Here is a 144,179-nt window from a genome sequence, read left to right as displayed (position 1 = left end):
GGCAGGGGGTGGGTCAAGGTACAGGCTTCTGGCAGCACTGGCCTCACACAATTCTTGGGAAACAGCAATATGTTCCTTCAGCTCCTCAGTGGAAGAGTGGGCAGATGGTTCTATGCACTGCCCCTGCCCACAGGCACCACCCCCAGCAGCTCCTATTGCCATGGTTCTTGGCCAATGGGAGCTGCAAAGCTGGCACTCATGGCAGGGGCAGCACAAAGAGCTCTCATGGTTGCCCCTGAGCTGGAGGGACATGCTGGCTGCCTCCCCTGAGCAGTGTGGAGCTGGGCAGGTAGAGACTGGAGGAAGGGCTGTTTTACAGTCAGACAGAGCTGTTCCCAGTGGCAGTGAAACTGTGACAGCTAGAATCAGTAGAAAGTAGCCCAGGGAGTACTTTGGTCCAGTTGTGCTGCCAAAATGACCACACTTTTCCCCAACAACCCAGTAGCAGGATTGCCCATCACTGTAAGACCCCATCCCCCTTATCCTGATCCATCCACGGGGCTGACAGCACACTAGCCGTAAGAACAGTAACACAGACTGTTTACTTATTCCTGTTTGCTCCAACCAGGAGCTTGAGGGCCTTAGATTCTTGCCATGTACCCAGCCAGGAGTTTGGGGCTACTAACTAGCTAGTGGGACACTGAACCCTCATTTTGGGGGTGGGGAAGCTGGAATGCTATATTGGCAATTGTATGGCTGCAAGGTAGACCACCTGTTGAATGGCTGGAGGACATGCCGAGTCTTCACTGTCCACAAAAGTGAGCAGCCTCTCTGATGCCAAGGGGGACGACAGTTACAAATTCTCCGAGAACATGTTTTGTTAGCAGTCACTGCTTCGATTAAGGGTAAGAGTGGTGGAGTGAACAATGGCACAATCAACAACAGTGGCCAGAGTGGTGAGTGGTTGGAGGAACAAGCAAAGTGCCTTCTCTCTCCCCGCCCTTCCCTCCCCCCCACAAACATAGGAAGTGAACTGGTATGAAAGCACCTCTGAATTCTGAGTCTCCATTAACCAAGGACAACAGTAAGTGGGATGTGCTGGAGGGAAAAGGGAGGGATGTTTTCAGAGAACTCTTCACAATGACTCTTTCTTCAGTGTTAACAGCTAATTTAGACCCCATCGTTTTATGTGTAGTTGAGATGGATAAATATAAAATGGTGGGTACTAGAAAACATACAGCCCCACTTCACCCTTATTGTCTCACCACTCATTGGCCCTTACGGTCCCCATCCCTATAAATTTGAACCTCTCCCGCCCCCCGGCCAGTTTTCAGTTCCTGGGGAAAACACTGGATATGAGGATGTGGAAACATCACACAGTAGTTAGATCAGGAATGAAGTTTGCTCAAGTAAATTTAAAAAATGCTTATCTTGACTGGGAACAGATTTGGGCCTTAAAATGCCTTAAAGAGGACTCTGAGGGTATGTCTACACTGCACGCTTATTTCAGAATAAGCAATGTTGGAAGAAATATTCTGAAATAGCTTATTTTGAAATAGCACATCTAAACACAAAATGCTCATCAAAATAGCGCATAGCTATTTTGAAACAGAGCGTCCACACTGATTGGATGCTGAATTGCATTTAAGGCCACTCAGAACCACTTCTGGCAGGACATCAGGACTGCAGTTACTTTCTTGAGCTGCTGCCTGAGGCTCTCTGAGACTTGTGGTTAAAGAGACACTCCTGTACAGCCATTTCTCAGGTTCTTCACCTTTGCCTACCTCATTGAGGGACAGCAAAGCCTTTGCTCTGATTACTGTGGTAGCCCTTACGAACACCTCAACTATCCAGCTTTGGGGCCAGAGCTGCCTCTGGGTAGTCAATGGCCCATGTCTGTCATGTTGCAGTTTCTGCAGGCTGGCTTTCTGGCCCTGCAGGAATGCAACAGCCAGCTATTTGAGGAGACCTTCAACCTCTGTCTGGGAGCACTGCTCTTCCAGCTGCACCCCACTGTGCACCACTGCTTCTGGCAGCTGGACACCAGTTCTGACTTGTAGGAACGGCTCGTCATGGAGTGGCAGGCTGACCAGCATGCAGAACACCACATTTCTGGAGCTGTATGAGTGGCTCACCCTGTCCTCATGCAACAGAACACACGCACCTGAGACCCGCCATCCCCCTGGAGAATCATAGAACACTAGAACTGGAAGGGACCTTGGGTATGTCTACACTACCACCCTAGTTCGAACTAGTGTGGTAATGTAGGCATACCGCACTTGCAAATGAAGCCCGGGATTTGAATTTCCCGGGCTTCATTTGCATAAGCCGGCCAGCGCCATTTTTAAATGCCGGCTTGTTCGAACCCCGTGCCGCGCGGCTACACGCGGCACGGGCTAGATAGTTCGAACTAGCAAGCCATTCCGAACTATCTGTACGCCTCGTGGAGGTCATCAAGTCCAGTCCCCTGCCCTCATAGCAGGACCCAGTACAGTCTAGACCATCCCTGATAGACATCTATCTAACCTGCTCTTAAATATCTCCAGAGATGGAGATTCTACAACCTCCCTGGGCAACTTATTCCTGTGTTTAACCTCCTTGACAGTTAGGAAGTTTTTCCTAATGTCCAACCTAAACCTCCCGTGCTGTTGTTTAAGCCCATTACTTCTTGTCTGATCCTCAGAGGCCAAGGAGAACAATTTTTCTCCCTCCTCCTTGTGACACCATTTTAGATACCTGAAAATCGCTATCATGTCCCCGCTCAGTCTTCTCCTTTCCAAATTAAACAAGCCCAATTCTTTCAGTCTTCCTTCATAGGTCATGTTCTCTAGACCTTTAATCATTCTTGTTGCTCTTCTCTGGACTTTCTCCAATTTCTCCTCATCTTTCCTGAAATGTGGTGCCCAGAACTGGACACAATACTCCAACTGAAGCCTAATCAGCACAGCAGAGAGTGGAAGAATGACTTTTCATGTCTTGCTCACAACACTCCTGTTAATGCATCTCAGAATCATGTTTGCTTTTTTTTTGCAACAGCGTCACACTGTTGATTCATATTTAATTTGTGGTCCGCTATTACCCTTACATCTCTAAAGTGGGTGGCCATCCCTAAAGTGGGTCACCAGTGGGGGTGAGGGTGGGGGAAGCCCCGTTCCCCGTGTGGTTTTTCAGTCACGCCCTCACAGAGCCCAGCTGTGGGATGGGCTATGTAGGGGTTTACTCCTGGTGTGTGTGTTGGGGAAGGAAGGGTGGGCTTGGGGACCTCCCAAGGATTCTGGCACCCCAGTGATTCTCTGTTTGTCTCCTTCTACAGGTGGTACAGGCCATCAATACCATCCTGCTGTGCAGGATCATCCACCATAGCAACATGGACCCCATCATCATTGGCTTTGCCACCATAAGCTTCCCCAACTTCAGGGGGGCTATTGATGGCACTCACATCCCCATCTGGGCCCCCGACCACCAAGCATCTGTCTATATCAACTGCAAGAGGTACTTCTCCTTTGTCCTGCAGGCCCTGGTCAACCATCGTGGGCAGTTCACCGACATCTACGTCAGGTGGTCAGGGAAGGCGCATGACCCATGCGTATTCTAAAACTCCAGCATCTTTCAGAACCTGGAGGATGACACTTTCTTCCCCAACGTCACTGTCGGGGCCAGGGATGTGGGCATGCCGCTCTGTATGATGGGGGATGCGGCCTACCCTCTGTTGCCCTGGCTTATGAAGCCTTACACCGGACACCTTGACCACTCAAAGGACCGCTTCAATGCCAGGCTGGACAGGGCCCGCATGATGGTGGAGGGCACCTTCGGGCATCTTAAGATGCAGTTCAGATGCCGCCTCACCCAACTGGACGTTGGGGAGTGGAACATCCCACAAGTGGTGGCCGCATGTTGTGTGCTCCACAATATCTGTGAAAGGAAGAGGGGACACATTCCTCCCTTGGTTGGGGGCAGAGGCTAGCTGGTTCAGCAGAGCCTTTGAACAGTCACGCACAGCTGCCATCCAGCAGGCACGTCAAGGGGGTGTGCACATCCGGATGCCCTGAGGGAGATTTTCTCACACGGACCCCAGTGACACTCTCCCCTGGGCCTCCCCACTGGGGGCCTGTGCCTTGCATGTGTGTGTGGTCATGTCCCCAGCCTCCTTCTAGTGGTGGCTTGTGGTGGGAGGGTGTCCCATCCAAGTGTCAGAAGTATCATGCACTTCCTGGCCCTGGCATACACCTAGTGGAGATTTTTACCTTTCGTCCGGATCTATTCCTGGGTCCAGATATGGCCCTTTGTGGCCAGGCTGTCAGCCATGAGACCATATATTTTAGCATTGCGCCATCTGGAGCAGAGATTCTGTCCCCAAATCTCTATGAGGGCCAGGATCTCCGCCCCAGACCAGGGCCGCATGCACCTCTTGCAGTGCCTGGCAGGCTCCTGGGAGATGTGAGATTGCTCCCTGGGAGCAGTAGAAGGCTCTTAGGGAACTCACGGGTCACTCATGATGGCCTATTGAGTTACTGTGGCAGCTGCAGTGTGGCTATGGGCCGTTAGGGCCAACTTCCTACTACAAGCCCTTTCCCCTGTGGCTGAAGCTTTAAGGGCTGCAGGGAAAGGGGTACTATAGAGTTCTGATGAGTGTGGACAAAGTGGCCAGCCGGGTACCCATGGGATTTCCTGGAGGCCCCTTTTTTTGAACTAACTCCAGCTGCCGCATCTACACATGACCTATTCCGAAATAGCTATTTTGGAATAGGCATTATTCCTCATGGAATGAGGTTTACAGCAGTCGGAATAAGCCATCCATTATTTCAAATTTATTTCGAAATAATGGAATTGCTGTGGCGATGCTCACATTGTTATTTTGGAATAATGACTGTTATTCCGAAATAACACCCCTGTGTAGGTGTATCCTGAGAAAAGAGGTATATACAGTGAAATCTTTGTTATCCGGCACTCTATTAACTAGAGAACTTTGTTAACCGGCATTGTCCCCAGCCACTTCACTGTCACATCTTCAGGCGCACAGGCCTGGCTTGGTTTATCATGATTGGCTCAACAATTTTTTATTTAAGAAATACTAATCATCTTTAACTCAAAATAGAAATGTGAGACCAACTGCCTCACACTACAAAACTACCCATATTAAAAACTTGAGTTTTACTATTATTGTCCATTGTTTTTTTTTCCTAGATTGATGGGACCCTCAGATAAATGGAATTTTTAGATAACCGGAATGCCCTTATCCCTGAGCTTGCCGGATAACACAGGTTTTACTGGAATACAAATAATTTCTTAGTCATCAGCCTGTAGAGGATTTCAAATGAGACATTATGTTCTAAACAATGAGGCTGTGTCTACATTGGCAGCCCTTTCCGGAAAAGGGATGCTAATGAGACCAGTCGGAATTGCAAATGCCGTGGGGGATTTAAATATCCCCCACGGCATTTGCATGAACATGGCTGCCGCTTTTTTCCGGCTCGGGGTTTTGCTGGAGAAAAGCGCCAGTCTAGACGGGATCTTGCGGAAAATAAGCCTTTTCAGTAGGAATAAGGGATCGTCTGGAAAATGGCAAAACCCTGAGTCAGAAAAAAGCCCGGAAAGGGATGCCAATGTAGACACAGCCTGAATATGTAAGGGTAAAGAAATGGGGAGTCATATTATAACTGAGACAGCCATGACAGAAAACAAAAGCAGAATTCCTCAAATAGCGATTGATTTTCAATTGTCTCTCTACAGTCACCACAGAACAGGAGTGGCTCCCTTAGACACTAAAAATTTTCCATAAGGTTCTTTAGCAGAAGAAATACTAATGTTATTTTTCCCTGATAGAAAATGAGAGTTTTAAAGGAAAGACAATTGGGAATAAGATGAGTTTCAGGGGGTGGGGAAAGAAGACATAAAATAACTATTGAGCTAAAATTATTACACATTTGATTTCAGTATCAGGGTTGCATTTGTAGCAGTTTAGCCACTCTTATTTTTGTGAACAGGGAAATGAGTTTGGCTTGTTATAATTCATAGATTAAAAGATCAGAGGGACTTTTAGATTGTCTAAGTGGACCTCCTGCAGTACACAGGCCATTGCATTTCATCTGGTTACCCTTATATTGAGATCAGTAATCATGGGGTCATCTTATTTATGAGTATTCAAACAAATGCAGGGTAGCTGTGAAAATTTTCACAGATACTTTGTTTTACCAACTTTAGTGCAACTGTTTAGCCATATGAAAATGCATTCAATGCATAGTTTGTTATTCGCTGTTTCTTATTATTCCATTTAGAAAGTATTAATCCTCCACTCAGGAAACAGAAAACATATACCCTATAACTTATGTGACCCACACCCTTCATAGCTAAACAACTGCCAATAGGTGACATGAATAGTTTATAGGCTGAAAATTATTCATCCAAAACATTCAGCAAATATTTAGTAAGAATTACATGCAAAGGAAAGGAGAGTAAAAAGAGCCAAATTGTCACTTTTAATAGCATGATAGTACTGTCTAGAGATCTATTACACTGTTTGGACCCCTCCCCCCCCCCCCCCACCCACACAGCAATTTAAGGTTTGCTTTTCTACCCAGAGGGGGTAATGCACTCTTCAGGGGGGCATGAATTCTCAAGTGTGCTAATGTGTTGCACATTAATTGGTCTGGGTAGACCCTACTTGTGTGGTTTAATGTAATACTCTTGGAAGCAATAGTATGTTAATGCATCCTAGGGAACCTTTACAGTGCACCATCTGGATCTACAGAGACCAATCAATGTGCAAAACATTAATGCACTTGAGAAACCAACCCCAAGATTGCTCTATTGTGTAAGTAAGCCCTTAGTAAGGGATAGTTTCTGTCTCAGAATTTCAACAGTCTAAATAGACAAGGCAGACAAAGGGTAGGAGAAAAAAAGTATTATTATCCCTATATAAGTTAAACCTCTGTAGTCTGGCGCTCTCTGGTCTGGCAACTTCCATTGTCCAGCATGATTTTAGTTATCCGTATGTCCACTTATCATGGGTGTGGCCAAGTTTCCTGCAGTCCAATAAAGTTCGTTTACAGCCACCAGTCCTGGTTCTTAGTGTTCTGTGCTCTAATTTACCTCTAAATCTCTTCTAAGAGTCCAGTAAGCAGTGGAAATTTTGGTAATGTTGCTAAACCTCCCATGGTGTCATAAATTCTCTGGTTTTGCACCAGTCAGGTCCTGAACATGCCGGACTAGAGAGGTTCAACCTGTATTAGCAATAGAAAATAGAAGCATGGAGATATTAATGGAGAATCCCATTTACTAGTACTCCTTAGTCACTTACGGTACTTTTGAAAATCCATCCCTAAGCGACACGATCAAAGTGATACAGGAAACATATTGCAGATGCAGGAATTGAACTTGGAGTCCCAATGTAGTACATTAACTTTTTTTTGTAAATACTAATTCATACTAATGCAATCTAGAGCAGGAAGCAGTGCTTCCAGTTAAAACACTGAGATTGACCATTTGAGGGATTATTTTACAGGTAAAAATTAAATAACTACCATTTGCTTCCATGGCATTTTTCTTGTCTCATGGTGTTTTTTTTTCCATATGTAGATTTTTGTCTGAAGCAAGATGTCAGTGTGTGTGTTCCACTGTTCCAAAATTGCACATAACTCTGTCTGGGAGTTAGCATAAGTGTCCTTCTCAAGGACACAGTGTAAACACATTTCCACAAGAAAACATTGTCTGGACAAGCGAACAAATATTTGACTAAAAGTGTAATTGACTATTGTTCAAGAACTGCCACCTGTTCCATGGTTTCTGGTGCTATCTCAGAATCAGACAACATTGCAAACCACTGACGTCAGCCAAAAATCATGCAGCAGCCAGCACTTGATCAGCATTCAACAATCAAGTAAACACTCCACTCGATCACTGGTTTCCAGGCTGGGTCATTTTTGATAACAGAGGAAATGTTCTGGAGAAAACAGTGCAAAGGCAGCTAGCTCTGCCTCAGCTACAGCCACTGGAAAATATTACATGTGTAGGCTCCAATTCTGCATTTAGATCAGCGGTTCTCAACCTGTTTGCCATTGTGGGCTGCATATGTGGACTACAATGTGTTAGGTGGGCCACATCCTATACTACCTATATGGCTCTGAGGATGTCACAGGGGCTGTGTCAGGTCACATGGGCTGTAGCTGTATGCTGATTGGGCTGCAAGTTGAGAACCATTGATTTAGATGCATGCATGTGTTCCCATTGCCTTCATTGAATGTGGCCCATGCACTAGAAGGAGGACATTGACATATAAGATCCAATAGGCTTACTTGATTACTTCATAGTTTCACGGATGGGTGAAAAAAATCACATTTTAAATTTTTCTCCTCAAAAAAATATTTTTTTTTTTACTTGACTAAACTGATTGTCAAGTGCCCATGGAATTATGCAGGCAAAGAGAGTGATGGGCAAAGGGAGACTACATCTTAAAGCACTGAGTTGTTTTAATCTGACTCTAAGTAGCCTTACCCTGTGAGAAAGAGGAGAATTGAAGTGGGGCGGAGAGGAGGGAGCTAGCCAGCTGTGCAAGACAAGGAGTGTGATGCACCCCTTTGGGAGTGGAGGGAAGGTTATCAGTGTGCATGCATTTCATGCACTTCGAAGTAGGAATAAGAGATCCTCTGGAAAAGGGCTTTATTCCGGAGGATCGCGCCAGTCTAGATGCTTTTTTCCGGCTTTTCCCCAAGCTGGAAAAAAAGCGGCGGCCATGTTTATTTAAATCCCGCGGGGGATATTTAAATCCCCCGCGGATTTCCCTATTCTCAAGTTCAAAATTAGCATGCCCCTTCCGAAGAAGGGGCCAGTGTAGACGTAGCCATAGAGTTCACAATTCTAAGGAAGGCTAGAAGGAAGAACAGCAAAATAGAGACAATGGATTTTGGGAAGGCGGATTTTGGTAAGCTCAGAGAGCTGATAGGTAAGGTCCTATGGGAATCAAGACTGAGGGGAAAAACAACTGAGGAGAGTTTTTCAAAGGGACATTGTTAAGGGCCCAAAAGCAAGCTATTACACTGCATTGGAAAGATAGAAATACGGCAAAAGACTGCCTTGGCTTAACCACAAGCTCTTGCATGATCTAAAAATAAAAAGGAGTCATATAAAGAATGGAAAATAGGACAAATTACAAAGAAGGAATATAGGCAAACAACACAGGAATGCAGGGGCAAGATTAGAAAGGCAAAGGCACAAAATGAGCTTAAACTAGCTACGGGAATAAAGGGAAACAAGAAGACTTTTTATAAATACATTAGAAGCAAGAGGAAGACCAAGGACATGGTAGGCCCACTGGTCAGTGAGGAGGGAGAAACAGTAACAGGAAAGTTGGAAATGGCAGAGATGCTTAATGACTTCTTTGTTTCGGTCTTCACAGATAAGTCTGAAGAAATGATTAACACAGTGAATGCTAGTGGGAAGGGGGTAGCTTTAGAATATAAAATAAAAAAAGAACAAGTTAAAAATCACCTAGAAAAGTTAGATGCCTGCAAGTCACCAGGGCCTCATGAAATGCATCCTAGAATACTCAAGGAGCTGATAGAGGAGGTATCTGAGGCTTTAGCTATCATCTTTGGAAAATCATGGGAGATAGGTGAGATTTCAGAAGACTGGAAAAGGGCAAATATATTGCCCATTTATAAAAAGGGAAATAAGAACAACCCAGGAAACTACAGACCAGTTAGTTTAACTTCTGTGCCAGGGAAGATAATGGAGCAAGTAATTAAGGAAATCATCTGTAAACACTTGGAAGGTGGCAAGGTGATAGGGAACAGCCAGCATGGATTTGTAAAGAATAAATCTTGTCAAACCAATCTGATAGCTTTCTTTGATAGGATAATGAGTCTTGTGGATAAGGGAGAAGCGGTGGACGTGGTATACCTAGACTTTAGTGAGGCGTTTGATACGGTCTTGCATGATATTCTTATCAATAAACTAGGCAAATACAACTTAGATGGGGCTACTATAAGGTGGGTGCATAACTGGCTAGATAACCATACTCAGAGGCTACGTCTACACTGGCCCCAAATTCCGGAAAAGGCATGCAAAGCAGGTAAGTCAAAATAGGGAAATCCGCGGGGGATTTAAATATCCCCCGCAGTTTTAAACAAACATGTCCACCGCTTTTTTTCCGGCTTGGGGAAAAGCCGGAAAAAAGCGTCTAGACTGGCGCGATCCTCCGGAATAAAGCCCTTTTCTGGAGGATCTCTTATTCCTACCCGAAAGTAGGAATAAGAGATCCTCCGGAAAAGGGCTTTATTCCGGAGGATCGCGCCAGTCTAGACGCTTTTTTCCGGCTTTTCCCCAAGCCGGAAAAAAAGCGGTGGACATGTTTATTTAAATCCATGGGGGATATTTAAATCCCCCGCGGATTTCCCTATTCTGACTTACCTGCTTTGCATGCCTTTTCCGGAATTTGGGGCCAGTGTAGACGTAGCCAGAGAGTAGTTATTAATGCTTCACAATCCTGCTGGAAAGGTATAACAAGTGGGGTTCTGTAGGGGTCTGTTCTGGGACCGGCTCTATTCAATATCTTCATCAACGATTTAGATATTGGCATAGATAGTACGCTTATTAAGTTTGCAGATGATGCCAAGCTGGGAGGGGTTGCGACGGCTCTGGAGGAAAGGGTCATAATTCAAAATGATCTGGACAAATTGGAGAAATGGTCTGAGGTAAACACGATGAAGTTTAATAAAGGCAAATGTAAAGTGCTTCCACTTAGGAAGGAACAATCAGTTTCACACATACAGAATGGGAAGCTACTGTCTAGGTAGGAGAACGGCAGAAAGGGATCTAGGGGTTATAGTGGACCACAAGCTGCATATGAGTCAGCAGTGTGATGCTGTTACAAAAAAAGCAAACATGATTCTGGGATGCATTAACAGGAATGTTGTGAGCACGACACGAGAAGTCATTCTTCCGCTCTACTCTGCGCTGGTTAGGCCTCAGTTGGAGTATTGTGTCCAGTTCTGGGCACCGCATTTCAAGAAAGATGTGGAGGAATTGGAGAGGGTCCAGAGAAGAGCAACAAGAATGATTAAAGGTCTAGAGAACATGACCTATGAAGGAAGGCTGAAATAATTGGGTTTGTTTAGCTTAGAAAGAGAAGACTGAGGGGGGACATAATAGCCGTTTTCAGGTATCTAAAAGGGTGTCATAAGGAGGAGGGAGAAAACTTATTCATTTTGGCCTCTGAGGATAGAACAAGAAGCAATGGGCTTAAACTGCAGCAAGGGAGGTTTAGGTTGGACATTAGGAAAAAGTTCCTGTCAGTGTAGTTAAACACTGGAATAAATTGCCCAGGGAGGTTGTGGAATCCCCATCTGTGGAGATATTTAAGAGTAGGTTGGATAAATGTCTATCAGGGATGGTCTAGACAGTATTTGGTCCTGCCATGGGGGCAGGGAACTCGACTTGATGACCTCTCAAGGTCCCTTCCAGTCCTAGTATTCTATGTTGTTCCATTATGCTCCAGAAAGGGAGACAATAATAAACTCAACCTTGATCCTTCACACACATTTTCTATACAGCTTCTTCTTTTTCAGCTTTTTCTTCTTCTTTGTCAAATGATCCTCCTGGTTGTCAAAGCTCTCTGTGGACTCACTCTATCCCTTTCTTTCCTGGCCTGCTAGTGGGGAGAGAGGTGAAAGACATGCCCAGTTTACCTCCCTTTAAAATGGTGGGAGTCAACAAGGCACACACATGTGCATGCTTGTGTAAACATGCTGATCTGAAACTCTTCACTCCCGTGGTCTTTTACTTTGAGCTAACCCTGTAATTTTGTTATGATCTGCCAGGGCTGGTGACAAGCCAGGTAAACAAAGAGTTCTGTTAGCAAAACTTCTCTAAATAGCCTCATTTTTCACCACTTGCAAAGTCTTTTTTCAGTCCCAGATGCCAAGAACCCAAAGCAGAAAATCTGCTTCCATTGTGTTTACCTCAGGGGAGACTGTTAGCTCTAAAACGTGCCATTATGCAGAACATAATCCACAAAAAGCTTGGAACTGTACAGTCTCTCCTATAAATGGAGTTGCTCTTCCTCTCTCTAAGCCTGTAAAGTTCTCAAAAGAAAAGTGCTGGTTTGTGACCTAGCAAAGCTGGATACCACAGAATATTTAAGTTGCTGCCCAGTTAAAACAAAGTTTTTCAATATAAAATGGATCAGCATCACAGAATTGCAGAGATCAGAAACTGGAGATTAGTGTTTCTGGTCAAGAACGCTGAAAGCTAGATAATGTCCTTGCACAATAACTGCAAGAGTTGTTCAAGTAGAGAGAGGAAAGGGGACAAGATACTCTGATTTCCTCTAGAATATTGCTAAATAAGGCGGTTGTTTCTAACAATCCTAGGGCTCTTTTCATTGCTTGCCTTAGGAAAGAAAACTCATTATTAATGTGGCTTTATCTGTGGTAGCAGTGGTAGAAGACAAGGCATGAGAGATTTTACCACTGTCTAACCCAAGAGTGGGCAATAATTTTTGATGTGGGGGGGGGGCGCTACTCTAAGATTTTAGTAAGTGGTCAAGGACTGCGCTTTTCTATGGTAGGGGCCTTGGCTGGAGGCTGGGCACAGAAGGAAGCTTGAGATAGGGGGTGTGAGGTCTGAAAGGAAATTTGGGTGATGAAGGGGGTTGTGACCTGGGGCTGGGGACCAGGGTGGAGGATCTGGGCATGAGTATGGGTGCAGGAGAGGATTCTGACCTGGAGAAGAGGTGCTGATGAATTGTCCTACACTGCCCCCACCCTTAATAAAATCTCTCAGCTCCCATTGGCTGATTTCTGGCCAATAGGAGCTGAGAGATTTTGCTCAGGAGGGGGGCAGCACATGAAGCCTTCCTTACCCCTGGAAGCACAGAAAGCCACAGGGAGCAGCCAGCTGCTTTGAGCAGTGCTGCTCCATGCCGCAGGCAGGCTGTGGGCTGGATTTAAAGCTTGGTGGGCTGGATACAGTGCACAGACTGTTTTTTTGACTGTCCTGGACTAACCCTATTCAGAAGAGAAAGACAGAGGCGGAGAAATGAGATTATTTGAGAATGAATTATTAGTCAGTAGCATGATTAGGGTTAGACTAAACCATGATAATGAATGATCTGATTCCTCTTTAGACTACAGCTTGCACCATAGCTATCACTAATTCACGTATGCAGGTCTGAATTTCCCCATCTACACACAGGAAACAGCCTCATCTGGTGCTAGTAGGTAGGTTTATGCCAGATGAGGACCTGGTCCATTGTGTGAAGTTTTAGCAGTTGCAAGAGGAAACAATTCCTTGATGCATGCCAGCTCTGTAATTGGGGAATATACACAACTGGGAAATACCTAGACTTTTCTTCATCTTTTCAGAGGAAATGAAGATGTTTGTCAGCCAAATATTTGTTTTTGTGAATGAAGAGGAAGCAGAGGTCTTTATTCATCAAAGGAAACAGGAGGACTCAGCTGCTTCTCAGAGTCATTGTCTGAGTGATCTGCATTTACCCAGATGATAGGTTTGCTATGCTCTCATCCTGTTCCCATTGCTACATAGGAAGTTATCATCTTTCATTCTGCTAATATACATTGCAAGTGCAAACCCTCACATTTCATATATACTGTCATGTACATTTTGAAATACAATTTTTCTTTATGTCTGAACTTTGAATGATGCTGTCAGGAAAAAAATCATATCAATTGATTTTTTTTAAAGCCAAGGTTCATCTTATATCACTCAGTCCCTAATTGGCTTAATGTTTGGTTCTGCTTTGGGAATGGAACCCACCAGAAAACCATTTTTTCTAAACACCCAAGCCAACATCTATTGCAGGGAATGGAAAAACTCTCTTCACTTCAGTGGACATTCCGTTTGACAGAGATTCTTATATTGCCCTCATCTCCACACTATCTAAGTGTGCTGCAGTAATGTATTAAACAAAGTGATTAATATCTATGGTGTGGTTCATTTTGTTCTGCCCCTCTCCGTGGGAGACAACAGTGTAATATTTTGATTTAGTAGGCTTGTTTTTTTTTCCTATGCACACATTGCTCTTTGCTTATGTTAGGGTATGGCTATACTATGGGAAAGGTCAAATTAAGATACACAACTTCAGTTACGTTAATTGCATAGCTGAAGTCAAAGTATTTTAACTCGACTTTTGGCGCTGTCCACACTGCAGAAAGTTGAAGGGAGAACACTTCCCCTTAGACTTGCCTTGTTCCTCATGGAAACAGGTCTACCGGCATCGACTGGAGTCCCCCTCTTAGTTTGAATTAGCTTGTCTTCACTATACCCGCTAATTCAAACCCTGGAAGATCAACAGTGGCAGAGAAGGCAAGGTTAAAGGCATGCATCTTGTAAGAGGAGAAGAAGGTGGCGAGGTCTATGATGGTCCTTAGTTCCTGTGGGAGTTCATTCCACAGTCTTACAGTGGCCTCTGAGAAAGCTCCATCTCCCTCATAGGCTGGCTTTTTCTTTATGGAAGAAAGTCCATTGTGCCTGAGGAGTGCCATAGCTATCATCCCAGGGCTCTAGCTTTGGGATATGCCAGGCCCAGTCCATTAAGTGCCTTGAAAATAAGACCTTGACTTGAAATTCTATGAAAAGCCAGAATGGAGAGTGGAGGACAGGTCTGATGTGCCCATAATAATCCATGTTGCTGAGACGATGTGCTGCAGTGTTCTATATTAGCTGGAGTTTCCTAAGAGCTGATGATGTCATTCCAAAGTATACTGGTCAGTGGATTGAATGGAATATAGTATGTGCCATGTTACAGTCATGTTGCTGAATTAGAATAATGTACTGGAGATCAGTTTCTGTCCATCTAAAATTGGAATGAAAAATCCTTCACCAGCCCACAATCCTAGGAGAGTTCATTAAGGCCTTGTCTACACTACACTGTGGATCAACGCTACAGCGATCAATCAACTGACCATGGATTTATTATTGACACGATTGATCAATTTCTGAGAGCGTGCGCCTGTCGACACTGACAGTCCACCAAGATGAGAAGAGTAGCTGACATCAGTGGGAGAACAGCCCCCACGGACCTTAGTGCCTGGAAGACACTGTGAAGAGTATGTCGACTTCAGCTATGCTATTGCATAGATGAAGTAGATGGATGGTGCAGACAAGTGTTGACAAGGCCTAAGCGGCTGTAGATTTCATTTGCTTATTTCTCCCTGACCCAACCCTGTCCTGAAACACTGTGAGCAACAATGTCCTCCACAGATCTGTACCCAGAGCTGTGTTTCTCAGGTGCGATGCACACTCTGCCCTGGTACCTCAAATCCAATATCTACCCAGCCCTACACAATACAGCCATGCTATTTCCACCATAGATATAACCTTTTGGGGAAGAAGAAGGGTTTATTTCCATAGCTCTCTGTGAGCCTGGTCCTTAGTCCATTGACATCAATGAAAGTATTTCCATTGACTGAAATGAGCTTCGAGTCAAACTTTCATATGATCAGGAAACTCTTGGGGTCCCTGGTATTTATTTCTGTACATAGGTATTACATGTTACAACAAATATTATTTTCTGACATTTTTGCAAGTGGCGCTCCTTTATTTTTGCCCAACCTTAAAAAGCATTTCTGGGTCAACAGTCTTCAAACATATACAAGGTTATAACAAAGAGAGTATCAATCTATTGTTCTCTATGCCCATTGAGGGTAGTATGACATCTATAACAATATAGTGGACAAACCTTATTGAAATGAGTTAAACTTTACTGAATTGAATTTAGTGCCTGTAGGGCCCTGTGTATTAAAAATTGTTTATGTGTTCTTGTGAGACTGCATGTAATTCCTTCACTTATAAGCCCTGAGATTTGCAGATACTAGTTCAAACCAGATACTCTGGGGACCAACAGACAAAGAAAGGATTTTTGGAAAAATAAGCTAGCTTTAAACAAGCTCATGCCTTCTTCCTGATCCAGCAAGGAGACAGGACCCCTGATCCAAGGAGGATTGAAAGGACTTGGCCTACTGAGGTCATGTAAAAAGCCTGATTGCTGGTTCTGAGCTGCAGTGGCAAATATAGGGCAGGGCGAACCCTGTGCTTCAAGAAGCCCCGCGCATACGCCGTGTCAAAGGGGGGGAGGCCCGCGAAATTGTGCTGCCCTGGGCCCCACACAATCCTCATCTGCCCCTGCTGAGCTGAATCTCTGATGAACTTGTGAAAACAAAAGAGACCCTTTTTGGGGATCTGAAGGACTCACATGCCCGAGCCTATGTTGTAGTCAGCTGAAATTATCACACTGATAAAATCTTTAGCATACATGTAGGCTACATGTAGACTGGCATGATTTTCCGGAAATGCTTTTAACAGAAAAGTTTTCCGTTAAAAGCATTTTCGGAAAAGAGCGTCTAGATTGGCACGGACGCTTTTCCACAAAAGCACTTTTTGCGGAAAAGCATCCGTGGCCAATCTAGACGCGCTTTTGTGCAAAAAAGCCCCAATCACCATTTTCGCGATCGGGGCTTTTTTGTGCAAAACAAATCTCAGCTGTCTACACTGGCCCTTTTGTGCAAAAGTTTTGCGCAAAAGGGACTTTTGCCAGAATGGGAGCAGCATAGTACTTCCACAAAAAGCACCAATTTCTTACAGTAAGAAGTCAGTGCTTTTGCGGAAATTCAAGAGGCCAGTGTAGACAGCTGGCAAGTTTTTCCGGAAAAGCGGCTGATTTTCCGGAAAAACTGGCCAGTCTAGACACAGCCGTAGTGTCTTTTGTTGCTTTTAGTGTTTTCTCTGTCATGCTTTTCCCTTAAGAATAAATAAGCTTGCATAGGAAATGTGTGTAATAATGTATAACTACTGGAAGGTGGAAGCAAGCCAAACTGCCCAGGCAAATGATTTTTTGCTGGGAATAACACACTAAAGGCAGGGAACTGTTTGACCTGGGAACACTCCAATCAGAATCGAGAAAGCTGTAGGTAATGACCAGGGGAGTTGGACAGCTGAATATGACTGCCTTTGCTGAACAATTAAGAGGAAATGCAGGTGCAATTGCACTGACCTGTGACAGGTAGGACAAGAAGTAATCAGTCTGCAGCAAGAGAGATTTAGTATTAGGAAAGCTTTTGTGCCATACAGACAATTAAACACTGAAATAGCTTAACAAGGGCGGTTGTGGAAACCCCATCACTTGAGGTTTAAGTACAAGCTGCTAGACAAATACCTGTCAGAGAAATTCTAGGTACTAGGTTCTGCCTCTGCATGGGGGAAGAAGGGGTAAGAGGACTCCTTAGGTCCAGCCCTACATTTTTATGATTCTAATTAAAATATGTTTGAATGCTTGCCTCTGTGTATCGTAGGGCCAAATCATGTTGATTTTGAGCCTATTGCCATCAATGGAACTACTCACGTGAGTAAAGCACATGGGATTTGGTCTTTAAACAAAAGTCAACCCTGTAAATCAAACTGTTCCATGAAGCTTGCTCTTCATGCTGGACAATGTCAATATGTAACTTCTTTCTTTTGTTATACATTTACATATACATCCCTGCCTCTATAACTCCATTTCATCTGATGAAGTGGGTTTTACCCCCCTAATAATTGTTAAGGGCATGTCTACATTGGGGAGTTAGTTCGAAATAACTACCCTTTCTTCAAAATATCTAGGTGAGTGGCCACACTACCAAGCCTATTATTTCAAAATAATAGGCTTGTTATTTTGAAATAATAACTCTTGTTTGTGAAGAGAAATAAGCTTATTTCAAAACAGTTATTTTGGGAGTTATTTCGAAATAACTTATTTTGAAATAAATTGGAAATGTTGACATAACCTAAACTTCAACAGGACTCCTTGTAATTCATACAGATACAGACTAACATGGCTACCACTCTGAGGGCATGTCTAGACTACGTGTGACTTCCGAAAGAAGATAAGCAAATTTGGTTCGAATTTGCCTATCTTCTTCCATTTTTTTCCAAGGAAGAAGCTTTTCTGATATTTGGCCAGTTTACCTGGGGCCAAATAACAGAAAAAAACCCTCTTTCAAAAGCCCTCTTATTCTTCCTAAAAGGAGGTTTACAGGGGGCTTTCAAAAGAGGTTTTTTTCCGATATTTGGTCCTGTGTAGACAGGCCAAATATCGGAAAAGCCTCTTCTGGAAAAAAAAACGGAAGAAGCTACGCAAATTCTAGCCAAATTTACATATCTTCTTTCAGAAGCTGCACGTAGTCTAGACATGCCCTGAGACTTGCAAATATAATGCTATCACTGTCTCAATTTCTCTTGAAAGTCTGGAGCAAGCTATTTGCAAATGGCAGGAAATAGGCAATTGCCTTATATGCATCCATTTAGATAATTCCTGGTAATACTTAGAAAATAGGAGGTCTACTTCAAAGCTAGGATAATTGCCTATTGTTCATCCATGGACTGCATGCTTTCAAGAAGCTGCTTGGGAACTGTATAAAGTGCTCTTATGGCCTGATACTTCCATCTCAAATCTCTTAAATTTCATCAGGGGAAACTTGAGCCACAAGATTGAAATATCAGCCTTGGACTAAATCTATGCTGTAATTCTAGAAAAAAACTCTGCAACTTTACAGCTCACTATCCCTACTATAGTGATAGAAATGTAGCCATGTTAGTCTGGTGTAGCTGAAACAAAATACAGGACTATGTAGCACTTTAAAGACTAACAAGATGGTTTATTAGATGATGAGCTTTCGTGGGCCAGACCCACTTCCTCAGATCAAATAGGAAGTGGGTCTGGCCCACGAAAGCTCATCATCTAATAAACCATCTTGTTAGTCTTTAAAGTGCTACAGAGTCCTGTATTTTGTATCCCTAATATGAAACTGACCTAAGAACTCTATTCCTGCTTGTATGTATAACGTTCATTTAACCAAAATGGTGTCTCTTTATATTTTTACTAAAGTTTCGCTTAGTTCGTAAGAATTGTCTGTAAGCATGTATTTAGGTAAGATCAGAAATATTAATTAACCTGCTCAATAATGTGCTGATCTTTTGGACTGGCAGAACTTTTTATATGAAGAACAAGATTTTCAGTAATCCTCATCATATTTGACTCTGCTGTCTGGGAGGGAGCCCAAAGGTTGCTTTAAGGGAACTGGTTTCTGGGTATCCAGTAAGGTATCACAGAAGTTGTTTTGTTGCTGGTTGGTTTGGAGTATTTTCTACGCCATTCTTTGGGGTTTGCCCTAAATGAGCACTCTCAGCATGCTCACCCCCAGGCACACTGGTTACAGTTGCACTCTTCTCTAAGTTAAAGAGCTTGAGTTAAACAAAGCTTCAGGTAAATATAATCATTATGCTTTGGGTATTCATGAAACAGTAAGAAAATAAGGGAGCCACATTTACAGTTAATAGCTCAGCTGTCACCAGTTGCTATCGCAACTCTGAAAAATTATCTGAGTATTACAAAACTGAAAGGCCATTGACTTGGATTCAGCTTTGTTTGTAATCTACAATGACAAAAGCGACGAGGAGTCCTGTGGCACCTTATAGACTAACTGAAGTGTAGGAGCATAAGCTTTCGTGGGCAAAGACCCACTTCGTCAGATGCATGTGACAAAGAGGGTTAAAATCCCTGAGAAAGTGAGCACTAAAAGTAATCTACTTCTCTGGGAGCCTGGAATCGTGCACCATGCAAATTCACAAGGCTGCAATAGAGATGTATGCTTCAGATGGTATGGATGTGGGGAGCGGAGAATGCTGGTTGCAAGGAGGTTCCCCAAACCCTGTTAAGTTAATTTAGTAAGCAGAAGATGTGGGGAGTGTTTATTGTTAATAAAGGACACGGGAGGAGGAATACTGAAAAGATCTAACAAGCGTGTTCACAGGATTGGTTTCAAACAGATTTCTTTTCCAAACTACCCATACAGCTTTCAAAGTTACTAGGAAAACTGTGTGCTTAAGCCTTCCTGGTGTCTCACGGCAAGTCAACACTACAAGGTCCAGTCGAACTAAGCTACACAATCTAAGTTACCTTAGGAGTGTAACTCTAGTCAACGTAGCTTAGAGCTACTTACTGCAGGGTCTACAGGAAAAACTCTCCCGTCAACTCCCCATATTCATCTAGTTCTGATGAAGTACTGGCATTGACAGGAGAGTGATTGGTGGTTGATTTAGTGGGTCTTTACTAGACTCGCTAAATCAACAGACAAGCTCTCAGTGCAAACTCCTCTATGTCTCAGTCCTTGGGCTGTCTTCTCTCTCAGGATGAAATGATACTTTCAAGGCCAGGTGCTGGGTTGCAGTCCCCTGGGTCTCAATTACAATCACCTCAGCAGGTCCAATGTATACAATGCTTCTCCCCCTGTTGCAATATCAGTGGTCATTAGTGATCAAACAGCCTCCTTAAAGGAAAGGATAATATATTTAGAACAGAAGCATTCCATAGAAAGTATAAATTGAAAACAATAAAGCCTGTTGTGCACACACCTAGTTCTTCAAAAGATATTTTGGCCTTGGAAAGGGTTCAGAAAAGGGCAACTAAAATGATTAGGGGTTTGGAACGGGTCCCATATGAAGAGAGGTTAAAGCGACTGGGACTTTTCAGTTTAGAAAAGAGGAGACTGAGGGGGGATATGATAGAGGTATATAAAATCATGAGTGGTGTGGAGAGGGCAGATAAAGAAAAGTTATTTATTAGTTCCCTAAGTAGAAGAACTAGAGGACTCCAAATGAAATTAATGGGTAGCAGGTTTAAAACTAATAAAAGAAAGTTCTTCACACAGTGTGTAGTCAACCTGTAGAACTCCTTGCCAGAGGAGGCTGTGAAGGCTAGGACTATAATAGAGTTTAAAGAGAAGCTAGATAATTTCATGGAGGTTAGGTCCATAAAAGGCTATTAGCCAGGGGATAAAATGGTGTCCTTGGCCTCTGTTTGTCAGAGGCTGGAGAGGGATGGCAGGAGACAAATTGCTTGATCATTGTCTTCGGTCCACCCTCTCTGGGGCACCTGGTGCTGGCCACTGTCGGCAGACAGGATACAGGGCTAGATGGACCTTTGGTCTGACCCAGTACGGCCGTTCTTATGTTCTTATGTTCTTATGTTCCCAAAGGCTCACCATTCTCTGGGTCTGACAGGCCCAGTTCCTTCAAACTCTTCCACACAACGCTGTCTGTACCAGCATGTCTGCATAGACAGCGGCTCACAAGCAACTCCTTTTCAGGAAGGCTTTTTAAATCTTCACTTTCCATTTGCTCTCTGGCCTCCTAGCTTTGGCAACACAAGGATTACAGAGTGTTGCAGACAAGATACATTATCCTTGAGGCTAGCCACTTGGCCTATTGTTTTTCTACACTGCACTTAGATGGGCTTCAGTAGGAAGCCATTGTCTTGCCTCCTTGTTTATTTTTCCCATTGCCCCCCCATTACACAGTGTCTCAATCACTGGGCTGCATGTCATGATTCTGAAATGCTTACCTAGCAGGTTCACCAGTATTCGCCTTCATTTCTGTCACAGACATCAGGAGTTCATTACGCAAGAGGATGAAGAGTTGCATTAGGGACTATAGGTGGGAAGGTTTTACTATGCATGCTCAACATAAAGTAACCTTTTATACCAGTGCTCAAGGGTTGGTTGTCATTTCTGATGGATTATATGAATTCTTTAAAATATGGGACGTTTACTTTCAAACATTTTTCATTATCAAAGCAAAACGCCTGCCAACCCTGAAGAGCCGGGTTATGTATCCACAATGCACAGGCTTTTAACCACAGTAGAGTTTGTTCCAGTCATGCTCCAGTTACTGAACTATTTCCTGTTTATTTTCCACTGTAACACAAAACTAGGCATATAAGTGGTAGTTACCAATTTAGAGCTCAGGTCACGGGGGTGGAGGGGGGGACACCTAATCATTTGGGCCTTGTAATGGGGTTGCTACTCACTGCTGTCCTGCCTCCTCATAACTCAGCTAGGGATTAGCTTGCTTCTGGTCAGACACCCTGAGGTCATGCAGCCTGTTGTGTCCATTTCACTCCCCAGGACCCTGGCTATTTTTCTTCTTTGTGACTATACCCTATGACCTGGGCACTTCATTCTCCCCTTCTGAAGTTCTGTCAATGTTTCCCTGGACAAGCTGCCCCACTGTCCTTTTAGGCAGCCCTCCCTTCCACATCCAAAGCTGTGCCTCATACCCAGTGGCTGGTAGAGGAATCCAGGTCCATGCACTTCCCCAGGTTTCAGCCCACACACCCATGGGGTGTGTCTAGTCTGCAGAGCAGTTTCAAAAAAAGTGGTCTTTTTTCGGAAAAAACTTCCCCTGCGCCTAGACTGCTGCCGCGTTCTTTCGAAAGTAAATCGAAAGAACACGGCAGGTTTTTTGACTGCAGAAAACCTCGTTTTACAAGGAAGAATGCATTTTTTTTGGAAGTGCTCTTTCGAAAAAAGGCGCTATGGAATGCAAACTGTGCTTTTTCGAAAGAGAACATCCAGACTGCCTGGGTGCTCTCTTTTGAAAAAGCGGCTTGCTGTTTTGATTGTAGTCTAGACGTTCTTTTTCAAAAGCGACTTTTTCAAAAGTATCTTTTGAAAAAGCCTCTTTCGAAAGAGGCGTGCAGTCTAGGCGTAACCTTGGTTTCACAGTTATGGTTCTACTTACTCCCAGACCTGATTGTTACTTCCCTGGAGTCTGTCCTATCCCCCTCCTTTCCTCTGGCATATCTGGGTTTAGCACCCATCCAAGCTTCCTCTGCTCCTGGTAGCTCCTTCTCCCTCTGGCTTTGTGCCACAGCCTGTAATCTCTAACAAACCTCCCTCCTGTCAGGGAATGACTGCAGACTATTTCCCCCTGCAGCCTCCTTCTAGTCCCAGCTACTTCCTTTGATAGAAGCACCATCTCTTCCTGCCCAGGTGACCTTCATCCTTAACAAAACATTATTGATCCCTGGCTCCAGCCTAGGTGGTTAATTGGCCTGTCTAGCCTACCTTCACCCTTTCAGGAATGTAGAGAGGTGAATAGCCCCCTCACAGGCCCCTTCAGCTTTCTGGTCACTTGCTACAGCTATAGTGTAGATGCGTTCATTGGGATCATTTCATTCATTAGCTTTTCCTTCAATGGCAATTGAAACAGAGAATCACAGAAGCCCCCACTTGATAGCATGTATATGGATGTCTGTGAGAATGTGATGTTTACTACATTTTCTCTTGGTGCAAGACAGCATCTCCTCAAGTGTAACAACTAAGTAATGTGACCCCAGAGAGCAGTGCTGTATTGGGCCAGAGCCTGCAAGGTGCTGAGTGCCTCCTATGAGGCGCTGAGTCTCCTTGCCTTGGACTGAACCGGAGAGTGCTATGGTATTTCATATTTCCACCAGTAGGAAGCCCTCACCAACTGACCTCAAGAAAAATAGCTTCTCCTCTGGACAATATTTAGTGCACACAACTGAAAATGCTCCAAGGATCTTTATACCCTTCCTCTTCTGGCATGTGGCTAAAAATATCATAGGCATAGAGACAAATCCTGCACTGCAGCTCACTTGAGGCTTGTACCACATGTAATTTAGCATCACACAGGTGCTCTGCTGGCCAACCTTGGAGATTTGCAGGCCGCACACTATTGGTGGAGAAGCTATACAATGACAAGGTCTAAATTACTGTTAGCTGGTTAATCACTAGGGTTGGTTTGGCTTATGGACAGAAGGTTGTAACGCTAGTTCAGGTATACCTATACTTGATGCAGTCACACCTTTGATTGCAGTGTAAACATAGTCTCGGCATCCAGATTCAATTCCCATTCTGCTACCGATTTCCTGTGTGGCCTTGGGCAAGTCTCTGGGCAGCAGGTCCTCATCTGAAAATTGTAGTTGATAATCCTTCCTTTCATCATCCCTTGGGTTGTCTTGTCCATTTGGATTGTAAACTCTTGGGTATGTATGTTTAGAGCAAGTGGAAGCAGCAGCAAATGACAGAGGAAATTGGAAGAGATTGGTTTCTGCCCTGTGCACTAATACTAGCATGGGAAGGACATAAAAACATTTAGTATTTGTAAATATCTCATGACTTTTAAGCCAATCTTCTGATTTTTGGTGGCATGACACCAGGTTTTTGAACGGATATGTTGGGTCATAGCAAAACTTCACTTAAGATTTTAAATAACTGGAGGATGCTTCAGCCATGTTTGTAGTCCCTGCATAGAATATGCTAATGCAATACAATAATTTTAAAGGTAAATGGATCCTTTGGATCCTTTCCCTTTTGGCTAAATAGTGAACAGTAATGGAAAAGGGGTGCAATGCACTGCACGGACAGAAGTGCAAACAGACTTATGACATGAAGCAAGCATATCAGGTGGGAAGATCCAGTACATATTTCAAATGAAGTTGCTTGTCTAGCTGCAGGATTTGTTGGTTCCTGATGAAAAAGGCACTTTCTGCGTAAGAGGCAGTGTAGGCACTTTTAAGGACAATCTACTTTTGAATTAAACTATTCCATTCCAGGCCATTGAGGAAAAGTTGTCTAAGAAGGTCCTGAATGTGCAGGCAACTGAGCAGGGTGAGATGAACATCCTCGACTCAGACTGAAGCCAATGGAGTTAAGGAATCTCAGCACCTCCTGGTGTTGCTCAGCACCTTTCAGGATCAAGCTGTAAATAAGCCACAATGTATATTAACATGTCTGGGCATAACAAGGCATAGGCCTGAAACCAGAATCTCTTTTAAATTTCAAAGGACTTCAGATTCAGTTCTCAGATCCAAATCTGTTTCTGCGCTTCTAGTTCAGAATTGGGTTTAGAAACACAAAGGTTGTGTCTTGCAGTTCCAGGGCATGACTTGGCAAATTGCTAGAATCATACCATTGAAATTCACAAAAGTTGAAGCATTGGACTGGAAGTACTCAGGATATGGCAAGATCACAACCCTGCTTCACAGGGGACTGAACTGTCACGAGGACAGCCTTCCTGGTAAGGAATCTCATCAGTTGAACATATGCCATTTCCGTTCCCTCAACTATGAACCTGAATGCTAGCCCTGAGTCAGCCCTGAACCACAATGCCTGCCTAAACCCCATCCGGATTCAAACACTGCTTTTTCACCCATTCATAACACCAAAGAATTCTAAAGCTGAATTTTGGAATTCTCTGTGGTACATTATTGTCAACATGAAACAGAATGTGGGTAAAACAAGCATGTAGTAGTATTTTGTTACCGAGGCCCAGATTCGTCTGCCTTTACTCACATTGAGTTGTAGTTTACTTTCTGAGCAATACTACTGAAGTCAATGGAACAACTCGTTGTGAGTGAGAGTGGCAGAATCTGGCCTTTAATGTGTTGTTTAACTTCCTGACCCTGGAGTCAGAGAGGTCAGAGTATGTGCAAAAGGAGGAGAAAACGTAGAGCTGTGTGCAGATAGTTACATATGTTTACTCACACCCTGAAACTTTAAACCTTGAAAAAGAGTGGAAGTAGCAGCTATTTGCATCTGAGATTCCAACACTGAGCTCTTCATCACATGAAGAATTTGCCCTTACAGTGTCTGGTAGAACAGTGCAAAATATTCAAAGTAGGTGAAATGCACCTCTGTGTAGGGGGCCTCCACAAAGGCTTTCCTGCTGCTCAAGAGTCCCATTTAACTCTATTGGCAGGGCTTACAAATTGGATAGGCCTTTGGCGGGTGGTTTGCTGTTCCGAGATGAATGTCACCCAATGAAATGTGAATAGGGTTGCCAGGTGTCCGGTTTTGAACTGGACAGTCCAGTATTTGAGCTTTCTGTTTGGGAAACAAATTGAAAAAATATAAATGTCCAGTATTTTCTAAATAGGATGCAATGTAGATTGCGATGTAATGTCAGGTGTGTCTGGTATTTTTGTTGAAACCATCTGGCATCCCTAAATGTGAGCTATCTAAAACCTGCCTCATGCTGCCACAAAATTTAGCAAAAATGCAAGAACCTGCAGGAAATGAAACTGTGCACATTTTTCTTTAGCTACTGTCGGGCTGTGTCTAGACTTGCAAGTTTATCTACAAAATCATCTGGTTTTGCAGAAAAACTTGCCAGCTGTCTACACTGGCCGCTTGAATTTCCGCAAGAACACTGATGATCTCATGTAAGATCGTCAGTGTTCTTGCGGAAATACTGTGCTGCTCCCATTTGGGCAAAAGCCCTCTTGCGCAAATCAGTTGCACAAAAAGGCCAGTGTAGACAGCACAGTACTGTTTTATGCAAAAAAGCCCCGATGGCTAAAATGGCGATCAGGGCTTTTTTGCGCAAAAGCACATCTAGATTGGCACGGAGGCTTTTCCGCAAAAAGTGCTTTTGCGGAAAAGTGTCCGTGCCATTCTAGATGCTCTTTTCCGAAAATGCTTTTAACGGAAAAGTTTTCCGTTAAAAGCATTTTCAGAAAATCATGCCAATGTAGACGTAGCCTCTCTGTAATAGGCTCCATGTAGCAAACAAAGTTTCCATAAAAAAATCTTTGCCTTCTTTCTAGGGGCCCAGTAAAACTCTCATGGAAGTCAGTGAGGCTATGTCTACATTGCGTGCTTATTTCAAAATAACTCATGTTATTTTGAAATAACAAAGTGCACGTCTATCCAGCACGCCTGTTAATTCAAAATAATTTTGAAATAACAGGTTTCTTATGCTGACTTCTGTAGCCCTCATTTCACAAGGGCTGTGTCTAGACTGGCCAGTTTTTTTGGAAAATCAGCCACTTTTCTGGAAAAACTTGCCAGCTGTCTATACTGGCCACTTGAATTTCCGCAAAAGCACTGACTTCCTACTGTAAGAAATCAGTGCTTTTTGCAGAAATACTATGCTGCTCCCGTTCAGGCAAAAGTCCTTTTTGCGCAAAACTTTTGCGCAAAAGGGCCAGTGTAGATAGCTGAGATTTGTTTTGTGCAAAAAAGCCCCAGTCGCGAAAACGGTGATCGGGGCTTTTTTGTGCAAAAGCGTGTCTAGATTGGCCACGGATGCTTTTCCACAAAAAGTGCTTTTGCAGAAAAGCATCCGTGCCAATCTAGATGCTCTTTTCCAAAAATGCTTTTACCGGAAAACTTTTCCGTTAAAAGCATTTCCAGAAAATCATGCCAGTCTAGATGTAGCCAAGGAGCAAGGGAAGTAGAAGGAAGAGTGATTTTCCTTCAACTTCCTACTGTGTAGACAGTGCCAAAAGTCGAATTAAGGTACTTCGACTTCAGCAATGCAATTAACTTAGCTGAAGTTGCATAGCTTAACTCAATTTTAGCCTGCAGTGTAGACACGTCCTGAGAGTCCTTGCTTTGACTTCAGTGGGAGCTGGATGAGGCCATACCTCAATGAGAGTAATTTTTCTGTCTCATCTAGATTGCAGCTAATTTGCTCGCAAGCCAATCTATGCATTACCTTGAAAAAACAGAAATGTCATGTTTCCAACAGGATTGTGTAACCCACGCACCTTCCGGGTGCGGTGCACTGTCCCATCTAGCAGCCCTGTGACCACTTTCAGACAGAATAATAAGCCTGCTCTACAGACTTAGCAAATAGCCAGTTAGCTTTTAGCTGATACAGTGGAAGCTCATGCACTCCAGCTCCAAAAGTCCCAGATTCTATTCTGCTTGCAGATGACTGGGGTCTGCTGCTATTATAATTGCACCATAACAAGTAAATACTAGGTAGAGAAGAGGGCAGGCAAAAAATACAGGCAAAGGAAACAGCAGATAAGCCTTTTAGATTGTTATTTAGGACTAATTTGCCGTCATGCTTTAGCAGCTCGGGGGCATGAAGAAGTAATGTTTTAGTCAGTGGCGTTGTAAGTTTGAAGAGTAATGCAAGGCAGTGCTCAATATTGGCTTGAGATCCTTGCAAAATATTCAGTTGCTGAACTAGCAGGGCATATGTTAGAAATGGGACTTTGGGCCAGCCTCTCCTCAACACCAAAAGCTAATTTAGAAAATGAGCCAGAAAACACATCATGAACTCTATTCAGCTAAGAAAATGTCCTGATAATAGTGGCAAAAGCGTAACATGCTAAGCCAAGACTTTTCACAGAAAAATGAGAGACCTGACCCTGGTCTAGATGGCAATATGATCTGCTACATTCCCTCACATCAAAATAATACAGCTAGTGAAAAAATAAGGGATGGTTGAATAGATGCTGCTGCAAACAGGATTTTTTTAATGATAGTGTAACCCACTCACCTTCTAGGTGCAGTACACTGTCTCACCTACTAGCATCTAGACCCCTAACTGTGAGAATAATGAACCTGATCTACAGCCTTTGCTAAACACCCATGCAGTAGAGGCTCATGTACAAACCTGCTGTGGCCCCAGGTTCAACTTTGCCTGTCAGTTATTCTGAAAGAACACTGTTGTGTCATTTTTTTTTCATGGCTTGGCTTCGCGAACGAAGATCTAGGAAGGAAATCCACGTCTTCTGCAGGCACGCTGATGGCTGACGAGGCCTATGCGGGACAGGCAGGTCCTGCCACAACGACTGCAAATATAGGTCTGATCCGGGATAGGTGCTGAGGGGTCACAGTTCTTCTTCCTTCTCCTTTTGTCCTCCATACAGGCCCTGCGGGTATCTTCGAAGAAGGAGGTGGCCTGGTGGACTGTGTGCCGCCAGGAATTGCGATCAGCTGCTTGTGTTGCCCACTGACGGTGATCGATACAGCAGGCAGTGAGGGACTTCTTCAGGGAGTCTTTGTACCGCTTTCGTGTTGCCCCTATGTCGCGGTAGCCAGAGGACAGTTCCCCATACAGCACGATCTTGGGTAGGCAGTGGTTCTCCATCCTGGCGATGTGCCCTGCCCAGCGAAGCTGTATCTTGAGGACCATTCTCCAGTTTGCTCACAACCTTCTTAAGGTGATGCCTAAAACATATTCCTACTGAGGCTTCACTAGTACTTAGTAGAGCAGAACAATTATCTCCATGTCTTACATACATATGGCACTCCATGCAACTGGATCACACTGTGGTCTTATATGAAATGTGCGGTCCACTATAACCAGGGCTTGACAATTTAGGTAATCTACTCACCACAGGCGAGTAGATTATAGCTCAGCATGGCGCCGCAGCGCAATCAGCGCATGCGCAGTATGCTGAACCGCGTGGCTGGCAAATAGAGCTCGCCGCGGCTTGGCAAGCCCTGACCATAACCCTCCAGATCCTTTTCAGCGGCAGTTTCATCTTGATAGTTCCCCATTTTCTACTTATGCATTTGAGCTTTTCTTCTTCAGTGTAGTACTTTGCACTTGTCTTTATTACATTTCATTTTGTTGATTTGCGGAGTCTGCACATCCTAAACTCATAACTGCAGTCATCTGCAGAAGTGGTCTGTGCCCACGAAAGCTCATGATACCACCTACAAGTTTTATAAAGTATAAAGTATAAAGTGCTACCAGACCATTTGTTGTTTTTTAAGTTTATCCTGTACAGACTACCCCCGAAGCTTTTGTATTATTCAAGTAATTAAGGAAAATATTGAATAGAACTGCACCCCAGACTCACCCCTTTGGGACTCTGCTAGATACTCCCACCCAGTTTTACGGTGAGTCGTTTATCACAACTTTTTTTAGTATGGTCATTCAACTAGTTGTGTACCCACTTTATAATATTTTTTTCTAGACTACATTTCTCTGGTGTCCTTAGGAGAATGTGAGGTGGTTTCTGTGTCAAAAGCCTTACTAAAATGTGTCAAGTCTGCTGCTCCCTCCACCGCATGCAGTAGGTCAGTGAGCCTGTCAAAGAAGGAAATTAGTTTGGTTTGCCATGATTTGTTCTTGACAAATCTGTGATGGTGATTCCTGACAACCCCATTATACTCTAGATACCTGTGAAGTGATTGTTTAATAATTTGTTCCTGTATCTTTCCGGGGATGATAGGCTGTCAAGCTGTTTTGCGTGGGGTTCAGGATCCTCAGAGCATGCCTACTGGACTGCAGCTCACAGGCAAGATGATGGACGAGAGGCTTAGCCAGAAGCAAATTTGCATTCAGGTGCCTAGAGTGAGTTTGAAATGTGCATGCTCAGAAGCAGATACCTAGGGAACTTTTATTGCAAAAACTTAGCGTTTCGAGTGTCTTTAGGATTTGTGAATATCAATAATGCCTGTAGCAATTAAGTGTTTAAGTCCTTTTGTGACCCTAACCCAGTGACTCTAATATATGCACAGAATGGAGACTCTTTTCTGGAATGGCCAGTATTCAGACAGCCCTAAATCTCTGCTACATCTATTAAAATCCCATAGTGCATCCTCTCTGAACTTTTACAAGCCATGTGATTTCATGTTTCCGCCAATAGTCCACTAAATGAAAACCGTGAAAATCATAATGTAATCAACTTTATTATCCTACCAGTGTTTAACAGAGAGAGGCTACAGGGATTTACAAGTATAATGAAAAGAATAAAGAATGTATCCATGCAAATGGTTAATGTTTCAACAGTGCTCTGAAACACAAGAACACATTTTGAAATGATTGAGGGGAAAAGAAAAACCTTCACAGTGTAATTGGGCACAGGATGCAGTCTAAGTGCTGATAGGCATGAAAACTGAATTGCCACATAAACTATTGAAATGAGAGATGCAGCCTCTTCCGCCTATAGAACAAAGCTTATGAGCCAAAGTCACTGTTGGCATGATGCAATTCCATAGATTTCAGTGGAATTTAATTCACTTAGGGTACGTCTAGACTACATGCCTCTGTCGCCAGAGGCATGTAGATTAGGCTACCAGACATAGTAAAATGAAGCGGCAATTTAAATAATCGCCGCTTCATTTAAATTTACATGGCTGCCGCGCTGAGCCGACAAACAGCAGCTGTTTGTCGGCTCAGCGCGGCAGCCATGTAAATTTAAATGAAGCGGCGATTATTTAAATCGCCGCTTCATTTTACTATGTCTGGTAGCCTAATCTACATGCCTCTGGCGACAGAGGCATGTAGTCTAGACGTACCCTGAGTCCAGTATTGGATTTGTTTCACAATCTCCAAAGCCCTTTGAAGTCTATGAGAAGGCTTCTTTTGCATGCTGTGAGTTTTGGCTAACACCTTATGTATGGTTTGCCATCAATTGTATTAAATTGATGGTTCAGGCCATCATATTGACAAGTACAGGAGTGGGAGTGGAAATATAGTACCCAGTAATTAGTGGTTCTATTTCTGTTTCTCAGGATAAGTTCAATAACTGGTCAATGCACATTTAGAGTAATTTAGTTTAGTAATTAGACCGTCCCTTTGCTTGCATTATATTTACTGCCAAAGGGTTGTCCCATCACACAGCATATTGCTCACCAGTAGCCACACAAAACTTAACACTTTCTTAGAAAAGACATGATAATGGGACACTGCACCAATTCCCTATTCTTTAAAAGCCTATCCAAAGAAATACGTTCCCAAAACAAGTTCTTAGGTAGATGACAGATCTGAAAAGAAACTGAAAGAGAGAGAGAGAAAGAGGGAGAGAGAGAGAGAGAGAGTGAGAAGTTGTATTTTTAATAAATCAGTTAATACCTTTTATTTGTAGAGCTCATTGTTCTAAAATATTCCAGGAGATTTATAGCCACAGACTTGAGAAGCATTGAGGGAGTGAGATGAAAACAGCCAGAGCTACTGACAGAGTAGATTCCAGTGGTGTGCAATAGACAGCAGCAATGTCACATAACTACCATGGCCTAATAGCCTGAGTATTGAACTGGGAGTTAGGAACTTGGATCTAATCCTCAGTTCTGCAACTAGCCAGCTCTGTGACTTTGGGCAAATCACTTCATGTTGCTATTATGCCTCAGTTTCCCCTTCTGTAAAAGTGGGTATGATGATACTGATCCCACTGATAAATACTTTGAGATCTACTAATGAAAAGTGATATATAAGAAATAAGCATTGTTATTAATTACCAACAGCATTCAGGTATCAGATGGGTACTTGGACAACTCAACGTTGATAGCAGATGGACAGATTTGAAAATATCACTTACATTTCATTTCTGGCTACTACCCATCTCTAGCAACTCTTATTTACTCATCTACTAAATATTAGCACTGAAAAGACCTGCATTTAAATTCCAGTTAAAATGTATATTTAAGGTATAAGAGATAGAATTCAATATTTTTTATCTGTGATTAATTCATCAAAATTATTCAGCATGTAACGTTTTTCATATTTAGTTATGACCTTGATTGTGAACTCATTTTTTGCATAGGATGTCATTTTTAAAAATTGAAATGAAGCCCATCTTCCATTGGACCCAAGCTATCTTTATGACTTTTCAACCTACCGAAGGCAAATTCTCAGCTGAACTGTTATGTCAGCTTTACACCACCATCAGAACAGTGCAAAAGGACCATTATGAGCCCAAGAATCTGCCCTATTGCCTTCAGTGGCATTACACCCAGGGCATTTGACTCTCTGTCTAAAGCATATCTCGATTTAATTAATCCACACAGGAATAGGATAAGGAGCCACTGTTAACAATATCATACAGTATTAGTGCAACTTTCTTGTGAAGGAACATTTCAATAAATGGAATGAGAACCATTTCCAACAATCTAAAAAAGCCCGGGGAACCCAAGTATTATCTAGAACTGGAGGACCTGGGGCTATGTCTAACTGCAGGCTTCTTGTGCAAGAAGCTTTTTGCGGAAGAGATCTTCCACAAAAAATTCTTGTGCAAGAGAGCATCCACACTGCAAAAACACATCGAAAAAGCAATGTGCTTTTGCACAAGAGAGCATCCAGACTGCATGGACGCTCTCTCGAAAGAAAGTGCTGATTGCTATCCACAGAATGACCACCAGGGCATAAGAACATAAGAACATAAGAATGGCCGTACTGGGTCAGACCAAAGGTCCATCTAGCCCAGTATCCTGTCTGCCGACAGTGGCCAGCACCAGGTGCCCCTGAGGAGGTGGACCAAAGACAATGATTAAGCGATTTGTCTTCTGACAAACAGAGGCCAAGGACACCATTTTATCCCCTGGCTAATAGCCTTTTATGGACCTAACCTCCATGAAATTATCTAGCTTCTCTTTAAACTCTATTATAGTCCTAGCCTTTACAGCCTCCTCTGGCAAGGAGTTCCACAGGTTGACTACACACTGTGTGAAGAAGAACTTTCTTTTATTAGTTTTAAACCTGCTACCCATTAATTTCATTTGGTGTCCTCTAGTTCTTCTATTTAGGGAACTAATAAATAACTTTCCTTTATCGGCCCTCTCCACACCACTCATGATTTTATATACCTCTGTCATATCCCCCCTCAGCCTCCTCTTTTCTAAACTGAAAAGTCCCAGTCGCTTTAACCTCTCTTCATATGGGACCCGTTCCAAACCCCTAATCATTTTAGTTGCCCTTTTCTGAACCCTTTCCAAGGCCAAAATATCTTTTTTGTGGTGAGGAGACCACATCTGCACACAGTATTCAAGATGTGGGCGTACCATAGTTTTATACAGGGGCAGTAAAATATTCTGGGTCTTATTTTCTATCATTTTCTTAATAATTCCTAGCATCCTATTTGCCTTTTTGACCGCCGCTGCACACTGTGTGGAAGTTTTCAGAGAACTGTCCACGATAACTCCAAGATCTCTTTCCTGATTTGTCGTAGTCAAATTAGCCCCCATCATACTGTACGTATAGTTGGGGTTATTTTTCCTGAGGTGCATTACTTTACACTTATCCACATTAAATTTCATTTGCCATTTTGTTGCCCAATAACTCAGTTTGGTGAGATCTTCTTGGAGTCCCTCACAGTCTGCTTCTGTCTTGACTATCCCAAACAGTTTGGTATCATCTGCAAACTTTACCACCTCACTGCTTACCCCTTTCTCCAGATCATTTATGAATAAGTTGAAAAAGATTGGTCCCAGGACTGACCCTTGGGGGACACCGCTAGTTACTCTCCATTCTGAAAATTTACCATTTATTCCTACCCTTTGTTTCCTGTCTTTTAACCAGTTCTCAATCCAAGAAAGGACCTTCCCTCTTGTCCCATGACAATGTAATTTACACAAGAGCCTTTGGTGAGGGACGTTGTTAAAGGTTTTCTGAAAATCTTAAGTATACTATATCTACTGGATCTCCCTTGTCCGCATGTTTGTTAACCCCTTCAAAGAACTCTAATAGAATAGTAAGATAGGATTTCCCTTTACAGAAACCATGTTGACTTTTGTCCAACAAATTATATTCTTCTACATCCTTCACAATTTTGTTCTTTACTATTGTTTCGACTAATTTGCCCGGTACTGAAGTTAGACTTACCGGTCTGTAATTGCCAGGATCGCCTCTAGAGCCCTTTTTAAATATTGGTGTCACGTTGGCTACCTTCCAGTCATTAGGTACGGAAGCCAATTTAAGGGATAGGTTACAAACCACAGATAATAGCTCAGCAATTTCCCATTTGAGTTCTTTTAGAACCCTTGGATGAATGCCATCCGGTCCTGGAGATTTGTTAACATTAAGTTTTTCTATTTGTTCCAAAACCTCCTCTAATGACATTTCAATCCGGGACAGTTCCTCAGATTCATCACCCACAAAGGACGGTGCAGATTTGGGAATCTCCCCAACGTCCTCAGCCGTGCTTTTTCCTCTTTTCTGTTTTTGTGCAAAAAAAAAAAAAAAAAAAAAACAAAACCCTGTTGCCCATCCACACACACCTTTTTGCGCAAGAACTCTTGTGCAAAAAGGAGTTATTGCTTGTAGAAGGAGGAATACCTACTGGTACAAAAACACGCTTGAGGTGTGGATGCTCCATGAGTTTTTGTGCAAAATCAGCTGTTTTTGCACATAAACTCTGTAGTATAGACCTAGCCTGGGAAATTACACCAGAAGCAAGTTTTGCTTGGTTTTCCTCCTCCTCCCAAGTTTAAGTTCATTTGTCCAGGCCAGTGCGTTTAGTAAAAGTTGAACTTCTCTAGTCCAACACCATCAGAAACTGAGCATTTCTCAACTAGAGAATTTGGCACACCACAGGAGGTCAACCATGGCCCAGGGGCTCTGATGCTGGCCCTAGGTCCCAGCTGCTGTCCCTAGGTCCCAGCTGCTGTCCCCTCTGCTCCCACCAAGGTCCCAGCCTCCAGTCCCAAGGCTCTGCTTCTGGACCTAGCCTGGTGCTCCACAGCTTCAAGGAGAGGGACAGACAAGGGTAATGGGGGTAGGGGATACAGAAAACCTGTCCACATCCATGATAAGTGGTCATCCAGCTAATTAAAATAATTCTGGACTACTAATGTTGCCAGATCAGAAAGTCCTGGGTTAGCGATCAGTGCTTCAGAAGGGAGCCATTGTGGAGATCAAAGCCTTTTTTAGAACTACCAGTCAACATATTCTGTTATTTTTTGGTTGAGCTGTTGTCTGTAAACATTTTATTGCTCCACTAAGTTCTGCGCCTGTTCATTTTTCTCTTAAGTACTATGGGGAGGAGGAAAAATCAACTTAGTTTCTCTCTCTGATTTATTTGGAGAGGAAAGCATGGGGAAATCAAGCACTGGCATATGGTTCCTTACCTCAAAGAGCTAGGTTTAGAAAGGAAGTTAGGCATGGCAATGCTGAGCATCACCATACCCAACATTTAGGAGCCTAAAAAGTCACTGAGATTCACAAAGCCAGGGTGAGGTGCCTCACGTCATATACACTGAGGGTGATTTAAATAATCGCCGCAGCATTTACATAAAAATGGCCACTGCACTGTGCCGATCAGCTGATTGTCGGCACAGCGCGGTAGTCACAAGGCATAAGCTTGTTTCATGAGGCATAAAGGATCTGACGACAAAGGGTTCTGGGGTTGGCTGATCCCCGTCTAGACTACCGCGCTGTGCCAACAATCAGCTGATCAGCACAGCGCGGCGGCCATTTTATGTAAATGAAGCAGCAATTGTTTAAATCGCTGCTTCATTTTGCTATGTCTAGTAAACTCATCTACATGGCTCCGTCGACAGAGCCATGTAGTCTAGACACACCCTGAATGTGGAGAGATAGGCACCTCTGAAGCAGATTCACAAAAATCAGCACCCTACATGGCTCCCAGGGTAAATTAGCCAATGGCAGATGCTGAGGCAGGGAACATGTCCTAATCCTCACCTCTCTCAGGGAAGTAGGCTCCAAACTCCAAGCTCCAAGGAGCCTTCCTCTTCTTGGGATTCTCAACTGCGAATGCTCTCTTGGGGCTGGGATGGCTCTACCGTTGTGCAAGAGGCCTAAGCAGGAGGGGAAGAGAAGGAGGAGGAACAGCTCCCTCACCATTTTTAGCTAATAGGGTTCCTCAGTCTCCCTCATTGAAGCTATTTCACTGTAGCTATCAATAAAAAAGTCACTGGTGCAGGGGACTGAATCCTAATTGTCCCATTTCCAACGTGGCAGTGCTAACCACTAGACTACAGAGCCAATCCCTTGCTTGAGCTCACTCTACTTTCCCTGTCGCATGGAGCTTTCATGCTTTGCCCACAGTGGAACAGCTTCTGTAGGGAAGTCTGAGAGGGAGCTGCCTTGGAACATTCCTTAGTCCAGTGGTTTGGGCATTCACGTGAGGTAGCAGATCCCTGTTAAATCTTCTCTCCTTGTCGGGAAGATTGGAAACTTGAACTGCAGGTCTCCCACAGCCCAGGTGAGAACCCTAATCACTAGGCTAAAAGGCACTTGCCTTGTAGCTATTTTGTGTAAGCTCCCCTATAGGGGTCAAATGAGGAGGGTGAAGTCTGAGCATGCTTACCAGATTGGGCCATACAAGCAAGTAACATTTATCTTCCCCTAGTTTGTTCATGGTTAGTCATCTGGCTACCTGGCACTGGTGGGTAGTTTACATGCACAGAGGCAGAAACAGGTGCTTAGAGAATGTATACTGACATTTAGGCATTGAGTAAATTCAGTTGCCTACAGGTGTCTGATTCTGGGATTTAGGCACCTAACATCGCAGTTAGGTGCCCAAATCTTTTGTGATTCTAACCCTAGATGTTACCCTTTAGTAACCTTAGTATCTTGAAGACTTTCACGTTATCTCCTCCCAGAGAAGGAAGGTGTTCCTCTCCAATTCTTCTGCCTTGTATTTTGTTAAGAGTTTGTATTGTTATTTGGCAAGTAAAAGATGACATGGTATGTACTGAGGGCTGTAGTTTGGAGGTATTTGTGTAAATTCGCACTCTCCAGCAATCCCACAAATTATTTTCTGGTATTCTGTTCCACAGGGCACTCTGTAAACAGTAAATCAAGCCAAATTACTTTACAGAAGAGATTAGGAGAAAAAAAGAGTAGGGAACTGTGCAGATCTCTTTTGGAACTGTGGTTAATTTTCAGGTCTCTTCTTAGTCAAATGCCTCATCAGCAAATACTGAGACTTTAACAAGTAGAGCAATCCTAGCCAAAGAGTATTGGTAGAGAGTCAAGTTAAGGTCAAGATACATTGTTAGTTTTTGTTTTCTCAAGAGGAAGGCAGTTGTCTACAGCCTCATGCTAAACAACTGTATCTTTATGGCACACAACAGGTATCCTTCGTTGATTAGGTAAAACCATTACCATAATATGTGTTACTCCCGTCAAGATTTGTCTAGTGTATGATAACATAAATACCTTTATTTAAAGATCTCTCCTATTTAATGCAACATTCACAGAGCAGTTCTAATTATCTCTGTGAAAATAGCCTTCCCTTTTCTTGCCATAAGCAGCAAAGTTAGCAGTTTAGCAGAAATTACATACTTCATTTCAGGTTTCTGCGTTTTCATATTTATTCTAGGCATTTCTTAATCTGGAGCACTGAAGTGTGTACATTTTCACAGACAAATTTAATTATTTGATTAAGGGATAAGCAAAAAATTCCTAACTTTAAAAAAATGTGTTTTTGATCCCTGCTAAGTAAAATCTTACTTAGCCGGTCATCTGAAGAAGTGGGCTGTGCCCACAAAAGCTCATGATACCATCTACATGTTTTGTTAGTCTTTAAAATGCTACCAGACCATGTGTTACTTTTCTCAGTGATTCAAGGATATATCATCTTAGCCGAGGAAAGTAAATGAGTTATAACCCTTCCTGAAATCAAACAATTAGATTCTTAACATGAATAGTATATGGGGAAAGTTTGTCATGTGAAAGCGATGCACAAATATTTAAAATATACAAGTTTCTTTAAAGCTTCCTGTCTAATTCTTTACTCCAGTACAAAAGTTTGGATGAAGTACAAAATTAGACGCAAAGTATCTTGTTAATGAAAATATTAATTTGAGGTTTGTGTCTCCTATCAAACTTCTAGCAGATACCTATATTTTTAAATAGCTTTTAGCTCCTATAATTTATGTTTCCAAACATCACATAACAGCATGTTCAGGCTGACAATCACAGACTTTGAAACTGGATGAATTAAATACAGCTTATGCAATCTGTTGAGAGGTGCAATAATAATCAAAAGTTTATTATTAAAACTATATACAATACATACAAAATGAAGTTGCTGTACTACTTGTGTTTTACATTGCTTTGTTTCTGTTTTCTATGAAGTGATTCATAACAGGACAATTCTGAGTGGCCCCTGCTGAGAGAAAATATAAAGCACTGGAAATGTTTCAAATTTTCTTTCAACCAGTTCGGTACAGGATGTTCAGCAGAAATCTTTTCCATTAAGAAGACCCTGACCTGATAATCTGATATTTTCGCCAAATACCCTGTTGGCTCACCAGCCTAACAGGAGCATAATGTTCCATTACTCATGTAATAATCTACATACATGTGGCGGATAAATGGTTACATTCCAACCAGGCAGAATTATAATACCGAATATGCAAGAGCTCCAGTCTGCACAATGCTTTCTTTTGTTCTGCTTTTCACTATGGGTCTGATGCAATCAATGAATTGAGAGCTGTCTGCCACAGGAAGTGTTCTCACTCTAGTTGTGCAAATCCTTCCAACTGTAATGGTGGAGATTTGTTTGAATATAAAACCATGAATTCACTTTAGTAATAATGACCCATTTTATTTGTCTACCCAAACATGAGGGACATTTTTGTTTGCAAATAGTTTTGCATTTGTTTAGAAAGCAAAAGCTTCTCAAGTAGAACGGAACAAAACAAATTTAGTGAATAGTAAATTTGCCAAAAAAAGAATATTGACGGACACTGAAACCATTCCCAAATGCAAAATTACTTGAGTTGAACTTGATGAATAGGTTTGACTGAAAAAAAAACCCTGAAAAAAATGTTCATTTTTAAAACTACCCCTTTTGACATTTTGTTTCAGAACATTTGCATAATAAAATGATAGTCTAAATATTTTGTTCAACACAAATACATTGTGTTTTGGTATTGTTTCAATGAGAATTCACTGCAGTTTGAAATGAAGTAATTGTTTTTTTCAGATTTTTTGGTTCAGACACTGAAACAAAAAACTCATTCACTTTATTCACAAGTCCTTGTGCAAATGCATTTACACAGTGACATACACTCAGATTGGTGACCACAAAGGAATTTAGGCTTTGCAAAACTAAGCATCATGGTACCTAACTTTTAGGTGCCTAGAAATATCACAGGAATAACAAAGCAAAATTCAGTGCCTGCGCTCCCTGTTCAATGACTGGGGAGTGAGGGGCATTTGTAATGGAATCCACAAAAGCCACCAATGTTAGGAAGGGAGCCACCTAAGTTAGGAAGTGGAAGACACTGACCAGAGGAGTGTGTGCTAAACCCAGCTGGTCTCTCAGAGATAGGCATCTAACCTTACTCAGATATTCACAAACAAGAGCCCACCCACTGATGACAAAATGTCCGGAGGAAGACATGAAGGGACACCCACTTTACAATCCCTAGCTCAGTGGTTAGAGCACTCACATGGGATGTGGGAGACCTAGGCTCATTTCTCCCTCATAAACGATCCCTAGGCTGACATTTGTTTATGTCAGACCATTTCAAATCATTAAAACACTTTCAAAATCAAAGTCTGCTCAAAGATCATTTATGAGCATGAGAAAAAAAGGACATATTTTCTACTATTATGTGGTACAAGTATATGAATAGAGCCAAAGGACAGACTGAACTATTAGAATCATCTAGTCTGACCTCCTGTATAATACAATGCTTTGATGCCTGCATTTAGCCTAGTGACCTGTAATTCAACTACACATACCCTTTAAATTTGCACAGCTCTAGTTCTGGTTATGTGCAAGAGAACTAACATTTTTCTTGGCATAAAATCACAGAAATGTAGGACTGCAAGGGAACTTAAGAATGCAGGATGATTTACCTTAAAGCCAGGACCCAGTGCTTCTCAGACCTACACCCAGCCTTCACGCATAACACACCCAAAGCTCACAGTCAGGTCAACAGGGACTTTTGTATGTACTAGGTTGGTCATATCAGGGCCTCTGAATGCATCACTGCCACTGGCAAAAGCACACATGGGGCTGAGAGGAAAATCATTTCTAAATTATATTGGACAGCTCTTCTTCACACAGCAAGCATGTTTCCAGTCCACCTCTGCTCCACAGCTTTCCCCCCATTTCTTGACCATTTAAAGTCGTTTGATCAGCAATCTTTGCTTTTGCTGTATGTAAATAAATATGCCAAGCATTTAGCAGCGCCTGTCCTAACTACCACACCCTCTCACTGTGCCACAAAGAAATCAGCAACCGCTCAAATGCCACTCTTTTATTAATAGAATGGTTTAATAGACTGAAACTGAAATGGAACAAAGGAATGTTTATCCATTAAAGTTGCCAGAAAGTAAATATTGGCTACAGATGTCATAAAGATTTCATTTAACAAAAATTAAATATGGCCCATGGCAAAACTAGCAACCTTTAGAAATGTATTGGTGAGCTGCTAGCAGAAACAGCTGCTAGCAAAAATGTTTGCTTTGTGAAAACAAAAGTCCTGGCAAATTCAATTTTAACTTAATTAATTACTGTTTTGATTCTGTGTTAACAGCCCTCAGCTCCTTCCTAGATATTACATACAAGCCAGCCATTAACATGGTAAAAAACCAAATTAGCGTTCAAGACACTAATGGTCCCCAGTGGAGCAGAAATCACTCTTTTAACAAAGCCCAGCAGGGCTATTAGGATACAAGTCATTTTCTCTCATTCAAGATAAAAGAATGTGTTTGCCAGCGATAGCATGTCTATATTGACTGAACCACATTTCTCTCACATTAACTTATTTTCCACAACATGAAAAGCACTTAAAGAAAATAAAGCACTGGTATGAAAATAAACATTTTAAAGAAGCATATTTCCTTCTGGAAGCACTGTGTGCTAACTTTTGAGATCCCACTTTTATAATTAAATCATGGCAAATATCGATGTGAAGAAATCTTTTCACAGTATCAAACTCTACTTACCAAATGGAAAGTAGCATGTCTGATCTGACAGCTGGTACAAGACAGATTATAAAAATAAATCTCACTTTTTAAAAGTCATTATGATAAACAAAGAAATCTTGTCTACTTAATCCAAATACTTAACAACTTGACAAAAGAACAGATTTTCTCTATACCCAGGCATTTGCTCTGCTGCATTTCTTAAGAGCCAATCAGCATATAATGTGTGCTTTTGTTTCAGTTTGTAAATAGGTATTACTAGATGCTAACCTTTCCTCACACAATCAAACATTGCTTTGCTGTAACAACATTGTTCTCAGTCCTCTCTCTCTTTCCTCTTCCTGCCTGTATCTCTCTTCTAGTTTCTGTTTTTCAGAGTCCATGCTATAAAAAGTAGAGTCTACGCTTCTTCTGATTTGCTCAAACTGACTAAAATCAGCAACATATTTTCCATTTTGGGAGAGAGAAACCACAGGCACAAACTCATAACCCCAGTGGATCTCCTCTGGGATATAAGAAGTTCTGCTTTGGCAGACAGCACTAGTGGATTCTACTGTGGCATTCAAGAGGACAACCAGTTCAAAATCCTTTTCTCTTAGGTTCTGGGGTGTGAGATCTCTTAAAGGGCTACTCTCATCCAAAATATGGTAAAAGGTTAAAGGTAAAATCAGAAATGGGCTTTCTGAAGAGGAGTCAACATGGAATTTGACACTGGCTTGGTTGAGCAGGATCCTCTCCCCTTCTTTGGTTTCATAGGTTTGAAGAAGTTTCCCAGACAACTGGCACTGAATCAGAAGGCTCTTCCTCATATTTGCCACTCTGATCACAAGGCAAAGCTCTCCATTGTGTTTGGTAATTACAGCACAGTGACTGAACTTAATAGTCTCAGCCCGTTTTTTGGGTCTTGCAATTTTGGCCAAAAAAGTGCCAGTGATAAAGATCTCAATCAAGGTTGTGATGACTAGCTGAGCAACCAGGAGGAAAATGGCATGAGGGCACTCCTCTGTGATGAAACGGAAGCCATAACCAATTGTTGTCTGTGACTCCAAAGAAAAGAGAAATGCCCCAGTTAGCGAGTTTACTTCCTTGACACAAGGCATATGCTTGGGGGGGAAATGATCCCTTTCTAAATCTCCATGAAGAAATGCAATGGCATAATAGATAACTCCAAAGAGGAACCAGGTCATCACAAAAGTAGCAGCAAACAGGGTAAGTTTATATCTCCACTTCATGTCTATAACTGTGGTCCACAAATCCTGAAGGTAAAGCAGATATATACCATCTACTTTGTCAATCCTCACATTGCTGTGACCACTTTTGGACATCACCCGGGGTCTGTGGGTCTTCAGTTCTGCACTGATGAGACCATTAACAAGTGGGGCACTCGATGTATTCATCTGAGTGGTGCCCATTTTCAGTTCCTCAGTTCTAAGGAGGAAAAAAAAAAAAAGAAAATCATTAGAAAAATGCTGAAGGACAGAATGTACAGAATCATGACTGCATTACATATGTGTAACAAAGGGATGCTCCTGGAACAAAAAGTCTGATATTACAGCTGGTTGACTTTAAAAAAAAATAATATTTTGACTTTAGTCACTGCCATATAAAGACACATGGTAGCTTGGAAAAGAAATGTGCCCACCCTAAAATCCTACATTAATACTGTGTTTTTTAAAAAGGCATGAGGTGAAATTCTTCTAATTTATTATGTCAAGAAAGCAACAGAGACTTGTTTTGACTCCTGAATATATTCCCACTCAATAATTCAAGAGAGGGATTTCATTAAAATAAACTCATTTTTAATGCTTATTTTAGAATACCAGACCAGCATTGTCTCACAAAACAACACAAAATAAAACACAAAATTTTGATCATAGTCAATTAACTTTCACAGGCAATTTAATCAATAATTTCTAGTTCTTCCCTAATCATATAACTAAGCTACAGGAAAACTACATAGTCTTGTGAACACATAAAGGAGAGTTCTGGAAATAAATATTTGCACCTGAAAACTCTTCAAGGCCCTTTGCAACATATAGAACTCCAATTTCAAACAGTCAGTGGAAACCAGGAGGCAATTCACAAAATCAGCATTCTGGTCTTAGGCCGTGACCTGTGCAAACACGGGAACCAATGGAGCACAAGACTCAAGAAGTTTGTTTACTGTGAACCCAGTTCAGACCAGATGGAGATGAAGTGGGAGTTCCTTCAGGATGGAATAAAATGCACAAAGTGCAGGAGAAGATTGCCTGGCCAGTTGGATGAGGCAAATAGCCACTGCTTCCAGGACAAGACAGTGATTACGTAGTGCAAGGACAGGGCATATTACAGTAGTTTCCAATAACAAAACTTCCTGCTCTAAAAAAAGCTCCCCGTGCATCCTTTGTGCTTTTGGCTCAAACATTGGTTTGTTCCATTGTTTTGCTTAAAAAGAAGCTTTAATAAGTGTTTCTTTTTTATGAACCACAGGAAAAAAAAGTTCTCCCTTGTAACTACTTAAAAGAAGCTTGCAGGAAACTCAAGACGTATTTGTGGAGGGTGGGTGTGCTAACCCAGGACAACAACATAATTGTTCACTGTTGTAACTTTCCTGTTATGTCAATAAAAAGGAGTTTTGTTTACTAAATACACTGATTAACCAAATTACAGTTTTTTCAGGGAAAATTGTAATTAAAATTGTATTTATTTTGTCACACTGTAGTTTATTCAGATTTTGTTTTAAATCACTAAAGCTCATTTTTCTTATTTTAGATTCAGTTTTAAAATATAAAAAATAGGAATGTGCTGATGATCCCAGTAGGAGACCTTTTATGTGACAATCATACCACCACACACACTGTGCAGCATGTCCAGATAAACAGAAAAGAAAGAAAAAGGCCAAGTGATCTTAAAAAGAACTACAGGAGGCAGCAGAAAAAGCAAAACAAAACACAGCAGTATAGGACCAACTGCTGTTTAGACAAGCCCAGAATGTAAGCATCCGCAACATGCAATGCACAACTCAGTAAGAAAAATTGCATGCCAGATAGTCAAGAGGTCCCACTGCACATGTCAAGCATTACCATGATAAGATATTGATACAAAAAGTGCCTAAAATCTGTCCTGCTATCAGCCCTATTTCCTCTAAAGCTCACTTCTCCAGTCTCTGGTTCCATTCATGAGAAGTGATGGGTTACAATGAATTCTCTGTCACAAATGACTTCTACTCTTCTAAAGGCCAAATTGTACCTTGAGCAGGAGGCCATGCAGTGGCCGTAAGGGCCAATCCCACTCCTGTGTGTAGCCTATCAGCATTACAGCTTTGTGCACAGAGGACAGAGCAGATTCCCCAGAGCTGCTATCTTCCCCCAGTTATGCAGGTTCATGAGGCATAAGTGGAGAGAGACAGAAATCTGCCCTTTCCCTTTAGTGCACCAGTTAGGGGAGCTGAGCTGTGGGGCATGCTAAATGCTGGGCTTATGAGATGGGAGGGTCCCAGAATTCAAGCACAGCCTGACCCCAGACATTTACACCACAATTAAACAGCCTCTTTGCCCAAACCCCAGGATCCCAGTGTACATCTATCCTAAAGGGCTATATCAAAACAGATTCCAAAAGAGCAGGGAGGAGCTACGGAAGGAACTGTGATTCTCAGGCACGATTCTTTCCCAGGGCTGCTCTCTATAAGCCTCCTCTTCCAAGACCTCACTTTATCTGTAAGTGACCTACAAAATGTTCCAAGAAACTTCCCATTCACCCCTGTCTACCCCTGGCATCCCCAGCTTTTTCTCCACTTCTGTAGTGGAGACTTACAGATCTGTAGGTTTCTGGATCTTCATGATATATGAATTAGAATGGCTTCAGTCTGGTCTGTGCTATATACTCCTCTCTTGATTTGTATTTCTGTTTTATCTCAAGGCTCTCAGCTCTTCAGATACTTCCTTTTGTGTCCTGGAATGGATCCCATCAGAGCCTGGTCTTTTTTTCTGACTTCCTGCATTCTCCCTGTTACATCATCTATTCCTGCACTATCTCAAATTCCTCTAGTATATTTCTTTCCTCTCACAGGAAATACATGATGGGTTTCTCTCCCTATAAAAATACTTCCTCTCTTTGGTGTCATCCTTGCTGCATGAATACTGGAACAGGGGCATTTCCATATTGTAGCAGAACAGCAGTCCATCTAATCCTGTACCTTGCCTATGAGAGTAGCCAGTGTCAGATACTTCAGGGGAATAAACCCTTTTATAGCCAGTGATGAAATAACCTGCACCTACGGTTATTTTTTTCCAAGTCCAAATTGTTAGAGATTGGCCTGCACCCTGAAGCTTGAAGGTTTTATCCCTTCCAAAGCTCTTGGCTTTTAAAATGTTTTCTAGCTTAACAAGATATTCTTGTTACTCAGATAAATATCTAATCTCTTTTTGAACCAGCTCACCCAGGGGTGGCCAAACCGCAGGTCTCGAGCCGCATGCAGGTTTTTGCTTAAAGAAATGCGGCTCTTGCTAGTTCTGTGCTGCATGCCCGGACTGCTCACAGCCAACCACTCTGCGCACGCACCCAGCGCCTGGAGGGAGAAGCGTGTGGTGTGGCGGCGGCTGTTCCAGGACCCAGGCATTGGGTTAGAGTGGGGGAAGGGATGGAGGTGCCTGATTCCAGGGAAGAGGAGGGGGATTGGCTTTGTGGGGTGGGGGTGGCTGGCTCTGGGGGAGGGCATTGGGTTTGAGCGGGGATCTGGGGGTGCCGGGCTCTGGGGGAGGTAAGAGGGATTGGGTTAGAGTGGAGGGCTGGGAGTGCCTGGCTCGGGGGGGGGGGGGAAGGGCATTGGGTTATAGCGGGAGGGGGAGTGAAGCACCTTAAACTCAAAGTCTTCATGGATGCAGAACAAGGCAGCCAACATAGATGTCATATTTAAATTCCAGGGCAAAAAAAAGAATCAGCATGTTCCTGGTTTACACTGTGTTTCTTTAAAGAAAATCTAAAGGCTATTGTTTGCCAGGCTGAAGCAACTATTCTAAGATATTGTTCTTGAACCTCTCAAATTTGCAGTCTGGGACAGACCTGAATTTTTAGAACTATAAAAAAGCCATAATCTTCATAAGTAAAAAAAATGAGGAAACTATACCAGAGATCAACAAGCTGGAGTGAAAAGGGCATTTCAAATTGTGCTAATTTACTTCTTAGTTCCGCTTCGTTTTAAAAAACTCACAGGACATAATAAGGCAGTAGTGTTAAATTTAAAATACAGGGTGGAATTTTTTTTTTTTTTTTAGTGTGAGAATATTATTGTATTTTTAAAGGGCTTTTTTTTTTTATTTGATGTTTATTCCTTGTTAAATTCTCTGAAGATCTATGGACTGGCCGTGATTTTTTTAATTGGCTAGAGACTTTTTTATCGATTTTTGTATGAAATGTCCTGTAATGTTATTTTTATCAGTACATTCTGTGTACTATTTCTATCTATCTATCCATATATAAAAATAAATATATAATACATGGCTCTATCCACAGCTATTTTGGCTTTTTGTCTCTAACTGGTTGCCCCCCTCTCTCCTCAAGCTAAACCCTTAGTCTCTATGATATCTCATGGCAATGAATTCCACAGGTTCGCTGTGATTTGTATGGATAAACATTTCCTTTTATCAGTTTTGTATTTGCTGCCTTTCAATGTCATTGAATGTCCTCTTGTTCTTGTAGAGATTAGAGGGCATGTCTACTCTAGGAAATTATTTCAAAATAACTTAATTTGAAATAACTCCTGAAATAACTATTTTGAAATAGCGTGTCCATAGTACAAGGAAGGCTCGAAATTAGTCCATGGCAGTCTCCCTTTGGTCATATCTACACTAGGAAATTATTTCAAAATAAGTTATTTTGAAATAATAACTCCCGAAATAACTATTTTGAAATAGTGTGTCGACAGTACAGGGAAGCTTCAAAATTAATCCAAGGAAGGCTCCATTAATGTGGACAAGCTACCATGACTTAGAGCCTTAGGAAGCACTTGGGAGCAATTACTCTGAATGACTCTAGGGAGCCGTTATTTTGAAATAGAAGCAGTGGAGCATCCACACCAATGCTATTTCAAAATAACTACTCTGAAATAAACATTATTCCTCAAAGAAAGCGGGAGTTACTATTTCAAAATAACTAGCCACTTATTTTGAAATAACGGGCTTGATAGTGCGGACACTCCACTTGTTATTTCAAAATAAAGGGAGTTATTTCGAAAAAACTCCTTAGTGTAGACCAGTGCAGAGAGAAAGACTGTACAGATGTTGCCAACAACCTTCTCTAAGGGTGTGTCCACACAGCAGGGCGTAACTTGAAATAAGCTACGCAAATTGAACTACGTCAATTGCGTAGCTTATTTTGAAATAGCTTATTTCAAAATTAGGAGAGTCTATGCAGCACTTATTTCAAAATAGAGCACTCTTCCTCCGACTTCCCTTACTTCTTGTACAATGAGGGTTACAGGAGTTGGAGTAAGAAGTCTTCCGGCTTGACAGTATTTCGACATTATTTCAAAATAACTGCTGTGTAGACACGGACTAAATTATTTTGAAATAATTTTGCTGTGTAGACATCGCTATTTCACATACTTTCCCCCTCTTAGTCAGTTCCTCTCTAAGGCTAGCAATTGCAATCTTTTCTTTCTTCATGTGAGTGATTTTCTGTGCCATTAATAGTTCTCCTCACTTATCTCTGAACTCCTCCTAATTCGGAAATGAAGTAACTAATACAGTAGCCCAAATGAGGGCAAGACATTGAGTTATATAAGGCCATAATAATATTATTGTTAATATTCTCCATCTTATTCCCTATGTATCTTTATATACAGGTACCTTAAAAGATTTCTGAACTGTAACTTCCTTACATCTGGAAGTTTTTAGTTCTGTCTAGATTCCCTGCCTGGTTTTTATTCTACTTCTTTTCAATTTTTTTCTTGAATCAACAAACATTCCTAAAAAAAATAAATTTACATTTTTCAAAGAAACAGAAATATTCCCAATAACAATAGAACATTTGCTAACTGTAAGGGATCAAACAAGTTGATTTATATTGAAGGGAAAACCATCTGGTTACTTAGCCAAAACTCCTAGTTAAACACAAAACCAAATCCCACCCCAACTCTAAAGACAGAGTGAATTGACAAATTAAAGAAACAGTAGCATAATAAAGGAAGGGAAGGAACAGTCTCAGATTTGTATTGTATTGCAATGGCCAAAAGTTAACTGCTCCAGATTTCTGGCTGGAACATTGGAACCAACAAAAGAGATATTCCCCACTAGACTGTGTACTGCTAAAGGATTGTAATGCACACAAGACCAAGAAAGCTTAGATTTATGTCCAAACCATTGACAATAAGTATTGTGATGTTAACATTGACTATAAGGGTCACCAGTGTTTTTTTTTTTTTGTTAAAAAAAAGGTGCCGGTACTCCAGGGGTAAAGTTGTTGAGCTCTGACTGGAGGTGCCAGTACTGCATCTGGAGGTGCTGGTACTGCATACCAGGTGGTACCATCACACAAAAAAAAAAAAGCATTGAGGGTCACATATCAAAGAGTTGAGACCTACTTGCATACACACAAAAATGTCCACTCCGTGCAATCAGTTTTACTTGTTCAGGATCTCCTTGGGCCTATACAAATTGATTAAACTAGTCCCAAAGCAGTATTTGATCAAATGGCCTCAAATGCCTCCTCTCTCAAAAATGCTTTGTGACTGGAGTCTCCCCCACTCTCCTCTTGGATATAAATGGATAAAATGTACATTGTTCTTTTAGTCACTGGAAGCAATCAGCATTAAAAAAAACATATTTTTTTTTCATTCTGAGATCTTTGGCAGATTGTACAAGGTCCAGTGGGTCATACAAGTATCTCAGAAATTCTCACTGCTTTGTCCCTCCCCACTATGCCTCTGGGCTACACAAGCGCTGGAGGGTGGCAGGATTTGCACTGTGACAGTGAACCCTCTAGAGAGTCTAGACCCTCCTCCATGTTCCAATACTTGCAATCAGAAAGGTGTCAGCTCCTGAAAAAGAGCTCTTTCCCTTCCCCAGGCAGGAGCAACCAGTAATAGAGCCTTCTGAGACCATGTACTCTTCTGACAACTATTACTTCTAGGCTCCAGGGTAGGCTCTTGGCTGAAGTAACAAGTTTTCTCTATAGCTGGGAGCAGGGAAGGACAGGTTGATAGTCCATCTGATCAACAGTGTCAATATATTTTTAAATAAATTGCTTTTTATTTGTGAAAGGCGTGGGCCATCGTGCCTATGAATATATCTACCTGTGGTTATTAGATCCATTCCTGAAGCTAGCCATTTAATAACCCTTCCATTTGCCACCTCCCGATCACTAGTTCTTATTTCTCCACAAGTTTTACTCTTCCTGACAGACATTTGGTCAATCAAGGAGAAGGTCAAACCAAAAAAGTCAAGGTGTTCCATTGTGTCCAGCAGAGATTCATATGGGAATCATGCTCTCTCCAAGGGCCTGCTCAGAATCCTTGCTGTTAATTTTATGTGGAAGGTGCACAAGTACTACAATGATGGGCAGAAGAATAAAAGAAGATAGGTAGATTGAAAATCATCCAAGTCAATGGAGATATTCTATTGTTTTCAATGCCTTTTGGATCAGAATCCCACAGTGGTTCGAGGAACTTAGACCCTGCAGTATGGAGAAACTTTCACTGCCCCTGCCCAAGCTCAGTAGAGAAACAGAGGAGTTTTGCTGTCCACAGCGCTGTCAGTCTGGAATCTTTCATGAGCACCATTTTTTAAACAAACTAAACCACGGCTAAAATTTGTTTTGCTGTTGTATAAAACAAGTTATAAAATGGTGCTGGAGCAGAGACAAACATTTATGCAAAGAATCACCAGAAATCTGTTATGTTCAAACTCTTTTATGAATGACTTCCACAGTAACAAAATATTCAGGACTTTAATGTGGCTCTTGATGGGATGTTATTTTTTCAAATTCCTTAAGTTCAAAACCTTTCATCTTTCGTCTTTATTAGCATAGCCAGGCATTCTGACTCTTAACTTCTGAGTGAGGCTTTCCCTTCCCCCAGTTCATGTGATGCAAGCCTTACCTGTCTCTTTAGGAGGGCAAGTCTAAACAGACACTAGTTCACTGTGGAGTCACACTTTCCATTCCTGAGACTTGGAGTGCTAGAATTAAACTGCAGGTTACAAAAAGCCATTATCAGCTGTCGATGTTTATCATAATAATACTTAGCACTTCTCCACTGTGTCACTTGCAGCTTTAAAGTGTCATGCAAACATTAATTAATCCTTATAACACTGCTGTGAAGCAGACAAACATTCCCAGCCCACTTTACCTAGGCAGGAAGAAGCACAGAGACCAATGTGTTATCCAAAGCTGCGTAACAGTAGCCAAGAGAGGATTAGAACTCTGGAGACCATTTTTTGTCTCTTAGACCCTGCAGTATGGCTGACTTTGGGGATGTGGACCTCAAGTCATCCAGGTTCATGGTTCTGGAACACCTCTTCTCTGGCATGAAGCTGGGAGTCCCCATGCTAATTATGGCTTGACTCTAGACTCCACAGCAAAGAGCCTAGAAACCTCGAGGTTCTCAAGATTTCTAGGACGCTGTGGAGCCATAACCTGGAAACCCTTTGTGGTTCTCAGGTAAATTCTGGCTGCGTCCTCCCTCTGTATATATCTCATACATGTACTGCATTTATTAACAACACCTTGTACTGAGATAAAGTAGAAATGAGGGCAGTATACCTTGTGGTAAGGCCGTGCTATTTCCCCCTTTTATGGATGGGGAAACTGAGGCAGAGATAGACAGGCTAAGTGATTTATTCAAATTCACACAGGGAGTCAATCTGTGACAGACCCCATGTCACCCAAGCCTGCACCCTTACCACAGGGCATTCATTCTTCTCCCCGAATCTTTGAAATCCATTCATAGAATCATAGAGTTGGAAGAGACCTCAGGAGGTCATCAAGTCCAACCCCCTGCCCATGGGCAGGACCAATCCCAACTAAATCAACCCAGCCAGGGCTTTGTCAAGCCAAGACTTAAAAACCTCTAGGGATGGAGACTCCACTACTTCCCTAGGTAACTCATTCCAGTGCTTCACCACCCTCCTAGGCTACATCTAGACTACATCCCTTTTTCGGATGAGGGATAAGGGATCTTTCAAAAAAGGCTTTATTTTTCAAAAGATAAGTGTCTAGACTGGTGCTTTTCTCCGACAAAGCTCCGTGCTAGAAAAAAGCAGCAGCCATTTTTATGCTAATGAAGCGCGGGAGATTTAAATCCCCGCTTCATTAGCAATTGTGATACGTCTAATTTACATCCCTTTTCTGAAAAAGGGATGTAGTCTAGATGTAGCCCTAGTGAAATAATTTTTCCTAATATCCAACCTAGATCTCTCCCACTGTAACTTGAGACCATTGCTCCTTGTTCTGCCATGTGTCACTATTGTGAACAGCCTCTCTCCATTTTCTTTGGAACCTTCCTTCAGAAAGTTGAAGGCTTCTATCAAATCCTCCAACACTCTTCTCTTTTGCAGACTAAACAAACCTAAATCCCTCACCCTCTCCTCATAGGTCATATGCTCCAGCCCCCTAATCATTTTGGTCGCCCTCCGCTGGACCCTCTCCAATGCATCCACATCCTTCCTGTAGTTGGGGCCCCAGAACTGGACACAGTACTCCAGATGTGACCTCACCAGAGCCGAATAAAGAGGAATAATGACATCTCTGGATCTGCTGGCAATGCTCCTCTTAATGCAACCTAATATGCCATTAGCCTTAGTCATATTCAGCTTCTCGTCCACTGTAATCACCAGGTCTTTTTCTGCAGAACTGCTACTTAGCCATTTGGTCCCCAGCCTGTAACAATGCTTGGGATTCTTCCTTCCCAACTGCAGGACTCTGCACTTGTCCTTGTTGAACCTCATCAGATTTCTTTTGGCCCAATCCTCCAATTGTCTAGGTCACTCTGGACCCTATCACTGCCCTCCAGCATATCTACATCTCCCCTTAGATTAGTGTCATCTGCAAACTTGCTGAGGGTGCAATCCATCCCCTCATCCAGGTCATTAATAAAAATTTTGAACAAAACTGGTCCTAGAACCGATCCTTGGGGCACTCCACTAGAAACCGACCGCCAACCTGACATCAAGCCATTGATCACTACCCACTGGGCCCGACCTTCTAGCCAGCTTTCTATCCATCTTACAGTCCATTTATCCAATCCATATCCCCTTAACTTGCTGGCAAGAATACTATAGGTTACTGTATCAAAAGCTTTGCTAAAGTCAAAGTATATCACATCCACTGACTTTCCCATATCCACATAGCCAGTTACCTCATCATAGAAGCTAATCAGATTGGTCAGGAATGACTTGCCTTTTATGAATCCATGCTGACTATTCCTGATCACTTTCTCCTCTTCCAAGTGCCTCAAAATGGATTCCTTGAGGATCCCCTCCATGATTTTTCTGGGCACTGAGGTAAGGCTGACTGGTCTACAGTTCCGTGATTGTCCTTCTTCCCTTTTTTAAAGATGAGCACTACATTGGCCTTTTTCCAATCATCTGGGATCTCTCCTGATCTCCATGACTTTTCAAAGATAATGGCCAAAGGCTCCTCAATTACATTTGCCAACTCCCTCAGTACCCTCGGATGCATTAAATCCAGACCCATGGATTTGTGTAAGTTTAGCTTTTCTAAATAGTTCCTAACTTGTTCTTTCCCCACCAAGGGCTGTCCACTTTCTTCCCATATTGCATCGCCTAGTGCATTTGTCTGGGAGCTGACCTTGTTCATGAAGACAGAGGCAAAGAAAGCATTGAGTACTTCAGCTAGTCGCAATTCCAATTGCACTTTCGCCTTCCTGATAACTCCCCTGCATTCTCAAGCTATATATTTATACCCCTCCCTAGTCAACTGTCCAGGTTTCCATTTCTTGTAAGTTTCCTTTTTGTGCTTAAATTCACCAAGGATTTCCCCGGTAAGCCAATCTGGTCTCCTATCATATTTGCTTCTCTTGCTGCGCATCGGGATGGTTTCTTCCTGTGCCTTCAATAAGTCTTCTTTAAAATACTTCCAGCTCTCCTGGACTCTTTTCCCCTTCATGTAAGCATCCCAGGGGATTCTGCCCATCAGTTCTCTGAGGGAGTCAAAGTCTGCTTTTCTGAAGTCCAGGATGTGTATTTTACTACTCTCATTTCTTCCTTTGGTCAGAATTCTGAAATTTACCATCTCATGATCACTGCTTCCCAGGTTATCACCCACTTCTACTTCCCTTATTGGTTCCTCCCTGTTTGTGAGCAGCAGGTCATGCTGTGCACGGCCCCTGGTCGGATCCTTCAGCACTTGTACCAAGCAGTTATCCCCAACGTTCTCCAAAAACTACCTGGATTATCTGTGTACTGCTGTATTGGTCTCCCAACAGATGTCAGGGTGATTAAAGTCCCCCACGAGAACCAGGGCCTGCGATCTGGAAGCTTCTTTTAGTTGTCTACAGAAAGCCTCATCTACCTCATCCACTGATCCGGCAGCCTGTAGCAGACACCAACCACAACATCAATGCTATTGTTTGCACCTCTAAACTTAATCCATAGACTCTCAACAGGCTTTTGTCCCTCTATATACTGGAGTTCTGAGCAATAATACTGCTCTCTTACATACAGTGCAACTTCTCCTTTTCTCCCCCGCCTGTTCTTCCTGAACAGTCTATACCCTTCCAGTCATGCGAGTCATGCCACCAAGTCTCTATTATCCCAATCAAATCATAGTTCTTGGACTGGGCCAGGGCCTCTAATTCTTCCTGTTTGTTACTGAGGCTTCTCGCATTAGTGTACAAACACCTCAGATAACCAGTTGTTGGTCCTACCTTCTCCATTCGAATCAGGGGTTCTGCTTTGTTGTTCGTTCCTCTTTGCATTTCTTCCCCATATCTGACTTTCCCACTCACCTCAGGGCTTTGGTTACCACCCCCCAACAAACCTAGTTTAAAGCCCTCCTCACTAGGTTTGCAAGCCTACTCGCAAAGATGCTCCTTCTTCTTTTGGTTAGGTGGATCCCATCTCTTCCTAACAATCCTTGTGCTCGGAACAGAGTTCCATGGTTGAAGAAACCAAAGCCTTCTCTCCAATACCACCTGCACAACCATGCATTTACTTCCTCTCGGTTCCAAACTGCTCGGAAGCCAATAGACAAGGCTGATAAAGATTGAGAAAATAAACTGAGGCACAGCACAGTAAAGGGACTTACCCAAAGTCCCACAGCAGGTCTTGGCAAAGCCAAAAAGAGATTCCAGGGCTCCTGGCCTTCAGATGAGTGTTCAATTCACTGACCAACAATGAATCTAAAATTAACTAGATTACACTCTTTTCACGTTTCTATTGAAGTCAATTATTTCAACCTAAACCAGTTTTCCCACTGCAGCCCTGTCACAGAGTAGAGAAAATATATTTTAACGTGTGCCGCTCTCTACTGGGAGCATAAATGTTAACAAAATTGACAACTCTATCACTCACAACAGTATTAACTTACTCAGAGTTTTTCCTAGTCAGGAGTTCAGCAAGTAGATAAGGAGGTAAACAAAAGCTTGCCTTAAGTCTCAGCTATACTTAGTGAAATGGAAGGTACAGTTACACCTACAGGTATCATTGTAAATGGACAGGATTCCTTCATTGTGAATAAATTAGGAATAATAAGCAACCCAGATAACTCAGAGAATTCATATTGGGATACAAGAGATTTTCTAGGTCCTTGGTTCAATAGTGGCCCACAGACCACATACAGGTGTCTTACCACCTATTTGGTTTTCTAGAAATTATATAAGCAATGAGAAGTCCTGTGGCACCTTATAGACTAACAGATGTTTTTGAGCATAAGCTTTCATGGGCAAAGACCCACTTCGTCAGATGCATGGAAAGTGGGTCTTTGCCCACGAAAGCTTATGCTCAAAAACATCTGTTAGTCTATAAGGTACCACAGGACTCCTCGTCACTTTTGCAGATCCAGACTAACACGGCTACCCCTCTCATACTAGAAACTATATACAACCACAACATAGCTGGGGTAAATTGGGGCAGCTCCATTTACCTCAATAGAACTTGGACAGTTTATAACAGCTGAGCATCTGTCTGATATAATGTGTTAAGTTCCCAGAAAATTATCTTTCATTGCAGGATTTTGTGCATGGAAGCAGGCCTGGCCAAAGAGTTTCCGGGTCCAGCGCGGCATGTTGTGGTTGGTTGCACCGCGTGACCGGGCAGTTCCCAGCCAGGGCAGCAAGTGAGCTGGGGCAGCGTGGGGCTCTGAAGAGGTGGGGCCCAAGGTAACCACCTTGCTTGCCTTCTCCTAAGGCCATGTGCCCTTTGTCACCGATTTCAGTTATTCCTTCTTTTTCTTTTTAACAGGCCAACCCTTCCTGCTGCTGTGTCTCTCATGCTAACTCCCCAGTGGTGGTTACTATATGACCCAGATAAGAACCCTCCATGGAAAATTCAATAAGGACACCAGGGCCTCCACAAAATTCCCTATCAGTTGATCAGGGCTTCCCCCCAACATTGGTTGGGAGGGTCATATAATCAAGGATTTTAGGGCCTCAGTGGAAATCAGGACCATGCATTGCTCTTGAAATTCTCCTTAAAGAGGGACACCACATTGTCCACTGGGCTTTACTGCAGGGTTAATTCATGCCTGAGTTTGCTCTCTGTGTGCTTCTGGGAAGGAGGTGAGAAAAGGAATGTGGGCTTAACCAGGCACAATCTGCCCCTTGGAACTAACACAGTAAATCGGTTACACATTGCCATGCTCTAGGAGAATTGTCTGTGCTTCCATATAGTGTTTCATTCATACATGTGGTGAACAGCTCTTTCTTCTGTGTAATCACGGTACACTATTTACTAAGTCATTTCCCTGCTACCGACACGTGCTCTATTACTGTCAGGTTGGGGGTTTGCTTTTAACTGGTCTCTGCACACTGTTGCTTTCATAGCAGAGGGCATGTGTGGCAGCAAGATGTGGCTCTCTGTGGAGGGTTTCAAAATTGTGATATGACAGATTTTATAACAACCACGCTAAATATGAAAATGGTATTTTGTTAGTAACTGGCTGACCTCCTTTAGTCAGCACCTAGGATGCTTAGAGTGTCACCTATACTGAACCAAGGGTGGGTGTAAGTAACAATGAGAGAAGTCCCCTTTACTCTCTAACTCCTCTGTTCTCTCTGTGTCTTTAAAAATTATTTTACATACTGTTATGATGAATATAGCTAACAAAGCTCTAAAAAGGGCTAAATAGAAAGTATATGAGGAAATACAAAAAATGCACCACCTTGGAAACATCATAATAAAATGTGATTATTCTGGTATGCAGTACGCACAGAATGCTTCGTAAGGAAAGAAAAGGAATACAAAGTCTTTTATTTAAAGGACAATATATTATTGGTCTTTGGTTTTGGTTAGCTCAGATCTCCTGAAGCTAGAATCTAATCTAGTGTGTGTGGGGGGGGGGGGGAAGACAGCATATTCTTTCCCAGAAATGGGAGAGATCCCATCACACTTGTGGAGTTTTTCATCTCCAAGAGCTAGGGGCCAGATTCACAGGCATGCTTCAGCGATTATGCAAAGTAGCAATAACTTTGGCATAGCCTGCTAATCAAACAAGATGTATGGCTGCTTTGCATGACCAGAAAACACCAGTGAATCTGGTCTTATGATTTTACAGCACTATAAAGTGTGTTTCCAAGGAAGGATGACTCCTCTTCTCCAGGTTTCATCTCAAAACTTGTTATAAGCTGGTTTTTGCAGGAAGTGCTTGTGCTATGCAGAAGAATTCCATTACCTGTGTGAACAAGTTTCTTCAGGGCAGATGAGAAGACAAAGCACACCCATCTCCCCACCCCCATCTAAGCCTATTGGCTTTTACAGCAAAGCTTTAATTTCACTCTGTTAAATACTAAGCAAGGTCTACACTACTTGTTTCGGTATAACCACCTTGCTCACCCCTGAGCTAGGTAGTAATAAAACATGCCCCCCCTTCCTCCTCCAACGACAGCCCAGAGGGATGGTGAATTTTTTACAGATGAGATTTTATAATCTTCAGCAACACACTAATGAAATAGTTTTAAAGCAAATTTTAAACTAAGGTGCTGTAGACAAGGGCTCTGTCTGCACTTAAAAGTTTAAAGCGCAGCTGCAGCAGCACTGCCACGGCAACATTTTAAACCCTTGTCTAGCGCTCTACATAAACCACCTCCATGAGGGCAGTAGCAAACAGTAGGGTTGCCATGTATCCAGTTTTGAACCGGACAGTCAAGTATTTGAGCTTTCTGTTTGGGAAACAAATTGAGAAAATATAAATGAGAAAATACAAATGTCCGGTATTTTCTAAATAAGATGTAATGTAGATTGTGATGTAATGTCAAGAGTATGGCAATTTACAGCGCTGTAATTTCTTGTGCTTGGTGGGGTGTTTATTTATACCCTTGCAGTGCTTTTTTTGTGATGGTACTGCTCAGTATGCTGTACCAGCAAATCCAGATGCAGTACCGGCACCTCCAGTCACAGTTCAGCAACTTTTCCCCTGGAGTATCAGCACCTCTTTTTTTTTTTCTTTTAAACAAAAAAAGCACTGAACCCCTGAGCCAGAAAGTTATAGTGCTGCATAGCACCAGTATAGACTTGGCCTACCACAGTAAAATCAGAAATTGACAACATATACCTGATGTTGGCAAATGCCTGTTAAATGGCTTCATTACCATTTTAATGGCTCTTTCACAGGTTCAGTGTTCTGCTACTAGGTCTGGCAGGCTTTTTCAGTTTTAAGTTAACTAGATCCCCTCCCAAAGAAGTGAAGCCACAGACCATGGATAGGAAGAGCATGTGGGTGGACTTTAAGATGCAATGATGCCCCACATTTTCAGATGCCCTACACTGCTGTCTATTCTGTCTGGGTAAGGATAGCCCTGGGCTAAAAATCCCAATTATAGCGGAATTTCGCTAATTTGCATGGGTGGCTAGAAAACACACTACAAAAGCCTAAGCTCTGGGTGAAATTTACTCTTGTATAGCTGGGCAGTAGAAAGTCTAGTGCCATAAGCTATAAAGGTGTAAATGGGAAGTAAATGGGGCTTTAGATTTCATGCTGGCTGGGCTTCTGCCCAGGCATGAGTTTCATTGGTTAATTAATAAAGAGCCATGATGTAAAAATAAAACTTTATCGTTTCAAAATAAAAAACTGGGACACTTACGTAGACATTATTTTTAGGGCTGCGACATAGCCATTCAAAAAATAAGAGTATATATTGGGTTAAAACCTGCCTGCACTGAAGTCAATGGCAAAATTCCCACCATCCTATGGGTGAAATCCTGACTCCTAATTTCGAAAATGTGTGCTGCTGTCATACTGCTAGCTTCGGCCACAGCAGTGACATATGCATGTTACTTGGAGTGGAGGATTTTCTTGCACCTACTGTGCGTTTTGAATGGGTTGATCGTGTGCTACCACATAAGCATGGTGAACCCTCACTCCGAGTCAAAGAACAGCTTCAACAATGACTTCGCTCACTTGAGTTTTCACTTCAAACTCCAAATGTTGCAAAGCACACAACCACTTGTTCTCATGGACTGTTTGTCTTAATAAACATGGCAAATTCCTCTCAGGCTTGAACAAACACTCTTTAGTTCTTAACCATACAAACACATGAACTGATGAAATGAAAAACTGGTATTGTCTGGGAAAATCAGGGTATGGGGTGGCATTACAGATGATGCATCACTAGATATACTTTGTTCATTCTGACCACCTCAAGTTACCTTTTACAATATGTAATAGCACTTCAGAGGATAGTACTCTCACAAATGACTGGCAGTGTATTTTGTAAAAGTAACTTTTGGGACAGCAGAAGGGTCTACACAGTCCTATTAATGTGCAGCACAGTAGAGCTTGCTTTAGAAATTACACCCCTGTAATGTGCATTATCCCACCATCTAAGTATGCCATCGGTAACATATCTACCAGTGCAACACAATTACTGTATCTTTGCCAAGTAGTGGATTGAGAACAAGCAGGTGCAAGTATGAGCAGGTTGGCCTATTAACCAAGTGGCCTATTAACCAAGTGTTCATTTGTGAGATATCGCTGGATCTAGGCTGGATTTGGAAACACCTGGGTTTGAAGGCACACTCATGCAGACGACATGCAGTTCATGTTCCCAAAGCAGCTCCTTTAACAGAATGGAGAACAAGGGCCTAAACCCAGATTTGTCAAAGATAGGGTATGTCTACACTAGCCCCCTAGTTCGAACTAGGGAGGCTAATGTAGGCATTTGAAATTGCAAATGAAGCCCAGGATTTAAATATCCCAGGTTTTATTTGCATGTTCCTGTCCAGTCGCCATTTTGAAATTCCACTAGCCTGAAGTAACTGCTACACACGGCAGAGAAATGGTAATTCGAACTAAGTCCTTAGTTCGAATTAACGGTTCACCTCATTCCAGGAGGAGTAACAGTTAATTCGAACTAAAGACTTAGTTCAAATTACCGTTTCACTGCCGCGTGTAGCAGTGGGCAGTTACTTCGGGCTAATGCAATTTCAAAATGGTGACCGGATTGGACCATGCAAATAAAGACCGCGATATTTAAATCCCGGGCTTCATTTGCAATTTCGAATGCCTACATTAGCCTCCCTAGTTCGAACTAGGGGGCTAGTGTAAACATACCCCCACTGAATTGCCCATTGATTTCAATGGGAGTTCCACATTTACACACCTTTGGGGATCTAGACCTAACACTTACCTCTGGCAGCAGCTGGTGGTACATATGCCACTGAGCCCTCACCATCACCATCACCATCGTTCAAGAGTGGGGAATATTTTTTGGGCCAGGAGCTGCTGACCCACAGAAAAATCAGGCAGGCAGGGGGCAGTGGGTCTGGAGTGCCAGCGTGGGCTCCCCAGTGATGGGGGGAGGAGCCCTGAGTGTTGGGTCCAGGCATGCTGGGGACCACATTTGGCCCCCAGGCCTTAGGTTCCGCACCCCTACCTTAGTGGATAATGGCTTAAAGCTATGGTTTGAACTTATAATGAGCACTAAAACAGTTCATATGAGCCATTAAAATGCTTGGGCAAAAGTAGAATCTTTCATCTGCCACTATGAAACTAATGGAATGATATTTAAAATACCAATGGCACTTTCAAATTATGGCAACAGTGCTTATTTTTCGTACCAACTGAGTGTATTATTTCAAGACAAATTTCTGCTTTCCTCACTGGTCCATGCATGTGGTCAATTTATGGTTTTAAAAGTTTTCTCTCACACACGCACACACACCCATATATATTTTCCACTGAAGTCTGTGCTTTTTCCTAGACCCACCCAAATTCCAGTACATAGTTGCCATGTGTGCCAAGTTTTCATATTCTCCATGCAGTGAATGGAAAAATGCCTTTCTCCTCACACTTCTGCACATTTCTGGGGAGAGGAAGGAAAGGCCTCCAGAGGAATTTGGTTATACCTGTTGTTCAGAGGACAAACATGAGAGGGTTAATGGGAACATTCTAGTGCTGTGGAAGTACGTTTATGGTGCTGGAATCCAACACTATTGGGTTGCGCTTTAAAGCTGTAAATACAGAGTGCTACAGAGATTAAAAAAATAATTATAAAGTGAAAGTAAGGTAAGGGACTAGATGGTGTGTCTCCCTGCTCTGTTTATGCAAAGTATTCCAGTAACACTCTTGAATGCACTGATGTTTTATAAGGGAGGTTAAAAAAACCCCCAGAGCTCAATGAGGAACAATATCGGGGAGCTTTATTAGGAAATGGTAGCTCGCAGCTGTAACCTCAAAAAGTCCCTTTAATCCAATATGGTGGGAGATTAGAGAGGGTTTGTGAAAGGTGCTGGACTGACAGCATTATGGTTCTCTCCTTATCCACAGTGAAGAGAGGAGGAAGGCTGCAGCATGGCAGGCTTCCCCCACACTGCCCCAACTGCTGCTCTCAGGGGAGCCATTTTTAGGGCCAAAGGGGGCCCCTGTATTCCTCTTAGAGCCCCGCTCTATTTCCAAAGCTAACTAGACCTCTTGTAGTGTTCTGAAGGGTCTGTTTCTGTTATCTTCGTTCTCACACTGTAGTAGCTTAGGGTATGTCTACACTACAAAGTTAATTCAAGTTAACACCCGTTAGTTCGAATTAACTTTAATAGGGGCTACACATTCAAACCGCTAGTTCGAATTTAAATCAAACTAGCGGAGTGCTTAATTCGAACTAGATAAACCTCATTCCACGAGGACTAATGCCTAGTTGGAATTAAGTAGTTCGAATTAAGGGCTGTGTAGCCACTTAATTCGAAATGGTTGGAGGCTAGCCCTTCCCAGCTTGCCCTGGTGGCCACTCTGGGCCAAACCAGGGAAACTCTTCTGCCCCCCTCCCAGCCCCGGAGCCCTTAAAGGGGCACGGTCTGGCTACAGTGCTTGTGCCAGTTGCAAGCCTGCCAGCACCCAGCCAGCAGACCCTGCACCTGGCACGGCATGAGCCAGCCACCCGCTGCCACCCAGCCCTCCGCATCTTCCCAGGACCAGGCTGGCGGCTCCCAGGAGCCTGCCCGGGGCTGCAAGAGGCAGGCACCCACCTGGTCTAGTGCGGAGATCGTGGACCTCCTCCAGGTTTGGGAGGAGGCCTCCAACGTCCACAATCTCTGCACCAGCCACAGGAACGCAGCCGTACAGCCGCATGGCTGACAGCCTGGCCGCCAGAGGCCACATGCAGATCTGGAAGCAGGTCCGCTGCAAGATTAAAGACCTGCGGCAGGTGTACTCCAGGGCCTCCCAGCCAGGGGCCGACGCAGAGGCATGCCCTCATTACGAGGCCCTGGACATCATCCTGGGGGCTCACGCAGTCCATGCCCCCAGTGTGGTGATTGACTCTGGGGCAGAGGGCCCCGTCCCTGACACAGAGGAGGAGGAGGAGGATGCCGAGAGCCAGGAGCCTGCAGGGAGCCTGCCCAGGACCCCTGAGGCACCCCACAGAGCACATCAGCTATGTCGTCCGAGGCCGGGGAGGGATCCACATGTGAGTGCCATCATGCTCCCCTTATGTGTATGGGGAGCATGAGGGGAGTGGGAGCCCAGGAACCGTGTGCCTGGGCCTTGCCCACCATGGAGCAGCAGCTGGGTGTCACGCAGGGGCCCTGGCCCATTCCCCACACGCCGACCTCGCCTTGCAGAGGGGGGCTGGGTTTCACTCACTGTGTCCCCAGGGAGAACTGACCACTGCTCTTGTTTCACCACAGCTGCAGCACCTGGGACTGCAGGGCGCACCACCCCATCTGCAAGAGCCACCTGCACCTGGGCCAGCAGGTGCACCAGGAACCTGGAGGACTGTCACCGGCCGCACCTGTGGCTACTGGAGCACCAGCTCCGCACCCAGGACCACTGGGTCTGGGAGGACCTGTGGCTGTGGCAACGGCGCTTGGAGGTGCTGGAGGAGCAGAGCCGTGCCCTCAGAGGTCACCTCCAGACCTTGGTGGACAGGTTCCTGCCTCCTCCTGCTCCAGCCCCTGCGGCCGCCCCAGCTCTCGCTCCTCCTCCCACCCCTGTTCCCCCTCCCACTTTCTCTGCACCCCCCGTCCCTCCTGCCCCACTCTCCACACCCACTCCCCCCGACGTCCCCGCACCTGCAGTGCTGTGAGACAGGAGAGCCAGCAGGGCCCCCCAACCCTGAGATTTCCCTTCCTCCCCCTTCCAGCACCCTCCTACCAGGTTTCCCCCTCCCCTCTCCCACCCTCATTCCTTCCTCCCCCCATCCCAGTTAAACAGAGAGTTTTCTGACAAAACAGGTGTGTTTATTTTACATTAGGAAGGGAGGTTAGGGAAGGGAAAGGGGAAAGAGGGGAGGGTGCAAGAAGGCCCCAGTGGGGCATGCAAGGGAGAGGTCAGTCCTCCTCCTCCACCAGGAAGCTCTCCCGCAGGGCTTCCCGGATCTGGACAGCCCCCCGCTGGGCCTCCTGGACGGCGGCAGTGCGGGGTTGCATGTACTGGCCAGCCATGTGCTCAGCCTCAGCCATCCAGGCTGGCAGGAAAGCCTCCCCCTTCCTTTCACATAAATTGTGCAGCACACAACATGCTGCCACCATGGAAGGGATATTGTGCTCGGCGAGGTTCAGGCGGGTGAGGAGGCATCTAAATCGGGCTTTCAGGCATCCGAAGGCCCCCTCGACCACAATGCGGGCCCTCGTGAGCCTGGCATTGAAGGCCTGCCTGGAGGGGTTGAGGTGCCCAGTGTACGTCTTCATCAGCCAGAGCTGTAGGGGGTAGGCCACATCCCCCACCAGGCACACGGGCATGTCCAGGTACCCGACCCTGATGTGGTGGGGAAGAAGGTCCCAGCGTGCAGCCTCTGGCACATGGAGGAGTTGTGGAACACCCTGGCGTCATGTGTCTTGCCAGACCAGCCCACATTAATGTCCGTGAACTAGCCCCAGCGATCAGACACGGCCTGCAGGATGGAGAAGTACCCCTTGCGGTTGATGTACTGGGAGGCCTGGTGTTCTGGGGCATGGATGGGGATGTGTATCCCGTCAATGGCCCCCCCCGCAGTTGGGGAAGATGAACCCCTAGATGACGGCGTCCGGGTCGGCGAGATGGACCACCCTGCGGAGCAGCACCCAGTTGATGGCCTTGACCACCTGCAGAGAGACACAGAAAACTGCGAATCACTGGGGCACCCGGGTGGCTGGGAGTGTTCGTTCCCTGGCACTGCCCCGTACCCCACTCCCAGAAGCAACCCCCGTTGTGATCCTGGCCACCACGGGGGACACGTAGTACAGCCGGGACAGACCGAACAATCCCATGCAGGGCACTTTCACCTCCTCCCCCGTTTTCCCTGGGGCAGCCCATCCCCTCCTTGCAGCTCCCTTCCCCCTGGGCCCAGTGGCCGGTGAGTTCCATACCTGCATGAGCACTCCTCCAACGATGGATTTCCCCATGCCGAACTGGTTCCCGACGGATCGGTAGCTGTCCAGCACGGAGAGCTTCCACAGGGTGATGGCCACACGCTTCTGGAGGGGGATGGCGGGCCTCATGCGAGTGTCCCATAGCCGCAGGGCAGTGGCAAGCCACTCGCAGGGCTCCGGGAAGGTGTCCTTCTTCATCCTAAAGTTCTGGGTCCACTGTTGGTCTCCTCAGCGCTCCAGGATGATGCGGTCCCACCAGTCGCTGCTGGTGTCTAGACACCAGATGCGGAAGACACACTGGTGTCCAGCTGCTGCTGTGGCTCCTCCACGACCCCCAGGGAGGCCAGAGGGAGAGGCAGGGAGCTGATGTGCACCAGATGGTGCCAGGTAGCCTCCAGCCATTGCTGGCAGGCTTGCAGCAGCAAGTCCAAAAACTGGAGCAGCATGCCCAGGGTGAGCTCTGGCTCCATGGTGCCAACTGCGGCGGTGTCCCCAATGGGAATCACCGACACAGGCAGGCAGAGAGGAAAACACTTTGCTGTCTGTCTGCGAGGTAGGCAAGCAAGCGGAAAAGCTGAGAACCGGCTGTCCAGGGGGGTCCCTTTAAGCACAAGCCTCAGATAGCCTCAGACAGCAGCCACACAAAGCAACTACTGACCTGATGCCCTGCCGGAACCGGTTTCAGCTGCCCTTAAATGCGACCCAGCGACCAATCAGTGGGGATGCGCTATTTCGAATTAGCAAAACGCTAATTCGAATTAGTTTTTGGGTCTAAATGCGTTATTTCGAATTAGCTTATTTCGAATGAACTAATTCGAAATAAGTTAGTTCGAATTAGCGCTATAGTGTAGACATACCCTTATTCCATATGTAGCCCCAGTAAAACCGGTATCCCAGCCCCGTGGTGAGGCCCTTAACACAGGCTCTGGGGGAGGAAATCTCTAACCCAAACCTTATGATTCCCAGGCTGGAATCTGCTGGAGGTCAGGGCCACCCACACAGAGCACCTGGGCAATGTGGCTTCCTTGGACTGGGCTACAGTGGCCATTAGCATCCATATGTGGACAAGATAATAGTCCCAGGTATCTTATTTTCCAAGTCAATGCCATGGAAATGGAAGGGACAATAGTGTGTCTCCCCTGGCTCAGTTTCCCACCACACTCTCTGCTCTCTCCTGCAGCAGAGACACTCCCCTCTCCAGACCCTCAGAGAGACCACCATGGAGTCCAGAAAGGGAAAGTGCTCTGTGGGTATGTGCAGAAAGGGAGAGGTACTGTGAGCCTCCCTTCGGCATGGGTCATCTCAGGAGCACAATCTAAGCCAGTGATGGGCAACAAAGACTATCAAATGGGCTGCATGAGTGACCATCCTTTGTGTCAGTGGGCTGCAGTGCTGGGCAGCCTCTGGCCCACAGCCCACTGGGGTTCTACCTGTGGCTCATACAACTGCTCTCTGCCCCATTCCCCCAGCACTTGTGGAGTGTCATAAATACACTGATGTGCACTGTGTCCTCACTCTTCCCCCTCCCTCTCAGAGCTTCAGGGAGGAAAACACAGCGGGTGCACAGCCCGCAGGTAGAACCCCAGTGGGTTGCATGTGTCCCCTGGGTCGCAGGTTGCCCACCACCAATCTAAGTCAATGGAACTATTTGCAGAGATCAAGGTAGCAGAATTCATGCAAAATCTCTTTATTAGAAGGAGAGGGAGAGATAACTTTGTGGTACTCCATCCTAATTATTATTTTTCTTCATTTTATGACTCCTTAGGAAACCCTTGGATAAGCTGTGCTATGCTGTCTTGCAACATGCTTGGAAGACTAATGGTACATTCCCAAGAAGATAAATACCAACCTGTTTTTCAAAGTCAGTATATGTATAACTGCACTGAAGGGAAGTTGTCATGCTTGTTTATTTACTCTCCATCTTATCTTTATGATCCAATCTCAGCTTAAAAGTTCAATGATCTTATGCACTAGGGAATGTGATCACTGAAGAATTAAACTGGACACTTCTTTAATGGTTTGTTGAGACCCAGGTTTCCTCTTTTTTCAAAGCTCCCCAAATTTATTTTTAAAACCCTACAAAATTCAACAACTTGAGTAATAATTTAAAATTCTTTTGGTCTTAACTTTTCCAAATGCCAAGAAGGCCAAAAGTTACTTTGATGTTTTCCAAGTCCTCTGCTTTAACAGAATAGCAAATATGACCCTTCCCCAAGTATCTTATAATGTCACTTCTAGATGTTTTGTTGACAAAGTAACTTACCAGGCTTTTAATGGCTTCATAACATTTGTATCACAAAAGAGAACAGGGCGACATTTAAATTTGAACGTGAGAGCTGGATGGATAGTGGGAGATTTTTTTTCTGCTGAAAATTTCAATGAAAACAAATGATAGCTTTTGAGATAAACATTGAAAACCAAACTATGCAGCCAAAAACCAAAAATATTTATAGTCAGAAATGTTAATGCATTTCATGGATTATAGTTTGAATGCCTCCATTTTATGATCTCCTTTATAGGCCAGTGTCACGTTACTGAAATTTAAGGGGATCAGACAGGTCACTGCTGTGCCCAAAGGGGAGGGGCTTGCCCCAAAATCTGTACAGAGAGAGCCATGTGAGATGTCAAATGAAAGCTTATGTTCTACTGATTTTATATATGTTATTCATGTACTTGTGTGATATCTGTATATGGAGTTATAAATATGTACTCTGTGCTTATGCTGGAAGAGACAGAGCAATAGGCCAGGAATGTTCAGTCATTGACTATGCTAATTAGCAAGGCTCCAGGGAAGAGGCTCTCAGAGAGGCCAATACACACCTGAGGAATGTGTCTGGGATCTGCAAACCAGCCAACATCATGACTGCTGACATGGGACACAGGGATAGGTCACTGGGCCAAGTGACCTGCTCCAGTTTGAAAGATACCAGGGATGGATATAAAATGCCATGAGGCGGACTCCATCTGGCCTTCAATTTTGCTACTGATTCCAGATACAGTCTTGCGAGGAATAGCGAGCTGGGAAGAATTGTTGGCCCATCCTGATATAGGATGTAGACCAGAGACTTTTTAGACATCAGTTTGTAACATCTCTGCTGAGAGCCTTCATTGAGAACTTGGTGATTCAATGCATGTAACGTCTTCTCCTTATTAACCTTACTCTCATGCTTTTCTTTTCTTTCCTTTATTAATCAACTTTTAGATTTTAGCTTCTAAAGGATTGGCCCACTATAATCTTGTGGGTAAGATCCAAAGTGTAAATTGACTGGGAACTGTGGTTGGTTTCTTGGGACCAGAAGAACCTGTTCAGGGTAGGTGAGATTGGGTTCTATAACCCATCACCTGTGTGTAGGCCCAGGGCTGATTGTAGCACAGGGAGAGCTGGGGTATCTGAGGGGATTTGCTCATGAGGCTTCCTGCGGATCAGATTGGCAGCTGATGAGCTCTGCGTGACTGGTTTGTGACCTGTTTGGGAACGGTCTCCAGTCTGGGGCTGTAAGGAGCCCTGAGTTTGAGCAATTCACCCTGAGCGGACACCCTAAGCAGTGTCCGGACCTGACCCAGTCCATCATAGCCAGACTCTGTAGTCTTCCTTCTTGGAGAGGGAAAGTAATGCATCACAGGAGTCCTGGTCCAAAGAGAAGAATGGTGTCATGAGAAAGCCAAACCAAATCCCTGATATGAGACACACTGCAGTATTTCTTGAATACAAATGTTTTCAGATTTCAACCAAAAATGTTTTGATTCTCAGGCCTCTGTTTTTGGATGAAATTTTTTAAAATGTTCATTGAAAATAAACACTTTAATTAAAGATTGTATTTTTTGACCAGCCCTAGCAAACAACCATACCATTAACTGGTGATTCTATACAAAGGTAACTCTTATTCTATTAACAAGTGTTAAAAATAAGTGAATCTAATAAGGCATTCTGAAGCTTGAGTTGAGAGGTAGTGTAGACCAAAATACAACAGAATATTAAAATCTTTTCTTGTTTTTACTACATAATATACTATGAATCACCTCCTAGTGACTGATATGATTTTATGACTGATCGTAAAATAATAACTAGAAAAGACCTATGAACATTAATTTGCATTGATGAGGCCTCAGCTGGAGTACCGGGTCCAATACTGGGTGCCACACTCTAGGAAAGATGTGGACAAATTGAAGAGAGCCCAGAACAGAGCAACTAAAACGATAAAAGTTTTAGAAAATTTGAGGAAGGATTAAAAACACAGGACACATTTTATTTTGAAAAAAAAAAAAAAGTTTGGGGGAAGTTGATAGCAGTCTTCAAATATGTGAAGAGCTGTTATAAAAGGACTGTGATCAATTGTTCTCCATGACCACTGAAGTTAGGACATAAAGTAAAGGGCTTAAACTTCGGTGAAGGAAATTTAGGTTAGGTATTAGAAAATACTCTTAAAATAGGAGGACAGTTAAGCTCTGGAAAAGACTTCCAAAGAAGGTTGTAGAATCTCCATCATTGGGGATTTAAAGAGACACGCTGGACAAATACTTGCCAGGGATAGTCTAGGTTCACTTTGCCATCCTTCACACTGATGAGGGGGACTTAATGACTTTCCAAGGTCCCTCCTAGCCCTCATTGCTATTGTTCTACTCCAATGCATCTAACAAAGTGGGTTTTTACCCATGAAAGCTTATGCCCAAATAATCTGTTAGTTTTTAAGGTGCCATATTACTGCTTGTTGTTTTTGAGGATACAGTCTAACACAGCCCTCTGAGACTTATGATTCTACATGTATGCAACTCCAAAATTGTATTGGAATTCTTTTAGTAGCACATTGCGTTGCAAACTCATTGAACTTTCTGTGCACTATCAGCCCTACATCTTTTGTAACATTTTGATCTCCCACACTGATATTTGTTTCTTAATTCCACCATTGTTTCTTAGTGATATTTGCATCCACTGAGAATTATTGACAATAACGAAAGGCAAAAGAGAGAAAATTAGAGCCTGTGCTGTCACCCAAAGCCTTTGACAGATACTGCTCTGCATTGCCGTCTTTCCCTTTCATCTTAACTTTTTCAAAGTTACTGATCACACAAAAGTCCCATTGATTTCAAGGGGAATTCTGGATGCTAAGCAGATTGTGAAAATCAGATCTATTTGTTTTCTGAGGCTGAAAAACAAGGGTCTGTCTGTTGTTCCTGCTTCTTTGTGTGTGTGTGTGTGTGTGCGCGTGTGTGTGTGTGTATTCCCATGTTAACCTTTCAGCTCCTACAGCATGTGTTTTTAAGCAATGTACTTTTAACCGATGTGTTCAGAGATTATTGCCTACTAGGCACTTTCACCCTGTAATGGTTAACTAGTTTCATAAGACTGTCTTGAAGTATCTAAGAGCAAATGTGTGTGTGGGGGGGGAGGGGCGGGGGCAGGGTGAGGGAAAGGAAGAGGGAGAGGGGAGGTGTTTGTTTTTGTTTTCTAGCCATGACTCAGAAGCATTCCAGGAGAAAGGTGTTCTATAAAATCTACAGAGAGCAACTCAGAGAACAGTAAATCTACAAAAGCATGACAACACTCAGCAAAACCAAAATTTCCTTTACAGGATACTTTAGGAGGATATATCACCGGGAGTGCTCCATTGAACAAGTTTCTGGATTCCACTAAAGGACAAGCACTGACAAATGGCATCATGGTAGTATTTGTAAGTTCTTTCTCATAGAGAAGCACTGAATATGATGTTGCAAAATTAATGTACGTGTTATTCTGAAGCCTTGACAGTCAAGTCACAACTTGCTTATTTTATACTTGGAAGAAATAAAAAGATCAAAAGGCAAATTTTTCTGGTTCAGAAAATCCAAATGTACTGTGCAATACCTTTTTCAATTGCAACGCTCCTGAAGTGGGATGACCTCAAACACCACATACCTCTGAGTCGCATAGCATGACACTCACACTATCACGTATGGGAGCTGCAAAGGGCATAAACAGTATGTAGCTTTGAGTATGTTGGTACGGTTAGTTCAAGAGCAAGGACATGAAGAATAAGACGACAAACTTCGGGGGGAAAGAAAGCATAGTAAGCTGCACTATTGTGTTTGCCTTTTAATGTATCTGTAATTGAGTTTAGTGCTCATGAATTCTATCTAAACCTACTGACCTCTCTTCTTACCCACATACCTCTAGCTTCTATCCAGGACAAGTTACATAATCTGTTGTCTACAGCCAAGCCCTAAGCTGCAACCATATGTGCTCCAGTCCTTCAGACAGAAACAAACACCTACAGGATCTTTATCAATCAGTTTTAAAACTTGAATATCCACCAGGGGAAGTGAAGAAACAGATTGACAGAGCTAGACAAGTACCCAAAATTCACCTTCTTCAGGACAGGCCCACCAAGGTAAATAACAGAACACCTCTGGTTATCACCTACAGCCCCCAGCTTAAATCCCTCCAGTGTATCATTGGCAATCTACAACCAACCCAGAAAATTATCCCTCACCCTCACAGGTCTTGAGGAACAGGCCAGTCCTCGCCTACAAACACATACCTTCTCCCCCCAAACTGAAGCAAATACCAGCAGCCACACAATGTACCACAGATTCACTTACCTAGGAACCTATTCCTGCAGCAAAACCCATTGCCAATTCTGTCCACATATCTGTACAAGCAACATCAACATAAGTCCTAACCACATAAATCGCAGCATGAAGACCTCATACACCTGCACATCTACTAACGTGACATATGCCATCAAGTGCCAGTAATGCCCTTCTGCTATCTATATTGGCCAAACTGGATAGTCTCTGCTCCAAAGAATAAATGGACACAAATCAAACATCAAAAAGGGTAACAAATAAATCAATGGGGGAACAATTTAACCTCCCTGGACATTCAGTAATGGATTTGAAGGTAACCATCCTTCTACAGAAGAATTTCAAAAACCAATTATAAAAGGCAGACATATGAACTGGAATTCATTTGCAAATTCAACACTATCAATTTAGGACCGAATAAGGATCTCAACTGGTTAACACATTACAAAGACAATTTCCTATCTCTTTATATTCACATCTCCAGATTTAATGCTATGAATGACCCATTCCAACTCTGATTTGATTAGCTTCATTAACACAAGCAACTTCTTCTTTATTTATACTCCTCCTTCTGTGACTTCTACCAAAATGCATCTGATGAAGTTGAATTTACCCAAAAAGCTTATGCCCTAATAAATCTGTTAGTTTCAAGTAGGGTGTATCTACACTGCTTCCTGAGCTTGTAATAAGCTGCACAATTTGAGCTATGGAAATTGCATAACTTGGATATTTCGAAATTTGGCGCTTTCTACACAGCAATTATTTCAAAGTAAATCGCTATTCCGAAATGACCCTTACACTCTGTGGAATGAGGTTTACAGGGAAGTCGGAATAGTGAGCCCATTATATTTCGAAATAATGGGTTTGCTCAAAAGACTATAGCTATTTCAGAATACTTTCAGTATCCTGAAATAGTGCTGTAGTGTAGACATAGCCTAATGTGCCACAGGACTACTTGTTGTTTTTACAGATACAGACTAAGATAGCTACCCCTCTGAGACTATTATTCACTGTGATTAATATCAACGGCAGTGCAAGTTTTCCTTCACTGCCTGGTTGATATTCTTCCACTTTTAGTGTTGAAGCAGCACTTAATATGCTATGCCATTTTAATCTTTGACTCTCTCGTGAGACTGCCAGAGAGAACGAGTGTGGTGACAGTGGGTTTTATGATGTAACAACAGTGTACCAGGAATTTGGCTGAGGCTAAGGGCATGTTCCAAATGGGTCACAAAACAGCTGCCAGAAGGAAATAAAAAGTTTCCTGATCAAATACTAATTTCTTGATCCATCCAGTCCTCTGTATTCACACAATTCACTGCATGAAATGTTATGCAAATGCTGCCTCAGTTAAATTCTGAAAAAAACAGAGATCTGCAAATTTGCTAGAACATCTAAGCATTACCACACATATACCAGGATCAGGACCAATGTTCCCTGTAGTTTTTTTTCCTCCCAGGTGCAGATTAAAATTTGTTAAGTGTAGAAAAGCATGTGCAGATGTGCACCACCAATAGAAACACATGCTGCTGGCTGTGGGCCTCTGTGGATGCTCTGCCAATCAGCGGAGAGGCACTTGAATTTCTCCTGGGTGGCCACCCAAGTGCTCAGCTTACAGGGAACACTAGTCAGGGCCTTTTTTTTATAGGTGGGACAGTCTGATTTACATTTCCACAAAAATCACAGAGATCACATTTGGTTTCCTTCTATGATGTCTCATAATTTTTCCTACGTGGGCTGCTTTTGTAGTTTTGTGGCACGTTTTTTTGGGATGGGAGGGGGTAGGATTGTTCAGGTTTTCCAACAGGGGAGAGAGCTAATGGGGGGAAGCTGACTCTGGGCCCAGCATTTCAAAAGGTCCCGGGGCTCTTGGACTCCACCTCTACTGAGGCAGCAGCAGTGGCCAGAGCCCCAGGCTTCTTAAATCACCACCAGGTCCCCATTGAGCACTGGCTGAGCAGTGCTGAGGGCCGGGTGTGGGGAGGCTAGTTAGCCCCTGCTCATCCCTTTCTGCCTGAGGTCCTGTCCCTTCGGGTGCCCTTTCTCCCAAGGCTCTGCCCCTTGAGATTGTTAATTGGCCACATTGAGATTGTTAATAGGTTTAGCATCTAGGAAGTTAGGTTAGATTCTTTTGTGTACGGTCGCAGATGACTAAGGCAGCAGGGAAGCCAGGACTGTTTGGTGGGGCTAGAGAATGACAGTGGATTCACCAGCTGAGAGGCAGAGTGAAAATGCTGGGAGAGGGACCAGGAAGTTGTGTATTATAATCTGAGCTTGTCTGAAAATTGAGGGGAGGTCCGTGGAAAATGTCAACAAAAACAAATTTTCCACAGAAAATGTCTATTTATTGACACCCCTTTCCCTCTCCCCACCACTGACAGAAAAGTTTTGATGAAATGTGTTGAAACAGTCTTATGTACAATATCCATGTCTCTTTCATGATTATATTTGCTTTTATTTTTTGTGATCAATTACTCGTGACATAATGAACTGTTTGATAAGGCCTTAACTATTGTCCACAGAGTTATGTAACTGGCTGAAAGATTAAAAAAAATATTTTTAGGAGGTTCCCCAGCTTTTTTATGAAAAAGGAGAGAAATTTTGACAAAATCTTTGTCACTTGACCTCATGTTTTCCCAGCAACTCACTCTAATCCACTTTTAAGTCAGCATTTTTAAGGACATGCATTGAATGAAATGTGTCAATTTCTGTATTGTTCCATTACAAATTACACCAGTTGTTTCAATGGATAATCTTTATTTTTAAATATCTTTAACACAAAAGTGCTAAGTGAGATTTTAAAAAAAGTGTAGATGACAATAAGACTCGAGAATTGCTCTTTTCCTAATAACTGTGCTCTAGGAATGATTTCATTGAAGTTCTATGGCCTGTGTTATACAAGAGGTCAAACTCAATGATTATAAGGGTCCCTTCCAGCGTTGGAATCTATGAAACTAGAGAAGAGGAGCAAGCTGTGATTTACTCTAGTATGGAGCACTTGAGCCGAAGCTGTGGAAACAAATTGAATCTAACCAGGTCACACTAGCATGCCACTGCTGATCACAACTTACTGTACTTTATTACTTTTGATTTATAAAGGAAGTTTAAAATTGGCTAGCCAAAGCTTCGAGTGCCTTTTACACTTATTTGAAAACACATGGCGTACACCAAGTCCAGCTGTCAATCCTCACTACATAACAACATTACACTGGCCAAGCTTCTTTTTTTAAAAACAAAACAAAACAAAACAAAAAACAACAGGTGAAAATATCTCACCCTTCTCAACTGCTAATCCTCAGATACCCCCATCCCTCCCTAAACGCCAGAGAAAACAAAATAACTTTGCAGCCTGTCCTGAAGATCAACAGATTGGGCTATTTTGAACCACGGTGGGGAACAAAGTCCTAAATTACTCCTCCAGGAAAGTAACACATCAGCAACTCCTTGGCTCCACCTTGAGCACCTCTGCAGGTTTCAGCTGCAGCAGCTATAGCACAAGCAAAGGGGTAGCGGGGCTGTCTCAAGCAGGCATCTCCTAAAGCATTTAGAGCAGCTTAGGCCAACAATAATATCTTCAGCTCCACAAAGAAATCCAAAGCATACCAGCATAGTTCCCAAAGTACTAGTGTAATATGGCATGCTACGGGGAAATTCACAGGGAGGCAAAAGATATTTGTAAGACTTGGGGACTTTTCAATAACAGAATTTCCATTGTATCATGCAGGCGGGAGGATGGATTTTTCCTCATTGTTCAGCCTAGGCAAATCCTGGAACATCTCATATTATCACCTTGTAGAATTCAGTAAATCCAAATGCAGCACCTGTCCTTCCATGATACTCCCTGTCCCCAGCCTACCCCAAAGCAGCGTTGTTCCACTCCACTGCTGGAGTTTAATCCTGGCTTCACTGAAATCAATGGGAGTTTTACCAGGCATTTCACTGGAGTCAGGATTTCTCTCCTGTACAATAACTATTGTCCCGGAGGGGAGCAAAAATGAACGGTGTTGAATTTTTCAACTAACCCTGTGCCTGCAATCGCACAAGAGTTTCCACTGGCTGCTAGGGTGGTGATGATTCATAAAAAGTCACCCTTTTTTGTTTTGCTTACTTTCCACCTGGCCCATCCTCCAACTCACAGTAAGCCTGCAATATGCACTGTCCATGCAATGGACTTTAACATATTCCTAAGGAAAGATGCAGCTGATATTCCTTTTTCCTGCCATATGAAGAATTTATCAGCTGGCTCAGGCTGGAATGCATTGTATTTAATCCCATGCATGTCTAGATGCCAAGAGAATGATTTGGCCTTTCACTTTAAATTTATATGCCACAGGTATAAGAGTTCTGTCTCCTTCAACTGTGCCGTTTACTCTGGGCGCACACTCTCCTGTCTTAGCTCCAAGTCTTTTAACGGATTAGCAGCACAGATATATAGAGTGCTGAGGTGATCCTGGAGTCTGTAGGAACTCATTCAAGTAACTCACATACGCGCTTTAATTCCAGTGGGTTAGGGACATCACAGCAGGAAGGCAGCTTTCAAATACTTGACATTTAATGGATTCAACTCATATTTGAGAGTTTGAATTTAACTGTTTGAGGGACCAGATAGTGTTTTCCCTAATTACATATATATTCCTATAGGCAAAAAGATAAAGATTGTTTCCCCGCAACCCCCTGCCAAATTAAATACAAACCCATCAACCCACAATTCACTCTGGTTTTTCTAGAAGCAAAGAGAATTTGAGTTTATTTCCAATGTCCTGAAGCTCTGTGTACAAAACAGTTAAGGGGAGAGGGGAAGTCCAGGAGGTGGTTGGCTCTGCATAAAAGAGCATTTTTTGTAAAATCTGTGCAAACCAAAATTTCAGCTTCAATCAGTACTGCAAACTGATGCCTTGTTTATTTTTTTCTTTGCATGAGCAACTAGCGTAAAAAAAGCACTATTTGTTTTCATTTGAAAGTCTATTGTAAGTAACGGGACTGAGGTGTTGAAAGAGTGAAGCCCAAGTCATCTGTTGCTGTTTTTGTCTCTAGTCCATGTGTAATTTACCCACATGGAATTCTTTTGGAAGTTTTTGGTCTCCTCAGTGCTCCAGTTTGCAAAAATGATGCCAGTTTTTAATGTACGACCGACTGCACTAAGTTATATTTTGAGCCTTTCTTCCTCACATAAATTGGTTACCAGACAGTGCAGAGAGCCCAGAGCAACATTTTACAACAGAAAAAAATAAAGCTATTTCTGTAGCAGTTCTGTTTTGAAAATGCCCCTGCAACCTCCCTGCTTTGAAAGAAGAAATTGTGAGTGATGATACCATATCAGAATTCAAAACCAAAAAATGTCAAGGTTTAAGGTGAGCACTCAGAGATTAAGATGAAGAGGACTCTAAAATGACTATAAATATAAGCAAAATTAAGTGGAGAAACAATGTTGGTTATAAAGATAATATAATTATTGTAGAAATGCTAGTTTTGTTTCATTTCCATAACCTACATGACATGGGAAATACAATTTAACAATAAATATGCTCAAAGTATAAATTCTAAAGAAAAACAATAGAGGGAAGGTATAACTAAGCGATAGAGAAGTAATAGAAAATTTGAAAGTCAGATTTAAGAGTCCTGTTGCTGAAACTAAGTCAGACTTGTTATGCACAAAGAAGAAATGTAAAGACACCATTCAGGAGCTGGGAAAAAGTGCACAATATTCTCCAAGTCAGAATTGTTTACCTGACTTAAACCTACAACAGAAAATTTACAAAATCCTTTCTTATACAAATATGCATCAGAGAATTTAAAATGATTGTCTAGTTTCCCACTGTGAAAACTAAAACTGATTTTTCCACTGAAAAAGGAGAAATAAATGACTGAACTTTAGCAAAAGCAGATTTCTAACAGAACAAAAATAATTAACAATGTCTTCAGAAAAACACCATAACAGAAAAAGTTTTGCAAAGATAACTCTTGTATTACACACCAAAACACATTGTAAATATAATGTTTGGATTATTGCATGAATGGGAAGAATAAAACATGACAGACTTTGCTGCACCATCACTGAACTGCTTGGTAGTTCTATTTTTCATATGCAGGCATGATTTAATAAGCAGATTTTCTTTTGCAGATAATATCTGGAACCATACATTACTAACATAGCTAAAAATAGGAGAAAATGGACTCATTAAGCTTTACTTAACCCAAAATTTTCAAACTTCTTTTAACCATGAATACATTTTTTTTAACCAATTAGTTCTTACCTGTGAAAGATCAATGTTCAGATTTCTTACTAGATGTTATCGTCATGACAGGTCAGACAACTGTTTATAAAAGAATGAGTATCCTTTAGGTACAGTACAGATGCATGTTTTAAACACTCCCCCCATACCCTTCAAAAGTCTTCCTTGACTCAGTCAGTCAAAACCAAGTTGGTAAGAGTCTGAGTTGGAATTACCTGAAGGAGGAAACCGGAGAGAGAGGGAAAGGAATCTGAGAGATTCAGTGATGTCAGCAGTATGTCTTAAGGAAATCTAGAGCTGAGCCCAGCAAACTTTATAACTACAATAGCATTTAACACCCAGTTACGTGGTAAGCAAATACCTGCTTAAAAGGAAACTGATGTACTTTTAAAGAACGTCAGTTAATCTTGGAAGAAACTTTAGCCACAGTGAGCAAAGTCCCTCAAAGGCCTTCTTGCCGAAACAAATAAGGGCACAAGGTTTGCACACGTGAAAAATAAAATAAAGACCAAAAAAAAAAAAAAAGGTCAACATTATTGATGATCCCCTTCCTTCTGGCAAAAAGGAGACTGAAACCCATCTGAAATGAATTTATAGCAGGACTATTTTAGCATACTGAACCATAACAACCATGGTCATAGCTAAAATCCCTGAACACTAATGTTTCCAAGCTGGTTAGCCACGCCACTGTTTCTTTTTGATGACTTATTCTGAGCTTTCCTGTGTGCCACTTCCTCTGTTATTTACCAGATGTAGAAAATAAAGTGAGGTGGTGCAGATTTGATTTGGAGAAAATTGGGTACCTCTGAATATGAAGAGTGATCAGTGTGTTTTGCCATCCATAGTCCTTCCAAAGTGCCTAAGGCACTACTTTCTTGTTTGATGGGATTCCCAGAAGTAAATCCCAAAAGCAGAAATGAAAGGGGAGACATTACAGTACTGGAAACACTGATCTGCTGGCTCTGGGAGAGTGCTCTCTGACATGCATCCTCCCAGATGCATGGCTTCCCTGAATTATGGTGTAGCAAGCTGGTCCAATGAAACAGACCACTGAGACAACCAACCAGAGAAACTTCTGATGGCGCCCTTGATGCTAGATTAATTTTGTCCCCTTCAGTGTTGAGGTGAGAGAGATGTTTTAAATATGGTTTCTACTGACAAAATCATGTCAAAGAAAACATACAAGCAGAAACAAAACTCCCTTTTCCACAGTGGCATTGGTAAACACAGATTAATAATGTCATCGATATGCAACCATAGGAAACTAGAGGCCTGGAATTCTGCCTTCATGTGGTCAAGTATGTAGGCATTTAGGCAGTGCCAGAAGGCAACAGCTGTTTCAAATTTAGAAGGACATAAGTAAGATGTGATTTTATTTCCTTGTCAGAGACAAATACATTTCACATTGATCACACATGCTCTCTTGCCCCAGTCCTTGGACCTGAGTGTCCCTTTTTAAATTATTATTAGAAAGGGAGCTGGCAGAAACTCCTATATTTAGGTTGTCTAATGACCTGCATTATAAACAAGAGTCCCTTTTTTGAGATGTTGCCTCTTCACCTTTGTTTGCTGCAGACCTTTGGAACAGGGCAGGGATAAAGCCCTGGAACTAGAGCAATTCCATTCAAGGTCAGCTAGGCTATAAATGGTTAAATTGCTACTTCCCAGTTCTCACTTGTGTTTGTCAGGAAAATGGTGGCAGCCTACCAATATAATAACGGAATGTGAATATTCTAAAGCATCAGGCCCACACTGCCACCAAAGATGCACATACTGCACTGGTAGCTGGTGGGCTGGGCTGGAGATGAAAAGAGAGGTAGACTGAGCCCTGACCAGTCTTGGCACATTATTTCAGCATCCCAGCCTCAATCTGGGGATACCAAAATGGGTCAGCAGTTCCTCCAACTCCCAGGGGGGTGGGGAGAGAAACAGAAGTAGGTTGAGAGATTCCCCCTCAGGCATGCCTTGGACTTAGAACATGCACCAGCAACATAATTGCTCTGGGATAAGAGCCTTTTCCTGCTGTTAACTGATACAGTAAGCCCCATATCTCAAGTGGCAGTAGTCCCACATCCATGCTGGGAGTAGGGCTGCAGCAGCAACTGCAGTCTGTGCTGTAGTGCTAAAGGGTCATCGTTCACACCCTGTTAATAATACATTTTACAAACATCTAGAAAATTACTTGCAAAAACCTATGTTAAGGTTGCAAAGTTAAGCACTTGAAAGTTAGGAAAGCCATACCATCCCTTTGTGCATATGTGCTGTGATACAGCATTTCCTTACGTGATCACATACAATTTTTTTCCACACGATCCCAGCCTCAGTCAGTGCACAACGTGGCAAAATTATGGGTCCACTGGTAAATATAAATCTGACTCCTCCCAACTTTTTCCTTTAATGTAGCCCTTTGTGTGTAATTTATTATTTACGAAGTCCATAATGTGCAAGACTCTTTCCAGAGAATTGTAGATAAAAGGTCCCTGTCTAAAAGTGCTGAAACTGCAGGTTATCTTCTCTGCTGTACCTCACTACTATAGCTCAGTGATAGAAATGTAGCCGTGTTAGTCTGGGGTAGTTGAAGCAAAATGCAGGACAATGTAGCACTTTAAAGACTAACAAGATGGTTTATTAGATGATGAGCTTTCGTGGGCCAGACCCACTTCCTCAGATCCTTTGATCTGAGGAAGTGGGTCTGGCCCACGAAAGCTCATCATCTAATAAACCATCTTGTTAGTCTTTAAAGTGCTACATTGTCCTGCATTTTACTATAGCTCAGACTTAGAACAATGATAAGGAACACCCCTGAAGTTCAGTTTATCTGTAAAGCCCTGCAAATCCAGAAATATACACTGGTGGGGATGAGGATATCCACTGCTCATTTTTGCAGATGTTGATACAAATTTTGTATCCGTGCAGGACTCAATTTATCTGTATGTAAAGATTTATCTGTATGTTGGCCCTTTGCTAAAACACAGTGGGGCTCTTTTGGTTGGTTAGCTCCCAGTTCCAAACAGAAGGGGAAGGGTCGGTCAGGACTCTGAGACTGACAGACCCCAGATACGATGAGGAGAGGCCAGTGTTCCAGGTCAGCCTGATTGACAGGGTGGCCAGGCTAATGAGGAAGTCAGGAGGCCGGGGGGGGGGGGAGGGGAGAGGTTCCCATTCTGCTCTGGACTTGCCTGTCTGGCAGAGTGGGACCAAGCTAAGGAGCAAGCCTGAGCATGAGCCAAGCTGAGCTGGGGAGCAGACAGAGCCGTGATAGCCAGACAGAGCCACAGAAGCAGCCCAGGGAGCAGATCCATGCTGGCAACAGGACTTCAGTCACAAAAGCCAGAGAAGCAGCCCAGGAAGCAGGTCGGGGCTGGGAGTAGAGTCAGAGAAGCAGCTCAGGGAGCAGAGCTGAGCTGGGAGCAGAACTGCAGCAAGCACAGCCAGGACCCAGGGAGCTGAAGGCAGGACAGCATTGGTGCTGAGAAGAGTGGTGCTCGGGCAGGAACAGTCCAGAGTCAGGAGCGGTGAGCAGCTGGGGCATAGGCATGGGAAGGAGGGGTGCAGCAACATCCCCAGATTTTGCATCCTGCTCCAAGGTCCCAGCCACCAACCTGTACCCAAGGGCCCCATTGCTGCCCAGAGTCCAGGCCACCAGCTCCCTCCACCTCTGGGATCCTGACTGCTGGCTCTGGGTCCTGGCCACAGCAGGGCCCTGACCCTCAGCCCCATGCCCAAGACTCCACAGCCATCTCTTGTTATGGCCCAAGCCGAGCACAGTGAGGAGTAAGAACAGGGTAAGGTGGGGGGTGCACTTCAGCACCCCCACCCTAAATATTATTTCAAAGCCACTGATCTGGGGACAGCAAGGGGGTTCCTTGCTAGAGGGTCCAGCAGAGGGAGATGCCATGTGCCAAGAGGACTTGCAGGCCAGGTTAGGAGGGGGGATCCTAACCCCAATGTGTGGGGTGTAGGGTGGAGCTGACGCTAGGAAGAAAGGTTCTGCCACCTAGAAGACATGTGGCCAGCACCAGCACAAATGTCCCTGCAGAACAGCCAGGGCCCGAGACCAAGGTCTGGGACAAGTGAGAAGCAGACTGTGAACTTCCTTTACATTCCAGTGATGCTGTTTGTGATGTCCCCCTGCCACAGAGCGGGGTGGGGTGTTTTCCTTTAGCCTTTCCCGTTGCTCCTTATTCTTTAAAAAAAATTAATCGCTGCTTAACGAATTGTATGTGCTTTGAACTATATGTAATGATCAGTGAAAGTAACCACAATAAGTCTCAGTCAAACCCCATCCCTCCTCAGAAATTCAGGGAGCAACCTTATTGGGTTTATGAAAACTCTGCCACACAGAGCAGTGGACAGGGAGCTCCTGAGATCTTGGAGGCCTTTTTCCGAAAAAGCTTCACATACATCCACATTGCAATTGTATTCCTTTGAAAAAAAAATTGAAAGAATAGAGGGGTTTTTCCAACATTGGTAAACCTCTTTCTATGAGAAAGAAGCCTTTTTCCGAAAGCTCTTTAGGAAAAAGGCATGTGTGGATAAGGAAGAGGGAGTTCTTTCGAAAGGAGAGGAAAGAGGAAAAATCACAGGTGTCCTGGTGGCCATTCTGTCCATAGTAATCACAGCTTAAATGTGAGATAGTGTCCATTCAGTGTGGACGTTATCTTTTTTGATGCGCTTTTGCTGTAGTGATGCTCTCTTCTGGAAGAATTTTATTGGAAGATCTCGTCCAGAAAAACTTCTTCCAAAAGAAGCCTGCAGTCTAGACATAGACTATATTAAATACATTAAAGATAGTGAGGTGCTCTGATACTGTGGTGATGGAGGTCATATAAACATCTAAGCTCTTCCTCATAATATTAAAATTAATTTTTCAATATTGACAAAATTTCAACAAAATATTGAGGTTCATTGGCTGTGAGCCCTGCCTGTTCTAAGTTTGGTCCTTGTGGTTTGCTGTCTTCTGTAGTTACTTAGCTTTTTGTCTTAAACATGTGTCTATATCTAAAGAGTAAAATCAAGAAACTTCAACATTTTCTTTACATAAAAAAACAGAATACCAGTTGAGGTTTTCATATCAATCACTAAAATGTAATTTTTTCTGGTTTTGTTATTGACTTTTAAAAATCTCATTAGTAATGTAAAGGCATTAGATCAATAAAACAATGACTGAAAAATTGCCAAGTAGATTCCCTGAATTATGAAGGAGAAAAAGTAAGCTCATTGGAAACCCCTCAGGGTTCGAAATAGTGGTCTAGTTAAGACAGTTAATTCAAACTGAGAGGGGAGCTCCGATCGATACCAGTAACCCTGCTTTCACGAGGAGTAAGGGAATTCAAAAGAAGAGTGCTCTTCCTTCAACTTCCTGCAGTGTAGACAGTGCCAAAAACCGGGGTAAGCTATTTCAACTTCAACCACACAATTAACATAGCTGAAATTGTGTAGCTTAATTTGACTTTGTCCTGTAGTATAGATGTACCCTCAAAATGTAAAAACTTTTAAAAAATGAATAGTCTAGCAGCACCTTAAAGACTAACAAAACATGTAGATGGTATCATGAACTTTTGTGGGCCCAACCCACTTCTTCAAATGAATGGAGTATTAAAGGTCCAGTTCCAAAATAAATAGTAGGGAATTGGGGGGGGGGGGGGGGGAAGAGGGAGAGAGAGAGAAGCAAGGGAAAAAGTGGGAAAAAAGTCAATTAGATTGTTCATGTTACAAACTGTTCTCAAATACCCAGTGTTCGTTTTTTTAAGTCATCAGGATGTGGAAGGTAGTGTGCTAGCTAGGTAATGTCTTTGGCTAGGTCTAGACTACACTTTTTTATCGGAAAAAGCTCTGCAAATTGAGCTCGCAATTTGCATAGCTTTTTCTGATTGCTTTTCTGGAAGTGGCTTTTCTACCATTTAGCCCCATCCCGATGGGGTCAAATGGCAGAAAAGCTTCCTCCTTCAGTGGAGCCCTTATTCCTCATAGAACGAGGTATACAGGGCTTCCCAAAAAAGCGTGTTTGCTCTCCCGCCAAAAAAAGCGGAAGAGCAAACGTGTTCCCTGGATACAGCGGAGTTTTGTTAAAACCCACCACTCTAGTTGTACCCTTTATTCATATCTTTATGATGGGTCCCAAACCTGTAACTGAAGTTAACTTCCAAGGCTTCCCTGTGTATTTGGCTTGTGGAATTTGCCTGAAACAACACGGTGACTTTGAGATCCATTAATGAATGCCCGGGCAAGTTAAAGTGTTCTCCAACAGGTTTCTGTGTGTTGCCTTAAAATGTAGTTTGGTTAGGAAGTAGCTGATAGAGATAATAGCCAACATAACCAAAAACATTCCTTTCAGCATAACAACTTTTCTCTCACACAAAAATTAAGCCCCAAATGCATTTTTGTCAGTCATTCTAGCTAAATGAGACCTGGTTATTTAACATATAAAATCTATATAAATAAAATCAATTCCTATTCAAAAGATGGTATACACTGCACTCTATAAGGATAATTTTAATTTTTTTAAAAAAATCGTAACTTGAAATTTCTTTTTACATTCCTGGGCTAATTAGAAAAGGCTAACCAACAAGATCCCTTCTGACATTCTATTCTGGAAATACTAATGTATGGCTTTCCAAACTATACAGCTTGATTACAAACAATCAGTAGAAATTTGTCAAAACTGCTTTTTCAGTATATCAGTTACTTACCCTTTTTAAAATCCCATTGGCAACTCTCTCCTTGGTATTTTTTCTTTCATTGTTTTTAAATAATCTTATATTGTTTGCATACTTTTCCTGTGATTACAGATTTTATTTGTAACCGTAATTTTGAATCCGACTGGCAGATCTGTTTCTTAATGACTGAATTGTTGCTAAAGAAAGATGAAGAGGTGGCGAGCACATACGTTTCAACTAAATGTGCTGTTTCTAGGGCAGTTGTGGGCCATGGGACTGACTCACTTCTGCTCCACTGAAATCAGTGGTAAAGCGGCCCTGGACTTCAGTAGTCCCAGATCAGGTATTCAGAGGGAGAGAAGATGTTCACTTCAGTTTCACTCCCTGACATTTAGGTGCTCTCCACTTTTGGGTCTTCATCTTACTTTTGTCATGTCTTTAAAGAAGTCCACACTAGGAGGATTGTACAGTAGACTTCCGATGATCCGGCACCTTTGGGACCCAGGTGGTGCCGGATTATTGGATATGCCGGACTATCAGGAAGTACTCTGGCGAGGGGCTGTGATGGGTCTGCTGGGACCCACACTGCCTCCGGTGGGGGTGGAAGGACGGGGAATGGTGCGGCGAAGGCCAAACCCTTTGCCGTTTTGTAAGGAGGCAAAGCCCTGGTAATGTAATTGACTGACAACTTCTTGAAGCAGCTGCCTGCCTCTTGCCCCCTCTCTGCTGCTGCCGCTTGCAGGCTTTGCCTCCCTGCAAAATGGTGGAGGGTTTGGTCCTTGCCACGCCATTCCCCGCCGCCCCTCACTCCTCCCCCCACCCCTGCCAGAGGCAGTAGAGGAAAGATAAATTGCGAGCCTGTCACCTGTAGATCCAGCTGATGGTAGTGTAATTGACTAACAACTTCTTGAAGCAGCTGCCTGAGCACTTCCGGGTTCCAGTTGGTGCCGGACTATTGGGAGTGCCGGACCACTGGATGCCGGACAATTGGAGTTTTACTGTATCATGGTATATATAGAATAAGAATACAATTTGTGTGTTTAGACAAGCCCTCCTTTGTCTGTCAGAGTGAGGGGGGATGAGAGACTCAGACCCTGGTTGATGGTCACATATGCACATAAGAGCAAACAGTTGGACTGGGCATCTTTTCCACTTGAAGAGCTTCATACAAAAGATGTGGGTGGGATTTTCAAAAGCATCCACCATGTTCTTACTCTGCTCCCATTTAAGTAGATGGTACAATTTCCATTGACCTTAGTGGGAGAAGAGTAACCCCTACTAATTAATGCCTTTGAAAATACCTTCCTTTGTATCAGGTAATTTTATTTCACCAATAAAGGTATTGCTGAGAAGGTTCGAATCCGTGCACGGCGAGGACTTTATTTGTTTTTCCACCTGATTAGCAACTTTATCAGAGCAGCCACAGAACTGCTATCTTGTTAGTTACGTGAAACCATGCATTGAAAGCACAGTTCCAAAACTGGATTTAAGACAAGCATTTAAAAAATAGATGTTGAAAGTTAAGTTTCCACAGCCTGAAGCCTTGGTCCAAGATGACAGAAATATATCTATTTCAGCTCATGATGACAAATCTCAAAAGATTTCACAGGATGGTTACAATCTTATGATTATAGCTGTTCCTGTGAATCTGCGCTTCACTTTGGTTACATTTGTTAAATCAAACCCTTTTAGTTTTGAATGTGCCCCAGAATCAAAACTGAAGGGCTAGATTGATATGCAGGAATTCAAATACAAACTTCCTTCATGTCCCAAAATGTAAATTTTAAAAGGTTTTAGATCCAAGAAATATTTTTGGCCTGATACATTCATGCAACGGTCAAAACAGCTAGAATTCCCCTCACTTGCCTGAAGCTCATACATGTCCCTTTCCCACCCCAAAACTCTCCTGGTGAGTGACTGACTGGCCCATCTGCTGTATTTTGTGGTGGGAGGACAAAATGAGCTTTCACTGATTACACACACAAGATCATTTTAGGGGAAAAGATTGCCCACTTGCTTTTACCTTACTAAGCTCTATAGATATTTCCTGCATGCCTCTACTTTTCCTCCTCTTGAATGAGGAACAGAAGGATACAAATCATTCATCCAGGTCTCTCAGGCTGTAGGTATACTACACAACTGCTTTGTGCAATGGGGCGGAAAATGAAAAACCTCTATTGAGGTTTCTTCCCTGGGAGGCCATGATAACTACTTCTCAAACAAGAGAAATGCTTCAGAGCAATGGTCCTAAACACTTAGAAAAGCCTTTATCACTTCAAATGGAGCCCTGCTGTAGAAAACTAGAGTAATTATGGGACCTGTCCCAACACCCCCTGAAACAAATGGAAATTCTCCCATGAATTCAAACAAAGTTGTGTCAGGCCTCTGGGGATTTAAGCATCACTACATGGAATTAGTACAGTCAGTTTCAAATGCCCACAGACTAGATTGATCCCGTGTAAATAGAACTTTAAAAAAACAAACAAAAAAAGCAGTGCCTTATTGCATTCCAAATGTGTATTCCTGGAAAATAGCATCTTGAATAAACATTTGAGAGTTCTTCATCTGACTACAATCAAAAGTAATGATATCTATGTTTTTGCAAATACTTAACTAAGAAAGGCTTCAGAACTGAGCCTTGAGAAAAATATTGAGGGTGATAGGGCCTGTGAAATTTTATTAAAAGTCCAAGAAGTGATGGTAATAAAGAGAAAAATACACATATCCTGCTTCTCAAATTCAGTATAATAACTATCTATCTCACAGAGATCTTTTTACTGTGGAAAAATTAAGAATTGTTCCTGGAAAGTCAGAAAATACATTTATTTCCAGATGCAGCTAAAATTACTCAATATTAAAAAACAATCTATAGAAAAGAGAACTATTATCCTTTATCCTTCTACATTTAGGGCTGAGAAGGGATAAAAATTATTCCTTCTGATTAAGCTGGTCCAATAAAAGACAGTATCTCACTAACCTTGTCTCTCTGGGACTGACAGAGCTACAAACAACACTGCAGACACTGAAAGATGTGATGATAGGTGCTGGCCACACCCATTATCACTATAGTTGCAAAATAGTTTCCATTATAACCCTGTTTTCACATGCTCAAACATTGCAAAATGTTGACCTTTGGGGCTTCATTTTTCCATAGTTGTTCTCTACCCAGAAGGTGAATTCTTTTTAGAAAGTTTGAGCAAAATCCCTTCAGAGACAGAAGCTATTGCTTGCAGGTGGTCACTGGGACAATTTGCCTGAGGAAGATTGTACAATGAGTGTTTTGTTCTTCTGAGGTAAAGTAAAACCTGCAGCAAATCATCTGCAGCTGAAAATTATAGGCATGAAACATAATCAGGGATCTCAGAAATTTAAGGTCTTCAAGGAATGTTTTAAGTTGTCACGTGGCTAGAGTTAAAGGGGGAATAATTAATCAGGAAAGTTATTTTAAGGATGATTGTCCCTCTTCTCCCTCCCCCACACAATGGATGTCTCCTTTAATGCAGACAATGTAGTGTATTCATATTAGCAGAGTATATTCCTCTCAAGCTCTTGCTTCAATAGTGCTGATTACTGTAATTTGAAACAGGCTACAATGAACCAGTAAAGCAGCGGGAAAGGACTTTCTTTGTTTAAAAACAATAAGTAGTCCTGTGGCACCTTAGAAGGTGACAAATACATTAGATCTTGAGCTTTCATGGGTAAAGCCCACTTCATTAGAAGAACTGGAGTGAAAAATACAGAATCCAAAATATATATAACAGCAAAAGTAGTTACCTGTCAATTGTAGGACCTCTGTTAATGAAGCTAATTAAGTAGGCAGGATAGGTCCCTTTCATAGCTATTGATGTGAAAATGCAATTTTCAAAAGTTGGGGAAACTGGCTGTGTCTAGACTGGCAAGTTTTTCTGCAAAATCAGCTGCTTTTGTGGAAAAACTTGCCAGCTGTCTCTACACTGGCCCCTTGAATTTCCGCAAGAACACTGACTTCCTACTGTAAGAAATCAATGCTTCTTGCGGAAATGCTATGCTGCTCCCGTTCGGGCAAAAACCCTCTTGCGCAAATCATTTGTGCAAGAGGGCCAGTGTAGACAGCCCAGTACTGTTTTGTGCAAAAAAGCCCCGATGGCTAAAATGGCGATCAGGGCTTTTTTGCACAAAAGCGTGTCTAGATTGGCACGGACACTTTTCCGCAAAAAGTGCTTTTGCGGAAAAGTGTCCGTGCCAATCTAGACGCTCTTTTCCGCAAATGCTTTTAACAGAAAACTTTTCCGTTAAAAGCATTTGCGGAAAATCATGCCAGTCTAGACGTAGCCGCTTTGTAGTGAGTTAATCAGTTAATATCTTTATTTAAATCCAGGTTAACCGTGTCAAACTTGTAAATGAATTCCAGTTCAGCAGTGATAAAATTCCTTTGTTCCTTCTATCCATTATTGAATGTCAGGGAGGTTAAAATGTTCCCCTACAAGTTTATGTGTTAACATTCCCGATGTCTGATTTGTGTCCTCTATCATTCCCCCTCCGCCCCCACACACACACTCTCCCAACACTCCCATAGAGGCAAGAGGCGACTGGACAGAGATGATTAGAGAATGGTTGGAGTTTTGGCTGTAACACCTAAGCTGGCACAGAGTATGAAGCAATCTACAACTGGTATGGGCCAGTAGTAACTTAGGGTATGTCTACACTGCCACCCTAGTTCGAACTAGGGTGGCTAATGTAGGCATTCGAAGTTGCAAATGAAGCCCGGGATTTAAATATCCCGGGCTTCATTTGCATCTTGCCGGGCGCCGCCATTTTTAAATCCCCCTTAGTGCGGACTCCGTGCCCGTGGCTACATGCGGCATGGAGTAGGTAGTTCGAATTAGGCTCTCCAATTCGAACTACCGGTACACCTCGTTCCACAAGGAGTAACGGTAGTTCGAATTAGAGAGCCTAATTCGAACTACCTACTCCATGCCGCGTGTAGCCACGGGCACGGAGTCCGCACTAAGGGGGATTTAAAAATGGCGGCGCCCGGCAAGATGCAAATGAAGCCCGGGATATTTAAATCCCGGGCTTCATTTGCAACTTCGAATGACTACATTAGCCACCCTAGTTCGAACTCGGGTGGCAGTGTAGACATACCCTTAGTTCCTTTCTGGAGCAAGGGGAAACCATTGTAGGAAGGTGAGTCTCAAAGTGCCTGGGACAGGAGACCGACATGTGATCTTTTGCACAGTTGGAGATAAAATCATTGGTTGAAATTCTTACGCTGTTCAAGGCCATAGGAGTTTTTTCATTTACTTCAATAGGACCAGGATTTCACCCTTGTTTAGGCACCTACATCTACACCTTAGATGGCAAGTAAGTGAACTGACTTTCAGACAGGCTGAATTCACAACCTATACTGATATCAGTGGGCACTCCAGATGCTTTGCTCCTTGAAAAAAATCAGGCCACTTATTTAGGAATCTAAGCATGAATTTCAGTTAGCCATACAGTATACAGATTGACGGTCATTATTCATTGCTGTAGCAATCCTGGACTAAAGTATGACTAAGGAACTTGAAGAGCAGCAACATCCAAAGCTAAACTAAGACATGGCAGTAAACCACCACCACAGTCCAGGGAATCTGCAGCCTCATGTGCCCACATTCCTGAAAGTGTCACCAACATAAGACATGTTGTTAAGACACTGAACAACAGGAAAAACAAGTCTCCTTACAGGCAGCAGCAAAAACTAGACTTGTCTAAAGATTTCCGGATTTGCAAATACATTTGTTTTGTTGAGTCTAATTTGTGATGATTCATCTCATACATACTTCATGTTATTCAATACAAGTTGCAGCAGAGGAAAGCTGATATTAGTTCATTACCATTTGGCTAACACTGACTCTCCAGTGTAAAAAGCTGGTTGAGAACTATTGACCAAAGCCAGTTTATCTAAATCAAAACTTATCGCAAAACAGGGGTATAATACATCTAAAAACATGCAACCAAAAAGATTTACAATGGTCAAAATATTTCATTTAGGCAATTTCAAACCAAAAAAATCTGGGTTTTTTTGTTTGTTTCAAAATGACAGTTTAAAATGTTGGCTGATTAGACTGAAAAAATGAAAACCAAAAAAAAGATCAAAACAAAAGCCAAAATTGTTTCAATTGAACCAAAACGAAAAAGTGCTTGGTTTGTCAGTTTGCATATATTTTTGAGTTTTCACATTTGCATTTTGATTTGTGAAAGGAAACAAATTGGGACTCTTAAAAATTCCCAAGGCTGGAAAATGATTTCTCACCCAGCTGTGCTCCACTGGAAGCGTACCTGCAGGGATTTCTAGTTTATCTTAGATTTTAATGCACAAACTATTTGACATTTTGAGGTAAAGCTAAATGATCTATTTTGCTCTTGATAAATGTATGCCACCCTGGCCTCAGCACTGCCATCTTCCAACTATAGCCCCTTGAAAAAGCTTTCTTTTTATGAAGTTAACCTCCTGCCTGTTGCTTCACTGATTTCTCCTGCTCTGATGATTTCATTTTCTTTTTTGCAGTTGGTACGAAAGAGGCTACATCTAGACTGCAGGGTTTTTTTGAAAAAAGATACGTAAATTACGAACCACAATTTGCGTATCTTTTTCTGGTTTTTGTGGAAGAGGCTTTTCCAAAATTTGGCCCGTCTACACAGGGCCAAATTTCAGAAAAACCTCCTCTTTCAGAACATCCCTTATTCCTCTCACTGAGAGGAATACAGGGATGCCATAAGAACATGCCCACTTTTTCGGAAACCATTCTGAAAAAGCGGATGTGTTCCCTGGACGCGGCAGAGTTTTTCTGGTATACCTCCGGTATCCTGGAAAAACTCTGCAGTCTATAGACATAGCCAGAGATATGTATCTTGGTCTAACAAACAAGGAACATGGGCCTACCAAATCTCTTTATATATTTTAGAGTATGTCTATACTACCACCCTAGTTCGAACTAGCGGGGTAATGTAGGCATACCGCACTTGCAAATGAAGCCCGGGATTTGAATTTCCCGGGCTTCATTTGCATAAGCCGGCCGGCGCCATTTTTAAATGCCGGCTTGTTCGAACCCCGTGCCGCGTGGCTGCACGCGGCACGGGCTAGATAGTTTGAACTAGCAAGCCATTCCGCACTATCTGTACACCTCGTTCCACGTGGAACGAGGTGTACAGATAGTGCGGAATGGCTTGCTAGTTCAAACTATCTAGCCCGTGCCGCGTGCAGCCACGCGGCACGGGGTTCGAACAAGCCGGCATTTAAAAATGGCGCCGGCCGGCTTATGCAAATGAAGCCCGGGAAATTCAAATCCCGGGCTTCATTTGCAAGTGCGGTATGCCTACATTACCACCCTAGTTCGAACTAGGGTGGTAGTGTAGACATACCCTTAGAGAGTTTGTGTGCTTGTCTGTCCATAAGTCTGTCCATTTGTTCAAGAACTCCTCCTAAATGGGAAGAGCCACCACCACTAAATTTGGTAGGCAACTTCCTCTTATCCTAATTTAAAGCAAGGTCAGGATTTGGTTGTGCAGGACAATAGGATGTGCCTGGAATTCCATTGTTTTCCATAACAAGGAAAAGGAGGGGTCTGATCAGAGGGACAGTTATGCTCTGCAATGATGACTGGGATAGCAAATGCAGGGGACAGCTGCACTGCAGAGTAACAACAGGGAGATGGTTCACAAGGAAGAGAGTGGCCAGCTGGGGCCAGGCCTCACTGTATTGCCAGATACTAGCCAAGTTAAGCAGCTCCCCTGTCCCAAACCCCTCCCCTCTGGCCCGTAGCCATGTCATGGGAGGGAAAACCTTCCCCCTAACCTGTCTCTGTGTCCCCGCAATAGACAGGCAGCACAACTCCAGCCTCCCCAGAGGAGCCATAGTCTGGCCTGTGCGGTCCTCTCCCCTCACTCCCCAACCTGGCTCCTAAGGTCCTGGATGCTAAGTTTGTACTAGCTGGATCAAAACTAGCGTGTACATTTACACATGCAGCAATCGCACCTCTTTATCGCAGTGAATTGTACACATATTATTAGAGATGGAATTAGTAGCTGGACAAAGAAAGGGAAATAGTGGAGATTTAAGTTTACACAGGCCTGGTCTCTGAACAGAAAATCAGAGCTACACATTAAAAAAATACAGTACAGGTAGTCCCCGGGTTACGTACAAGATAGGGACTGTAGGTTTGTTCTTAAGTTGAATTTGTATGTAAGTCGGAACTGGTACATATTGTAGGGGAAACTCTAGCCAAACATTTCTCCAGAGCTCAGTTTTATTCTCCCACACCTCACTTCCCTCAGTCCTTTATTCTCAAGCTGAGGTATCTGCAGAGAAAAGCCGCTCCGCATCTCCCTAGTCTGCTGGGGGAGGCGCTAGCGTCGCATCTCCCTGGTCTGCTGCGAGGAAGCAGCTAGTGCGGGGTTGCCTCACCCCGTTTGTAAGTAGGGATCCGATGTAAGTCGGATCCATGTAACCCGGGGACTGCCTGTATTACAAATGGAAAAAAATATAAATTCTGATCATTCCTCCCACAGATACCAATTTACATTTATTATAAATATTTTGGATTTTGTTTACAGTTTGAAATGCTTGTTTCAATTACAACATAGAATACAGTGTACAATGCTCACTTTAAAGTATTAGTTTTATTAAAATATTTGCACTGTAACAAATAAACAAAAGATACAGTACTTTTTCAATTCATTTAGAATAAGTACTGTAGTGTAATCTCAGTCATGAATTCTCAGTCATGAATTTATAAATGCAGATTTATCTTTGTGCATGAAAGGTTAATTTTAAAAGCTACAATATATACAGTTGCTTTACTCCTGGGAAACAATATGCAAAGCTCAGTGAAAAAAATTCTCTTTGGGTCTAATTTGACTATCTGAGGAGGGCAAGAAACAGCCAAATCCTACTTGCAGTCTAGTTACATGCCAGCCCTCTGCACAAGGATGAATTTTACCTTGTCTGAACATACAACCACAGACAGTAACATGATAGACCCTTTGATTATATGGAGTTTGTTCAGCCAGAGTTCCAGAGAATTTACAGTATAACTTGCACCAAGGATCTTTTGCAATCAGCCTGAAATGAACTCATTAAACTTAACCTCCAGACATTCACATTACTCCAGGCACTTCTAATTCTGGGTAAGAAGTTTGCAGGCTCAAAAATGATTCACAAGGCACCTTGTTGTCTGGTTTTGAGTTCACTCTCTACACCAGGTGGCTGTTTGCATGGCCTTTCACTTGCACTATGAACAAAACATTTCACACAGCTCTAGCCAAGAAGAGACCAGCTGACTGTTACTCAAAGGTGGTTAAGAAAATGCCCTTCCTCCCCGAAGCAGGTAAGGACTACAGGGCTACTGCTCTCTCTGCCAGCAATTTCTGAAGCCTAAAAACAAGTAATAAAATAATCAAGATAATCAAGTTTGATACTATATATATTTGCAAATTAAGAGTGAATCATTAAGCCTGCAGAGAGTTCCTGGCCACATCTACAGGCTCCTTGTTTCCTTGTACCACACCCTTTCAAAATATTCTCCAGGGGGGGAGGGGGGGGAGAACCACTTTTTCCTATGTCCTTAAGTGATACTTCCATTCAGTCTCCTTTCTATTTCATTCCTCTGCCTTCCAGTATATTGAACTAATCAGTTTAGAACTCTGCCTCGTTTACTCTCCTCCTGCCAGGTTAAGAATAGGACCACTATGAAGGCCTTTGACATTGACACACATATATATATATATATATGTGTGTGTGTATGTGTGTGTGTGTGTGTGTCAATCACAGGTAACACAAGAGATTAACACAAAACAAATTAACTAGAGGCAAATACTCTTGATTAATTGCAGCTTAATCACACAGATAAGCAATAATAAAATACCAATTTACATTTATTATAAATATTTTGGATTTTGTTTACAGTTTGAAATGCTTGTTTCAATTACAACATAGAATACAGGCCGTGTCCAGACTCAGGGTTTTTTTCGGGAAAAGTAGCCTTTTCCTGAAAAAACTTCCCCTGCGTCCAGACTCAAGCCGCGTTCTTTCAAAATGATTTCGAAAGAACGCGGCTTTTCTTTCGATGGCGGTAAACCTCGTTTCACGAGGAAGAACGCCTTCCTTCGAAAGTTCCTCTTTCGAAGGAAGGCGTTCTTCAATGTAAAGAGGCCGTCTTCGAAAGAGAGCATCCAGACTCGCTGGGTGCTCTCTTTCGAAAAAGCGGATTTTTCTTTCGAAAGATCCGCTTGCAGTCTAGACGCAATCTTTTGAAAGATGCTCTTTCGAAAGATGCTTTCGAAAGAGCATCTTTCGAAAGAAGCCTGCAGTCTAGACATAGCCACAGTGTACAATGCTCACTTTAAAGTATTAGTTTTATTAAAATATTTGCACTGTAACAAATAAACAAAAGATACAGTACTTTTTCAATTCATTTAGAACAAGTACTGTAGTGTAATCTCAGTCATGAATTCTCAGTCATGAACTTATAAATGCAGATTTTTTTTATGCAATTGCACTCCAAACAAACCAAAGTCAACTACAAGTCTACTCAGTCCTACTTGTTGCTTAGCCAATCGCTAACATAAACCTACTTACATTTACAGGAGATAATGCTGCCTTCTTCTTATTTGCCTGGCAAACATATAATTCACAGTGAACACTGTACACTTTGCATTCTGTGTTATAATTATAATATTTATATATTAAAATATAGAACATCCAAAATACTTATAATAATGTTGCTCCTCTGACCCCTCTGGCTCTGGTCACTGTAGGTCTGTCTCTCAGCACAGCTTGCACTCCTTGGGATGTGTGTGTGTCTGGCTCTGTCACTGCAGGTCTGCTCCTCAGAACAGCCTGGACCCCTTGCTACTCTTCTTAGCTCTCACCCCATTTTGACTCAGACCCAGAAAATCCTAGCTCACACAGACCATGGAACCTGGCCCTCTAATTCCCTCATTGGCCTGTCCAACCTGTCAATCAGACTGACCTGGCTTTTTGTTGGCTTTTTCCCATTGTCCCTGGGATCAGTCAGTCTCAGGGCCCTGATTTTTCATGGGCCCTTCCCCTTTTGGTACTGGGAGCTGGCCAACCAAAAACTCCCACTGAGTTTTAGTAAGGGGCTCACAGTCCTCTTACATTTGGAGAGAGCCCTGAGCCTCTGACTGGGCAGGGCTGATTCATCCCCTGTGAAGCTGCCTCACAGCCCAGTGGGAATACTGGACTCTTCACATTTCTCTGGCAGCACGCAGGGAGCTTACATAAAAATCAGACCCTCCACCTGGGAAGAGGTGGGGAAGACTTTAGGTTTGCACCGTGTGGTTACATAAGCTGCAGTGTAGCCAGGACTTCAAGCTTAATGCACCCATATTTTTATAAAGAAATATTGTGGCACCTTTAATTGTCATAGTTTAATTGGTCAAAACCTTATTATCCCCCTAAAACAGGGGTGGACACGGTTCACCAGGGTTAGCTACTGACAGGCCCAGGACAGTTGGTTTACATGAGCATCCACAGGCATGGAGCCCTGCAGCTCTCAGTGGCTGTAGTTTGTCATTCCTGGCCAACGGGAGGTGAGGGCTATGCCACTTCCCACAGGTCCCATTGGCCAGGAATGATGAACTGCAGCCACTGGGAGCTGTGTACAGCCATGCCTGTGCATGCTCAGGTAAACAAACCCTCTGGTGGCCCACCAGTGGCTAACCCTGACAAACCGCATGCAGCCAGCTTGCCAGAGGTTCCCCACCTCTGCCCTAAAATGCATCATTTCCACACATGCCTCTTGCCATCACCAGTACTCAAGGCTCTTCTTGGCAGCACCTTCTGCAGACGGTTGTTGAACAGCTTGCTCTTGATTCCGCTGTGTTGATAACTGAGACTTGCAATCTCCCTTCTTCAGTTCTCCTGCCAGTTTTTCTCCCCTTCTCCTCATCTCAGACATTCCTTCAACTTCCTCTCTCACAGGAGAAGGTAGAGGTGCTGAGCACACATAGTGAGCTGGCCTACTAATGGCCAGGTCTGCCCTGAAAGCAGCCTCCCCCCCATAAAAGCACAATTCAGGGGAGAGGTCTAGAAACTCCCCAGTGGCCACAAAGCTCCAGCCAAATTCAAGTGGCAAAGATCTTTTTATCCAGCAACCTAATAATTTTTAATTACCAACACCAGTGATGTGCTATGGGCCCATAGCAATGTTCCCAGGGAGCTGTGTGCTTGTGCGGCCACTCAGAAGAGATTCAAATGTTGCCCAGCTGATTAGCGTCTGAATGGAAAAATTAGAGGGAACCTCGACTCACAGTTTCCTCTTGTTAAAATGTCTTGGATTCTTCTTCAATCTGCCGAGCAGCAGAAAGAGAGAAGATGGCAAACAAAGTAGCTGCCCTGGAAAAAGCAAGCTACAATTTTTCCAAAAATGCAACAAGGAGTTCAGGTTAGTCCCTGGTCTGGTACCCGTGGACCTGGTTGGTTCCAAATGAGGTAAGTTCTGCCCCACCACCACCACCACCACCCCCCCCCCCCCCCCCAGCCCCACCAGGCTTCCTGGCTCCATTGGGCCACACACCAGACTCTTGGCCTTGCTTGTGGCCGCTGCCCTACTGGCCCACGGGACTTCTGGCCACCAGCCCTGCATCAGGACTCTCTGGCCCTGGAATATTTGTGGTCCTGCCAGACCACAGATGTTGCTGAACCAGTGAGTCCCAGGTTAGAGAGGTTCAGACTGCAGTAGGGAGCTTTCTGCACAGACTAGATTGAACTAGTATACCTGCTCCTGACCTCTGCAAGTAAAATGCCAGCAGCCACTGTCACTGTGCATCCTTTTCATGCCCTCATTCAGTTTAATTGTCACCTTTGGAACATTAATTCAGATCTTGACTTTGACTTCATTTTTCCCAGCTGCTGCATAACAGGAGGAGAAAGCAGCAATTCAATGAAAACAGATGCTGCCTCTGCTAGGGATATTAAATTGCATTTAATCAGCTAATTGAAAAGTCAATGAAATTTCCATCGGCTACTCAATTAGTCGATAAGGGAGGAAACTGCAGATTCACAGCAGGGTAAGCTCCTGGCCCTGGGAGCTAACCTGGGTGGTGGTCTCCCTTTTACATGTATTAAGACCTGCCAGGCTTCTAATAAATTTAAAAAGCAGAGTCGCAGTGTCCGGGACCGCTGATTGCCAGCTTGTGCCAGGTCCCTCCACTATGCCTCTGCCTCCCCTGCCCCCCACAGAGACAGTGCTGGGGGGAACTGACTTTTAAGCCGGCAGGGAGGGAGGGGGAGCGACTAGCCAAGTCTCTTCTCGACTACCCAATAAGCATATGCTTATCAGGCACTTACATCCCTAGCCTCTGCACTAACTAGATAAATCAGTCACACAAATAAAACATTGTTATGTATTGTTTTGATTCTCTGATAATGTTTTAGTGTTTCCACTCTTAATATACTCATTATTTAAATCCAGAGTATGTCATAGCATTTTATATTATGGGAAACATCCTAATTTTATTTAGGATATACAGTGAAAACTTTATTATCCATCACTCTGTTAACCAGAAAAGTTTGTTCACTAGCATTGCCCGCAGCCACTATTCCGCCACATCTTCAGGCATGCAAGCCTGACTCTCACCTCTTCCAGCCAGCCAGCCATTGCAGGGCTTCTGACTGCTGACTGATGTCATCAGCGAACACCTCCTTCCCACTCAGCCTTCCTTGAGCTGCTGGGAACCAAATCTGCTAGTAGGGGGCTAGCGCAGAGTCATAAGCCTGGCACATTCTGGCACATTGTTGTCTGGCACATTCAATTAACCAGCCATGTCCATTCTCCATGAGGAATAGTAATAGAGATGTAGCTGTGTTTGTCTGGTCTTGCTGAAACAAAAGACAGGACTATGCAGCACTTTAAAGACTAACAAGATGGTTAGTTCCACAATTTGAAATGAGGAAGTGGGTCTGGCCCATGAAAGCTCATCACCTAGTAAACCATCTTGTTAGTCTTAAAAGTGCTACATAGTCCTGTCTTCTGTTTCATTCTCCATGGGTACGTCTAGACTACAGAGTTTTGTCGACAGAAGTTTTGTCCACAGATACCGTCGACAAAGCTTCTGTCGACAAAGAGCGTCTAGACTACATTCAGTTCTGTCAACAAAGCAAGCTGCTTTGTTGACATGGCAGTGTAGACGCAAGGACAGTTTACATGCAATAACGCCTTCTGTCGACAGAACTCTGTTGACAGAAGGCGTTATGCCTCGTAAAATGAGGTTTACCAGCGTCGACAAAACTGCTGAGTTCTGTCGACATTATGTCAACAGAACTCAGCGGTAGTATAGACACAGGTATAGTTTTGTCGACAAAAGTCCACTTTTGTCGACAAAACTCTGTAGTCTAGACACACCCCATGAGTGCTGGATAACAAAGCTTTCACTGTATATCGAGAGAGAGAGAGAGAGAGAGAGAGAGAGAGAGAGAGAACTATTCTATCTAGGTGCAGTACTCAATTGTTCCATCACACTATTTCTCTTTCACATTGGTGCTACAATAAACCCCTGTGTTTATATTCTATGTTAGCAGTAAAATACAGAAAAACAACTTATCTATGCTTGCTTGCTTTCCTTTATTTTAGTTCAATGCAATGTCCAGAACTGATCTTACAATATATTAGATAGCACTGACTTTTCTGTGGTTGGAAACATCTAATCAGTGTTTGCAGTTCTAAGGAAATAAAACAATGTACTGTGCTCTATCACCTTGAAATCTCACATGAGAAATTTTGAGAATTTTAATTTAATGAAGACAAGTAAAATATTATGTAAATTATTTTATTCTATACCTGTTAATTCATAATTTCATTTAGGATTGTTGAATTGGGAGTATATTGTATTTCAGAAGCAGACAGATTTGGAATTTAGTTAAGCTTCATTTTTTTTCTCTTCAGTTAAATCTACTAGAATGAGTTCATGAAAGCACATATACAGGACACACACCAATGTGTGATGATATTTATCCAAGATACACAATGAAATTCAAACAATAGCAATGTTATCTTGACATAAAGCTACCTTCAGGAGTGAGTAAGCAAAATGCAGAGTTGAAAAGAGGCACAAGGAGAACTAAAGATTAAAAGTAAAACAAGGGGTTGATCATGTACTCAGGCCATATTTATTTACACTCCACTCCTATGATCCTCACTCTCCCTTGAGACTTGTGATGTCTCCCTCGGAAACATGTAAGCACAATGCCTGAATGAATCTGATGTCAGATATCCCTTCCTACAGCTGGCCCAGAAAAGAGAGAAGTGCACTATTCCAAGCACTTCCTTTGGGTGCCAGCAGATTCTCAAAGTGCTGGAGTCACAGCCACATCTCAAGAGGCCAATAAACAAACATAGAATTAACGAACACCCCAAGCATCTTAGTTAGCTCACAACTACAGTATAGTACTCGGAACACTAAGTCGCCATTCTATCTGGCCCCTGTGCTGTGCAAATTAGTTGGTAGGCAACAGATAAGGAGAGAAGATTTCTCAAATGCTTCGTCCTAGCACAAGACAGGCAGAACTTACCTTGCATCACTTTCCTTTACAGATGATTTCAAAGGGGAATCTTCATGTTTGAAGCACTGTTCCTTATTTGACTATTTTTAGTCAACTGTTTTTCTACTTACAGCCAAAATGCTGATGCAACACTTGCTATTGACTTCAGTGGGTTTGGATGAGGCCCCTGTATGACTCTCCTGCACACTCTGTAACAGAACACAGGGTATAAAGCAACAAAAGAATATAAAGCCTTAGCCTTTGACTGGGCTTCCAATTTCTGTAGCTACTTGTGCACACGCTGTGCACAGCTCACAAACCCTCAAGACATGTACAAAACTTGAACATGTTTACAGATGGGCAGATCATTTTCCTAACTTCTTGATGGGATTTACACCCCACCACTGAAGTCATAATCAATGAAGTGTAAGAGAGGCTGTGACTATGCACAAGAACCTGTTCTGGAGAGGTTTGTTTTCTTGCTAACAAGGACCAAGACCTGATGTTGAAATTGCCAGAGTCCTAGACACCAACTGATGCTAATTAGGGACTGGCTATGGAACCGCTGGAAGACTCAACATTAACATAGCACATTGGTGAGTGTTGCTGAACCCAGAGGAATTATTTTTAGTGTGTACATTTCAGGAACAAGTTTGCTTGTTAGAACATTTGTTATTTATCATAGATATCATACCTAAACTCAACTTTTCTGTGGTCCTGCCTTGTGGACGACACATGAAAGTCTATTGTTGAAACTCAAATGTTTCTCTCGCAGCACTGAGAATTATAATTTTATATGGCACACACCAAACAATCAAACAAACAAAAAACAACCATGGGCTAAGATCTATGCATTGTTGGTGTGGCTTAAGTAACTGAAACATTTTTTTTTTAAAGTGATTCGAGGGAATTTTCTCTCTCAAGGTTTTATTTTTGCGGATTTAAGAGTGTATTTGTTATAAGAAGAAAAGGGGGGAAACAATCTTACAGATCCAGAAACAAAAGAAAAACATCCCCAGCAAAGATTACAGCATCAGACATTCAACACAAGTGTGCAGAGTTCCCACAGTCTCCAGTGTATCTTTATACTGTCTCCCAAGTGACTTGTGTCCCATGCCTAAGGCTGTGTCTTACACTGCGATGAAAGACCTGTGACATGACTGTGACTTGCTCAGGTTAGTCAACATGGGCTTCAAAACGGGGGCTATAAAATTGGTGTGTAGGCATTTGGGCCCGGTCTGGAATCAAGCTCTTAGACCACCTGAAGGCGGTGGGTTTCAGAACCCAGGCTCTAGCATGGACATGAACATTTACACCATTATTTTTAATCCCACCTCCCAAGGCGTACTAGCCTGAATCAGCAGATCTGGGCTCTGAGACTTCATGATACAAGTTTTTTATAGCTGTTGACATAACCTAAGAATCTGAATGGAACTTACTGCCTCAGTCCTGTTTCATCATTTCCTCCAACAATCCATGTGAGCTCTTAGCAGGGAGCTAGCTTCCTTCTTGTTTAGCATTTCTAATAAAGTACATGACTCAGTTCCCTACCCAAAGGAGCTCACAATGTAAATCACAAGAGTGAAGCAGCACTTCACTCTTCATTTTCATAACACCACTCACTGTAACTTTTCACATGCAGATATGTCCAGCAGTAAGGCCTTTATTAACTAGCATTCTCCTTGTAGTAGGTGGAAATCTAGCTTCAGCTAACACTGAGTTTAATAAAACTGCTGCTATAGTTTGAATACAAGTTAGCAGATTAATTGTGCTGGCTATTGTAAATTAACCCCCAGCATATGCACTGAGACTTGATATCAGTGTGACATAATTAGCACAAAATGTCACAAATCAGAAGTTTTAAGTAATCTGCTGAAGTTCTCCAGTGATTTTATTGATAAAGATGTGTTAATTCTGTATATAACAAAAAACTTCATTATTCTCCCCCCTCCCCACAAGTATAATGAAATGTTATTTGGAAGAGGTTGTACAGACAATAAAACTTATGGGTGAAAAGTAAAAGTAGTAATAAAGTCATCTTGGCCCTATTCCAGTTGATGGCAAATCTCCCATTGACTTCAGTGGAGCCAGGATTTCACCCTTTTACATCAAACACACTGAGTTCAAAGAACAATCCTCTACCTGCAACTACAGAAAGGAAATAACACATATTAGCACCTTTGATGAAGAATGTTTAATATTTAACTTAATATTTAATATTTTAACTTTAATGTTCACCTTCATCCTCTTTAATGTGAAATGTGTTATTGTAGCTACTTTTACTTATTAACAAATTCCGAGGTACATTTTAACTGCTCTTGACGAGCATGATCCTGACAAAGGCACGTCAAGGCAAGTTATAAAATAATCACAGCGTGAATTTTTAGCTCAGTTTGACCAGCCCCTCAGCCAAATCGTTAAAAGTATAAAGAGTCACTGAGGTCAGGCCAACCTGGAATATGTTCATAGGGAAAAATCCTGCACACCTAAACAATCCCATTAAGCTCAATCGAAGAACTTGCATAAGTCAAGGAATTAGGAATCTGACCATTCTCATGGTAGCTGATGCAGTGGTTACAGAAGTCCCCAAGAAGGTTCCCATCAGTTGCAATGGTTGCTGGATTAGGCCATTAGCTTTCAGTGAGTTAGGATTATGCTTGGGAGGCAGGAAAAAAGAAAAGGATTGTTTTAAATTGTAGTGTACTTTTTCTTAAAATTCAACAGATTTCAAAAGATGCATCTTGTCATCTTCTACGAGAGGAAAGACCTAACAATTATAACAAAGCCCTGGAAACATCTTCCTAGTATTTCAGTGAACAAAGTGTAAATGTAATTATTGTTCCAAGACAAAAAAAATACATCGGTGTATTGATCAGATTCTTTTCAGCTGCAACCTGATGAACAATGATCAGAAAATTCAAGCCAAACATTTAAGTTCACTGGCAGATTTTTAACAAAAATGCCATTTTTTCATTGTACAGCAGCCACAGCAAAGCAGATGCTAGAAATTCTCCATCCAGAACTCTCTGCTTCCAGTCCAAAATTAAAGCTGTGTAGTGTTCCAAGTTAAACTCACAAAGGAGAGAGAAATATGCTTGTGTTTTTGCTGTAAAATGAATTTTCCATTGAAGTTGTGGTTGAATTAGCAGTTCATTTTTTTAACCATTACTTTAATTTACTCCTTGTGGTCAATGGTTTATATATATATATATATATATGAACTATGCCTAAGTCCTAGCTCTTTTGAGACACTTCACAATAAAACACAAATAAGGTAAAGAACTGTCTACTTATATGTCTGTAAAAGGCCCAGCACACTCACACTTTTGGGTGCAGTAAAACAAATAATAGAAAATGTGGTGGAATGTGCTGCTGAATAGATATTGGTATGGCCTTGTTTCTGGCCATGTGCAACTGTACACAGGTGTTGGGAACAATTCCTTAGTCAAAGTTGAGTCTAGACAGCTATTATAAGCCCTATATTTTCAAGGCCCCCTTAGTTACTTCAGGCAAAAACTGATTTGTTTCCACATCATGATACCTAAATATAAAGCACAATGATCCCATCCCCTGAACATCTGGAATGTACTTGATTAAAGGGTGGGAGGTTTTTTACTGGTTTATCACAAGCTGCCTTATTTTAAATTCCTCTCTAGCATTATGCTTTTGGTGGGGTCTCATATTCTCATCAATGGTGGATTTTAAGAACCTCAGATGTTACGGTCTGATGTAGCTATTTAAGGCAGTTTTAAATCATGGGACATTTTCTTCCAAGGAGAGTAGTATTTTGGACTCTTGGTCCTTATGGATAGAAACCACATATAACAGGAAGGCATGGGGTCAGACAAACTAGTTTCACTGTCCCAGGAAGTGTTTCACCTGTTTGCTTGGGATTGTCTACAATTCTTACAGGCAGCTGGTGGGAGAAAGTAGAGAATGGAGAGAGAAGAACATGGATGGAATGCAGGCACCAGAGCTGGGAAGCATGGAGTGCGGAATGTAAAGGGAAGGCTAGAAAGAAGCACCCATGTTTGTTGTGGCTGAAGATGCCATTTAGGCTCACTGAATGGCTGAACTTCCCAGTAAGGCCCATTGTATTGAAAGGAGGAGGAGAGAACTCTGCGGAGGGAAGAACTATTTCCCTTCGCCTCATGATGGTACTCTCCTGGCCCCATGCAGGAAGGATTGGGCAAATGAAGCACTTCTATACCACCTATACTGTCATAGCCTGATGCTCTCCAGTACCCATACAGCAGGTCTCTGTCCTTCTCACCCTCCTGCTGGGACCCTGGTAACAAACAAGGAAGTTTCCAGACCAAACAGACAAACTGTTCCATGCAACTTGGTTAATGCAGGTCAAGAGTAGGGATGTAAAAGTGTAGTTGATTAACTGATTAACCAATAAGCAAAAGCTTATAGGTTAATGCTATAGACTACACATATATTCTGTCCCCTTTCCCCAACCCCCACTTGCCAGTTCATTTTTTAGCAGACTGGCCAGCAGCCTTGCTCAGTCCTGGCTCGCACTGGGTCCAGGAACTCAGACCTCACCCTAGACAGGGTCTGCTGCCGCGCCGCACTGCTGCCTCTTTATCACAGGCAGAACCACAGGGCAACAGGCAGCCAGTCTAGAAGGGGAGCTGGTTTTTAAACTGGCTCCCCTTGTGGACCAACTCTCACCTGGTACCCTATGCTGCTGGCTCTGATACAATGGCAGCAGCACAGAGAGGCATGGGTCTTCTCAGGAGTGAGACCAGAGCGCACTGGCAGACGGCCCCACCCCCAGGGACTATAGAATAGTCGACTAACCAGTAAGAATTCATGAGGTTACTCAACTATTCAATTAACCGATATTTAACATCCCTAGTCGAGAGCAGGTGTTAAAAAGCCTTCCAAGAACATGACCACATATCTGGAACAACAGTCTTCATACAGAGTCTAACGTCACTGGTGGAAGGAACATCTTTGTGATGAATGGAAAAGGTTGTCTCAGTTTTTCTTTTCCTTGCTCAGGGCACCACCCCTGGGATAAGGTTGTTTGGCTACCTTAACAGGGCATTTTCATAGTTTCAGAGGCCTGGGATCCTTGTATGTTCTTTTAACCTTGATTCTGAATGCAATGGATTTCCTGTGCCCTTTGGTAATTGCATTGTTTCTTTTATTTTTTCTAAGTTATTGATATGTACTTTCAGCAAGTGTATGTGTGTACAACAGCTCTTTCCTAATTCTCTTCTCATGCCATGTCAAAACCCATTTTTCAAAGCATAGCAGCTGACAGACTTTCATAACAACTTACTACAGATTTAGACTGCATTTTTCCTCCAGGCTTGCAAAGTGTTTAACCCCCCTTTTCCCCCCTCCACATACACACACGTATGTCTAGACTACATCCCTCTTTTGAAAGAGGGATATAAATTAGACAGATCCAAATTGCAAATGAAGCCGGGATTTGAATTTCCCACACTTCATTTGTATAATGGCGGCCGCGCGTTCTTTTGAAAACAGGTATTTTTAAAGTGAAACTGCTGTGTAGATGCGGTTCCCTTGAAAAAACTCCTTTTTCAAAAAATCCTGTACACCTGGGCTACGTCGAGACTTGCTTGATTTTCCGCAAATGCTTTTAACGGAAAAGTTTTCCATTAATGCATTTGCGGAAAAGAGCATCTAGATTGGCACGGACGCTTTTCTGCAAAAGCACTTTTTGCAGAAAAGCATCCATGCCAATCTAGATGCGCTTTTGCACAGAAAAGCCCCGATCGCCATTTTAGCCATTGGGGCTTTTTTGCGCAAAACAGTACTGTGCTGTCTACACTGGCCCTCTTGCGCAAATGATTTGCGCAAGAGGGCTTTTGCCCGAATTGGAGCAGCATAGTATTTCCGCAAGAAGCACTGATTTCTTACAGTAGGAAGTCAGTGTTCTTGCGGAAATTCAAGGGGCCAGTGTAGACAGCTGGCAAGTTTTTCCGCAAAAGCAGCTGATTTTGAGGAAAAAACTTGCCAGTCTAGACACAGCCCTGAGATTTACAGGATCTTTCAAAAAAGGTTTTTTTTTTTCTGAAAGAATTGTGTCTAGACAGCTGTTTCATTTTCGAAATACCCATTTTCAAAAGAACGCGTGGCTGCCATTATGCAAATGAAGCGTGGGAAATTCAAATCCTAGCTTCATTTGCAATTTCAATCTCTCTAATTTACACCCCCCTTTTGAAAGAGGGATGTAGTCTAGACATAGCCTTAAATAATGCCCTGTGCAGGGTGAAACATGGTGACTTTTTAACCACTACATAATAGGCTAATCCAAGAAGCGAAGAATGTCATTAACCAGTTGAAACAATGCCTTTCAGGGCAGGCACCTGTCTGCTTGGCATTGACCTATATCTGTCCAATGCTATATATATTTGTTGCGCTATTGAAATATTGTGCCACGTGCCTTTCAGAATTCTCAATCCTTCCTCCACAGTCGTCCTTACTCCCATTAAGGGACGAGGAGTCCTGTGGCACCTTATAGACTAACTGAAGTGTAGGAGCATAAGCTTTCGTGGGCAAAGACCCACTTCGTCAGATGCATGTGACACGGCTACCCCTCTGATACCTTACTCCCATTGCATCTTAATCACAGCGTACACAATTCTCCCATATGTACTTTGGTGAAAGTGAACATCCTTGTGCTGCTGTATTCTATGATTCCCATTCCTTACTATGTTGACTTCAAGGAGTTTGAACTCATTGATTCCAAGTTCCCCCATTAGCCTCTATCAATGCCTCCCTGTGAGGAGGAAGTAGAACTGAAATGGCTTGTCCTCTAGCTGGAGTCTCTAATTTCTGGACAAAAGGTTGTCTTTACACTAAGCAATTGAGAAATCTTTCTGATTATACCCATTTGTCTGTATTTTCTACCCAGCAGCTCTCTGGATTGTTAAAATCTCCCCATAAATACTCTTCCTGTCTTTGTGGTTTACATCTTATACTCACAGTCCTTCTCCTTTGCTTTTCATTTGTTACTTCCTTACCCAAAAAAACTCACCTTGGACCATATTCAGTAACAATTTACCCTAATATAAATTCAGATTATACCTCACCTGGTTTTAATGGAATTACTCTAGATTTTTACTTACAAAATTTGTCATCCTCAACCAATGTTCCCTCTAATTGTTTTCCATCCACCAGATGTATACCACCAATAGAAATACATGCTGCTGGCTATGGGAGGCTGTGAGCGCTCTGCTAATCAGATAGATGGCATTTGAATTTCTCCTGGGTGGCTGCCATTGTGCTCAGTTTACAGGGAATACTGCCCCTGTGTATCTGAGGCCATGTTTTCACTCGAGGGATGATTCACTCTGCCAGGATCGATCTTCCGGAGTCTGATTTAGCAGGTATAATAAAGTCCTGCTAAATTGAACTCAGAGGGTACCACCGTTGGTGGTTGGTACTCCTGCTGCTGCAAGGAGTAAGGGAAACCAACAGGACTGTTTGCTCCTGTTGGCTTCCAACTGTGGAGATGTCGGGGAAATTTGAATCAAGAAATATCAATTCCAGCTACATAATTAATGTAGCTGCAGTTGTGTATCTTGATTCAACCTTCTTCTTTAGTGTAGATTTGGCCTGAGTTGCCATATGGCAACTGGGAGACATTTGATGAATATTTATATTGTCTGATCACAACAAACTTGACTGTGCAAAATTTGTTCACATGGGGATTTCTTGGGTAAGTGCTCTCCAAAATGAGTGAAGACTGCACAACTGAGCTCTATGTCTTGTTCAATAGACTAAGATCTCAATTCTGCAATATTCTTGCATGTGAGTTTGATCATCAGCATGTGCTTAAGTCTTTTCTCTGCTCAGCCAAGCCTTTAAGCACATGCTTAACTCCCATGGAGGTCAATATCATTTAACCATATACTTAAATGTTTTGATGAACAGAGCTGGATATAAATATCTGCTTTGCTGAATCAGGGCTGAAATTGGAAAAAAATTATCCAGAATGTGTGATAGCTTAGAAGACCTCTATGAGCAGCCATAATACACTTCTCTCTAGTTAAGGAAAATTAAAGATTTCAATAGAAGGTGGCTGATATTTGACAACAATCTTTGTTGTAAGGATGTGAAAGCAGTGACCTTGCTTAAGGTGCCCATTCCAAAAACCTCAAGGTCACTGACTGTTCTGAGAGTACAACTCTTTGTAATCTAAGGCTGAATAATGTACTGCCTAAAAAATCCAACAACCCCCCGCCCCTTCCCCCAAAAAAACAGTGAGGTAGATCCTAGTGGCTGTGTCTACACTGGCCTCCCTTTCGGAAAAGGGATGCTAATGTAGCACTTTGGAAGAGGCAAATCCGCGGGGGATTTAAATATCCCCCGCGGTATTTGCATTAACATGGCTGCCGCTTTTTTCCGGCTTGGAGATAAGCCGGAGAAAAGCGCCAGTCTAGACGTGATTCTCTGGAAAATAAAGCCTTTTCCAGAGGATCTCTTATTCCTACTTGAATAAGGAATAGGCTTATCTCCAAGCCGGAAAAAAGCGGCAGCCATGTTAATGCAAATACCGCGGGGGATATTTAAATCCCCCACAGATTTGCCTATTCCAAAGTGCTACATTAGCATCCCTTTTCCGAAAGGGAGGCCAGTGTAGACACAGCCAGTGTGGGCATGTCATACTGCTCCAATAAGCTCCAGAATGACTTTTTTTTCCAAGATCAAGCAAACTAGAGGGGTCAGCGTCACAGAACGTTCCTAACCTGGCTATTCCCAGGGTGGGTTAAAAAACAAAAGGCTTCTCCTTCAGACTAAATCACAGTTCGTCCTGTCCACTGCTGCGGGCACCCCCACACTACTGTGGAATTTGTTTCTTTCTGGCTTTGATCCTGCAGGATGCTGAGAGCTAGGGTGACCATAATTCCCTAAGCTGAATACGGGTAGGGGAGCCAACAGCCACGTCAGACCCCTGGGCAAAGTAAGGGGAGGCGGCTCCATGCTCTCGGAAGGGGCAGGGCCTTGGGCAGAAGGGACGGAGCCAGGGGCAGCCAGCCCTCAGAGCCACCCAGAGCACATCGCCCCTCCCCTAGGCCTGACAGCTGCCTGGGCACATTATGTGTCCCTCCAGCAGTGATTTAGTGGGCCTGGGGCTTCAGCTGCTGCCACTGCCACAGGTTGGAGTCTCATGCCCCTTAGAACAGCCAGGCCCTGTGGCATTTGACCCTTTTGTCCGCCTCCCCCTCCTATAGGCAGCTGTGAATACAGGACACCTGGCAAAATTACTCCTATTCAAGCAAGTTCAATGAGAATCAACCAGAACTATGCAGTACAAATATTCAAATGAACATTGCATTAACATTCCTTTCTATTAAAAGGAAATACTGAGTAGCTGGAATCTTATTTACTTTCTTATCTTTAAGGCTTGCATGATTTGGTGGTGGCACGCACACACATTCCTGTGCACCTCTCACACGTGGGGATGGAGGTGACTGACTAACTGACCTGATGCAACCCTCCATACCCAGGGCTCCCTACCCTCCATGCCTGGCTGGGCCGCCAGGACAGACCCTCCTCTCATGATACCTGGCAATGGGTTGTCTCAAGGTAATGTGTGGGGAGTATACAGGGTCACAGCTACCCTACTCCACTTCCCCCCGCCCCATTTCTGTCAGGATTCACACCAGAACACACCAATCAGGAGCCCTTGGGACTGTACAGGAGGGAAGGGATGGGATCTGATTCCAGCCAAAAGGGAGTGGGGATGAGGGTAGGATGACCTGGACCATGTTTTTTTTAAGAGGTTTTCTCTTCCCTCCCACTCCCCCATTCCTCTGTGGAAAAAAGCAGCTTGTCCCTTTCTGCCCACATAGTGTAGAAATGCAGCTAACACCTCCAAGCTACTGCTTGGCACCAGCATAACCCAGACACCTCGGCTACGTCTAGACTACAGCCCTTTTTCGGAAAAGGGATGTAAATTAGACGTATCGCAATTGCTAATGAAGCGGGGATTTAAATCTCCCACGCTTCATTAGCATAAAAATGGCTGCCGCTTTTTTTCAGCACGGAGCTTTGTCGGAGAAAAGCGCCAGTCTAGACGCTGATCTTTTGAAAAATAAAGCTTTTTCCTAAAGATCCCTTATTTCAAGAGGGATAAAGGATCTTTCGGAAAAGGCTTTATTTTTCGAAAGATCAGCATCTAGACTGGCGCTTTTCTCCGACAAAGCTCCGTGCCGAAAAAAAGCGGCAGCCATTTTTATGCTAATGAAGCGCAGGAGATTTAAATCCCTGCTTCATTAGCAATTGCGATACGTCTAATTTACATCCCTTTTCCGAAAAAGGGCTGTAGTCTAGATGTAGCCCTCAAAGGACAGCTCAGCTGTTTGAGCATTGCCCTGCTAAATCCAGGGTTGAGAGTTCAATCCTTGTGGAGGCCATTTAGGGATTTGGGGCAAAAATTTGTTGGGGAGTATGGTACTTGGTCCTGCTGTGAAGGCAGAGGACTGGACTTGATGACCTTGCAAGGTCCCTTTCAGCTCAAGGAGATTGGCAATCTCCATTAATTTTATTTTTTTATGTCTTCTGGCTACAGCACAGCAGGAAAGGTAGTTAAGCCCTAAGGATGCTCAGGGAATCTGACTTCAGGGGCTTCCAAGAACCCAGCCAGAGGGAGGGATTCAGCTGCCTAGAGGACAGAGCAGCCCCTCACTCCCTGGAGGCAGGATATAGGATAGCTGCAGCATATGAAGGGGGTGCTAAGCACCCCTCTCTGGGGACCTATAGGATCAGGGTGCAAACAGTCTAGAAATAGCTTCCTCCCTGCTGCTCCAGAGCTTAGATGAGTGGTGGAGAAGCTTCCCCCTGCCAATGCTGTGCAGGGCTTTGGCATATGCAGGGCTTGGCTTCTCCTGGCCAGCATCTTGGGCCAGAGGCTCTTGTGCTTTTCATGGCTGCCAGCCCAGCCAGATGCAGTGGGGAGAGGAAAGAGCCCACCAGCCAGGCTGTGGGTGAGCTGAATGATCTGACCAGGGGCTGGTTCTCCACATAGCACCGGGAGCGGGATGCAGCCTGCCGGGGGAGGGGACATGGAGAAGCGGTGGGGCTTCAGGGGAGGTGGTAGGGAGAAGAGAAGCAAGTTAAGGACCAATGGGTGGTCAGATGAAGTGACGCATAAACCGGTCACCAACAGGCCGCACTCACCTGTCACCGCAGCAAGCAGCCTGTGCTGGCTGGAAATGGGGCAGAGGTGAGGGGAACCTGCTGAGCTGGCATGAAGCAGGGATTGCACTGGCGGGTCAACAGGGGGAGTGGCCACCTCCACATGCTGCAGCTTTGTCCAATCACCACCCTCTCACACACACACCCATCATCAGTCATTGGATCTCTCCACTCACTGCTGGTGGTGAGGTGGCTGCTAAGCAAGCAGCTAGCCAGCAGTACGACCCACCACCACTGATGGGAGGGAAAGAGACAAAAATATGGGACCATTTGCCAATTTTTTGAAAAAGTCAGGACACCTGCAGGAGGGCTTAAATATGGGACTGTCCCTTTAAAAAGAGGACATCTTGTCACCCTACTGAGAGCTTTTGAGAGGCACCACTGATTCCTTTCAGCCCCCACTAAAGTCAGCCTTGTAGGATTGAACTCTTTGTTTCTAGCTAAGGCCTAAGTCAGGAAACCACAAAGATGTGAACTTATTTTAACTTTAAGCGCATGCCCAAGTCCAGTGGTGGGGGCTGGAGCACATGACCTCTGAGAGGCTGAGGGATTTGGGCTTATTTAGTCTGCAGAAGAGAAGAGTGAGGGGGGATTTGATAGCAGCCTTCAACTTCCTGAAGGGGGGTTCCAAAGAGGATGGAGAGAGGCTGTTCTCAGTGGTGATGGATGACAGAACCAGGAGCAATGGTCTCAAGTTACAGTGGGGAAGGTCTAGGTTGAATATTAGGAAAACCTAATTCACTAGGAAGGTAGTGAAGCACTGGAATGGGTTACCTAGGGAAGTAGTGGAATCTTCATCCCTAGAGGTATTTAAGTCTCAGCTTGACAAAGCCCTGGCCAGGTTGATTTAGTTGGGGTTGGTCCTGCGTTAGGCAGGGGGCTGAACTTGATGACCTCCTGAGGTCTCATCCAGCCCTGGGATTCCGTGATTCTATGAACCTGCAGCTGTCAGACATTTTGCTGAGGTTGACCATTCCTGGCAAATGGCAGCTGAGGGGATGGTGCCTGCAGGCGAAGGGGCCACATGTACATGCTGGCCACAGCTTCCCACAGCTCCCATTGGCTGGGAACAGAGAATCACAGCCACTGTGGTACACACAGATGGTCAAAGTCAGCAAAATGTCTTGCAACCCACGATCAGATTACGCTGATGGGCTACATGTGGCTCACGGGCACAGGTTGCCTACATAAGAACATAAGAATGGCCATACTGGGTCAGACTAAAGGTCCATCTAGCCCAGTATCCTGTCTGCCGACAGTGGCCAGTGTCAGATGCTCCAGAGGGAACGAACAGAACAGGTAATCATCAAGTGATCCCTCCCCTCCAGCCCATTTCCAGTCTCTGACAAACAGAAGCTACAGACACTATTTGTGCCTATCCTGGTTAATAGCCATTGATGAATCTATCCTCCATGAATTTATCTAGTTCTTTTTTGAGCCCTATTAAACTCCTGGGCTGTGTCTAGACTGGCAAGTTTTTCTGCAAAAGCAGCTGCTTTTGCAGAAAAACTTGCCAGCTGTCTACACTGGCCACTTGAATTTCCGCAAGAACACTGACTTCCTACTGTCTGAAATCAGTGCTTCTTGCAGAAATACTATGCTGCTCCTGTTCGGGCAAAAGTCCCTTTTGCGCAAAGCTTTTGCACAAAAGGGCCAGTGTAGACAGCTCAGATTTGTTTTGCACAAAAGCGCGTCTAGATTGGCACAGACGCTTTTCCGCAAAAAGTGCTTTTGCGGAAAAGCGTCCGTACCAATCTAGATGCTCTTTTTTGCAAATGCTTTTAACGGAAAACTTTTCTGTTTCAAGCATTTACGGAAAATCATGCCAGTCTAGACGTAGCCCTGGTCTTCACAATGTCCTCTGGCAAGGAGTTCCACAGGTTGACTGTGTGTTGTGTGAAGAAAGGCTTCCTTTCGTTTTTTTCTTTAATCTGCCACCTATTCATTTCATTTGGTGACCCTTCTTTTTTGTGTTATGGGAGCAAGTAAATAATTTTTCCTTATCTCCTTTCTCCACATGATTTTATAGACCTCTATTATATCTCCCCCTTAATCTCCTCTTTTCTAAGCTGAAACATTTCAGTTCAAGTCTCATTGAAGTCAAAGTGACATAGTAACTGCATGTTTATTGTCAAGCATGTACTTACGGGTTTCCTGACGTGGGGCCTGTGATGAGATGGTCCATACATACACTATTAGCCAGGTGCCTCCTCCTCACCGCTCTGTCCCATCACATCATCACTCCATTGCTCTCTCTAGTTGACAACCCCTTTTTCACTCTAGAAACTACAGCGTCACCTTCATCTTAGCCCTCCAGCCAAGTCATTCACTGTTCCTCCCTTTCAGGATACATCAAAGTCTCCTCTTCCAAATCCTAGGCAGTCTTCCCATGCATTGCCTCAGATGCCACTCCTTCAATTGCTGAAAGGAGAACCCAGACCCTCCCTCTACTACGGGTTCCAGTCCTGGGTCCCTCAACCCAGCAATTCTGGACTTCATTCTCCCAATCCTCACTGCTCCTTCCCTGGATTGCTTCCTATCACTCCTGGTTCTCCTCCTTTTTTCAGGGTATATCAGCTACAAACTCTCACCTTGCTTCCCAGAGAGTGACTGCTTTATCCCAGCAGCACTTCCTGTCTGTTGCCAGCTTCCTGCTTTAGAGGCCCTGTCTGTTTCTGCACAGCTGAGCTTGCTTGAAATCAATTGCCTGCTTCCTGGTTTTCCTTCCGGGTGAAGCCTTTTAGGGCATGTCCACACCAGGAAATTATTTTGAAATAACTTATTTCAAAAATAATAACTCCTGAAATATCTATCTTGAAATAGCATGATCACACAGAAGGGAAGCCTCAACATTAGTCCGAGGCAGGCTCCCTTAGGGTGCGTCTACACAACAGGACTTAACTTGAAACAAGCTACACAAATTGAGCTAAGTGAATTGTGTAGCTTATTTTGAAATAGCTTATTTCAAAACTGGGAGTGTTTACACAGCACTTATTTCAAAATAGAGCGCTCTTCCTCTGACTTCTCTTATTCCTTGTACAATGAAGGTTACGGGAGCTGAAGTAATAAGCCTTCCAGCTTGACAGTATTTTGACATTATTTCAAAATAACTGCCTGCTGTGTAGATGCAGACTAAGTTATTTTGAAATAATGTTGCCGTGTAAATGTACCCTTAATGTGGATGCACTACCTTGACTTAGAACCCCAGGAAACACTGGGGAATAATTACTTAGAATAACTCTGGGGAGTAATTATTTTGAAATAACAGCAGTGAAGCATCTACACTACCCCTATTTCGAAATAAGCATTTCAAAATAAGCATTATTCCTTGTGGAAAGCAGGAGTTATTATTTTGAAATAACCAGCCCTTTATTTTGAAATAACGGGCTTTGTAGCAAAGACACTGCACTTGTTATTTTGTAATAACTCCCTAGTGTAGGCCAGGGCTCCGAGTTAATAGCCCTACCTGCCCCCCTTAACCTCTTCCATTCCTATGTGGAATAAACACAGGGACTACGTCTAGACTGGCATGATTTTCTGGAAATGCTTTTAACGGAAAAGTTTTCCGTTAAAAGCATTTTTGGAAAAGCGCGTCTAGATCGGCAGGACACTTTTCCGCAAAAGCACTTTTTGCGGAAAAGCATCCATGGCCAATTTAGATGTGCTTTTCCACAAAAAAAGCCCTGATTGCCATTTTTGCAATCGGGGCTTTTTTGCGGAAAACAAATCTCTGCTGTCTACACTGGCCCTTTTGCGCAAAAGTTTTTCGGAAAAAGACTTTTGCCCGAACGGGAGCAGCATAGTTTTTCCGCAAAAGCACTGACAATCTTACATGAGATCGTCAGTGCTTTTGCGGAAATTCAAGCGGCCAGTGTAGACAGCTGGCAAGTTTTTCCGCAAAAGCAGATGATTTTGCGGAAAAACTTGCCAATCTAGACACAGCCAGGGCATATTCAGAATAGGTATAGACTGCCTACTATGGATAGTGAAATTGTTTTAGTTAAGATTCAAGATCAATCTGATTCTTTGGACAACCCTACAACTGAATCAAATCAGATTTCTTCTGATTTTTTAAAACATTTAGGAAAGTTGAATAAAAACTACTCCTCTCTCCACCTCCCACTCTCCCTCTGTGACCTTCCCCTTCCAAGACCCAGCCTGAGTGTCCCCTTCTTTCCTCTACCCCACCTTCAGTCAACATGAACTCATTTACCAGCCATCACAGCCCTGCATTGTCCTTCTGACAGGTCCTTTGCCACCACAACCATTGTCGTATTGCCCCACAACCAGTGAGGTTTCAGTCTGCTAGCCTAGGCTACACACACTCATTGCACACAAGTACCTAGTGAAGCTCCCTTGCTAAGCTGATTCCTGTGCTTGAAATGGCTGAATGTCAGTTACTATTGAGGCTCAGTCTTCATTATGGGAATACCTGGCAGCTGACCAAGTTATAACAATAAATGAGTCTAATGGGTCAACAGCAGTGAACTTGCAAACTCTGAGGGACAGTATGTTCACCACTTTGGCAAGCAGTACCCTATACATTATCTCTAATGTTATTTTAATGTCTTAATAGTAAACTGAAAATTCTTGCATTTTGCCAAAGCCTAAAATACAGTCAAAGGGCCCAGGATTAAATCACTGGGAGCGGTGCAACCCTAAAGTAACACAGAAAAATCTAGTCTATGTTTTAGATTAGAGGTTGACCAAGGAGGCTGTGTTCACATCCGGATGAGGCTGGAGTTCAGAGAATGAGTTTGAGGATAAGCTAGAGCTAACATTTCAGGTCAAATTCAACAAGGGCTCCAAATTTTATGAGGGTTGGGAAATAGGAAAGACTGACCACAAGAAGGGATGTCAGGGAGGAAGTGACTGTAGAAGAACAATTCTGCACAAGTTAGAATTACAGGAACATTCTACAGCAGGGTGAAAAGCTAAAACGAAGTACTTTGTTAATATACATAAGAGTATGCAGGATGCTGGTGCTTTATGACAGCTGGTGATGTATTCAGGAATAAAGACCCTGGAAGAAGGTAGTTACAAAATTTTTGCCCAATTCCATAATTATATTCAGTTTCATAAACGTGTTAGCTAATAATAAACATTTCCTATATAATACACTTTATAAACTTCAACTAATTCATCCTCCCAATACCTACATTAGGTATTTAAGTATGATCATCCCCATTTAACAGATGGGGAACAGAAACAGAGTGGCCCACCTTCACTTCTGATGTAACTTCCCTGATTTCAAGTGACCTTCCTTGTCACACAGCAAGCTTGAGACGGAGTTTGGCTTAAAACTGAGGAATTCCTTGGTTCAGTCCTGTGCTAAGACCACTGACAAGAATCCCTCTCTATGAAAGGAGAATAAGATGGCTGATTGGGATACCTTTTACAGAATTTGCACCCAGCAGACAACTATCATATTGAATTAAATTAACTTTCATTTCTGTGTATTTTTCTATGTATTCCAGTCTTTAAAAGAACATACAGCTTTCAGTTTTACAGCTTAGTGATGACAATATTTTCGGTGCTGAAATGAGTTTGTTGATAATTAGAAATGATATTGGTAATGCTTTTTCACAGGAAAAGGTTAGTTTTTAATTCTCTTTTATGACTGCTTTTTTGTATGACTCATCTTATCCTTCTGATTACTTTATTCACCAAGTATGTTGTACAGCTATATTGAGAATGTCACTTACTTTCCAACTATGATTGTTCATGAAATTACTTCACATTGCTCTAGGTGTCTGACTGGGAGTTAATTTTTCTCCGACAATCATAAGTGAAGTGTGTTATTTGCTTTTAGGAGTATAGCAGACACATTCAACTCTTTCTGTAGCTATATCTATCACTCATAAATTGTGCAATACATCTCTCAGTTTGCATGATTTCAACAAGCTGAGCAGGGATCGGCATCAATTGGTGTGCATTTTGACTAGGATGAAAACATGGGATTCATTTGATTGTTATATTTTTAATACTAAACTGAACAATCAATATTCACATATAGGGCATGTCAAGGATAGAGAGGAGGAGTCCTTCATAAATAATTCTGGCTAAAACAAGTTAAAAGCAAGAATCACAAATATTATCTCAGAATTAGAGACACTTTTCTATCAATTGTTCTCAATTATCCACAGGATTGCCTTTCCTATGCAATTTAAACAAAGAAATGGGAATAAGTTCTTTCTTTGTGAAATGAACATTCCATTTGCAGCTCTTGTACATAGGAAGAGCCTCTACCAACATTAACATTCACTTAATCTTTTTTCTTGATTAACAGCTGTCACCATTACAATATCAAAAAGCTTAGTGTAACTAGTAAATGCTATTGCTACACAACCTTAAAAACTGTAGTGCTATAAACTTGTACCAGGCTACTGGCTGGACTTTGATTCAGAAAGCAGGTTACTAATAATGCTTAATTGTTTAATAAAGTAGTACAGTGCATTCTAGAAAATGTCCCCTTCAGGTGAGGTTATCCCTCACCTCAGTGTCCCTAGAAAGGTAGCAATACTTTAAGGCAAGCAGATCAGTTGGGAAAAGGACAGGTGAAAGAATCATTGTCATTGTTTTTTGTTGGCATTTTTCTCATAGTACCTTTGGTTTTAGTCTTTATCTAGACTACACTTTCTTCCATTAAGAATTATTATTATTACTAGCATTATCTGGCCTGTTGGGACAGTAGACATACACTCAGGTTGGCCTGGCACGGGAGGCAAAAGCAGATCTGGCTGCCATCTTGCACGTGAAGGACCCACTGCTGCCATGGCTGTGTCTCCACTGCTCCGCCCCCATCTTGTGCTGCCTACATGTGCCATGCACTTACACCTGCCGGACAGTGCCGGGGGGGCTGCTGGAGTCTGTCATCCAGGTGCCAGTGGGCCGGATCCTGCCCAGACCTGCAGCTGGACTCCCTGCGCTCCTGGTGAGGCACAGCCTCCATTCCACACTCGGCCCATGGGCTGCTAACTTATTCCCTGTTTGGAGCAGCATCTGGCTGCCACATGGGAGTGACTGTTACAGACACTGGAGCTGGGATTCAGGGGTCCCTGCTCTGCAGGCAGAGCTGTGCCCCAGTGGGATTAACCCCAGGAGGGGAGAAGGCTGGGCTGTTCTCCTGTCCCTCGTGGCCTGGCCAGGGGACTGGGCAAACCTGCTACAGGGGAAGGTGTGGCTGGGGGCCTGGGACCTGCCCTGCTCAGAAGGGGGAGGGTGCTGGGAGCCTGGGAGCTCCAAACTGGAAGTTGACCTGTGTTGGGGCGGTGGGCACTGGGATCTGTCTTGGCTGGGGAGGGGGAGAAGGGAGCTGGGAGGAGCTGTCCTGGCTGTGGGGGAGCTGTCAGGAGTTGTGTTGGCTGGGGGGAGCTGCCCTGGCTGGAGTGGGGCAGGGAGCTGTCCTGGCCAGCAGGAGGAGTGGGGGGGCAAGGAGCTGGGGGGAGCTGCCCTGCCTGGGGCAGGGGAGCTGCCCTAGCTGTGGGGAAGGGAGCCAGGCTGCTTCCTGCAGGCAAGGCACTGAAAGCAGAGAATGCCACGCCTCCGCTCTGCCAACCATATTCTGAATTGAATATGTATTTAGAATTTTTCCACGTTGGAAAATGTTAATATTTTCACTTTCATCCCAATTGGTGATAAAAAAATGTCAATGTGTTGGAATTCCCCACAATTCTGATTTTTTTGCTCAACTCTAAGGGACAAGAAAAAAGAAAATCTATGCTCTGAAGAACTTAGTCTAAAAACAGACAAGACAAAGCATGCAACAGCATATTGTTATCCCCATTTTATAGATGGGGCATATGAGTAAGTGATTTGGCCATGTTTTTACAAAAGGTTGGTCTGTGAGCCAGGGCCAGAACCCAGTCCAATACCTTAATCACATGTTCTGCTCATTAATTTCCTACTTGGCACACAAATCAGGAGGCCTGGCTATCATATGCAGAGTGTGATAGTATCAGTAAACACACATAAAAGTATGAGATATCATTCTAGCAGTAGAATTCACAACTTCATTTTCTTCCCAGAATTCTTAAGCTAATGGGAGCTTCTGGGGTTCCAAGACTAAGGGGAAGCAGGGGTTTAGCCCGGACTCCCTCATAAGCGGTGATATAGAATAGGCTTTGCTGGCAACAATGCTGTGGCAAGGCTGGCACAAATTCTAGGAACAGAATGTAATAACTGGATGAGAACTTGAGAGAACATGGGTTTGCACTGGCATTCTTAATTAATGTTTCAGTGAAGTTTTCAAAGAGCTTGTCTTCTGACATGTCTGCACAAACTCTTTTTCTCTCCAAATCTTCTCTTTCCAAGCATAAGTGCTGCTTGTTAAGAGGACAAGAACCATCTGATGAAATTGCTTATAGAAAATACAGTATTCCCACTGAACTCTTCCTCCCACTTCGCCCTGAAACAAAGTTGTATTTCCCTTTGGTGGAATAAACCCCCTTGCACTGGCAGAAAGTGATATTCTTTTATCTTTTTCAGAACACATCAACATTCGCCAGTTTCATTCACACTTCAAAACTTCTCCCCGGTACTGTATGGCTGCGTCTAGACTGACAAGTTTTTCGGCAAAAGCAGCTGCTTTTGTGGAAAAACTTGCCAGCTGTCTACACTGGCCGCTTGAATTTCCGCAAGAACACTGACTTCCAACTGTCTGAAATCAGGGCTTCTTGCGGAAATGCTATGCTGCTCCTGTTCGGGCAAAAGCCCTCTTGTGCAAATGCTTTTGCACAAGAGGGCCAGTGTAGACAACGCGTTATTGTTTTGCGTAAAAAAGCCCCGATGGCAAAAATGGCAATCGGGGCTTTCTTGCGCAAAACCACATCTAGATTGGCATGGACGCTTTTCCGCAAAAAGTGCTTTTGTAGAAAAGCATCCGTGCCAATCTAGACGCTCTTTTCTGCAAATGCTGTTAATTGAAAACTTTTTTGTTAAAAGCATTTGTGGAAAATCATGCCAGTCTAGACGTAGCCTATAGGTATAAAGCATGTAGCTGTAGAGATCAAAAGCCATCCCTATAATCAAAATAGACTGAGGGTGAGGTACAGAACAGACTGTAAGAGGCTACAGTAGGTTCCTACCATGGTACTAGGTAATATTCTAATAATAGATTGTATTATTTTGGGGGCAAGGTCTTTTACTGTTCTGTGTTTGTACACCACCTACTACAATGAGGTCTTAATTCATAACTGGAGCTCCAAGGTGCTATGTTATAACAAAAAATAATATACAGCTAGGTTGCTGAATATAAGCTCTTGACCATCACCAAAAGTGCCAGTTCTTTCCTTCTTTCCTCTCTTCATAGAATCCTAGGGTATGTCTACACTACCCCGCTAGTTCGAACTAGCGGGGTAGTGTAGACATACCCCTAGAGATTAGAAATACAAAAGCCCTAACAGCCAGTTATTCCAACTTCCACTGCCAATGCAGGATTGAATTTTCTATGGTTTTGTCCTTTAAAAAATATTGAGGTGCTTGCACTTCCAGCTCTTCCCTTGGGAATCTGTTCCACATTATAATAGGCCTCATTGTCAGAATTATTTTCTTGATATACAAACTGAACTTTTCTTAACTTTGTCCCATAACTTCTGTGCCTCTCAAATCACCCCTCTCCTTTCTAGCTGTTTATCTCCTTCAAATATCTGTAGATAGCTATTTCCTTTGGTCAACATTGCTTAACGTAGCCATAGAGATTTTGTGCTTTTAATCTTTCCTCACAAATTCACCTCTCTCTAACCATTTTTGTTGCTCTTCTTTGAAAGTTGTCTGTTGGTGAGGTTCCCAGTATTGAGCACGATACAGGCAATTTCGCCATCTGATTTTTGTAATGTTTAATGGGATCTGAAATTTTCCTCACATCAGGCTTGCTGCATTTATGCCATCTTCTGGTTGCTTAGTGAATTGGTATGTATTTCACACTACGAGTGACAGTTGTATCCTTTGGGAAATATGGAGGTCTTTTTAATGAATATTGCTTACAATCATGTTTTCCTTGAGCGTTATGAAATTCTGCACTACTTCTGTTTTTTTTCCTCGATTTTTTGTGTGCAATAGCTATACCGTAAAAAGAAATCATCATTTTCCCTTATGTGACAGTGTTATCCACTCTTCATCAGTAGGCTGCTCCTGCTCTAAAGAAACAGCTACTGAATCTAATCCAAAAACCTGCTTTGGCAGTAGGGCTACATTAACTGATCTAGTAGGCTGAATTCTAGTTTGGCACAGCTGAATACTAGTTTGCAAGCTCTTTTTTTGCTGTAAAGTGCATGAGTTAGTAGTATTTGTTGTGGGCTGCCTTTTCAACACTTACTCTCCTTTTATTTTTTGTATCCATTCTGGGTTTGATGCCACTAACTTCAATGGGAGGAATGACAAGCCTTATAGCTAATATTTTAGAAATAATTTTATGTGAAGGACGCTGCATTTATTATTTCCTTTGGGGACAAAGGAATGTTCTAATCAGCTTCTTTTCTTACTATTTCCGTTGGTCTCCTACCAACATTTTTGTTATCATTGAAGCACAGATGAAATTTCAAAAGAAAAATATTGATTTCTAATAGCTTTACATTCTTTGCTGTACAGCATTTGACAAAAGTAACTCCCGTCTGAAACACATGGACTTCAAGTGAGTGGCTAGCAAGTCAGAAGGGAGCTAGTGGGGGGGGGGGGGGGGGGACAGCAAACAGGGGAGTTTGAGAAGAAGAGAATGAACAAGGTGCATTTACTCATCTTGGGGTGAGGGACCTTTTTAGGTTATTTGGTTTTTAACTGTTTATGGTTTTCTTTCTCTTCCAATCATACACGTCAATTTCATGGGTGCTCTGTGGCTGGCAAGTGTGAGCCTGGCAGGAGTGGTGGGATGAGTGTAGAGCCTTGGGAGTGGATTAGGGGCAGAGCATTGGGGAAGGGGATAGAGTGGGGGTTGGGCATTGGGAAGGGGCAGAGCAGTAGAGGATTTCAGGGGAAGGGAAAGAATGGGGTGGGGCCTCAGAGCGGAGCAGGGGTGGAGCACCTGGGTGAAAGTAAAGTCAGCACCTATGCACAGGGGGTATGTCTACACTACCACCCTAGTTCGAACTAGGGTGGTAATGTAGGAGTTTCACGAGGAGTAACGGTAGTTCGGACTAGGAAGCCTAGTCCGAACTAGCTAGTCCGTGCCGCGTGTAGCCGTGCGGCACGTAGTCCGCACTAGCAGACATTTAAAAATGGCGGCGCCCGGCGAGATGCAAATGAAGCCCGGGAAATTCAAATCCCGGGCTTCATTTGCAACTCCGGTTGCCTACATTACCACCCTAGTTCGAACTAGGGTGGTAGTGTAGCCATACCCTGGGTGACTTAAAGTTACAGGGTGAGTTGCAGGGGTAACGTCTGAGGAAGAAAACAGGGGGCCCGGTTATGTGGGGAAGAGGTGAAACAGGAGCAGGGACTACAGTGGAGGGAGGTTGTCTAGGCCTCTCCCCTTGACTCCCCCCCCACCACACATAGCCCTGGGGGAAGGCCTAGACAACCTCCCTCCACTGCAGTCCCTGCTCCTGTTCCACCTCTTCCCCTAAGCCCTCTCCCCTGAGCGATGTAGCCTGGGTTAACTAGCAGAGGTCCGATGCCAGAAGCAGGGGTCGGGCCCCCCTTCACTCACTGGAAGCAGTGGGGGGAAGCAGAGCGACTCAGCCCCAGCCCACTCTTGTGCCCCACACACATCACCCCTGGTCAGTTGGGTTGGTGTGTTTGGGGCTTGTTTGGACCGTGGTTCCTCTAATCATTTCTGACCAGCCTCAACTAGCCTTGTGATTAACAGGTGCTGACGTAGGAGAGAAGGCCTTAAAAGTAGGGTTGCCAGATGGCCGAAACAAAAATACCGACCCCCCCCCCCACCACCAAAAAAAAAAACACCGGGAAAAAGTTTTGTTGAAGGATAAAAAAGGAGGGGGGGGGGGGGAACCAAAGTTGTTAAGCAAAAAAAACCCTCCAAGAACCTGGATCACTGCTAGGGGTTACCAGGTAGTCATGGAGTGGGGGTGGGGGTGGAGGGGCGGGGGAAGACCGACCAGGAAAGGAGCGATGCTAGCCGGGAAGGGGGAGGCAACAGGACTGGCCAGAGGAGATTGGGGGGGCCAACGGGAAGCAGGGCTGGTTGTGGGAGGGCTGGCTGCAGGATATTGGGGGTGCAGGGTCCAGCCAGGAGGGGGCGGGACTGGCCGGGAGTAAGGGGGGGTGGAAAGCATAGCTGGGGAGGATCGGGGGCTGGGAGGGTGGCTGGGAGGAGGGGGGGCGGGAAGCAGAGCTGGTGGGGGGCAGGGGTGCAGTGGCGCTAGCCGGGGGAGATCAGGAAGAGGAACGGGCCACCGGGAAGCAGAGCTGGGGGGGTGCAGGGGCCGGCTGGGAACAGGGGGGTGAGCAAATCGTCCGGTGGGGAGCAGGACTGACCTGGGCACTTGCTGCCTGTCCCGCGCAGGCTCCCGGCGACGCACAAACGAGGAGGAGGCTTCCCTTCCTCCTCACACTCAACCGACTGAGGGCTCCCGGCGGCAATCGCAGCCCCACCTCCTAGCTGGGACTCCCAGCCGCTCCTCCTGCCCATGCCAAGCTTATGTCCGGTGCGCAGCCGGAAAAATCAGAAAATACTGGACATTGCACATGTCCGGTATTTTCTGATTTTTTAACCGGACAGAGCGCGCAAATACCGGACTGTCCGGTACAATACCAGACACCTGGCAACCCTACTTAAAAGCCAGAAGCTAAGGAAAGCAGGTGAACGGAGAACAGCAAACACCAGAGTTTGAGATGGAGTTTGTAAGAGGGAGTCATAATATAATTGCTATAGTTAGGAAGGGCCGCATCAGTGACAACATTGCTCCTGCCGTCCCCATTTGCACCTCTACTGAGACAAAGAACCTGGCTCTGGATGCCTCTACCCAGACCCTGGTGTGGATTTGCAAGGACTTCGGTTTATATTTTCCACTCACTAAAACCAAGGTGGTTTCTACTGTGTAGAAGGTTTCTGCTGGGGGACTCTCTCAGGAAGGAGGTAGAACTACAGGAAGAGGTCTTGAGGCTTTGGAGCATCCATGCACAATGAAGAATTCATAGTGAGTATTCACATGGGCTGTGTCTAGACTGCATCCCTTTTCCGTAAAAGGGATGCAAATTAGACACATCGCAATTGCAAATGAAGCAGGGATTTAAATCTCCCCCGCTTCATTTGCATAAACATGGCTGCCGCTTTTTTCCAGCTCGGAGCTTTGCCGGAAAAAAGCGCAAGTCTAGATGCGGATCTTTCAGAAAATAAAGCCTTTTCCGAAAGATCCCTTATTTTTTTTAACTGTATCCTTTGGTATATATGGTTGTGACAATTTTCATCCACTATTTGATCTGAGGAAGTGGGTCTGGCTCACGAAAGCTCATCATCTAATAGACCATCTTGTTAGTCTTTAAGTGCTACATAGTCCTGTATTTTATTTTGACCATAGTATTTTATCACGGAAGGGGGGCTATAAAAAAGATTGCCACCTTGGAGTCTATTTAAGCAATAGGAAGCTATCAGCCCTTTGCTTTTGGCCAGCCTGGGGAATGGCCTGATGCACTAGAATACAAAGAGGGATGGATCCCCAAGTCTGAGAAAAAGGGTTTGTGTCTGACTTGAAGATTACACCTGAAATAAGAACAGCTCTTTGGAGTAAGAATTTGTGTGCAATACGATTTTTAGAGAATTAGACCTAGCTATGCGTTTTGTATTAATTTTAATTCAACAACTTACTTTGAGTTGTCTGTTTTCACTTGCAACTGCTTAAATCCTACCGAGTGCACTTATTAAAAATGCTTTTGTTTACTATCAGGCCCAGTGTAAATAACTGGTACCTGGGGGAGGGGGGGAACTGTGCATATCCCTCTTTCATCGATAAACAGAGCTTACCCCGATGAGCTTTCACTGTGATTTTGATCCCACTGGAAGGTTTTGGTCTCAATTGGGGGGAGGTCTTGTTTCTTGGCTGCTGAGCTCTAGACCTGTATCCTCCCATTAATGAAGTGGTTCAGTGTTTGCATTGCTCTGCGGGGGCAGGGAGTGGTTACCCCAACCCTGTGCTTTGTCTGGGGGAGACCAGAAGATGTGGCCCCCCAGGATAGAGTGGTAGGGAGTCCCAGAGAGCAAGAAGGCTGGTGTCAGTGTCATGATCAGCACACTGGGAAACAATTCCAAGGGGACTTCTGTGACTGCGCCCTATCACAGTGATGTTTGATGACTATTGAGAGGGAGGAGACACCCATTTATCTCATGACATGGCATCATGAGAGCTATGTTGCCTGCCAGGGACAAGAATCTGAGATGTTACAGAAGGATTTACAAAGATCATCCAGCCTTCTGATGCTGCCCCATGCTTCTCATCTATATGGGCAAGCGTGAGATTGGGAGGTGTGACCCTGGGCAGATCATAAGTAATTACAGGGCTCTGGGAGTAAGGGTGAAGGAAAAGGAGACACGTGTTTTTTTTCTTCAATACCTCCCACCGAGGGTAGGGGCCTAAGCAGAGACAGAAACATCAGACATGTGATTCCATGTCTGCGTGGATGGTGTCACCAAGAGAATTTTGATTTTCTTGACCATGCAATGCTATTCTGGGAAGAAGGTCTGCTGAGCAAAGAAAAGGTCCACTTATTGAGGAAGGGGCAGAGCATTTTTGGATACAGACTTGTTCACCTAGCAAGCTTTAAACTAGGTTAGAAGGAATCAAGAAGACAAAAAGTCCACAGGTAAGTCAAAAACATGGTGACTTGAGAGAAGGGTCAGAACTTGGGAGGATCATGGGACATTGCAGCAGGAATAAGAGAGAGAGAGAGAGATTGAGAAATCCCTAATCATTTTAGGTGTTTGTATACAATTCAAGAAGTAAGGGAAATTAGCAGGAAGAACTGGAAATGCTAATTAATAAACACAACTATGTCGTAATTGGCATTACAGTCTTGGTGGGATAATACACATGAGCAGAATATTGGTACAGAAGGATACAGTTTGTTCAGAAAGGATAGGCGGGTGAAAAAGAGGAGTGGTTACCTTAAAAATTAAAGATGTACACATTTGGTCTGAGACTAAGATGGAAATAGGAGACAGACTTGTTGAAAGTCTCTGGATAAGGATAAAAGAGGTCAAAAAGCAAGGGGATGTTATAGTAGGGGTTATTACAGATCACCAAACTAGGAAGAAGAGACAGACAAAACAACAAAATCACTCAAAGCCTAGGATTTGGTGGTGATGGGGGACTTCAACTACCCAGACATCTGTTAGGAAAATAACACTGCAGATCACAGATTATCCAGCAAGTTCTTAGAACGTATTAGAGACCATTTTTTTATTTCAAAAGATGGAGAAAGCTAGTGGGGAAGAGGCTGTTGTAGATTTCATTTTGAAAAATTAGGAGACAGTGGATAAGAATTTGGAAGTGGAAGGCGATTTGAGTGGAACTGATCATAAAATTCCAGAATTCATAATTCTAACAGTGGGAGGGGAAACAGCATAGTAAAGATAATGGATTTTAAAAGAGAAGACTTTAGCAAACTCATAGAGTTGGTAGGTAAGATGCCATGGGAAGCAAGTCTACAGAGACACACAGATCAAGAGAACTGGTAATATTACAAGGAAACATTATTAAGGGCACAAGAGCAAACTGAAGTGCAGGAAGTTAGGAAATATGACAAGAGACTACCCTGGCTTAACCAGGAAATCTTCAATGATCTGAAATTTAAAAAAAGAATCTGTGACGGAGCACTAGGAGCGGGGGAGGCCCCCCCTCGCAAGCGGAAAGCGGTGGCCAGGGACGGCCGAAAGCCGCTCGGCGCGGCGCCACCGGCCCTGCCGCGGCAAGACGCGGGGGCGGGCGCGCGCCAGGGGAAACGGGGGAAACCCCGGGCAACCGGGAGATGTCCGGCTAGGGCGCCCAGGTTTGTGCCCAGGGGCGGAGCCGCGGGCACACTCCGGCGGGAGCCGGGCGGGAGCGCTCCGGAGGGGGCGGGGCTTACGCCCCTGACGTCACCCGCCCGCGCCCATAACAGGGGCTCAGAGACGCCCAGGAAAGGGGGAGCAAGCGGGCAGCCACCCTGGCTGCCCGACACCCCAAGCACCCGGCCTTCCGGGCAACGAAGGGAGACGACCCCGGCAGCTGGCGACTCGCCCTGGGACGGGCACGGCGTCTGTGACGGGGTAAGCGATTTAACTCTGCGCCGGCCCGGGGGTCCGGCGCCGCGGGACTGAAAGGAGTCCGAGGCGGGACCGTTTTGGCGCCCGTGGGCAGGCGAGTTTCGGGCGGCTGCCCCGCCTGCCGTGGGGGGATCTCTTTAAGGCACCCACCCCACTTAGGGCCTCGGGCTGGGACCCGGTGGTGAGGGCGGGCCCGGGTCCCCCACTCCCCCACCCCCCGACCTCAGCGTAGGTCTTCAAGGCGGCAACAGCCGCACACTCCACCCCACCTCCCCATCCCCACCGAGGGGGACCGAGAGGAAGGGAGCAGGACTAGAGGGATGGCTCAAGAGCCCCGGTCGGGCCCCCGGCCGGGGGCCGCCCGGGAAGGTACCGGCCCGGGTCCGCCGAGCCCCCCCGGCCCTACTCCGGGCGGGGGGTGATCGCACCCGGGACCAGACTCACCCACGGGCCCCGGAGGATGGGGTAGCTGGGCGTTCTGAGGCGGTGGGTTCGCGGAGCCCCACCCCGCCCCGCCGGCCCCGGCCAGGGGCACGGACGGGAGTTCCGGGGTGTGGAGCTTGCACCCTTAAAACCCGCCACAGAATCCTACAAAAAGTAGAATCTAGGTAAAATGACAAAGGCTGAATATAAACAAATAACACAAATAGGTAGTAATAAAATTAGAAAGGCTAAGGCAAGAGGCATAAAGGGTAACAAGAAAACATGTTACAAAAACATTAGAAACAAGATGACCACCAAGGACATGTTAGGCCCATTACTCAATGAGGGTATGTCTACACTACAACATTAGTTCGAACTAACGGACGTTAGTTCGAACTTAATTCGAACTAACGGAGCGCTTAGTTCGAACTAGGTAATCCTCATTCCACGAGGATTAAGCCTAGTTCGAACTTACTAGTTCGAATTAAGGGCTGTGTAGCCCCTTAATTCGAACTAGTGGGAGGCTAGCCCTCCCCAGGTTTCCCTGGTGGCCACTCTGGCCAACACCAGGGAAACTCGTCTGCCCCCCTCCCTGCCCCGGACCCCTTAAAGGGGCACGGGCTGGTTACGGTGCCCGTGCCAGGTGCAAGCCTGCCAGCACCCAGCCAGCAGACCCTGCACCTGGCACGGATCGAGCCACCCACCCAATGCCCCCCAGCCCTCCCCCTCTTCCCGGGACCAGGCTGGCAGCTCCCAGGAGCTTGCCCGGGACAGCAAGAGGTGGGCACCCGCCTGGGCTCGTGCGGACATCATGGACCTCGTCCACGACCTCTGCACTAGGCACAGGAAAGTGGCTGTCTAGGGCAGGAGAGCTGCCAGCCTGGCCACCCAGGAGCAGGTGTGCATGAAAATCAAGGTGGTCCACTGAGACGCCCGACCCTGAACCCTGAGCTTACAATGGCCGACCTGGGTCAGACCAAAGGTCCATCTAGCCCAATAGCCTGTCTGCCGACAGTGGCCAACCCTAGGGACCCTGGACGGGATGGACCGAAGACAGTGACCAAGCCATTTGTCTCATGCCATCCCTCTCCATACTTCCACAAACCTTGGGCAGGGACACCACTCCTACCCCCTGGCTAATACCACTCCATGGACCCAACCTCCGTGACTTGATCTCACGTCCCTTTAAACTCTGTTCTAGTTCTAGCCTTCACAGCCTCCTGCAGCAAGGAGTTCCACAGGTTGACTCTTTGCTTTGTGAAGAACAACTTTCTGTTACTAGTTTGAAGCCTGCTACCCATTCCTTTCCTTTGGTGTCCTCTAGTCCTTTTTTATGGGAACTAATGAAGAACTTTTCTGTATGCACCCTCTCCACCCCACTCCTGCTTTTAGAGACCTCTATCCTGTCCCCCCTCGTCTCCTCTTTTCTAAGCTGAAAAGTCCCAGACTCTTTAGCCTCTCTTCATATGGGACCTGTTCCCAATCCCTGATCATTTTAGTTGCCCTCCCCTCTCCCAGCCTCTCTCTTCCCCTCTCCCACCTCCTTTTCCCAGTCTTCCCCAGTTTTGTTCAATAAAGACAGATTCCATTTTTGAACACAATTGTCCTTTGCTTTGTACATCAAGAAGAGGGGCTAGGGAAGGGTAAGTGGAAGGAGGTGAGGGAGGAATGGGGTACGCGCCCCCGATGGGGAGGACTGGGCTGGCTCTGCGGGCTTCTGGGTGTGGAAGCTCTCCTTCAGCCCCCCAATTGCCCCCTCTCCCCAGATGGCAGCCTGCGGCAAGTGCAGCCGGGCTGATGGCCGAGTGCTGTGATGTGCCCAGTGTGGGTACTCCGGGCAATCCAAGCCAGGACTGCTTTGCAAGCGGGGCACCCCTGAGAACTGTCTGTCCGGGGAAGGGGTCGGGACCCTTTAAGCACAGCCCTCGGCTAGCCTGAGTCAGCATCTCCACGCTCTAAGTCCTCCTCTGATGCCCTGCCGGCACTGCTTCCGGCCATCCTTAACCCCGCTTCAGGGTCCACTTAATGTGGACGCGCTAGTTCGAATTAGCAAAACGCTAATTTGAACTAGTTTTTAGTTCTAGATGCGTTAGTTTGAATTAGCTTAGTTCGAATTAACTAATTCGAACTAAGTTAGTTTGAATTAACGTTGTAGTGTAGACGTACCCTGAGGGAGGAAAAACAAGAACAGAAAATTTGGAAATGAAGAGTTAACCAATTTTTTTGTTTGTTTCACTTTTCACCAACAGTTTAGTAGAAACTGGATGTCCAACATAGTGAACGGCAGTGAAAATGAGGTAGAATCTTAGGCTAAAATAGGGAAAGAATAAATTAAAATTCACTTAGACAAGTTAGATATCTTTGAGTCACCAGGGCCAAGGGTCCCTTATAAGCTGCATAGCAGCTGCTCTAAACTACACAGCAGCAAAGCCCTGCAGCTCCTTAATCAGCCCCGCGCACTTTGGGGCTCAGGGCTCCACACACGGTGCTGCCTGGCTGGACAGGACTGATTAAACAGCTGCAGGGCTTTGCTGCTGTGTAGTTTAGGGCAGCGGTTCCCAACCGCCAGGTTGCTGCCGAGCCGCGGTGGCTCTGGGTGCCAGGGTACCATAGCCAGCGCTGCCGAGCCAGTGTGGCTATTGAGAAAGGCATGTCCTGCCCCATCTCTCAACCAGCCAGCACTGGGCAGGTGCAGAGTCTCTTCCCAGACATGGAAGAGCACTGTTCAGAGCCCAGTATGTCAGCCTTAGAACAGCTGCAACCCGAGCAACAGTGCTCAGTTGGTGCTGGGAAGCAACACATGGCTAGTTGAGGGGGGCTGGCCCTGTGACGTCCGGGATGGGGAGCTGGCACTGGGAGGCACTGGGGGTGGGACTAGTAGTGGGGGACTAAGGAGCCTGGGCTGGCACTGGGAAGCTTTGGGGATGGGGCTAATACTGGGCCCTAGGGGCTGGCACTGGGGAGGGCTCAGTGGGGGTTGGGTACATTGGGGCTCTGGAAACAGGAAAGTGGCACTGGGGGGCCTAGTGGCGGGGCTCTAAGGGGTGGAGGATGGCACTGAGGCATGGGGTCTGGCACTGGGAGGCTCTGAGGGCAGGAGGCTGGCACTGGGGGGGTGGATGCAGGGGACTCTGGAGGGTAATGGAGGGGGTGCTCTAGGGGTTAGGGCTGGGGGGTTCTGGGAGCCAGGGCTTTTGGCAGGTTAGTAACAGTTTTGTGTATTTGCATATTCATTATTTGCATAATGAATATGCAACTATGCAAATAAAATGATGCCGGTCTGCCAAAAGTTTGTGAATGGGTTTGCCAGTCCCTGGTATAAAAAAGGTTGGGAACCACTGGTTTGGAGGAAGTCTTGACCAGGGCCTGATAAAATACATCCTAGAATACTCAAAGAGCTAACTGAGAAAATAGCTGAGACGTTAGTAACTATCTTTGAAAAGTCATAGACGAGAAGAGAGATTCCAGAGGACTGGAAATGGGCTAGTATTGTGCCAGTCTCTAAAAAGGACAACCTAGAGAACTATAGTTTAACATCTGTGTCTGGAAAGATAATGACACAAATAATTAAAGAATCAATTTGTGACTACTTAGAAGACAATAAGTAACAGTCAATATGAATTTGCCAAGAATTAAATCATGTGATACCAACCTAATAGCTCATTTTGATAGGGTATCAAAACTTGTTCACAAGGTATATGTGATATTTCTTGACTTTGATAAGTCTTTTGCTATTGTCTCACATGACCTTCCCATAAACAAACTAGAGAAATTCAATCTCCATGGAGCTACTATAAAGAGGATATAAAACTTTGGATAACTGTTGCCAGAGGATAGTAGTTCAGTCAGGCTGGAAGAGCATCTCAAAAAATCAGTTTGAGGTCCACTTCTGTTCAATATCTTCATCCGTGATTTAGATAATGGCATAGAGAATATGCTTATAAAAATTATGGATGTTACCAGCTGGGAGGCATTGCAAGTACATTGGAGGATAGTATTAACATTCAAAATGAACTGGACAAACTGGAGAAATGGTCTGAAGTAAATGGGTTGAAATTCAATAAAGACATATGCAAAGTAGTCCACTTAAGAGGAAATAATCTATTACATGGGACATGACAGCCTAGGAAGGTGTACTGTAGACAGGGATCTGGGAATCATTTTGAATCACAAGCTGAATATAAGTCAACAATAGTGTGACACTGTTGCCAAAAAAGCAAACACAATCCTGGGATGTATTAGCAGAAATGTTGTCAGGACAAGTAGTAATCCTTCTGCTCTACTCTGTGCTAATTAGGCCTGAACTGGAGTAGGTGTGTCCAGTTCAGTGTGCCACTTTTCAGAAAAAACATGGATAAATTGGAGAAAGTGCAGAGAAGAGCTAGAAAAGTGATTAAAAGTCTAGAAAAATGAACTATAAGGAAAGATTGAAAAAAATGGGTTTAATCTAGTCTGGAGACATGAAAACTGAGATGGGCCATGATAACAAGTGCATAAAAAGGTTGTTACACGGAGGAGAGAGAAAAAAATTTCCTCTTCACATCAAAGATAGGACAAGAAGCAATGGATTTATGTTGCAGCAAGGCAGGTTTATGTCTGACATTAGGAAAAATGTCCTTTGTGTCAAAAAAGTTAAGCACTGGAATAAACTGGAGGAAAATCTCATCACTGGAGATTTTTAAGAGCAGGTTAGACAAGCACCTGTTGGGGGTGGTCTAGACAACATCTAGTCCTGACATGAGTGCAGGAGAAAAAACTCTTAAGGTCCCTAAGTCCTACCTATGACTAACAATATAGTTCAAGTTAGGCACATGCTTCAATACATGGCTTTAGTCAGGGTTTGGATACTGAAATATTTGAAAAATAATTTTAACTGTAGAATTAGATAACTTTGTTTACCAATCAGGTTTTCATCCCAACTCCTCTACATTGCTTAAAGAAATGTAAATAATTCAGTCAACAACTGAAAGAAATAACTGAATGTTTTGCTTTTAAAAACTGACAGGTCTTTAGAGATTGATTTGTAGAATGATACTTTGTATAATAGTTTCTGAATTTCAGTTTAACCCACTAAGAACTGGTATTTAAAAATAAACAATGAAAGCTATGATAACTCCAGTGTGTAATTTTTTTAGTGAAAAGTGGCATTTCTGCATTTTAAAAATTAAACATTAAAAGTAAATGAAATCCTCAATTACCAAAAACACATTAAGGTAAATCACTGATATTAATTTCACATCTTGCTGCTATATTTATGTCCAGTTTTTGTAAAATTAGTTTTGTTTCAGTTGAGAGGAAAAGAAAATAATCTGAATTAATTTAGTACCTCAATCTAGGACATACAATGAACAAAGAATTCTACATCTAATATATAATTGTTGCACTACCTTACATTAAAACACATATATTTATTGACAATGTCTGGAGGGACAGTTCCTGCAGTTGTTTTCCATTTATACAATGGCCACCATATCTACCATTATGTCAGTGTGGTTAAACACTGGAATAAATTGCCAAGGGGAGTTGTGGAATCACCATCACTAGAGATAGTTAAGAGCAGGTTAGAGATACAACTGTCAGGGGTGATCTATACCAGTATTTCTTAAACTTTTTAAGACCAAGGAACACCAATCAAACTTTTTATGGGAAACACCAAAGATTTTTTGTTGAGCAAAAAAGGTTGGAGGAAAAAGGGCCAGGGGGAAAAAAAAGTCACTTGCCCCTTTAAGGGTGGCCATTTTGAATTCTGTTCTCTGCGGCACACCTCCACCAGTGTACCACAGTACACAGTTTAAGAAACACAGATCTATACAGTGCTTGGTCCTACCATCAGGGCAGGAGACTGGACTCTATTACCTCTTGAGGTCCCTTTCAGTTCTATTATTATATGATTCCATGAATACTTCTATATTTTTACTTGCTTTGTTGTACAGCAAATTACTTATATAACATCTCAATTGAAGTCTCAACTTCCATATGTTATATATACTCTGTTATTTTAAAAAGAAAATAAATTATTTTTTCTATTTCTAATTAAATTAGTCGTTTAGATAATTTACAGATAATTTGTCAGAGAGAAGCCTCCAGTCGACATTCTCAATGCACATAATCAAATTTACATGATACACATTCAAATTTCAATATGCAATTTAGGATGTCTGAATGGCTATATAAATAGTTAAAGCAACAAACACACCATCACATACCTGTAAATGTATAAACCTTGGATTCTTCCTACTAAAATTTTGGCACTTAATTTTTAAAAAGTCTGGGTTCTTCCTCAGTACTAGCATTTTCATATAACTAATGAATGCATGACATTTCACACTTAATTGTGAGCATGTGTGGTAGGAAACAAAGCAGACAGGGAACTAGGAAAGGCACTAAAGAGTCACTTTAGTGAAGCAAAAGAAAGAGGGAATGGCTTTAAGCATCACTCTTACCATGAACAATTGTTCCCTGTTCAGTGTCAGAAGAAAGAGACTCTCTCTGAAGTTCTTTTCCAGTATGTTATCACAATATTTAATCATCAGCTTCCCCCTCTCCATCTCCTCCCCCCGTAGGTAGTTAACTTGAGGGCCAATAAGTGAGAATATGCAAAGTAGTTTGGGTAAAATAGAAATTTATTTAAACTTCTACCCCAAATTCAACTTGACAGAGAGATAGAGAGACAGACAGAAAGAGAGAGAGAATATGTAAGGGGCCTAACATTCAGCAGAACAGTGGTCCTCTCCCATTTGGAATATTCAGCCAATATTTAGACACACCTCTCTTTTTGCAGTTCCTGCTGGAAGTCCTGCAGCTCCCAGAAGAAGAGGATCATTTCCTTTCCCTCACCAGTCCTGGAGAATACAAGCTACAACAAAGAGCTAAACAGGGTCTTCACTTTCGTGCTCAGGCTTTGGAGGCAGAAACTGAACCAGCCAGGGAGAAAAAGAGCTTTTCTTCCCTCCAGAGGGGAGGAGCTGAATCAGCTGGGGAGGAGATCTTTATTCTCCTCTCTGCTGACAGCAGCAGGCCCAGAGAGTACTAAATTATCAGACTACGTGGGAAGATCAGTAATATTTGGGTTATTTATGGGAATCAGTCATATTCACAGTTGGGGAACTTGGTATTTGATTTGCTCTTTTTTGGTATGAAAAAGAAAATCAATCAACTCTATCCCTTATTTCTTATTTTCATATGTGTCTGCGGTTCCAGATTATGGCCAGGAATGGAAGTGTTGAAATACCACGAGAAGATTTATTCTCACACTACTTCTGGTCTGATTGGAAGCAGAGAGTATCTGAAATCCGGTGCTTTGAGATACAAGGTTTCCATCCAATTTTGGAGACTCCAGAGGTTCAGATTTTATGGAGGAGCCCCATGAGAACCTGAACTGTTGGGTGTGTATATGCAAAACAAACCTCTGTATCTTTTCCAGTTCACTCACGAGTCCAACTCAAGATGGGTAAGCAAGGACTCTATCCAAGAACATCACAGCTATTGCTTGATCTCAAATCAAGCTCTTAGGCTTCTGCTTGCTAAATAATGTTCTTAACATAATCAATGACAGAGCCAGCAAGAGCTCTGCCTCAAAGAGACCAAAAGACTATCAAATCTGTACCAGTACCACAGGGAATCATTACATTTTATCTAGCTTCGAGTCTAAGACTGATTATTCCCTAGAGGTGTACATTCCAGGTTCACTTTATTGCCAAGTTTCAATCCCAGAATTTAAAGATTCCCTTATTCAACCTCACAATCATCTGGAAAGAAACATAAATCATAGATATAGGCCTTAACCAAAATCTTGGATATGAAGTTTGAGAGGGTGGAAATACAAACTTGAATCTGTATTCAAATTATACAGCTGGTCTTTATCTCAGCAGTATATTGAGCCAAAGCCCAAATCTAAACACCCACATTTTCAGAGTAACTGCATGCTTATTTCCCCCTCTCTCATGAGCACCCACTTAAAGGTTTCTGGCTCCCAGTAACCACATCTCTTGGGCAGAGGCCAGTGTCTTGCTCCCTTCTGTCCTGGGCTTTGAAGGCTGCACAGTTCCCTGAGCTGTACTATACTATTCCCAGCAATCAGTCTGCTTTGCTTTCTCTCCAAGAGCAGTGATACTCAGACCTCAGTTGTTCAGGAGCCAAAAAAGTGATCATCCTTATCCAGAAGAGTTGCAGTAATGTGAATTCATTGTTTCCTTTACTATTTTATATGTATACACATTATTGCCACAGTAAAATGACAGACGAAGCTTTATTATTGTATCCATCACAACAGGTCAAGAGCACAGCAAAAGCATCCTGACTGGATAGTAACTTAGATCAGTTAATAATTAAATAATGGAATGTTTTACTGCCATATGCTGCAAAGAGCTGTAGGGTCATAGAAGCATAGAATACTAGGACTGGATGGGACCTCGAGAGGTCATCGAGTCCAGTCCCCTGCCATCATGGCAGGACCAAATACTGTCTAGACCATCCCTGATAGACATTTATCTAACCTACTCTTAAATATCTCCACAGATGGAGATTCCACAACCTCCCTGGGAAATTTATTCCAGTGTTTGACTACCCTGACAGTTAGGTACTTTCTCCTAATGTTCAATCTAAACCTCCCTTGCTGCAGTTTAAGCCCATTGCTTCTTGTTCTATCCCCAGAGGCCAAGATGAACAAGTTTTCTCCCTCCACCTTATGACACCCTTCTAGATACCTGAAAACTGCTATCATGTCCCCCCTCAATCTTCTCTTTTCTAAACTAAACAAACCCAATTCTTTCAGCCTTCCTTCATAGGTCATGTTCTCTAGATCTTTAATCATTCTTGTTGCTCTTCTCTGGACCCACTCCAATTTCTCCACATCTTTCCTAAAGTGCGGTGCCCAGAATTGGACACAGTACTCCAACTGAGGCCTAACCAGCGCAGAGTAGAGCGGAAGAATGACTTCTCGTGTCTTGCTCACAACACACCTGTTAATGCATCCCAGAATCATGTTTGCTTTTTTTGCAACAGCATCACACTGCTGACTCATATTCAGCTTGTGGTCCACTATAACCCCTAGATCCCTTTCTGCCGTACTCCTTCCTAGACAGTCGCTTCCCATTCTGTATGTGTGAAACATTAAAAATCCACTAGCAGCTCTCAAGCCTCAGTCTGAGTATCTATGGACTAGAGTATTACTAACAGTTTCAAGTTACTACACAGCTCTTTATAAGTGAGCATATTTATTCTTCAGGCAAAAGCATTGCAGAGAAAACATACAAAATAATAGACAGTCCTACATGCACACTAAAAGCTCACCAGAGATCACCCATCACTCTTATGGGTCCCTTAAGTCTGTCCACCTCTTCTGCAAGTGCCGGAGTCCCCCTGAGACAAAAAATCCTGTCTATCTGCTGGATCAGGTAGAAGAGAGATGAGCCAGTTTAAACTCAAGCCATTTATCAAACAGTCTCTTGTTCTCAGGAAAATCTAGTTTTAACTTTTATATGGAAGCCTTCCTGGGAGGTGGTACCACTCTGAAGTTGTTACAATCTTGATGATTTGCCTTAATCACCAGTTTTTGGTTCCCGAAGAAGCTGTGGCAGCCGTCCCTAAGATGTACAGCACAATCATACACAAACCATTTAATACAAAGATACTTAAACTTAATTCAATAAGGGCATCAAAGGATATGGCAGGAAGTTGCCATATCTATCACATTCCTCTCCCAAGAGCATTTTTTGGCAAGTTGGGGCCATCTTTTTCAAACAGTGTCCCTTTCATCTGCTAATTTCAAAATGCTTTACAAACAATAGTCTTCACAGCAGCCTGAAAGAGTTAGGTAAGTATTAGCAGTAGCACTCCCATTTTACAAATGAGTAAACTAAGAACACAGATGAATTAAGTTGCCTAAGGTCCTATGAGTCCATAGCAAAAATTCTAGGAGTCCTAATTCCTTAGGCACATCTCTTCCTAAACTAGCTAATTTTATTATAATTAATGCAATGTCTTTTGCATGAAGGACACTGACTACAAATAAAGGAAAAGATATATTACAATGAGAATGCTTTGCAAAGTTGCGTATAGCAACTTGTATTCTGACAAGAAAGGGAAAATAACAAAAAGAGAAGAAACTAAATAATAGACAGCTGAAAGTTACCAGAGTAAAGATAACAGAAACTACACACTGATGGCATCATTTTTATTTTAAAATCTAAAGTTACCCCACAAACTTAATTCCTGGGAAATAAAATATTTAACAGATGGATAAAGTGAGGCACACAGAAACTAAGGCCAATATTTTCAAAAGTGTCCATTAATTTTTATGTCATTTTTTGAATGTTTTTGTCTCCAGATACCATGGTGATAGATTATCCTAAAAATAGAATTATAGGATAAATCCTATAAAATAAATAGAAATCAAAATATCAAAATTTTCAGCTAGAGAAAATGAGGGCCACAACTACTCAGCCCTTCTTAAAAGTCATGTTGGGCACCCAAAGCTGATGCATCAGGAATTAGTGGAGTATTTTGAAAATGTGGCCTTTTGTGTTGAGACAATGAGACTACAGGGTTTTTTCGAAAAAAAGTGGCCTTTTTTGGAAAAAAACTTCCCCTGTGTCTAGACTGCTGCTGCATTCTTTCGAAAGTAAATCTAAAGAATGCGGCAATTTTTTCGACTGCCTCATTTTATGAGGAAGAATGCTTTTTTTCGAAAGAGCACTTTCGAAAAAAGGCGTTATGTAATGCAAACTGTGCTTTTTCGAAAAAGGCTTGCTTTTTCAAAAGTACTAGTTGTAGTCCAGACGCTCTTTTTCGAAAGTATCTCTCGAAAAAGACTCTTTTGAAAGAGGCTTGCAGTCTAGACGTAGCCTAAGTAAACAGCAGAGTCAGAAATATGATCTGGCAATCCTAATTTCTATTCTCTCCAACCACTAGTTCATTCTGTGTCTTACACATATGCAAAAAGTAGAGACTAGTTAAGGTGTGGGAAGAATAGAATGAGGCAGTAAGGTAAGAAAAGGAAAAAAGGAGCACATTTCAGGATCAGACACCAAAGTGAAAAAAAAGGTTATTAAGTTATTGAGTGGCTTGGAGAGAAAGTAGTATTGTCAGACAGTGCAGGGAAGTAAAATTTCTACACTACTTTGTGAAAAGTAGAAGAGAGGGGACAGAAATAACAGCCAGTCAATCACTGCATTTAAGCCAGCTATCTGTTTGAAGCACAAGAAAATCAAAGGACTTGCCAAAGGCCCCAAGTCAGAGGCTCGATCCTGAATAAGGCTAAGCATGTACTATGAGATACTGAAGCCAATGAGAGCACTCAGCCCTTTGCTGGACTGGGCCCTAACTTTCAGATCAAACAAAACCTAACACTCTTGCCCCGTCCCTTCTCTGAGGCGCCATCCTGCTCACTCCCTTCCCCTCCCTCCATCGCCTGCTCTACTTCACTTTCACTCACTCGTTCATTTGCAACAGGTTAGCAAAGGTCCTTTTTCAACCAGGTGTTTGGTTGAAAACCAGATACCTGCCCACTTGAGGCCCTAAAACTGGTGGCACAGCCCAGATTAGGATAAATTCTCCTCCTGGCTCTCAGCACACAGAAAACCAAGAGTCCCTATGAGAGGGGCTATGGGAGGTGTACTGAAAAGCAGTGATTCAGGCCACATACTCAGGCTGCTATGGCAACACAGATATGGCCTGTAGCTTCATAACATAGATGCTCCTCCAGTGACAGAAGGGGGGTTTCCATCAATGTAGATAATCCACCGCTTTGAGATTATGTCTACACTAGGAAATAATTTTGAAATAAGTTATTTTGAAATAACTACTCCTGAAATAACTATTTCGAAATAGTGTGTCCACACTACAGGGAAGCCTCAAAATTAGTCCGAGGCAGGCTCCCTTAATGTGGACACGCTACCTCGACTTAGAGCCCCAGGAAGCACTGGAGAGTAATTACTTTGAATAACTTTGTGAAGTAGTTATTTTGGAATAACAGCAGCTGAGCATTCACACTAATGCTATTTCAAAATATCTTCACAAGCAGGAGTTCTTATTTTGAAATAACAAGCCTATTATTTTGAAATAATTTCGAAAGAATGGGCTTGCTATGTGGACACTGTCCTTGTTATTTCAAAATAAGGGGAGCTATTTTGAAATAATGCCCCAGTGTAGACATGCCCTGAGAGGCAGTAGCTATGCTGACAAAAGAATCCTTCCGACAACCTACTCATGTCTATTCAGGAGGTTATGTTGACCAAACTATGGCATTAAGGCAATAAAATGCTTCACAGCCCAGACCAACGTAACTAGAGCAATCTAAGTTTTAGTTTTAGACCAGGTATTAGACTAAAGCAGGACTCATTTCTGTTTGGTTGATGGAAGTGACTGAAATAATATTGAAATCTCTTTGTCAAAATTCCCAACCACATGAAGGTATTGTGTGTAGGCCAGACGGAAAGCCTGCTGGTTGAGAGAAACAAAAACTTGGCTCCTTTACATTAATGCAAAGGAAGTGTAAATGGCCACTCTTCTGATTGAGATGATTTTACGCTCACTTTATACTTAGGTTGTGCTAGTGCAAATGTTTGCCCAAGGTACAGACATAGAGTCTGCTCCACTGACTATTTTCTAATACTTATGCCACTCCTATTAGCGAGGGGATTACCTTTTGTTTAGGTGTTTATTCCAAAAGTGTGCCTTTTTATTATCCATTATGTAGGCATACATAACTGTAGTCAAAGATGGGAGGTTGAACAAATTGGCGGAATTTTGGCATAAAGCCCTGCTGCAATTGCAAATTTTGGGGATAAGACATAATTATCTAATTTTAAAAATAAAATTAAGTGACCAGTATTGATTCACAAACCTATGTAATTAAAACAACTGCCTAAATTTGATGTCATAGATGCGATCTCATGAGTGTGTATTGTGGGACTTAGATTTGAGTTGGATGATTTGGGAGAGATTTTTTTAAGTTTACATATTCAGTGACATTTTCTTTTAGCAATTTATTTTTCTGACAAAGATGTTACTGGCCAAAATGTAGTTTACACACTGCAATGCACTGAAACAATTAGACTTCCAAGCTACTAGAAAGAGAGTTTTACTATAGTTAACTCACCATTAGCAGCTGCCACTGTATTTTTCTTCTTAGATCTGCTGAACTGACTAGTTGACACTCCAGGCTGTAACAGGCATATTTTCTTTTAAATGGCTAACAAACCCAGTAACTGTTCACAACATAATCAGTTCCGTGGGTGTGCCATACTACCAGGGACACGGTTCTGTTCCTAATCCCATGGAAGGCAATGGAAATTTTTCATTGACTACACTGGGCTTTGGAACTGGCCCTATAATAACAAAACCCAGGGAGTCTCCTACTCTTATCAGAGGCAGACTTTTAGGCTGATACAGAAAATAGGTGGTATATTTCATGTTGAAAGACATATAACACAGCATACAAACCCACATGTAATTTATCTGAATATTAATAGTTTCAGCCACTTCTGAGAGACTTAGAGAAGTGCAGACCGAGTGGCAGTAGGGCTGCAGTTCATGAAAATGTTCATATTGGGGAGAGATTCTTAAATAGCTATCCTTCCACTTATCAAATGGCTCAGTGGTTCCAGGAATGACACAAAGCTATGTAGGAAGAGGCAAATGAAAGCAGATCATATACTTTCCAACCTCCTCCTCACTAGCCTCTGAGTTCTAGTTAGCAACTTTTTACTCAGGATAACCATAAATCCAGTCTTTATCCATCTTTTTACAACAAAGTTAGACATCAATAAGATCCTGCAGATTTTAAAAGGGACTCATTTTTCCACTGTCTGCACAAAAGCTCCTTCTGTGTATTTAAGTCTCCCGTGTTGCAGAAGAGTTGGAGGAAAATGTCCCTTTTAACTGCACAGAGTGAATACTGTGCTTCTGCAGGCCAGAATTACTAAGAACTTTTTTTGAGTTGAAACTTGTGCTGGATATCGTGTGCCTCTTACCAGTTTTACTGCTAGCACTGTCAGAAGAGACAGTTCTCCCTTCTCTGTGAACCTGCTTTAAAGTCCACCAACATTAGTAGAGGTCTTGTGACTGACTTCCCGTGAGCTTTGGATCAGTTCCTATGACCAGGAGAGAAAGTTGGCACAGTTGCTGGCTTGGGACATAGCTAAAGAAAATGGGTGGCGGGTATAGGAAGCAAGGGAAGGCAATGCCTTCCCAAACTGCCTCACAGGCCCCACTCACACTCTGCCCCATACAACCTCTTTCAGTGTGGCTCCCCCAGCCTTCTGGGGATGCCTGGGTCTCAGCCCTGCATTGCCAGCCCTCCCTGTCCTCTGGGGCTGAGAAGATTGGGGTAGGGTTGTTGCCCACCCAGGGCTGGCCATACCAAGAGGTGGCTGCCTCAGGTGCCAGATAATGGGGAGTGTCACTAGGACCCAGAGAATTGAGACCTTTCAAAGTTTAGGCCCAAGCGAGGGGACATGGGGGCGTCATTTGAGCTCCCCACCGCAGGTGCCAAAATGTTGTGGGCCAGCCTGCCTGCCTATCTGCCCTTCCTGTGTTCTGGGAGGGCCCTAGCCACGTGCTGCCTGCCCTCCCCATGTTAGGCGAGGGGCAGGGAAGGATGGGGACATGGGTGGCAAGTGTTCCGAGGGAGGCAGGGCATTGGCTGCCCATGCTTGGGGGAGAGGAGTCAGGCTATAGGCTGCCCATGCTCAGGGAAGGGGGGACCTGTGCTGTGGGGGAAGGGTGGGAGTGTGAGCAGGCTGTGCTCTGGGGAGGCCAGGGAAAGCTATGGACCACCCCTGCTCGGGACAGTTGGGGAAGGCTGCAGGCCAGTCATGCTTGGGTGGGTGGGGCTGCACCAACAGTGGGAGCAAGCTTGGCTTCCACAAGGGACATGGGCAGCAGAAGTGAGGCTGAGGACTTGCCTTGTTCAGCCTCAGTTCACCCATGGCTAAAAGTGCCAGGCTTAGGTCAGACTGTCAGAAGACAACTGGTGGTATCCTGTCATGAGATTGCACTAAGCCAGTTAAAAAAATGTGCTTCCAAAATAATAGACGAATTACTATGAAACCACAAACTGTTATCTTCAGGCCCCCTAGTCCCATGTGTATCACCCAGACAAACTGAACTTTTGGTTTTAATAATAAATTACATAAATCACATTAGGTTTTTTCAGCTCCAAAGAGCCAGCAACTCATCCTAGGTCAGAATATACTTTAGACCTTACCCAAAAATCAAACTTTGAGCAAACTAAAACTAAAGGTTAATTAATATAAAAAAGAAGAGAGTTAGTAAAAGGTTAAAATGAATCCTATACATTACAATTGATTTCAGAGTGTGTAGATTGGGGTAACAGTGATATTAAATCTACCAGGTTATATAAATCTCTATAGTAAATCCAAAATACTGGGGTCTTCTCTGTCATGATTATGAGGGTTAGCCAGCAGCCTAGGGATTAAGAGGTTAACTACACCTAGCCAGGTGGAGTGACCAATAGGAATGTAGGTGGGACTTTTCAAACTGGGACAAAGGAATTTGGGTTTTTTCCTTTCTCCCCTTTGTCTCTCTTAGGGTGTGTCTAGACTACATGCCTCCTTCGACGGAGGCATGTAGATTAGCCAGATCGGAAGAGGGAAATGAAGCCGCGATTAAAATAATCGCGGCTTCATTTAAATTTAAATGGCTGCCCCGATCTGCCGATCAGCTGTTTGTCGGCAGATCGGGGGAGTCTGGACGCGATGCCCCGACAAAGAAGCCTTTCTTCATCGACACAGGTAAGCCTCGTGAAACCAGGAGGGGGGCATACGAGTTTCCCTGGTGTTGGCCAGAGTGGCCACCAGGGAAACCTGGGGAGGACTAGCCTCCCAGTAGTTCGAATTAAGGGGCTACACACCCCTTAATTCAAACTAGCTTGTTCGAACTAGGCTTAATCCTCCTGGAATGAGGATTACCTAGTTCGAACTAAGCACTCCGTTAGTTCGAATTAAATTCGAACTAACGGAGCGCTAATGTAGCGCCTATGAAAGTTAGTTCGAACTAACGTCCGTTAGTTCGAACTAACTTTGTAGTGTAGACATACCCTGAGAGAGTTCTCTGCAGCTACAGAGAGGGACAAGCATCTCTCTCTCTCTCCAAGACACCATTCTTCATTTTCTGTAAGTAGGGTAAAGTTTAGGTAGTTTCGTTAGGTTTTATTGTTTTAAGGATTGGGTATGGGATCTGAGATCTGGCACTGCTTAAACGATGTTTTGGCTTTTCTTTGTAATTAAGTTCTAGGCCTATGGAGTTTCTCCATGAGTATATTTTGTTACATCCCTATCTAGTCATTATGTTTGCAACAGGAATATTGTTGTAATAATAAAAGTTCTTTCTTTTCTTTTTATTAACCTGGCAGTGGTTAATTGTGTGCCTTGATTTTTATCTTGGGGTGAGATTTCCCAAATGATCTTCCCCGATTCCTTTATCAACATTTGGGTGGTGGCAGCGGAAGTTTTATTCCCAAGATATAGGTTTTTAAGATTTTGGGGGAAGTTTTATACCAAAGCCTTTGGGGTACACTTGCTGGCCCCCACTTCTGCATTTATCATGCCAGAGTGGGGAAGGAGCCATGACATTCTCAGTCCATTGTTCAAAGCTCCCCCGTTGGAAATCAGTCCAAAGATGAGGAGTAGGAAAGAGCCTTGAGGTGATGTCACATTTTCCAATTTATACCCTCCCCACACACACCCCAATCCATCTGCATGGAAAAATATTGGCTCAAACATGGAGTCATGGATCTCATGTTCTGCATATTCTCCTGAGCCAACCTTGGCGGGGGGCCTACTAGAAGAGTTGATTCTCCTTAATGATCCATCAATACGTGGCTGGCTACTCATGATATAAATCTATCTTGTGGGTGTTATCCAGAAATTCAACATGTTTAGTAACAATTTCATAACTTCTTACACAGTGGTGGCACACTAGTTCAATAATACAGAGTGATAATACTTAGCAGATTTTAATTTCAGTAGCACAAAATAATCACCCCTCTTGTTTCTTCCAACAGGGCCAAATTCTGCTCTCCAGAACATCCAGGCAGTCACACTGGGGTCCAACAGATACTGCACAGGTATAACTCAGGCCAAAATTTATCATAAGGAATCAGCATACATCAAAACACACATTTCCATTTGCAGGTGGAGGTGTCAGATTTAAAAAGTGACTCACTTCTTTGGTTTGGAAAATAAGACCAAGCCTTAGAATGCATCAGCAGCCAAAGATATTTGAAGACATAATTTTCTGATATGACAAGTTACAAAACTGCAGCAAGCAAAGCAAATCCAGCCAAAGTTTTCAAGAAAGTCTCATATCACCCGCCCCCCGCCCCGCACACACACACCCTCTCTG

General features: G+C 43.4%; 1 protein-coding gene and 1 long non-coding RNA gene across 9 annotated transcripts; one reads left to right on the top strand and one right to left on the bottom strand.

Moving 5' to 3' along the window:
* Nucleotides 1-38,179: 38,179 nt before the first annotated feature.
* Nucleotides 38,180-133,726, bottom strand: KCNJ15 (potassium inwardly rectifying channel subfamily J member 15). 8 transcript variants are annotated; one of them, XM_014575451.3, is made up of 4 exons: nucleotides 133,580-133,725; nucleotides 99,041-99,219; nucleotides 76,850-76,909; nucleotides 38,180-42,534 (listed from the first exon to the last, which is right to left on the bottom strand). In XM_014575451.3, the coding sequence occupies exon 4, from the start codon at nucleotides 42,516-42,518 to the stop codon at nucleotides 41,391-41,393; it is 1,128 nt and encodes a 375-aa protein (XP_014430937.1). In that variant the 5' UTR covers nucleotides 42,519-42,534; nucleotides 76,850-76,909; nucleotides 99,041-99,219; nucleotides 133,580-133,725; the 3' UTR covers nucleotides 38,180-41,390. The 8 variants fall into 8 exon arrangements, with proteins under 8 accessions (XP_014430937.1, XP_075768055.1, XP_014430940.1 ...); XM_075911940.1 differs by lacking the exon at nucleotides 76,850-76,909; XM_014575454.3 differs by lacking the exon at nucleotides 99,041-99,219.
* On the top strand, nucleotides 45,239-65,765 carry LOC142821151 (uncharacterized). The gene is made up of 3 exons (XR_012898101.1): nucleotides 45,239-45,706; nucleotides 55,269-55,417; nucleotides 62,373-65,765. It is a non-coding gene; the product is annotated as an uncharacterized LOC142821151 (long non-coding RNA).
* Nucleotides 133,727-144,179: the final 10,453 nt, after the last annotated feature.

This window comes from Pelodiscus sinensis, chromosome 1 (genome assembly GCF_049634645.1).
Source record: "Pelodiscus sinensis isolate JC-2024 chromosome 1, ASM4963464v1, whole genome shotgun sequence".
In the NCBI taxonomy this organism is placed as follows: domain Eukaryota; kingdom Metazoa; phylum Chordata; order Testudines; family Trionychidae; genus Pelodiscus; species Pelodiscus sinensis.
The sequence above is the reverse complement of the archived record's forward strand: the minus strand, read 5'-3'. Positions and strand labels throughout refer to the sequence as shown.

Coding starts and splice junctions, on each gene's coding strand:
- KCNJ15 (XM_075911916.1), bottom strand. CDS start 133,635: ATGATCCTCTTCTTCTGGGAGCTGCAGGACTTCCAGCAGGAACTGCAA. Junction 42,535..133,579: donor CAGGAACTGCAAAAAGAGAG/GTGTGTCTAAAT, acceptor TTTCCTCCTTAG/AACTGAGGAACTGAAAATGG.